Source organism: Chiroxiphia lanceolata, chromosome 1 (assembly GCF_009829145.1).
Source record: "Chiroxiphia lanceolata isolate bChiLan1 chromosome 1, bChiLan1.pri, whole genome shotgun sequence".
Classification (NCBI taxonomy): Eukaryota; Metazoa; Chordata; class Aves; order Passeriformes; family Pipridae; genus Chiroxiphia; species Chiroxiphia lanceolata.
Genome location: NC_045637.1, coordinates 81798523 through 81942701, shown reverse-complemented (window position 1 = coordinate 81942701; position 144179 = coordinate 81798523).

Below are 144179 nucleotides of genomic sequence, written 5' to 3'. Positions count from 1 at the left end.
TGGAAGCTCCCGGTGATCTGTTCTGTCAGTAAATATATTTTAATACAGAAACATTAACACCAGTTGTTTATGGATAGTATATTCCACTTAAGGTCTAACTGTCTTTAATGGACAGTCACATACCTTATTCCTATAAATATTGAAGTCCTATGTCAATCACATTTGATTCACAACTTTTGCCTACAATTAGATTTTAGCCTAAGTGTTCCTTTTCAGTTTGGCTCAGAGTATTTCAAAGTAACTGAACAAAACTATTTGTCCAAAATTAAATAAATATAAACAAATGACAAGTAGCAAGATCAACAACAACTCTTGTCATTTGCAAACAATTATCTGACATATAATTACTCAATTATAGAGATGGGTAGATCCAGTATATTTTAAATTAATAATACTAAATCCTTAGAGAGAGCTCTTCCATCAGAAGTATTTATACAAGCAATATGTTACTAGAAGTTATTGATAAACATTCCATCGAACAACGAAAACATATCACAATCTTGGTTAAAATATTTTACAGACCTTTACTGGTATTTGGAACATCAATTTGAGAACACTGAAAAACTTTCTTATTTTTAACAAGTGTTCAGGACTACCTAAAATTAACCACCTTGTAAAACAACTCTGAATGAGAATCTGAAGTTGAAATTCTATGCAGTTAATAAATCTGTGAAGCTAGAAAAAAAAAAATTGCTGAATTTCAAATTGAAACTACAGGAAAAAAAAAAGACTATTTTCTTTTTTTTTTTTTTTTTGTTTTAAGCTCACAAAAACCAATATTAGACATGGAGGCACTAAAATTTTCTGATTAGACACAACAAAGTGAATTTTGTTATTTCTTATTTACATTGACTTTGCTTAAGTAGTTGGTGCATGTCATGGAAATATACACCTTAATCTATCGTGAGAGACTTCTGTTTCTCACAATAAATTACCTAGGTTTTCTTTCCATGTCAAAGTGACAGTGCCATAAGGAACTTCTTCTGAAACTCTGAACCAGGCTATAATGAAAATTTGACAGGAACCTCTTTGGTTTTGGTTGGTTGGGTTTTTTCCCGTTCCTTCTCAGTATGCATACAATAGCATTTGTTTATAAAATGGGTTTGATTAGTGAAAGGAACTTCCAGATCCAATTTAAAGGGAACATTTTTGGACGATTTTCATGGCATGTACAATTTACTCTAGTTAAAGTACTAAAGAAATTCTTAAATCTTATAGAGACTTCCACTGCAGGGCTTATTTTTTCCCTTGAAGTGATCAAACTGTATTAAAAATTAACTGTGTATTACTATCAGTAGGATCCTTAACCTTCATATTGTTTACTTTCTCTTTGTTTCATGCAATTGCATGATGCTCATGACTACACACAGCTTCATAGGAAGAAACAATATTCAGTTTGCTTATAAAAAAATGATTTACTCATATTACTACTAATTTAAATCCTCTCAGTTATGAAAAAAAATAGAGAAAAAAAAGATGACAACTGAAAACTGAAATGAGGATAAAAGGAGCTGAATTATCTTCCATAATTCTCAGAGGAAGAGTTTTTTAAACTTCGTAATACTCCTGGACAGCACTTCAGAACACACAATACTTGATAATTCTTATAATTACTATAACAATCTGAACTAATATTCTAATTCAACTTTCCTTAACACTTTTCAAGGATAAAAAATACTGATACTGCTAATCAGATCACTTGTTTTGAAAGGGGTTTTTGAAAGTTGGCTACACATGTTCGAGATATTTTAATAAAATGGTTGTAATACAGGTAATGATCTTAATTGTATCAGAGCCATATTCATCCACCATAAAACTGTGCAGCTGTTACTACGTGATTTGGAGATGTATGGAAAAGCACCTCCTAATCTTAGAAACTATATTCCCAAAGAACAAGACGTTTGGAGAAAAGAATGATGAATATTGAGAAATATGCACGAATGAAGGCAACAGAATCTTTTTTTGAAAATAGTCATTGTGGCATTACATAACATTTGTGTAAAAGCATAGCTACAGAAGAGATCAATATTCCCATCCATTGATGAAGTTTGATGATGGAAAATCAATTAAGAACCTTGCAGAAATTTGTTTTGGCACCTCCGATACTTCTCTGTTTATTGACAATTTTACTTTTAAATTAAGGTACTAATATCACACTATTTCAAAGTGGTTTCATTTAACCCTTTCTATCATTGGGCAGAAATTAGAAAAATGCACCTAGAATTGAGTTCTATTTTGATCATTCTTGCAAATTCTGCAACATAAGTTCCCTCTTGCTGTCATAGTAGCTAGGTCACATTCCTCATATTTTCTCAACCATAATAAAGAAAAGTTAAATAATTCCAAAGGCCAAGATTTGCAAGACCTAAGTTTGGTCCAAGAGGGATAAATAAATTATTTTCACAAAAAGATAAAGAGATGTATCAGCACAGGGCACAATGTTACACCATGAAAGAAGAGCCTAACTGGAATATTTTTTAATACAGTTGCCCTGCATATCTAGATCACTGACTCAAAATACTGTGGGACACATTACCTTCCCTAAGACAAACTTCACAACAAATGTTCAGAAAATATAATATTTTTTCATCAAAAGTTAACTGAAAATAAACACTGCAAGCTAAAAGTCAGGATATAAAACACCCATCTAGACATACATCAATTTGCAAAAACTATTAACATATTTTATGCCAATAGTGAACGAACAAGATCATTATAGAGAGAACTCCTTATTAGAACTCTCACCTTTAAATCCAAATGAAGACCTTGCCTGATTGTACATGAGTTACAGTGGATTGTAATTCTTCTCTTCCCAATTAAACTGATTTTCTAATTTCATTTGATATGCAAAGGTTTCCATCATCGTCAACAGTGCCTTGGTTTAATACTGATCTCCTAGCATAGAAAAAGAACCAATAGAAGAAATGAGGGGGAAAATGACTGTAAAATAGAATGAGAATGCTGTCTTTTCAAGCAACTTTACTACAATAATTATATAAAGACAATCAATCTCTGAATATCATAATTTCATAATGCAAAAATATTTTAGGATGCTTTAAATCTCTGAAATTAATAAGACCAAGACTGATATAGTTTTATTGAATACTAAACCAACAACACCTTCCTCAACACTCAGTATTTCTGAAAGATTGTTTCTGTTCTTTCTCAACAAAAATATGCAGTACTCACTGTTCTTTACCCAAAAGACATTGGGGACAATGTTTTATTTCTATCCAATGTCTTAATGAGCCTTGATGCTTATTTGCTACAACATCTCAATATGCTACTCACATACAATTGTCTTATAAACTCTACCACTTTATTAGTGTCCAGAAAACTGTGTTGTCTGCGAAGGATGTTGCAACTGGAAAGTGACACTGCAACTGGAAAGAAATACTCATGGTAATGAGAGAAGAAAGTCAAAACAAGACAGGATTCAAACTGGACTTTTAGAAGGCAGCTTATGATTCCCAGATGGGCTTTTGCCAGTTTTTGAGCTAACTACTTTGGGCATGTCTCTGTGTGGTGTCATCAAAGCAGACATATGATAATAGATATGTCTTCAATGCATAAACTTAGGAAATTGTCATCCCATGCAGCTATTATTGAACATAAATATTTAAATAAAGATCAATGAAACAGCTACTCTTACAAAACACTTTTTATGAGCTAGATTTGCCACAATATGCCTCAAGATCCCTTTGATGCAGAAAAGAATTTCTGTACTCCAAGTAAGACACTGGAAGCCTCTTTTGAGTAGAATAAGAGTAAATTTGCAATGTTCAACACCTGATGATGAGGACCTGACATTTACATTATATTTTTTTTGCAGACTTTTAGTACTTGTCCAGTAGCAAAGACACTCTTATGGATTGAAGCCAATGAGCGGCTGTTAAGCATTAAGTGCTCCTCATATCTTCTAGTTTTACTTTAACCTTGAAGCAAACAAGCTCAAAGGTTTTTTTGTGAAACCAACGGAAACACTTCATGTGGGAGTGAGTGGGAAATTTGTTTCAGAAAATCCATTCTGATGTGAACTAAGTACATCCAAGCATTTCTCTGAATTTTCTGTTTACTAGAAAAAACAAATAACTTCCAAAGGTAAAAAAGAGAAGATTCATTAAGACAAATTCGAGAATTCATATACAAGAATTGTTGTTTTTACAAAAAGCATAAGGAGGTGTGATTGGTCAACAAACTCCTGCAATGAAGGACAGCTCAGAAGATATGTGCTTGGAAGATCAGGGAAGATCAGAGAAGAACGTAGGGAATGTTTGTTAGACTGTGAAAGCTGAACTTAAAACAAAGGGAAGCAATAGGTGGCCTTTTAGATAAATGGCAATATCAGAGGATCAATTGTTTGTATCAGCTGAGTGTGCCAACTGGCAGTGTAAATGGCCTTCCCAGAGCTAATTAATAGAGTACTGCCTTCCTAAGCTGGCAAGACCAACATGGTGAAAGCGTAAATGTGGCTTAGACCAACATAGGATATAAAAATTGAAGAACAATTTTGAAGAGATTAATGGAGTTAGGCAGGCCTCAACCTATTGCTCCTTCCTAGTAGTGATGGGGAATGCCCAGTGTCATGATAGTGAGCATGTAGAGACCAGTAATGGGAATGATATTTGTGCTGTGATTCAAAAGTGTGTTGCAACTGCATGTTGCCACTGCTATGTTGTGCCTGTGATGTGATTTAGGCACACTGCTGGTATGCCTTTCTTAACTCAAAATAAGTAAATTCGGTATTACAAGTTAAACTATCTTTATGCAGAGGAGTGTTCCTCTGGAAGAACCTGGACAGAGAGTATTGGACTCTGACAGGAGAACATAAAGCTTACAAGATATTATTTCTTTTACTCAGCTGAATATGAGTTTGGATTCTATCAGGACATCTTCAGTAAGCCTAAGGCAGAGATAGCCAATTCTATTCTGCTTTGAACCTGTTACGAATTTCTCTTGTAGCATTACCCTCAATTTGATCATTTGCATATCTAAAATAATTGCAGCTTGGATTTAAATTTAAAAGGTACTTTTAAAGAGGACAATTATACACACATATTACTGCTGTACTATATTATCATCATCAACGAAAGGGTTCATTTACATCAACAGCGTGAAAGTCAAATAGGCACTCATAGGAACAGTATAATGACTAAAAAGAAAACCACCACAGCTGCTAATAAGAGTAAAGCTTTGTCACAAGAGTAGCTTCACTAAATCCAATATGATTTCATTTTATTCATCCAAATGTCATCTGGATTAAAATTTGCAGTAGTTACAGAGGATAATGTCTAAAATAATAGCTTGTGAATTCTGTCAACTTTTTTTTTTTTTCAGAATGCATTTGACTGTTACAGAAGTGAAATCAAAGGGATAAAATAATTAATTATATGATTCTGCTTCTAGTCTAGTTAATTACATATATACATTGACCAACTCACTGTTTATGTGTTTCTTTTTTAAAAAAAAAAAAACTCTTCAAAATGGCTGGCAGCAAACTTAGAACACTGGTGTTCCTATCAGCTATTATTGACCATCATATTCATACTGACATATTTTTATAAGATATATAGAAAATTTTATAAATTAAGACACTGTGATAGGACAATGGGTCATTTATTCCATGTTTCTTTATCCAGGAAAAGACAGTAAGGAAAAAAATATAGGAACATGGCAAGTGCAGAATTGTCCTTGTACTGATATATTTTTTGCATCTACAGGCCATAAGGATTTCAGTATTAGATACTGCATTTAGAATGCTGCACTCAACAGGCACTGATAACTTGTCTTATCTGTTTTGAAGTAATTTATACCTCCAATTATAGGTTGTGCAGAAAAATAGGGATTTCTCTTTTAAGCTTACTGACTGATAATTTCACTGAGTGGACTTTTCGTGATTAATCATCTCTATTTATCATCTTAATACCATTCATCTCTGTGTAGCCCTTATTCTATTGGCCCCTCATGTATTACTTTTTCAGTCTGATGAATTCTATTCCATTAATATCTCCTGATTCTGCTCTGAAACATTTCTGTTATCTTTCCATGTTCTGTTCTGCATGTGAGTATCTGTTCTGTATGTCAGTACTCTAAGCCATTTTCTATGGTGTGTAGTGGATCCATATCTAATTAACAGACAGTGCATGGCAGAGCACTAGGCTAATTACCCAGTACAAGGACTTACTCTGAGCAAACCTTCAGTTGTTTAGTATTAGTGTCACAATGTGGGAGATTGAATATAAAGACTATTTATTAAAGTTTATATATATAAACAACATCAAAAAATAAACAGAACAAGACATTCACCATGAAAAGCACTAAAGAAATGAAATGAACACAGAAACGTAACTCTTAAAAACTGTCTGTCACTGACAGACAAGCTGCCTGTCACCACAGAAAAGTCCTTCTAGAGTCTGTGGAACCATAAGCATGTGTTTGATTAGAAGTACATATGGAGTTTAAGGTGTATGGATTTTTACTGTGGATCCTTGTATTTCATAGGTGCTCAGTTTCTTTCTAACTGCCTCTTATAAAAAAAAAAAAGTCGCTCTACTGTGAATAAAGTCCCTATTAGTACAATTTTTTCTGGTGCTCATTCATCACAATTGTATCATTAATGGTTTTACCTTTCAAATAACACAGAATTTGTTGAATAAAATAACTTTTCTGAAGCTTCTCCAATTGTTTTTCCCCTCCCAATCATACAGGTCCACAGAAATTGGTACATCTCCCACACTATTTCCCACAGAAATATTTTTTTTATTATTTTCAAAGTTATTTGTCATATTCTTTTAAAACTTTTGTATTGTCTTCTCATGATAAACCATAAGATCTTCAATTAGACCATTCATATGAACTACATTAATTTTTGACTGAATGGCAGTAATAATAATATTGATAAAACCAAAAATAACAAAACACAAAGTTTTTGCCTTTCAGAGTGTCTTGAGGTCTTCTTTTGCTACAGATCAGCATTTTTATCTTTAAAACACTAATCAATATTCCGTAGTCTTTTCTGATCACTCAAAGCTACTATAGTTTCTTGAGATACAAAGTAACTGGAATATCTAATGTTATTGATTAACCTCCATTTTATTTTATGGTTTTCTTTAAAATATTTCTATTTTGTACTTTTCGCCATCTCGAACAGAGAATTTGAAGAGAGAAGGCGACAGTGTATACATTCACACTTCCTCTTTGCTGACTAAAAATATCTCTTATGTTATTTTTGTTTTTACAGGCAATTATGCTTGCGGCATAGTCAGTAAACAAACGTACTGAAAAACTCACATAGAACACCACCATTGTTATAACCAATGTTTGGCATAAAATTCTTTAGAGACAACAAAAAAATCAACCAAATTCTAGTACTTCTCCAAGTAGATTATTGAGATTTATATAGAAGATTTTGTATCCATTTCCTTTCTGAATCTCATCATGTGGTAATGACACATTTTCCTTAAAATTCTAAAGTGACTTCAGCTTTACCTTTCTTATATGAAATACCAAATAAACTGTTCAGTAAGTTGTGAACTACTGCCAGGTAACACTTCTTGATGCTAGGACATGGTCCAATTTCCTAAATATCTGAACATCCTTTGAATGTTTGCTTCTGAACCTTTTATGCAAAAGTGTAATTTTAAATGCTGGTGCTTTTGTCCTCCTAAACAGTCAATAATATGCAATCATTCATTATCTATATATAAATCCTCTTTTTATTTGTCCATTATTTCCTCCATATGGTATGCATCCCACTTGTTTTGTTTTAGTAACAGTGATTTGCAGTTTAAAAACCTACCAGAAGAGAACTGTAAACTTTGAGCATATTGGTTTTCATAGTCTTTCTGCTCTTATGATTCCTGACATACACAGTGGACTTTCTATTTTTTTCTCATATATGTAACTTTAGAATTCGTTTAGCTTTGATTTATCCTCTGGTTTTTGTTCTCTTCCATCATCAGTCATTTTCAAAATTTTCTTTTTGATTCAGTTTTCTTCATTTACTCTCTCTAATGTTCACAGACACCTCCAGAAGGCTACCTTAGTAACCTTGAAAATGTTTGTTGTCTGGTCCTCATTCAGTATTGGCAATGGTTTAAACTGGTGTTTTTCCATGTGTTTTAATTTACATGCAATAAAATGGAATCTTCTTTGCCATTTTATTATTCAGGTACACAGTAACAGAAGATCTTTCTGCAGTTCTTCAAAAAGAGTATATTTCGATCATTGGGAGTATTTAATGATACTGTGAACATTGAAAAACTTGTCTCGCAGTAGTCACACTTTTTTTCTGATCATCTATGAATATATTGCATAACACTGCACAGAACAGTAAGAATGGATCTGTAGAAATATGGTTCATGCTGAAGATGTGATACTAATGCTATACAATTCAAATGGTTTCATGTTTGACACTAGCTCTAGTCTAGTTTAAAAGCCCTTGTGGCTGAAATATAACAGATATGCTGTAGAAATACATGCTCCACTATGGTTTTGTACAAAATTAATAGTTGTATGTACTTCAAGACCACTCCATGACACAAAAGAAAGCACTACACATATAATGTTGACTTTTTTTAAAAAAAGTGTAGTCTTCATCTGCACCAAAAATGTACTTTGGGACACTCCCCTGTGAGGAGTGATAGTGTAATGTTAGCAATTTCTCTATCTTTTAAAGAGTTTTCAGTATGCAGAGGAATTTCCTTTTTTATCCCATGAACAAGTCAGCTTCTTTATAATCCTTCAGTGAAGGACACTATAAATATGCAATAAATCAATGTGAAATTCTTGCCCTAGGACACACTGACTACTTCAAACAGCTCAAGTGAATTTGTGAGGTATGATTTCCATCTTCATATTCTTCCTTGGTTTATCCACATGATTGCCATATTGGTATTCTTCCTTGATTTATCCCTAAATTGGTAAATTCTTGCACTTTAATCTTCTTTAATTTCTGATATTCATCTTGAGCCATTCAAATGGAAGCTGCTGTCTTATTCGATTCCATTCGTGTTTTTAATTACAAAGGGAATTATTTATTGTATTTAATAGTTTAAACATGCAAATTAATAGCTCTGTGATGACATTTTTAAGTTGCCTCAGTATTTTATGACGAATCCATGTTATTTGTCTTGCAGAAGGCAAGGAATTCTTCTTACCATAACATTTATTCTTATAACATAATAACTTCAAAGAAAAAGGATAAGCACAGGTATATGTGCTTCTACTAGTCCCACTTAGTGTATTGACAGTTTGTGGCTAGTGCAGTTCAGATGACTGAACCCAGAGGATAGTATCCTCTATCTAGCTAAATTCCTGATCAGAGTGGAATGGAAACCATAATATTGTTTAGTTTGGGGTGGTTTTGGTTTTTGTTTATTTGTTTTCTTTCTTATTTTTAATTACAACATCTGTTCCCATAATTGATATGCAATATAAAGTCTTGATTATCTTTTTCAGAGATACAGAGAGATTTTTCTCATAGAAGCTAGTTCAAAGTGTTTTCCGGGTATCTTGAGGAAGAAAGCATTATAAATAATGAGTTTATAGTAATCCTCTATACTCAAATATTATGATATAAAAGCCACTTATACTCCAGAGGGCTAACAGTCTCAAACGCAGACAAAAACATGCAAGATGCATGAGACTTTCTTGATTTTTACAATGAAGTCTACAGCACCACAAGAATTTCATTTGGACAAGTTGTGTTCCATTTGGTTACACCAATATGTATTTCCTGAACTAAATCTTACCTTGTTATCAAATATTTATCTGATGTCAGTGCCGTTTATACAATGTCAAATTAAAATCATATTTTTCAACCTTACTCATATGACATAGAGTTGATGTTGCCTCTATTGCTGTTTGTTTCTTCATTATTCATTGAGTGAAGAAAAATTGGCCGTAGCTCTTATGGAAAGTGTACGTTTATTACATCTTGGCTCTAAGCTATTAACCTGCCTGTATTACAGTGCCACAATATATTTTTTACAAAGGATTTCGGTACATTACACTCATTTTTATTTGCCCATACAAGTAAATGTGAGGATTATTTTCTACATCTAGTTGACATAAATGAACCATACTTACAATATCACAATATTTGCATATGTGTGGAATATAGAATATTATTATATCTATTTATCTTTCATCTTCTACTGATCATAGGGATTTATTATTTCCAGTTTAACTTCCAGCAGTTATTTTTGGTTAGTGTCTATCTTATTGCTTTTATAAAATATCAATGAATTTATATCATCAGTGGCATAACATTAATGTTATGCCAACCTAAAGGCAAAGCTAAATTACCTACCACCCTTCCAATTGTAGAGTTCCTCTCTTCATTTCTCCTTTTTTTTTTTAATTTGAAATCTGTTTCTGCTGTTTACCTGCCTTATTGATACTTTATCCCTAATGCTACCATATTCTTTTTTACTATACATATTTACTATATAATTATTATTATTATTGTGTTGTCTATATCCCTCCTTCTGATAATATCCATAACTTTTTCATTAACTTCTCCTGCAGTTCCTGTCCTCTCAGCAGTTTTGACTCCTCAAAGGGAAGAGGAAGTGAATATTAGAAGTAAAGTTGAGTCCAAGAAGAAGGAAGGAGGGGGGAGAAGGTGGTTTTAATTTTGATTTTATTTATCATTACCTTACGCTGATTTGATTGGTAATAAATTAAATTAATTTCCCTGAGTTTGTGTGCCTGTGACTGTAATCACTGAGTGATCTCTCCCCATCCTTATCTCGACCCAGGAGCCTTTTGTTATATTTTTTCTTCCCTGTCCAGCTGAGGAGGGAAGGGATAAAGTAGCTTTGTTGGATACCTGACATCCAGCTAGGGTCAAATACACACACTAAAAAATAAAAAAATAATTATCAAACTTTTTTATTATAAAAGTGAAAAGATTTCCCTGTGCTGGCTTTATGTGATTTCACATAAAGTCTCTAAGTAACTTAAATTTGAATACTATTTTAAATACTATTTAAATACTATTAAAATACTATTTTACATTTCTAAATAGAGATTTTTCAAAATCCATGCCACCTATTCATGATTTCCACTCCAGATAGAGCTAATAGGGCAGATTCTCCAGTAGAAAACCATGTTGCTAACACTATTTTCAGAAACTTACTATTTTGATCAGACTATTTTTGAGCTTGTAGTACATAGAGCCTCTTTGTAGAGTTTAAGTATGCATAGATTTTTAGATGACAAGCAAAAACTATACATATTCAGGGCATTAAACAAAATGTTAACTTTACAAAGTCAATGGTCAAAGCTGTCACACAGTTAAAAGATTTCGTAACAGATTTTTTGAAAATTACTTAAAAATTACTTCATTTTTTCTATATTCTTCTGAGGTATACAATGAAGTATTTAATACTTTAAGTAAAATAGAATTCTCTAGTAAAATCAAGGATCATGGAAAATAGCTGCATTTTTTGCAAGGATAAAATAGGACTCTATAGATGGAATTTCTCCCTAAACCATAAATTAATTATTTGGAACTATGTTTTCCTCCTTAAATCAGTGGTGAAGGAACCAAATACTTAGCCTACTATAGCCCAGGAAAATTTTAAGGTAAAATTGCTTTGATAATTGTCTATGACTTGAGCATAAACCTTTATTCTGTCTACAGGATGCCTGAATGTGGAATGCCAATTGTCAATCTGGACCAGCTATAATAAATTTACACATGATAAGATCCTATCTGGAAAAAGGCTGAACATGGAAAGAATGTGTAGAAGCACAAAAAGACATCAGCTCAAACTACAAGAAGCTAGTTTAATTTCAGCATAAAAGTCTTTCTGGGAATAGGTGAACAAAGAAGGTAAAAAGCTGACTTTTAATGACTACTATTGATTTCACCAGTGACAGGATTCTACGCCATCCATGGTACTGAAAAGTTCATATTTATTATGTATGGAGAAAAAAAAACAGCAGAAGATGACATCATCAAACAGTCTAAAAGCTACTTTTGCTGACTGCATCATAAAATCAAGTCCAGAGGATACAAACATATTAAACTTTAGGATAAAAGTCAAATATTTTGTTTTACTATAAAATAAGAGAAACTCTTAAATCCAAAGAAGTCATTCATAATTTCTTTTTTCCACCAGAACATGGGTAGACATTTTCACATGTTACCTACTGGAGAAAATCTGTGGGAAAGTTTGCTTATCTGAATTTTTAATTACCACAGAGAAATATTTAATGGTTCTGGTTCAACTTTTAAAACAGAAAAACACCCTCACAGTCATTATGATTGTTCAAGTTTGAATAAAAGCTAGATCTCCCCAGTTACCCTCATTTTCAGAGTGTTTATGACTTAAGCATCATGCCTGTGCAGAACCTTTTTTCAAGTTAAAATACCAAATTTACACCTTTTAGAAAATTGTCAAGGGCTGAAGGAATATGGAAACTCAGTTGACACTGATTTCAAGAGAACAATGACAATTTACAAGATCAGAGAATGACATTAGAGATGAGACTGTAATGTCACTACTACTTGTCAATTAATATGTCAAAAGTTAATGTCTTATCTATTCCTCTCTGTGAATAGACTTCAGCTTTCCAAGGTTAACAGTTTTGCTACTTACAAGAGTACTCATTTTTCATGCAACAATTTTTTAAGAAAAGAAATATAAAGTTTCCTAACAATATGGAAATCAAATGTGACAGTTTTACATCGGTTTCTTTAAAGTCACTGGACAAATAAAACCCTGTTATGTCTTCAAAGCCATCATATTTATCATGCCTCCATTTTAGTCACCCTGAAGCTTCTCTACATAATGATTTCCAAGTTCTAGTGCTTGGAACAACTGCAATATCTCGTTATTTTTAAAAGATTTCTAACAGCAAGAGCTATTGAAGAGCTTGATTATGAAATGTTATTGTTTGATAAATGTCCTGAGAGCTTGCAGTGACTGTCCTCGCAGTGATCCGTTTTGTGAGAATCATATTTTTTAATTCTCTGAAGGGTAAGAACAATAAATACATTTTATGTCTCCCCTATATTTGCAATGTATGGCTCCTAAAGCCTTGAGGATACACATATTCCAAATACATTAAACTGTTATTACACATTTGCTGAACACATATTGTTTGAGCAATTAATATTTTACTGCGTTTCTTAAAAAATACTCAGCTTACTTCACTTTAGCAGTGATTCTGTTTTAACTACCATAAAGCTGTCCATGTGAAATGACACACTGTGCACTACAGAGGAAAGGTATTAATACAAATCAACCTAATTGTTTATTGAATGTAACAGTTTATATTACAGGAAGAATGCCAAAGGGATTCTGGGACTTGTAGTCCTTTGGTACTCTGTTGCACATGCTCAGTGGAGTGCTCAAATGTGATTGGTTGAGAAGGTCACCGGTTATGAATTATCACGGTTTGAATTGTCTATATAAGCTCTTGTTGTTCTTAATAAATTTGATTCAGTTCCACGCCTCACATGTGATGGGGTCTGTGAACCCAAATGCTACAAATTTGAGTTTCACTCTGGAGACACAAAATTTTATTTTATGTTTTTCCGGGGTATCTTGATCTTTTAATTGTTCTCTGATGGGTTTGGTAGCACACCAGACCTCCATGTTGCAATAGCTGGTTGCAGTCTAGATATGACCCACGCAATGGCTGATCTGCTTCTGTCTACACCCCACAGTATGTAACACTAACATATGAAGGACATGATGTAAACCTGAGGGGAAAAAACTAAGCATGGTATCAAAGGAGCAAAGTTACAAGTTTGAGTGTGAAAGGGCAGCAGAGAGGGGCAGATAAGTTCTGTGAAAAGACAGTAAAAGGAAATATTGCAGGGAATCTTATGAAATTTGACAGAATGGAGTGTGTATACATTGGCTCTGTAAAGGTAAGAGACATCTAGGAAAAAGTGAATAATATTTGAAGGATATTTACAGCTAAATCTTCAAAAAATTATTTGGAGTCATATGAAGTAGCTAGAAGTGGAAAAGGAATCTGGGCAGCTGAATTGGAAGAAAAATTAGAGAATGTACCAAGAAGTACTCTGAGAGTACTACTCTGAACTGGGGGACAGTTTAATGAAATTTAATAAAAGTCAATTATTTTTGAAGTTTACACAAAAGCCAGGCAAAACCACTAGAAAATTGTCAGATTTATAGTGTCAGAAAGCCCCCTTTATGTCACTTTGTATGAATAGCTTTCATAAGTTTCGATAGGTTTGGAGGGAGGAATATTTACTTGGAAACAAGTGGCTGTAAAGAGGAAACGTATGTGTTCAGTAGGAAGTGTGTACAAGCTCATGGACAAGATCTGGCAACCAGAAGTCCTGCTGGATATACAAGAATCAATAAAGTTAGGACAGCATGAGTTTGTTGATTCTGTAGAAGGGCACTAAAACACACTTGGCATAAAGAAAAGGTCATGTAACTTGGGCCACATCCAAGATTGCAATAGCTGCTTTGTGCTATAGCTGCTTTGTGCAGAGGAAGACTACATCATTACATAAACACCTGATGAAATAAACATTACTCTGAAGAACTTCCTGAACTCCCGCCTAAAAGAAAAATGGTATTGGTATGTCCCACTGCTCCCGAGGAAAGAGCTGGGCTTGGTCCCCAACTGCAGCTCCAACTGGGTAACTACAGAAGGACACAAGAGTGAGTGACTGAGTGACTACTGTGTGGATATTTACCTTTTATTAATAATAACAGCTTGACTGTATAATAATAATAATAATAATAATAATAATTTAATTAATAAAATGCTTCATAGAAAGGCTTCAGAGGTTGTGATCTGCGTCTTCCTCTGACTTAACCGCCAAATACACTGCCTTCAATTCAACCCTTCTGATGTCATTCAGTTTAAGAACATTACACATCTTTGGTACTCAACATGTCAGGGAGACAATGTTGGCCAGCTGGCAAGCATATGCAGCTGGCTTGTCTCCCAAATCTAACGCCAGGCTTCAAAGTGTTTGTGAAAAGAAAGTCTCTTAGGCTTTACATATTTCAATTTTTCAGAAAGGGAATGAAACAAAAAATTTTTATCTTCTTTTGTAAAAAAGATTCGATGAAAATAATTAGAAGCATTTAATATTAGCATTTCTTTTCAAAGTTACAAAGAAAATCAGAACCAACAATTCATCTTCTTGTCTAAGATTCTGCATCCAGACAATTTAAAGAAATTATTCTCTGCTGATTTAACTTATATGGAAAGGATCATTTCCTTTATGAACAGAAGTTTCATAACACCAGTGAGTAATTAGACAAGCATCATATTCTGGACTGTTAGAGCAACATTTTTATTGTAATTTCTTCAAGTAAACAATTTTAGATTTCAAGTGAGGTATTTTGGTACTATAAAATTCAGCTTTACTGCTTATTTTTTCTTTGTATTTTCAATAATGCATATCAGAACTCTCTGAGGAAGACAAAATAATAAGAAGTGGTACGTATATATATATGAAGAATTAAAGTGGACAGGGTAAGGGTTGTTTGTTGACAGCATATTTAAATAAGCTACATTACATTTCATTGTTCCTGTATCTCATTTGGGTTTTGCATATCTTCAAGGTGATTTTTTTGACATATCTCTTTCTCTTTACATTTTGCCGGAGAAGATTTGCCTGTTGTGATAGAAAATTCTTTCCTATGATATTTCCTTCCCTTTCTAGTGGAGGTTGGCCTCTTCTCCCAGGGAACTAGCAAAAAGACAGGAGGACATAGCACCAGGATACACCAGGGGAGGTTCAGGTTTGACATCCAAAAGAATTTCTTTATGCAAAGGGTTTTTAAACACTGAAAGGGAATGCCTAGGGAGGTGGGGAAGTCACCATCTCTGGAGGTGTTCAAGAAATGACTGGACATGGTACTTTGTTCCATGGTCCAATTGAAAAGGTGTTTGGTAAAAGCTTGGACTAGATGATCTTAGAGGTCTTTTCCAACCTAAATTCTATGATTCTAGTAATATTATCTCATTTTTTTATGTTGTGTGTCAGGCTTTTCCCTTCCATGTTTATACTATCTCTCTATAATTTCTCAGAGATTTTTTCTTTTCCTGGGATTCTATTGACATTTTCTTTCTTTAGATGAGTGCATTACAATTAACATATTAATTATTGTTCTCTAATTTTAATTATTATGCTTATTACTACTTGGTCTGAACACCCAGAATCTTCAAATCCTGAAAACTGATTTTTGTCTACAGAAGTCACTGAGAAAAGTTCAGCATTTGGGTGACTCAGTTTTCCAAGACTGAGAGGCAGCTGAACCTGGGTCTGAAGAAATGAAGTACAAAAAGGGTAATTTTATTATTCAGCTTCTGCAGACTTCCTTTAGAAACAGGAATCTCTGTGGTGAAGTAAAAATTTAAATTAATCTCTCAAAAATATCTCATAACTTTATGGTCACTCCTCCTAATCTCTAAGTGGCCAAGTTTCTAGAGTTTACTATAGTCTGAATATCCAAGGCTGTCTGAGCCTTACTATGCATGACTGTATTTAATTGACACTTGGGAGCTACTGCAGACTACAGTAGTTTTTCCTTGCCAGAACAATTTCCTTATACATAATATGTAAAGTTCAGCTAGTTATTCTTCATAATTTATAAAATTTGCAAGGCCCTATGAGGAATTAGAGACCTCAGGTGATGGACATTTTGCTTGCACACTCTAAAAGACAAATACAGGAGAAATGTCCTGTTATATAAACTGAGAATTCAAACTGTTGAAAAAACGCTGTGCGTTGCCACTTTAGACAGGCAAATATGGAGCAAAAATAGTTTAGGAAACTTATTTGTGAAAGAATCTGGTTGTGCAGCTTGAGGCAGTGTTCTCTGGGAATGCTTTAGTTCAGAAGAAACTTTACTGGTTCACCTGAGTACCTGTCTATAGTCTACTGACTGCATTGACTAGATGTTCACTGACTATACTGAGTCTTAGACATCAAGTTAAGAAGCTGACAACTGCATGTAAGGTAGCTGAATTTCAGAGGTAATCTGGAGCTGAGTCTTATCTTGAACACCTGGATATTTTTTAAAACTTAAGTAAAAGGAACTTGCTTAACTGAATACAGGAACAACAGAAATGGTATTACAATTGACTATTGGACAATCAAATTCCCTAAAGATATTTAGGCAAGACTGATAGCTGAACACCTGTTTTTCACACACTCTGGTTTCTCAACAGTAATAAATATTTCACAGCACCTCATCAGAAATTTGAGAGATCAGAATACACATTGTATCATATCAAAACCGGGAATGGGATCCAGATCTCAAATTCAAAAAGAGTGTCTTCGTAAGAATAGCCCTTCTTCCTACCTTGGAGAAATTAGAACATATTTTTCAGCTCTGTATACAACTAATGAGAAATCTGAAATATTCAGACACAAGATAGTTTGTTTTAAATAGCTTATGAGGTCTAACATTGCCAGACTACATGGTAAAAAATCAGCTTTGGTGTGCTGTGCATACCAGTTTTATGTTTGTTCTAGAACTAAGGTGGCTGAGTGACTCACTCCTTGCATTTGAAGAAAACTCAGAGACAGAATGACTTTCTCAAATTGGCTTATCTAGTCAGCAATTCTGAACATAAAACCTGCTGACTTGCTTTGCCATATTCTACTTATATTTAGATTAGAACTGGTCACTGTCCTGTCATTTTAAAATATTTTATTGCCATTCTCTAGATAGGCCTAGATTGTTATTTGTATAAGATTTTTATGCCAATCTTCTTTTATTATGCTGGACTACATAATTTTTCCACCTTCATTTCCTTTCTTCAGTCTCAAGGAAGCTCTTGAAAGGTGGTTGGAAAAAATATGCCAAAGACTTTACATCTTATAGAAACATGCACTAAGGAATGACAAAGGACTGCTTTATAGCGGAGGTGAAGGTGAAATCTTTATGAAAAATTGCTTCCAAAAGCTAACAATACTTTTTTACCCTCTGTAAGGTACTCATATTAATATTAATGGAACAAAAAGGATTACTAAAAAAATGTAGCTGAGAGCAATTAAGTTGTGTCTAAGAGAAGACTTTCATTGCTGTTAGTGTTGCCATAACGCAAGCCTTATCATGGTCCCATGTGGTTATAATCAGCCATTAGCAGGTGGCTTATTTAACCTACATCTTATGGCAATATACCTAATTTTCATTATCCTTTAGAATCTTACCCTGTACCATATCACAGAATTTTGTTAAGCAGTTTCTATTCTCCCTCACCATGGAAAGATTCTTTCTTGCTCTCTCAGAATAAAGGAAAAGACTAAATTTTGAGATTTTGAATGTTCAGGTACACTGATCAGGAGCTCTGTCTCTTGGAAGACGTAACAAACCGCTGTCTGAAATGGCCCTTTGCTGCAAAGTCTAGGAAAAGCAGTTAGAAAGTAAGACATTGTCAAGAACACTGATTAATCTTCACTTGAAAAGCAGAAAAAGTTCCCTCGTTTGACCATGGTCTTTCTTCATCTACAGAAAACATAATGGTTTTCTAGCTATGGTGCTATAGAGTTGATGCTTTTAACTGTCAGTTACTTCTTTTCATTGTAAAGTCCAATTTTCTCTTGGTTGCATTTTTCTAGATATTTTCTTGGCTGTTTTTCTAGAAGCCCATTCTTCTATGCTGCTTTTAAATTCTGTGGCAGGTTTTACCCTCAGCTCAAATAACTATCTACTTTTCACCTTCTTCAATATAAAGTCAGGGTGAACAGTCTAGTAAACTGCACTTAATTTATCAATTAACATAGACCAACTTACGGTCAGTGAAACTGGTTGGAGTAATCATATCAAAATCCTAAATGTTATAGATTTTTTTTGGTTCTGGCAAAAATTAAATCTGGAATCAGAAGTGGGCAAAAAACACATTGGCTAACAACCACTGAACATGCAGGGGTTTGTTGTGGGTTTTTTTGGTTTATGGGTTTTTTTAATGCTGTATTTGGCATTTGCTATCTTTTGCTAATTTCCATACTCTTTTGAACACTTCTATTTGTTGTTGTTTTTTGAACCATGTCATCCTACTCTTTCTTATTGCCTGCTATTTTCTTTTTTTACCCTGTAATTGACAGTAACTTGCAGTTTCAAATATACTTCACAAATGCTTTTTTGATTCCTTGAGATAGGGAGGTAAGGTTCAAGGAGTGGTGAAAATGGTATGGGAAAGACAATGTGAATATTGTTTATCAGTATACTGTCTGTTTTTTGTGCTTGATCTCTTTTCCTTTCAGTTCAAGAATCTGCAGACAGTTTTTAATACCTGTATCTTCACACAGACTTCCAACTGAAAAAGAACTGATGAAAGAAATTGAGATCCACTGTTGGATTAACTTCATAACTCCTCTTTCCTTAAAGGAAACTTGGTTTGTATAATACAGCAAATAAGGTCTTCTTTGAAATGCAAGTCTAGGTGGAAGTTAGTCAGCTCTAGTCAGCTCTGCAAGATCTGTTGGCTTTACTTGATTTTGGAGTGGAAGGAGGATATTTTATGGTTGGGTTGAGTTTTTCGTGGGTTTTTTTGTTTGTGTTTTGTTTTTTTTTTTTTTTTTTAGTACAGAAGCAAAGGAAGAAAGAATCTTTCCTTTATTGTTGGTAAGTTATCCTTAAAAGAAGAAAAAAGAAATAAATCTTTAAAATAATATAAATAAAATCTCTATCCAAAAATTTCTATCTTTGAAACATCTCTCAAATTAGAATTCAAAGAAAAAAAGAGTATTAATAGTGTCTTTTTTCTTTTAAGAGATGTTTCCCTTTTACATGGAATTTGATTATCTCAGAAAACTTCTATAGTCACAAATTTTGAATGGTAGCTTTAAAACTACACTTGATTTCACTGAAGAATTTAAAAAAACCCCGATAACATGGCTAATGTGATGGTAACTGATGTGATAGGTGTTGTCATGAAGTTACATCATACAAAGAAAAAAGTGATGCAAATGTTTAGTTGTCCTTTAAATCACCCTCCTTTTCTTCCTTCTCTGGTCACAACTAACTGTTCATAGGAGATGTTATAATTCTGTGGTTTCTCTGCACTAAGGATGCAGGACTGGGCCCTCACATGGAAACCATATTATCTTAAGCGTGGAGTTACTGACTAGTCTCTCCGCTGCTATACATTTTTATCTAGATCACTATTAGCTCAGGTTTGTCTACCTACATTTTGAATATAAATAATAATAATAATCTGTTTGAAGTACCTTGTCCATATGGCAGAATATTAACGCGGAATTTGCATAAAGGATAAGCACAACTGTTTGTTTTTTTGAAAATCTGCAGAAGAACAGGACAAACCCTTCCCCTAAACACACACACACACACACACACACACACACACATACTGGTGGTCATCTTTCTGTTTTTGATTCTTAAGATAAATATTATTTGTCTAAAGTGATTGAACACTTGAAAAAAACTAAAAGCTGAATATGTTTATTTGTGGTGACTAAGAATTGGAGGAAATACTGCAGCATAGTATTTCCCATTTATTATTTCATTTACTTGCTATATTTATTCAGTTCTAGGACTAATTTTAGGTCTGTGTAAAGTGCATAGTAATCTAGATGTGAGCAGCATAGAATCTACTTATTTTCCTTTATCAACACCAGAACAAGTACAGCATGACAAGAAACAGTAAAGCAATTTCAAGTTCCCGAACGTGTTTATTGGGTTTTTTTATTTTATTTTTTTTAAGATTAGTGTAATATAAAATGGGAAAAAATAAACTAACCTCATTTGGAAAAGCAACCTCACAGAAAATACAAGTTTCTGCACATCTTAGATTTTAATATAGTCTTTAAAGATGGATTTTGGGGATTAGCTGTGAGCTTAATGATGTAATGGGTTCCTGGGATGCTCTTTTTTTTTTTGTGAATGACTTCAGGTTTTCCTATATCTAAATGCTTTGTCATCAATTCAGAAGGCATAAATATGATCTATATGAATATATACATTAGACTACTTCCAGGACTGAGGAAAAATGTTACAGGTAAAAATTATGTTTTCAGATCACTTATAAGCATATGTTGAAAGAATATCACTGAAGGATTTCAACTTTCTTATGGGTATTGTTTCTGGACTTTATGTGACATTACAGAATTACACAAAGACTTAATAATTCAGTCCAGAAGGGACCTCAGAAGGTCTCTTGCCCAACCTCCTGCTCAAAGAAGGGTCACCAGGGATCACCAGGCTGCTCAGGACCTAATCCATATGCTCATATACTCATAACTTTCCCTTTCCTGCACAATGACTATGAGGCCTGAAGGCCCTTAATTCTTTCAGCCCATAACCCACATTTCAATTAAAACGATTTAAAATTAAAATTATTATTTCACTGAGATGGAGGGTCACTTTTACAGTTCCTAATCTTGCATGACCTAAGCGCAGTAACCTTGATTTACAACGCCATAAGCTGATATTTAAGCAGGCAGTGTTCATTCATTAAACACTCATTTTAAATTCCTCTGTAATAAGCAATTAGCTTGCCAAAGTCTTATACAATGTCATATATTTAGGCCACTGACATACAAAATTTCCTTGTACCACAGAAAAAAAATTGTATGACACTAAGCATACAAGTTTCTCAAAAGATTGGCCTTTGCAGCAGTATAAAAAGCTTAACCCCTGTGATCCACACTAAGAATCAAGTAATGTTCCCTTTGTAAGGAGCTTTTATTAATGTCTTATAACTGAGTAGTGAGCAGTAACGAACTGCAAGTACTAGAGCAGAACATCAAGAAAAACACAGAGATTTTTCTGTTTCTATGCCTTTGAGTGCTTTAACATAGCTTCCAGTTGAGAGTTCTGTCTTGCAATTGGAATAAAAGATATATTTCATAGGGACTTTTGACAACTAAGATTTTCATGTGTGTGTGTGAGCACAATCCTGTTTTACCTACAAATTATCAGCATATAGGTTGTATTCATCTTGGCACAAAATGGAATGAACGATGCAATCCAATTGACAACAGCAAACCTTGAAACTATAATAGGAGATGAGCTCAGCTGAGGCCAGAGAGAAGCAAATTTCAGGCTAATCCTTAAAACAGCCTGACCTTAAGTCAAACAAGAGTGATGATTAGGTTTACTACATGTCATACAGCAATTCACAGCTTTCCAGGAATATACTGTGAGCTACTGTGCTGAGCCTTGAACAATATTTACTACACAGACAAAAAGAGAAACAGATTTCAGGGAGGAACTAAGGCATCAGTCCTTTTAATCTCTGTTTATATTTCTATTTTACTATCTCAAAAGACAAAATAGCGGCTTTCAGCCAAGGTGTGTAATTCATACCAGTGCACAGACTCACATTACCACGAAGTGATGCATTTACCACTCCAGTTTCTTTAAAGAAACACCATGCAGCATGAGGATCATCAAAGGAGACATGCAATTGGACTGTCTGTGAGAGACACTTTGATGTAAATTCCTCTGGTTAGCAGAAATGAGGACTTCTATGAAGTCCACTTAAAAATAGTTTGTCAGACTGTAAACCAGGCGTACATGCCCTACGGAGACTGTCACAAAAACTTAGGGTCTGGTGTACATAGAGTTGCCATGAAAAGGAAGCTTTCTTTGGTAGAACTGAATCATTAGACTGTAATGCGTTTTCCTTTACAATGAAAGCACATCTAGTATGTTGTAATGTTTTGGATTTTACAGATTAAAGCACAGATTAACACACCGTTTCTGTATTTTCTTTCTGATCCTGTAGTCATGATAGAAGGTCATTGTTTATAATTCCAAAACCTTTCTCATCTCAAGCACTCCCCAGCCCACCTCAGAGGAAACTAGTTTATGATAGAAAAATTATACTTCTTCCTGGGAGTAAAAAATAAAATAATTAGACTGGCAATCCATAGAAATTATTTTCATGAATTAAAAATAAAAAGAGAGGAGAAAAAAGAAAAAAAACCACTGCAGTATTAATAGAAACCATGGCTTCATAGCTTTAGATATACCAGCCATTACAAAAGTGACAGCTTCTTCTCATTCTTGTATGTCAAAATTCAAATACATAAACTTTTTCTCTTTTCCTACTTCTCACTGTGCATTACTGTAAGTTGTAAAAAACAGACTCCTCAGTAAATCCTGTATACACAACACCCTGAAGAAATTCCTCTCTAGCTAAGTGTAAGAGGTGATATTTTCAAGTACTGGATAAACCACTCATAGGAAAGAGCTCTACAGAACAATCTACAAAAAGAAATAAAGCAGTCAGGGTCAGAGCTTATATACCCTTTTTTTGTCCTTTCTCACTGTAATGAGTGTGCAACAGTTCTTGCTCAGTTAACCTCATCTTATTTTAGCTAGATTTGATCCAAAAATACAGTGACTTCTCTTCATAGACAAGATAAGGCCCTGTGACCTAGCTGTGAGAAAGCAAAGAGCATAAGCATGGCAGGGCCACAGCATTTCTGAAAGCACAAAGAAAAAACAGTGTGTGCCTGAGGACGTGTGTAGCAGTTCGGTATGTGTGAGCCACTCAAGACCTTGGGCTCCAATTCAAGATAGTACATGGAGAGGTATCTCCTCCCAGATGCTCTTCTACAGCCATCCTCCCTCCTGTTATGGTTGGGCTGCTATAGCAATTGTCTAATCCCTCCTGTTGTAGGGTCAGCTATCTTACCCTGCAGATGCTCCTGCTATATCCCTACCTTTTCCTTATCCTGGTCTCAGGTGTGCCACCTCCTCCACACATGCTGACACTTACCTCTATTATCCTTCTCACATATGTCCTTTTTCACATGAAAGCCCTGAAGAGGTAAAACATAAATCTCACATGCAAACTCTCATTTTTTCTTTCATATTCTGAAACCATAAAAAACTATCGGTCTGTGCTTTTTCTAAACCTGTACAATATACAATGTATTGCTTGTTTTCAGACTTTCCATAGTGCTTATCATCCTGCCAAGTAGATTTTAAAAAAATTAATTGATATTCATAAATACACACTTAAGCAGACTTGTAATATGTTACTTTATTGTATCTTGCCTGCAATATCTTATTCTATCTCACCTAGGAAGGCTCAGAAATATGAGTAGACTTTCTAGGACTCAGGAACTTTCCATATATTTTACACCATGCAAATGTCAAATTCTCCAGGCTAAAAGCAAACCATCCACAAACACACAGGTAGGAAGATTATTGATGTCTCTTTAATATGTTGAAAATTTACTAAGCTTAACAAATTGACCTTTAGACTTATAAATTTCCAATCAGAAAATTCTGGCAGATAATAATGGTACTAAATAAAGTAACTGAATAACCTACCCCACTTTATTAAATTTTTGACTTTGTAAAATACAATTTACATTGTAAACATACAGTTACAATGTTCATTAAAGAAAAACCCAAACAGATCCTGATGAAATACTTAATGGATTTCCAACCTCTGTTTATGTGCAGTAATTTGTGTTATAGTTTTGATTTATCAAAGATTCTCAGCTATAAGGAGCATTCTACTTTTGCCCACCATCATTATTTTTGAAACAGAACCGTGTTTACCTGTGACATGACTCTTCGATAGTATGCATGTTTCTTCATAAAGTTGGTTAAAAAATACAATCAGAAAAATGTATTCCAGAAAAAATGTGATAGGCACTGAATGAGTCACTGTGCTATCCTAATGAAAATATGAAGCAATTAATTTCAAAACTATGTACAAGTACATAATCAAGACACTTTTGACAGGGAAATGGCCCTGCATATTAAAAAAAAGAAAACTGGCTTAGATACTTTGGAGCAGCACAAGAGAACTCCTGTTAGTTGCCAGGTAGCTTTTTTTGGAGTGGTCATTTTCACCTCATACCAAAGAGCCAGTGAAAAATTGAACTCTGGCCCAAAATAAAGACTTATTCCTTTATTCCATTGTGTACTATCTATTAAATCATTATTGAATTTAAAATGGCACAATATTCTCATTTTATATACCATTTGTTTGCTTTCAGGCACTCAGAGTATTTAGCTACCCATGAATAAATGTCAAGAGAAGTAAAATAATAATGCTTCATCTTCAAATCAATGCATTGCATTTTGCAAGTTCTCCATTCCATATCCCGCTGGAAACACATGTATGAGCAGTTCATAGTACTTGGTCTGACCTATGGATTTTGAATCTTCTCTTTGTCAGAAGTTAACTGTGCTAGTTTACCAAGCTCTGGTGAAACTTGGCTCATAACTCTAAAGTCAATACCTGTATTGCCCGTGCATTTTGAGAGCATTATGAAACTTTTGTAACTCCTCCTAGGTCTCTACCTTTTTTAAAATAAAGACAGCCACTGATAAATATTATGAAGACAATTTTTATTAACAAGTACATTAGGATTCCATATGATCTTATCATAACAAGAGATTAGTTTCATAAGAGCTCCATTTTACAAGAAAACAAGGATGAACAATAAACAAAATTGTTCTTGAAATCCTATACTGTCTCAAAAAACTGTCTGCAAGTGTCAGCTGAGTTATTTACTGAAGATGTGTAATATTTATCTTCTCTAAAAGATAGATAGTTCTTTAGATGGAGCTTTATTATTTTTTTAAATCTTCATTTAAACAAAATTCAGGAAACCTTCAAATTTGAACTTCTATTCAATCATTTTAGTAATCACTCCAGAATCTCTCTTAAAAAAAATTTTAATTTTTTTATGATCAGCATTCTTTGTCAAAGAATTAACATTGTATATATTGTATTTCTTGTGAAAATTTCAGACAGACTTCTTTTTAAAATTCAGGGGAATTGTCATCTATAATTTTCTTGAATATCAAGATCTAGGCATTCTTTCAAATTTGTGTTCTCTGCATTTTAGATAATGCAGATCTAAAACATGTAACAATAACAAAGAGAGTGAATAATGGTTTAGTGGCAGATTTATTTTGGGATTCCATAACACTACCATTTATCCATCTTATTTAAATATTATATTTCCTAGTTTTTCCAAAATGTTTTGATGTAGAAAACCTCCTTTTTTCTTATTGTTAATGTTTTATGTATAGAGAAAGTGAACTGATATGTATGCCATCTGGATAACGAAAATATTAAATTTAACAATCCTCTTCTATTAAACCATCTTGAGTTTGGTTTTAAAATTTATGGTGTATTTGAAGAAAATTGTTAGCATCCCAGTAATATCAGATTTGATGGGGTACCCATTTGCTATTCAGATTCATAGCCTTTAATATAACATTTAACAATCAATAAATATTACATAAATTATTCTGATTTTCATCACATCTCCTTAAAACAAATAGATTAGATGAGTGATAAAGAAAAGAACCTCAAAAGTAAATTCATCACAGTAAGTATGTGAATATCTCAAGCTTTCAAACCTCTTAATTTTACAATAATGAGAATGGCTTTATTTGTAAGATCCTGATGGATGAGTTCTGAGCTGGAATTTTCTTGAAGGAGTCTATTGCACATAGCTTGACTTTATACAACTAATTCTTACTTTATTTTAGATTTAAGATTTTTTTTGTGCAAAACTAGGGTCCAAATTGATGCTTATTTTGGTGTTACAGCTATAAAGAAACTGATTCTTTTCAAACAACAATTTGCATGTTTACGTTTTTGCTTCTTCAGTTAAAATTTCAGGTACAGATAAACTATAAGTGAAAATTTGAGTAGTTAAGTCTTTAACTACCTTAATGAAAGAACAAGACCAAAGAACTATTTGTTTTTGCATTTTATAAACTGCAAATGTGTCTGAAAAATGTTTATGCCAGCCATTAGCAAGGATGATTTAAATAAAAAGCAGAAGGGGAAATTATCATTTCTACTTACAAAATCTTGCCAGTGGTCTTTCTAGTGATCAACAAGGCAATTGTAAATTTTGACATGAAATCCACTTGCTGCTTCATTCACTCTGTCTGGTTACACGACAAACTTTTGGTGTGCACAAATATACCAGAAAATGTACATAGCACAGGATATAAAGCAGCTATAAAAACACGGACTAGTGACTAACACACACACAAAAAAAAAGGTAACAAGGTATATCAACATACTAGACCAAGCGACAGGATACCCTTGTAACTATCACCTTTGTTAGACATGCAAGCAGTCTGCAATGAGATGAGGAAGGGGCAACTTCCCCCCCATCCCTGAAACAACTCCTTGGCATTACCTAGTCACCACTTTCCAACTGCCAGAAAACAGAAATTATCTTACTAGAGGAATAACTACTATGAGGTCATGATAAAAGAACCATCTGTCCTGCTCCCCCTCAGAGCAGGAGCTAAATCTTGTTCTTATGTCTAGATCTGCAAGTAATATATTACTTAAGAAAAGGAACCTCTTAGTGATAACTTTAAATGGAATTCTCTGTCCCTTCATTTGAATGTAAGGTGATGGTATCATTCTCACCTTTAATCCCTTCTTTAAATGCAAATGTATGTTATCGGGTGTGTTAACCAGATGTTGCTTAATGTTTATGGAAAGCTTTGTATTTTATGTCCTCCTTGGCAATTGTTTTAGAAGACCTGGCGTTGGAGCTGCAGATCACATCTTACTTGGCAATCTTGTGTTCAGGGAGTTGTAAACCAAACTTTGCTTGAAACTGTAAACCACGCTGGTTCAAGAAGAAGTATTACATAGGGCTGTGCAAGCTGAGTGACTACGCATTAGATAGGTGGGCTTGCGTAAACTTCAGTGTACAAGTTATTTTGCTTGTTCTTTCCTGTTTGATTTGTGGAAAATTTCCACCTTGCACCCTGTGCAGAATAAATAAACAATGACTCCTTTCTAAACCTGACTTTTTGTCCATGTTTAGAGAATTACCAAAATTCAGCAACACTGGTATAAGGCTATGCTACCAGCTACCGTTAGTTTTCCAGTAGGCTCCACTCTCCCCCATTTTGTCACAGGTTCAAGACCTATTGCACTTCTTTGAAATTTTTAATGGGAAAAAAAAAGGAACAAAATTTCTTGTTCTGGAATTGTTTTACTACCATAAGAATTTGCAATGTTCAATCACTCTAATATCTAGAAGGGTAGTGCTATTTCGAACTGTTACTATCTCTTTCTCTAAAATGTGTTCAAAATTTTCTATCAACGAGGCTACTGAAGGGCACAACAAGAGGCTAAATGACTTTTGTAAGAAATATACTTTTAAACATTTGTGAAAACCTGGGTTTTGTCTAATCTAAACCAAAACTACAGTGATCTCCTGAGGCAAAATGGAGCACTGCCTATTCAAGCCAGTGAAGCACCTGATTTCAAATTTTTTCATATCCAAACACAAGAGGTATCTTTTCTGTAGGGAACAATTTGTTGAACAACAATTTTTTCCTTATTTCTTGATGGTGATTCCAAGTAGACCTCTCTTAGAACTAATCATGCACATGCAATCCCTGCAGACTTATTACTTTCAATGGCAGGAGTAGGCATAGAGGAGATTATTATTTCTCTAACTTTTTAGATAATCTGTCATGTAATTTGAGCCACATAAATTCTGCCCAGAATTCTGTACAGAAGTTCTGTAAGCTCTGCTTGTGATACAGGATGACAAGATGCTCAAACCAATAATGAAAACCATGCAAGATCAAGGCAGAAGAAATATTCCTGAGGGAAATTTAGTAGCTTGAATTGCAGCAGCTGTGATCCTTAAGCACCTAAATGTCTAACAGAGTATGTGACTTAGCCTTGAGCACCTAAATTCTATGGACCTTTTTGTGGATCTGGGCCAACATAATTAAGAATTCTAACTGATCCCACATAGCAGTTGCAATGAATTTTAACTCTCATTTTCAGCTCTCTAACCATGTACAAAGTAATGGACCCAAGAGAAAGATATAAATTCCTGTATTTCAGGCCAGACTGACCTCTAGCTGTCAAGAGTTGGGAGGAAATTTTGTCTGGAAATGTTATGTCTTAATTGTCTCTTACAGGGTTTCTTGAACTTTACTGTGAAGCACAAATTAGTAGTTTGATTCAGAAGAGCATTGCCTGTGCCAAAGTCTGAGGTTTTTAGCTACTATAAAAACCTTCCATCTAACTTTCAGTTGCCTATGTCTGAATTGTAAGAAAAAAATGTTACGTTTAAAATATTTTTAATAATCAAAGAATAGTATGAAATAAACTGGTTTTCTACTGTGAATTTCTAAATGAGTTTTAGAAATGAGAAGGGTTTTTTATTGTTATACAGTCCTTTCACTACTATCTTATTATTCTACATTTTTAAAAGAACTAATATAGAGTCAGATTTTACAATATTCCTTGCTTATATATAGTTGCTCTGAGGTACTGCAGTGTGATAGGGAAAACCACATCTGAACACAAAATTTCGGCAGGGACTCAAACAAGTAACTTTTTGCAATTTAAGAGGAGATTCTTGCTTATGACTGTACCTCATCATGTATAGCATGTAATTTATAACATTTACTTTTGTATTAGCCTTTACAGTTGGAAATTATTTAAGATTTTTAAGATTTTAATGCAGGATAAATACTTATCCCTCAAATGTTTTGGTTCTGGTTTTTTTGAACAATGATAATTTTAAAATATGTTTTGAAAAAATGTTAATGTACAAACTAGAACTACCAAAGAGCTAAGCATCTAAATATTCCATGGAGGGAACCCCAAACTTTAATCTGTATAACTTGTCCATGAACCTTTGTCTGATTCTATTAATTGTGCAATATCTGCAAAGGTAACAAAGTCTGATTGTTAAAATTAATAGGATAACAAGCAGTATTTCAAATAAGAGAGTCCTGGATCAAGCATAATTACTTTCCAACAAGATTAAGTGGGTAACCACTACAGATTTCTACAGTGCTTCTACTAATCAACATTTAGGAAATACTACTAGATTTATTTAAGATTAATTTTAGTTATTTTAGTATTGATAAAGCAATAGTGGTTTAGTTCCTTGCAAATATTCATAGATCAGAAACAATGGCACTTATTGGAATGGTGTGTTGACTGTTATTACCTCGCCATTTTTTGGGGCTTAGTGCTGCCAAAATCTCTCTGTACACTTCATTATTGCTGGTTTCTTTGTGCGCACGTTGGAGTTTTGAGGCACTAGAATACAAGCACTGAAGGACTGGAAGAAGCATGCTTTGCCAGTTGAGGCTGTCATTATCTCTCCTTAATTCCCATGAGTATATTAGCCTAAAAGACAAGGTGGTTAGGTAGGGGCATGTAGTTAAAAACATGAAAATTTGACTTGCATCTGGATTCCGGTAAGTCCTGAGCAGGTTACATAAATGCTGAAATAAGGGAGTGAATTCTATCTTTCAGTTACATGAAAAGTCCAATTTCTCAGCAGCAAAGGACGGAGCTAGCCAAACCTTTTTTTTTTTTCCTTTCCTTTTTTTCTTTTTTACCTTGTTAAAGTAAGAAAGAAATTGTTCTATAAACAGACAGAACAAATAGACATTTGGGAAAATTTTGTTGTGTGCCATAATCACTTTGACAAGTCAGGCTACAAACACTCTATGGGAAAAACAATCTTCTGAATCTTTGCTCTTCCTTCTCCTAAATTACTAGGAAGTGTTAAAAAGCAGTAAGAGAGAAAAAACAAAAGACCAAAACTACACAGGTTTGACTGCAAAACCAGAACAATATCCAAAGCTTCTTATCTAGTTTTATCTTTTTTTTATTCCATAAAAAAGCACATTTGCTGACTTTTAATTCAAATCGTATTCAATACCTTCATGTTTTTAACACAATCAATTCTATTATCTTCATACCACTCCAGAATTGCTTATGAAAGTAACTTGAAAAAAAACAAGTTTCTTGCTTATAGCTTTTAAGTCTACCTTCAGGCAACACCTGTAAGTCCTAATTCCTCAAGAGTCACCTGCTTCCTTTCAGGGGCATATTTTCTCCCAATATTCAGTCATTCAAAACACTGTTGGAGCATTGTGGGGATACAGAGTGGTTTCTACCTAAGCATGCAAGTCTGGTACTCCATCTAGATTTCCATCCTATAGATAGCGGATAGTTACCACATCTGTTAGAAATTAAACACCGAATAATATTGCTTTTCTGAACGATAGTTCAAAATAGTGGCTCCTCTTTTCTCTTTCAGTTGTGTAGATATTTTAAAGAAATAGTAGTATACAAGCTGGCCTTGGATATATATATTCCAAACAAAAACTGATCCCTTAATGTTGTTGATACAAAGGAAATAAGCTAGCTACAAGCAGATGTGAAATTCACAGCTGTTATTGCTGTTTAATACAATAAAATGAAGTTTCAGTAACAATGGATCTGCCAAGGAGAAAACATTTTCAAACATGTCACAATGTTGAAAGCATAGGAAGAAGCAAGGAAATTATTTTAGTTTGTCCATATCCTGCATTAGCAATACATTCATTGCACAATTTAATTACAGTTTACCCTATAGTTATAATAGACATAAAGAAACTAGGGGAAAAAGGCTTTGAAAAAAAAATCTACATATGCCATTGGATATAAGGAATAGCTCTTATATGGGAACCACTGAAGAGGCCTGCTCTATTTAGTTTTTGAGAAAAAAAGATTGAGATTTGTAAAGAAATTAGAGACCACTAAAAATTTCATAAATATCCATTAAATCAGGCATGGTGAAGAGACCACAAAGAGGAAATGATAATTTAAATCTTGTGTTGTTAAAAAAAAAAAAAAAAAAATTACACCAATAGAAGTCAAAAGTTAAAAAATCTGCAACAAGTTAAAAATGTTTTTTCTTTTCATGTGCACAGGATTTATGGAACCAATTGCCAAAGGATATGGTGGGACCAGATGATAGAAATGTGTTAAAAGGATATCAGACACATTTCAAGGATAGGATCTTTGGTTCAGAGGCAATCTATAGCTTAGATAGTCAGTAAATGGATGAATTCTGGAACCTAAGAGGTTCCTAAGACACCATCGGATCAATGCTTGTCATGAATTTATCTTTTCTAAAAATATCCAGGGTGATGATGAAGACTGACTTCTGATCTGATTCGCAAGGAAAGTAAATAAAGTTTGATCAGTTACGTTGGTAGAAAAAGCAAATTCCCTGGAAATAGTTTTTCCATTCTACAGTCATTGTAAAACAGATATAAAGTGTGGAGAAAGGACAAAGGCGACAGCAGGATCACAGTTCTGTTTTTCAACACAGCGATTTCTGTTTTTCTTATGCTAATTGTAATATCTCCCAAATTCCCAGATTATTCATTTTCTGTCTAATTAGTTTGCAGTAAATATTCTTCATTATCCTGTTTTTGCTAATCATAATTATGTTAAGAAATCGGGACATTAACATTCTCTTGTTGTATTGTTAATATGTTGATCATAAAAATGTATTAATATCTTTATATCTATCTAATTTTGTATCTATTTAAAATGTAGTTACATATAATCAAAGTCTATTTTTCTTTTATTAAGTTTCCTGGGTTATTTTTGTTTCAAAGGCTGTTATTTAGAATGAAAGAATATGTTTCTTCACCAAAAGTGACCATAATTCCAATGAGCTATTTTCCAATAAAAAACCTTAGCACTAATCCTGCACAGTACTTCCACATGAAAAACATGAAAACAGTTTTGGAGTCCAAAATTGAAATTAAACCTGGGAATCACACCCAAAAAATTTGAACTGCTGCTTGGTAAGCCAAACAGTCGCAGAAAAAGGTCAATAACAACTGATTGCAATGGAGCTGCTCAAGTGAATGCAGATTATCTGACTGAAAGGGTGATGCAGCCTTAGATTCTAAGTTATTAACACAAACACCTGTAAGAGGAGTGGGTATACTGAGAATTCTTATATTATCATGATATCAAAGGTGCACATTAAACTCAAGTTTATTTATTAAAAATATATGTAAGCGAGGGATTAACATTCAGATAGCAAACATCACAAACATCCAAGCACTTTACAGGTATTATTTTCCTCACCTTTTCATCATTTTCCTTTTAATAGTTTCACAACAATAAGAAAAGTGGGAACTTCTATGCCTTTGCAAACTGCCAGATACAAAGCAGACACCCTCTTCCGTAGCAATGAAAGACTGAGACATCGTTATGAAATTCCTGCTTCTTCTAACACTATGCAAGAGATGCAGCCGGTTCCAGTGGCTCCAGCGGCTCCAGCGGTCCCAGCGCAGGGCACGGCTGAGCTCCTCAACCGCAGCTGGGCAGGTGAGCGCCCCGGGGAAAGCCTGGGCAAGGGAGGGCAAAACGCTGCCCGGCAGCCAGGGCTGAGGGAGGGGAACGGGGTGAGAAACAGCCCTGAGAGCCCTGAGGGCAGAGTGGTAGGAGGGCAGGAGGGGAGTAGAGACCCCGGCAGGGATGACCCTGCGGCCCGGGAGAGATCCTGCTGGGAATGTTCCAGGTTGGAGCAGTTGAAAGTGTGAGGAGGAAGGAGCGGCAGAGAAGGGCTGTTCTGGACTGACCACAGCCCTTGATTCCCCATCTCTCTGCACTGTCTGGGTGAGGAGGTGGAGGAATCAGGAGAGAAGGACCAAAGCTGAGCCTGAGATGAGGAAAGGGGTGAATTGCAGGAGGGTCTTTTCATATTTGCCTTTGCTTCTCACCATGGTGCTCTATTTTAATCAACAAATGCATTTTCCCCGAGTTGAATCTATTTTGACTGTCTCGACCCATGAGCTTTTTTACTTCATTTTCTTCCTTTGCCAGTTGAGGAGGGGGAGTGAGATAGCAGCTGGGTGGTATGCAGCCGCCAGCCCAGGGCAACCCTCCACAGAAAGCGTGGCTAACCATGTATCTACTTACTTGTGGAAATCAAGTACATATTCCAAAGCTTGCAGCGCTCGGTCCTTTAAAACTCTCCTCTTTATAAGAGAAAGGGGTACCCAAAAGTGCTGTCAAAATCACATAAGGGCTATACAAGGAGACTGTATTTACAAATAGCACCTCAAAAGACATCTATAAAATACCCTTTATTGTCTATTTGACAGTCTAAAATCTTCGCTTTTCAAAAAAGTTCAGTTTTAATGATTAGCTTCAGCTAATCAGTAAACATACCCAGCTTTTGAACAGAAGCATGACTTCTCTTCAGTTTATTTTTCTAGTAGCTTAACAAGGAAACAAGATCATTTCCATGCCAAAAAATACATTAGGTAAGGAAATTTCCAACAAGGTAAAATGTCGGATTCTGAACCTGGGTTGGGGCACCCCTGGATGTTCATACAGACTGAGGAACGAGATGCTGGAAAGTAGTGTCACAAAAAGGGACCTGAGAGGTCCTGGCTAATAGCAAGTTGAATGAGTCAGCACTGCCCTTGGGGGCATCAGGCAAAGCATCGCCAGCTGGTGTAGGAAGGGGATTGTCCCTCTCTGCTCTGCACTGGTGCGGCCTCACCTTGAATACTGTGTGCAGTTTTGGGGGCCACAATATAAGAAAGATATTAAGCCATTAGAAAGTGTCCATTGGAGATGGTGAAGGGCCTTGAGGGGAAGCCATATAAGGAGTAGCTGAGGGCACTTGGTCTGTTCAGCCTGGAGGAGACAGAGGGGAGACCTCATTGCAGTCTACAACTTCCTCCGGAGGGGAAGAGGAGGGGCAGAGGAGGGGCAGGCACTGATCTCTTCTCTGTGGTGACCAGTGACAGGGCCTGAGGGAATGGCCTGAATTTGTGTCAAGGGAGGTTTAGGTTGGATATTAGAAAAAGATTCTTCCCTCAGAGGGTGTTTGGGCACTGGAACAGACTCCTCAGGGAAGTGGTCACAGCACCAAGCCTGACAGAGTTCAAGAAGCATTTGGACGATACTCTGAGGCACAGGGTATAACTCTTGGGGATGGTCCTGTGTAGGGCTAAGACTTCGACTCGATGATCATTGTGGGTCCCTTCTAACTTGACATATATTTTGATTCTGTGATTCTGTGAAATGGAATTCTGTCCAGGAAGACCACTAGAATTTGGATCAGCGCCTTGTCTTCGATTTGTGAAAGACTAATCTATTTGCAAGAACTAAACTGAGGTATAGATATAATAGTTCTACCAGATGTGTAAGATAACAAAGACCCTCCATGCACTTGTTATAAAATAATTTTACTTTACAAAGTGTTCTGCTGAGAACTGTGAAGACATGTATCAGCAGAACATTCTTCTTTCACACATTATTCTGCATTAGGAGAAAAGATTAAACCTTGGTTCAAATGTCCTCAGACGGTTGGGAGTTACTTGACTGCAAAGATATCTGGAATCTTCTACTTGACTTTTCTCCTAGTACCTGCAGCTTTGCTGAGGGACCTCTTCTAGTTTTCATGAGGTCTGCTGGTACTTTTCCTCTTGACAGTTACATTAGTTGTCTACATTTTCTATAATAAAAGGTGCAAGGTCTGTTCTGAGTTTTTTCTAGGGCTAGGGTTCTGTAAGCTGTCAAAGACAATCCTACTGGATATAAATATTTATCTTGCATTGATCCTTTCAGCTAGCATTAGTGTTTGCTCCCTCTCTTTGGCTATTCATGATCTGCTAAGGAAAGCTGTGGTCTCTCACTTATATCAGTATCAACTCAGTCTTTCTTAACAGCTTAATAATATACCTGTGGCTGCTTCCTAGTGTTGTAACACTAAAGGACTAATATTTAGCTTTTAAGTCTTTTTCTATCAAATAAGTATTTTTGGATGGAAGACAAGTTCCTGCTAAAACATAATGCATGATCTATTTTAAGGAGTTCACCAAGTTCTAATATATGGCAAGAAAATGATGGCTGTGAAAGGATAATTGGCTAGCCGTATAAAACAGCTTTAACTCTCCTCACATGTTTAGCTTAATAGTTTTCTTAAAGGCATTCATGTTTTCATGATCCCAATAAAGGTTAATGGAAGTCTACTGCAGAAAATCTTAGCTCTGTTAAGCATTAACTTATTATCAGGTTAACCCAAATAGAAGAGAGGAAAATCCACAGCATAGTCCCAGATTTCTTGTTTTCCCCCCATTTTTAAAGTTTGTTTTTTCCTTCTAAAAATATATATGTTGCACTGACAACAGTCTTCATGCTCTTTATTAACTTAGTATTTACTTAAAGTAAAATTTAGGCTTAAATACTTTAATACTTTTACTTTTCCTGATGGAAACACTGAGAAAGTTTCTGTGTTTATTTCATAGGCTCCTCAGTGGCATAACTTTAACTTACACACTATTTCTTTCCCTAAAATGTAGTACAGCCAGCTTTTGTGAACTGATATTGCAGTGGTTCACATACATCACCAGCTTTCAAACATCTCCTCTTCAGTTACTGGGCAACAGCATGGCTGGTGCTGCATTGAAATGGCAGACATTTTGATCATTATTTTGATAGAACTCAATAGCTGACATTTTTATACACCTTGTATATAGACAAAGCTTTTAACTTAATTCAGAAAAAGAAATTCAACACAGGTTTGTTTCAAATATAGTACTTCGACATGGATGCGGTCTGGTCCCAAACTGATGCAGTGTTGAGATTTTTATGTTTTGAAATTGTTTCTTGTGCTTTTTACTTCATTTTTTTAACATATATTTTCATATTTCCAACTAAAACATATAAAATTATTTTCATCTAGATGATTTCTGGTTTTTTGTTCAGGCATGCATATGCATATTAATTCCGACAGCAACAATGCAAACTTAAAAAGGAAATAATTTTTGCCTCAGCTCCCAGGTATGAATAAGTAAAAGCAGACACAGACAGCTTTAACCCTTCTCCCTAGATAATCATGGATGGTACACATGCTGGTTTAGACACCTGGTGTAATTTACAATAGACTGAGGATACTTACAGCTGTGCCATGTGTTGAACACCTCGGGGGAGCGTTACAGAAGCTAACTGCCATCATGGCACAGGAGAGTTTGTTCCCTGCTCTCTTTTCTTGATCTTTATTGCCTTCTGGTCATGAATCTGATGCTGGCTGCTGACAAGATAAGTGATATAAGAACTAATACCACATCACTATCTCAAATAATCCTGTCAAACTGGGTGTTCTGCTAGTTTAGGGTCATTTTGTACTGGTATGAAGAAGGGGGAAGGTGTGGGGAAAAAAAGTAAAGGGAAGCCATGCTGTGATAAAGCAGCTGAACTTTGTTACTTTTAGGATCAAGTTCAATCAGTCATGTTATGTGCACTGCTTAAAGACCATTGCCTAATATGCAATATTTACGTGGACAGTCTTGCTGAAAAGAAGCAAGACAATGTCTTTTCCAGTTGTTTTTGGTGCAGTAATAAATACAGAGCAGTAGAATGTATGTACTGTAAAATATGCTGAAAGGTACATAGGAAGACTGTAAGGCTGTAATTTCAATAGAAGTGCTCTGATAGACAAGTAAAGAGGACAGGGAAGACAGAATTGTTTCTTAATGGAACTTTGGAACTTTGATATAGAATTATGTCAATGAATTAAAGTCATATCTTTCTTTTTCATGCATATAATGCAATATAGTTTAATAATATGTGGAAAATGAAGTGGTGATGACAGCAAGTAAGTTTTTAAAGCTTCTTTTTGGACGGACTGTTTTGCAATAACCCATTAAGAACTGGTGAAAAAAATTATCAAGTTTTGAAGCCCCTCCTCCCCCTAATGTTTCATGAAATTTTTGTTATTATTTTGTACTGGGTTGATTTATTGAGAAATTTTTCTTTAACTTACATTGTGAAGAGATTGAGTATTACTTTTTGAAATAATCTGCAGACTGGAAAAAAAATTATAGCAATGCAAACCTTGCCCTCCAAATGACACTTTTTCTGTTCAAAGTATTTTTTAGTTACTAATGGATGTGTAAATCAATTTTGAGTGATATTTGGTATGAAATAGTGACAGAAGGCCATTGAGTTTCCCTGTCAAATACTTCAAAACACATTATACAAGTAAAACACAAATATGTACTTCTTGATTTAAGGCTCAAGATCGAAATTTCAAGTGGAACTGACAATTGTAAGAAATATAGTTCCACCAGTACGCGAGGATGTTACATTGAATTCTCTTTACGCAATTTTCTGTACATGCATAAAAACATAAAAGATAGCTTATGGTAAATCAAAAAAAAATATCAGCCCCTACTTAGCTTATGTATGTGAAGTTACAATGATGATATATCTATTAACCCATCATCTAAGTCTTCACATTTGATACATTAATACTTGCTAAACCTCACAGCTGGGTATCAAAACTGAAGTACAAACCGTCAATAGGAATAGCAAAAAGGTAGTGAGATTGATTTTCTTTGTTGGCCTTCTCTGTTATATATCTCAATATATGAGCCTCCTTTACCTATCTTGTCAAGTTTTGGTAGGACAATCATCTGTTTATTTATTTTTTCTGCATTAACCAGTATTAGGGACAAAAAAGGCTATCATAATCCGATGCTGTTCTCTCTCTCTCAAAGGAAAATTTTCATGTCATGTTTTCCATGAACAACTAACTGGAAGGAAGCTCCTCTTCCAACCCATTTGAACAAAACACAGTAGAGCAATGACATCAGGCATCTGCCTCAGATATGTGGAACTACGCCATTCAGTGCTAAAAAGCAGCATTTGGTGCTATCTGCCATTCTGCATCTGTTTCTGTGAATTTCCCTGGTCTGCTGTATTCACGACTTACATGGAGGAGAAAATTGTTCACAATTAATTAGCTGCACCCCTCTGAAGACAAGATAAGAAAAATCAGAACAGGAGAGAAGAGGAGAGGAGGTTGCAGTCAGAAAGAACTTACAGCAATCATCTAGCCCAACTGCCTGACCACTTCAGGGCTTACCAAGAGTTAAAACCATGTGGTTAAGGGCATTGTTCAAATACTTCTTACACATTAATAGTCCTGGGGCATCAACCACCTCTCTAAGAAGCCTGTTCCAGTGTTTGGCCATATTCTTGATAAAGAAATGTTTCCTAATATCTAAGACCTCCTCTAATGCAGCTTTGAACTATTCACATGCATCCTGTCACTGTATAACAGGGAGAAGAAATCAACAATCTCCACTCCCCCTCCTCAGGAAGCTGTAGAGAGCAAAGAGGTCTTCTCCCATCCTCCTTTTCACCAAAATAGGGAAGCCCAAAGTCCTCAGCAACTCATCACTGGACGTTTCTTCCAGCCCTTTCACCAGCTTTATTGCCCTCCTCTGGACACATTCAAGGACTTTACATCCTTCTTAAGTAGTCAAGGGGAGGCTACACCAACAGTGCAGGATAATCACCTCTTTTGACCAGCTGATGATGTTGTGTTTGTTGCACTCCAGGACACAGTTTGCCTCTGGACTGCCTGGGCACGCTGATGACTCACATGGGGCTGCTGCCGACCAGCATCCCCACACTCTTTTCTGCAAGACTGCTCTCCAGTTACTTGTCTCCCAATCAGTACTTGAGTCTGGTGTTGTTCCACCCAGACATAAGCATAAGCAAAGTTCTAAACAGGCAGTGGAAGTACTTCAAGATTATTTCAAAGACCAAATAACGTGGTCAAACTATTTTTTAGGGAAGTTTAAACTAGCTGACCTTTCCAGAATAGCTGACGTTACCCATTGGCATGGTCAAGAAGGTAATTCAGAAAACAGCTACATTAAGATTCTCAGGGGTAAACAAAGACTTTGTAATCATTTCTACAATTTGAGGTTTTTGAGTACTGAGCCATTCAATCTACAATGAAAGGTACAGTATGCAGATAGATTCATAACTAGAAATGAAGGGAACTACAGGTATTTAGTGACTTTATTGCACTCAGCTATAGCTTAAGTAAGTGCCTCCCCAAGCTCTTTCTTCATAGACAAAAGAAAAGGTAAAGCATTGAAGTACCTTTATAATCTTGAAACTGGGTATTAAACTTCTAGGAGTCTCAGCCAGCTACTTGAACATCTCCAACCAATTCTAGCTTATCAAAAAACAACCCACCTGAAACACAGCACTTCACAAATGCAAGCCATTTAACCTTCCTTTAGCACCTACTTGTACATAGGCATTCTCTTCACAATTTTCAGTGACCCATATTTTTTAGCTTTCTAACCAAGCAGCATGGCACAGAGATGTCATCTTCTGCCACTGTTGTCCTAATGTTGAAACAAGCAAGAGTTTCCCCTGCTGTGTTAGACACATGCATGTTCTCAGGATTCCAGTGTCAGAATTTTGGTTTTTTTGATCACCCATCGGTTTACACAACACCAGGCCTGCTGGCAAAGATGGGGTACACCTATCTCAAAGGGAAATGATGTCTCTTAGTTCCTTTCTAGCTTTTTCAGTACCTTCTCGGAACATAAGAATGCTACAAATAGGTAGAAAGATGCAGGAACCTTGTCGTAAAAGCAAAAAAAAGGAAAAAATTCCCATTTGATCATTTATGTTCAACATAAATTTTTGGAATGACAGCTGGAAACTATTCTTTCAAAGCAGAATATCTTTATCTTATTGAAATTCCTTTGTGATTTAAATAAAATTGCATCGACAGTAAGAAACTCTGGCAATGTTTTATGCATGAAAAATGGTACTTTGCAGTGAAAGAAAATTGTCTTAGAAGTTTTGTACTCACTTACTAATGTAAAAATAATTTGTAAGAAAAAAGATATTTTAAATATTTTCTTACATATGTTTTATATGCCATTCTTTAATTTTCTGAACTTTGATCTCATAACCATATTAATTACACATTGTGAGGTAATGTAATGCTTATGAATAAAAGACAATAAGGAAAACTATATAGTTTAACTATTGATACTAATAGGCCTTGTGTTGTTCTAGCACAAGGAAATATTTAGATGAAGATTATTTGGGTATATGGATATTCTTGTGCAAATATCTTATTTAACTAAAGTAGATTTTCAACTCCCTTGGTATTTTCCCTCTGAATACAGGTATAAAGATCAATTTTATTCTCTATTCTAGGAAATTAAAAGCTTAAGAGATATACAATTCTCCTAGTCTTCGTTGCTATGATAAGCTGTCCAAATTCCTGTTTCACTCTGTGCTTGTTTTGGTTTGAATTCTAATTCTTTTAAAGCGAGTGGTCAGAATTATGCACAGCATTTCAGATGATGCTTTACTAAACCCATGTTCAACTGTATTAATATTTTTCTCTCTTGAGAAAAGATTATGTTATTAACAGCCATAATATATTGGCACTTCATATCATTCAGCAACGAACTAGTGTGCAGAAATTTCTCTCTTCTTTGGCCATTTCCACTGGTGAACTTCTTAGATCAACACTGGTCTCTGTGATTAGAATAATGCGTAATATTGCATATTTTGCTATTAGCTTTAAAATCTGTTTTGATTATTCTAGTTTTCACAAAGCAGATGTTCTTGAGTATTATTTCAACATTCTTCCTATCAAGAATGTCTATAACTTACTATTTGTGTCACAACATCTCTGAAAATATTGTTTACTACTTAACTACAGAAAAATCCCATTATCTACTTAATGCGGAGGTTAATGTTGATGCTGTTCTCCTTTTAGTTAATGGGATACTTTTTCACAATCTCTTTACTAATTTCCTGTTATCTAATTACACTACTTCACATTGTAGTACTGTAGTGTTTTTGACCAGATAGGAGAGAGATACATTTGTTTTGTCTACAAAAATCACTATGCTTGCTTAAAAAGAAAGAAACCCAGCACCACCCACTCACCACTCACCAAAGAAACAACAAAAAAAAATTTAGAAGTTAGTTTGAAATTATCTACTTTTCCATTTAATCTCATCTCAATTATTCTTTCTCTCTAAATTAGTTGAGAAGTATCACTTACTCTTGGCCAAGCATCAACTTTTTGTTCTCACTCTTGCCAGTGTAGATTTTCACCTAGTAACAAGTGGTGCTATTTGGAGCCATCATATGAATCATGCTTTTGTAATTTCAATATAAAACTCTCATCCGTTCCACAAAATTAAAAAAAAAATCCTATAATTAGAGTTATCTGAAATTTTAAGGTTATACAGAGTTTAACTACAGCTTTAGACAGAACAGATAGTGTTCCAAGAACATATATCCTTACTCAGAGATGGAGAGAAAATCTAAATGACTGCTTTTAGCCTGGTATGACCTGAGGTACCTATAAGATTATTGCTTAGTCAAGCAGAGAGATAGCTGCTAGGAATTGAGCCACTGAGATATTTTTGGATAACAGAAGATATAATCTGTTGTGAATGTGGTTCACTAAAATGTCAGGTTTAAGAATAATTCCACGAAAATGTCAGATTTAAGAAAAATTCTAAGTCATGAGAATTCATTATAAAATAAACTTCAACCGTCTTTAGAAGCTATTTGACTTGTTATGTTCATCACCTTGTTCATGCTAAACATGAACAATGGCAAGACAGTTCAGGTATTCAGCAAAGCCTTAAAGAAAAACAAACCAAAACAATAAAACCCAAACCAAACCAAACCATAAACAGGCTAATACCTGTCCTTATTTTAACAAATCCCAGTGTGTGAACAAAGAGCTCTTATAAATGCCTCTTTCATTACATGAAATTTCTAGATGAAGAGGATACAAAAAGCAAAAATTTGCTATAAATATTTTGCAAACATGCAATTACGATGTCTACACTAGCAGTCAGAAGGTGTGGAATAGTAATCCTCATCAGGGGTAAAGTAGGATCCCATTTTAACAGCAAAACTGGAGCTGCTGAAAAGTTGTGTAACACAAGTTGCTAACATTCTGTTCACCATTATGTGCTCAAGATCTGACTTATAAGGATGTATAATTTTTGAAATGACTTTTGAATTCCATGTGACATGCTGCTGATTAAAACTTGGACAATTTAGATTCAGGATGTAGCATGATGATAAATAAAAGTTCAAATGACAGACAGAAAAAAAAATATTTCCAAAAATTTTAAAAGAGTTGTTCACCTCTGGAAGTTATAGAGATTCTCCACTGCTTTTTACTTTTTCTCCACACAGATTTGGCATTTAAAGTTGTTCATGAAATAAATAGGAAAATGGCAAATACAAGAGTGAACATCAAAGAAAGCTGGACTAGGATTAGACTTATTCTAAAAGCACATTTAGAGCAAATAACAATGAATATATATCAGTATAGTTAGAAATACTAGTACTTCTTCAGAAATGAACAATGACTGTATATACAGCTAGGGAGAAAGGTTATGGAGGAATATTGCAAGAAATGGGAAAGGTAAGATGGTCTTTGTATCACTAATCTCTCTGCATCTCATACACAGGAGAAAAAAACACAAGAGAATGAAATATGCATAGCATAAACGCTAAATACTGAGTATTTTTGGATGCTGCACATCTGGTAGTAAGAGTAAATTCCTAAAATTGACAAAAAAAAACCCAAGACGTGATGGTGATGGTGGAGTGGGACCATCACTCATATATTTAGTCTAAGACTTTCCCTCAACAGTACCTGATAGCAGGTGACTCATGGGAAGATGCAAGACATTATCAAAGTCTTCCCCCAAATCATTTAAATTAACCTCTCCTTCCTCTCATTGGTCTTCTTATGTCCAGTAAGATGATCACTGTGACCTGTCCAAAACCTGGGGAATTGACTCAATTTTAATGCTACGCTATGACTTGGATGTTTGTTTCTTTTTCATTCACTCCCCTGTCCAATTTTTTTTAAAGCCCTACAACATGTCAACTTGTCTGACATTTTGTGCAACAATTTTTTCAGGTTCCTTATGTGTTTCAGGAAAACGTGTTGTGTAGTTCAGGAAGATATCACTCTTTACTTTAAAGCAGACACAAAAGTTGATTAAATGCAATCTCATTTTTGTGAGGGAGCCAGAAAGCAGCTGTGTGTTGCTTAGCTGCTTGCTAGTCAATTTCTATGCAGGAAGTAATAAATGCAATCTGTCTTCTAAGCAAAATAATTTAAAAAAAAGAAAAAAGAAAATTTTAGTGTATTTTCTTATCATTACTCAGTTTTAGGTAATGTGATTGTATGCCAAATTTGCTTCTCTCTTTCATTAAATAGAAATGTTCTCAGGGAGTTTTAAACTACCCTTCCACTGGGAGCTGAATTTTTCTAGTGGTAGAAAATTTACTGTGGAAGAAAAGAAAGGGTAAAATTAACTGACATTTCTCTTAGTAGCAGTGACAGCTTTGAAAAAAATATCACTATTCTTTCTTACCTTGGAGCATTCTTGTATCTAGTTTAGGACTTTGTATAGCACACCTATGAAGTTAGGAGGTAGTAAAAGGAGGCAACTAAGGTCTAGGTGGCTCTACACTGCCAATGAGTCGTACTTTGTCGCCTGTTTGGCTTTGTATTATCTCAGAAATTGAGTCTCTTAACCTAAGTACAAATAATTCCTGAAGTTACCATTAAATGAAATAAACTGTATTTGAGATGGAAAAAGGCTTACTGCCTTTTAAATCGAAGATGTGACAAAGACAATTATCATCTCACTATCATAAACACCCAGCCTTAAAGTAGGGCATGGGAAGAGAGCCTTCTTAGACCTCTCTAATCAAAATCAACTGGTCCTTTAACCTCGATTGATGTCAGGGCACTCACATTTGTTCAAGTGAAATACTCTAAAGTGCCCATTAAATTTCTTGGTACAATAAACTTATTTTATCTGTTCCACTAAAATGATGCTAATTTTCAATTTTTGGCTGATGTTTCGATTTTGCTCATGCAACATTGCTTCTACAGTTGTAAAAGGATTCTGAATGTTTCCTCAGGCCTGTGGTGTGGTCCCAAGTAGCTATGATGTATCTCTATTACACTTATACTGTCAATTTTACATTAATTTGTGCCTATAAAAAAAGATAATTTCCCTAATGAATTCTCTGAGTTTAATCTGGCAACTGTCATGTGCTATATTGCAATGTTTTGCTTGCTGCACAAAGAAATAAGAAACATGGGAGTAGACTAGAATGTAAAGATTGAGCTACCTCATTGTGGGTCTTAAGTCTCGTCAATGGATTCAAATGTCTGCAGCCATTTTGCCTCCAGTTTTGCATAAAAATGTACTTTAATTCTGTATGATATAATTTTTTTCTCCATTCAATAGACTTTGCTATCTGTTTGATTGAAGAAAACTCCAGTTTCAGAACAAAGTCACAAGATTTTTATCCCTCAAAGAATTTTAATGCAAATAATCAATTTTTTCTCTTCACGAATGAACCCTTCCCTTTTAAATTCCTTTGATAAAAAGTTAAACTAACTGTAGGTTTTTGGGAAGTGTTGTCTATGTAAGATAGAACAGATACAATATGCCAAAACATTAATCCTGTTAGTCACTGTAACTATTACTTTTACTATTATTATTTTCTGGTTCCTTAGATGACTAATATCTATTCAAGATACATAAGACAAAATAGGAAACTATCCTGTGCAAATATCTGGAAGATACAGATCATCTTCTTAGATTATTAAGTGTTTTCTAAAGCAAATCCCAAAGTGAAGAAAGTTCCTCTAAATGTATGCTGCTGGCATTAAGAGCAGAATTTGGTTTCATTTTTAGGTAACTCATTGCAGGTGTTATCTTGATGTGTTGCCTTGACACATCTTGTTCATGCTCAGTTCCTTGCATATTGTCAGCTGAATAGCAATCACTTATGTTATCTATAGTTGTGACAAAGGTGAATAATTTGTATATTCACTAACTTTCCTAATCATTCTCTCAAAACAATGATGTTATCATTCTATTATCTTAAAAAGAAGCATAACTTTCTTCTTTGAATACTTCCTCATTATACTTGATTTTTTTTTCCAGTTAATTCACTAAGAAAGGGTATAAAATAGTAGAATTGTTTAGATTGGAACAGACCTTTGAGATCATTAAGTCCAATCGTTACCGCAGCACTGCCGAGTCCACCACTAAACCATGTCAGTAAGCACCACATTTACACGTCCAGGGTGGTGTTTCAACCATTTCCCTGGGCAGCATTTCTTGTAAATCCTTAACTGCCATTTTCCGATGCTGATTATCATTGCAAATTAAAGCATAGGATCCTTGGAAATTTGTTTTCAAATAGGCTCACACTGCAGTACAACATGCAGAGTAGTTTCAAATTACTGGAGGACTTCAAATTTTATAGGCACTTCAGTATGGAATTTAAAGCACTCCAATAATTTTAAATCACTCTGTCTTGCACAAAGCAATTTAAATTTATTGGAAGCGAAATTTGGAAATGATCAGAGTTCTGGACATTGCAGCATGCACTGGTTTAAAATTACAAGAGCACTTTAAATTTTTATAAGCACTTCATTTAAAGATCAGGGCTCTGGCCTGGGATGGTGTAATTTAAAGCTGTTAAAGGTTTTCCCACTTGAATTGAAATAAAAAAAAATACTTCATTTCAGAATAATTTTATTCTACTAGGCAAGAGATCCAAAAGACAATATATTTTTTTTAAAGGCAGTAAAAAAGGTAAAATCTTATAAAAGCTATCTCATCCTATTCATTTCATAGAAAGCTGTTGGTCAACTAGAGAAACAAAACCACAACCCTCCACCCCAAACAAATAAAACTATAATCAAAAGGTACCCAAAATGATGCTATGTAAATAAATCCTTCTACGCTTTTTCCTCTCCTTCTCTATCTACACCTCATCTAGAATAATCTTGTAAACTTCACAGAACAGGATCAGGTTGTGAGAGGTTTAGTGCAGTACAGGTATCGTATGAGGCTTCCGGGTACACACAACCATCCATGTGTGCACAAAGTAAAATCAATGCTCACAGTGTAGTGTCCTGTACCGGGCGAGGTGCCCGGCGGTGGGGGTAGCACTGGGGACTGTGCCTGGATGTCCCTGTGTGGGGCCGCCGGGGCTGCCCTGCTCGGACCCCGCCGGTTCCAGCGGCTCCAGCGGCCCCAGTGCAGGGCACGGCTGAGCCCCTCAGCCATGGGCGGGCGGGAGAGAGCCCTGGGGAAAGCCTGGGCAAGGGAGGGTGAAACTCTGCCAGGGCTGAAGGAGGGGAACCGGGTGAGAAACAGCTCTGCGAGCCCCGAGGGCAGAGTGGGAGGGCAGGAGGGGAGGAGAGACCCTGGTAGGGATGGCCCTGCGGCCCAGGAGAGACGCCGATGGGTCAAGTTTCCGGGAATGTTCCGGGCTGGAATGTTCCGGGGAGAAGTTTTTTTCATATTTGCCTTTCTGCTCACCATGCTATTTTCTTCTAATTGTCAATAAATGAATTTTCCAGAAGTTGAATCTGTTCTGCCTGTGATGGTAATTGTTAAGGCATCTCCCTGCCTTTATCTCAGCCCACAAGCTTTCTGAGTCCGGTTCTTTCTTGTTTTCAATCCCATTTCTTGGAGGCTGTGTGGGGGATGGGAAACTGAACAGATGGATAAGAATTTGGCTGTTGGCCAAAGCTAACTCACAAAAGCTGGCTGGTCTGAAGCTACTTCAAAGACTTTTCAGTAAAACAATGACTTTGACAAGTCTGAACTCTTAAGTGTAATCCCAAATACCCTACTACAGAGAGTGCTAATTATTTCAATTGTTTTATCTAAACTAGAGAACTACATCTAAACAACTACAGTGGCTTATTCCAGGGTTTGCACTATGAAGAAACCCTCTCTATGCTTCTGAAGGCACATGTAGTTTTTTTCTTCCAAGGGTGGGTAAGGCATATTACAGATTTTAGGCCACTTATTATGACAGTACAGTGAGAATAAAAACTCTACCAGAATTTTCTTTTTAGTTCTATTACCCTAGATGAAGTGTGATGTGCAGAGTACTTAAAAACTATTTGAGAAAAATCTGTGAAGTCAACCCCTTGGTACAAATAAATTGTTACTACATCATGTGTTTTTCTTAGAGAATGCCGCTTCAACAGAGAGAGGGCCATGGATCTGATACAATTTTTTTCTTATTTTTTTTTTTTTTACTTTTTCTCTTCTAATAGAAGTCAGCCCCAATTCATATTGTGCATTTTGTCAGGAGTCATGAGTGAACTACCTGGAAGGATTCCACACATACGTTCTAATTAGAAGGAAATACGATGCTACTAGACATTATTGTGTTCCAGAAGACTAACTTCTGGTAACTGAACATTCACAGTCTGGCAGGCACCTTCACAAATGAATCCAGAATGTTTTTTCACAGTAATTTGCTTCCAGTGCCATTCTTGGTAATTTAATTGTAAGTGAAACAGTTTTACTCTAAGTAAATGTGAGGTTCCCCCACCCTGCTGCCCTGGGAGGCTGAAAAGGTAAAATAAATAATAATGTTTAAAATCTCCTTTAACAACAATGCTACACTTACTTACAGATAAACTTTATATATTCATATCATCATATCTTCTGTTGCTTAGAACCACATGGTGGTTCAGGTTCAGGAAAGGGCTTCTGAAGGTTGTTCATGCAAACTCTGCCTAAACAGCGTCAGTTACAGCCGGTTGCCTGGGCCTGTGTCCAGCTGAGTTTTGAGTTAATTTGAAACACGTTGACATTCTGTACAAAAGTTGGCAAGGGATCCTCAATTGACTTAGGGGTGGATAAACAAGCCATTTAGGTTCATCATTCCCATGAATCCCACCGTCATCTTTGCACTACATTGCCATCCATGTCTGAGTTTTCTGTGCTGATCTCTGGTGCCCCTAGAAAGAGTGACAATTGCCCAATTCTCCATTACCCTGCAAGTGAGTGTACAGGTGGGCCTCAGTCCCTCAAGACTGGGATTTTGAATAAAAAATCCAATATTATCCACAAGATGCTAATGCAGTGGGTTCTTCTATTTCCATCCAGGGCCTCCCAAGTGTGTGAACCCCTAGATTTTGCTGGGGTCAGGAACAACATGAGATCAATCCTTTATTTCAACAAACATGTCCACTCTATCTCCCACTGTACCTCCACTCTCAGCCAATCCATCTTCAGCTGTCTCAGAATTATCCCTTTCCACTGCTTTGTAATGTTTATGCTGGTCCTGCACTTCCATCACACAAACATTCAGGATGGCATAAATGGCTCCTTTCACTTTACCATATTACTTATTTCCACAACACTTCTCCACCCTCTCCACAACTGCCTCAGCCTCAAACCACTTCTCCCCTGCCTATTCCATTCCCAAGGGAGAAGGACTGCAACCAAACCTGCCTAACAACCCCTCCATCGGTACCCTGTTTGCTATGCCACTTAAAGTGTCATGGGGGTACACAGAAACAACTTCAAACAGATCACGAACTCAAACAAACTTAATTTTTTTACCATAACCATTGGCCAAAACTAAAAACATAACAGGGGTAACTCTGACAACACTCCAGTGATATTTAACAGATTATAGGTTTGGTGCTACCCGTTGGGGATATCATTACTACATGGACAAGAATGACGACATAAAGCGTGCATGCACTCATACATACATGGGAGGCGTCTCACTCAAGAGTACTCAGAAAGTGGGTTTGGTTCACCCAGAGGGTCCCAGGATCACTCATGGATAACCATTAGAAAAACAGTCACTCACCTGGGGAGGCCACTCAGTCCCAGGAATTCTCCTTGGCTAGCATCCCAACCCCAAAGGGAGGTTTCCCCTCACAGACCCATGGCTCCGAGTAAAATCACACAACAGGAGTTTCTGTCAGGGGCTCCATTTATAATCTGGTTGAGTTGGGGTTCAGGCTCATACACGATCATGGTCCAGAAACTTCTTTGATCTGAGGCCTCCCGTTGGCTGAGGACCCTTTCTGTTGGTCAAGGGGTCTTGCCCTTCTCATTCCCATCATTAGGAATGGGGAAGAGGGTCATGTTGTAGCAGCCACAACCTCCTGAAAGGAGGTTGTAGCCAGGTGGGAGTTGGTCTCTTCTCACAGGTAACAAGTGACAGGACAAAAGGAAATGGCACTAAGTTGCGCTCAGGGAAGGTTTAGATTGGATATTAGGATTAGTTTCTTCACCAAAAGTGTTTTTAAGCACTGGATCAGGTTGCCTGAGGAAGAGGTTGAGTCACTATCCCTGGAGGTGAATGTGGTACTTAGGGACATGGTTTGGTGGTGGACTTGCAGTTCTGTGTTAACGATTGAACTTAATGATCTTAAAGATATTTTCCACTCTTAATGATTCTCTGATTCCAAATGTCTCTTAAAAACTGACAGTCATGGGGCATTGACTGCTTGTCTAGGAAGCCTGTTCCAGTGTCTGACTACCTTCTCTGCAAAGAAATACTTCCTAATGTCAAGTCTGAACCTCCCCTGTTGCAGCTTTGAACCATTCCGACACAGATTCCTGTCACAAGATACTAGAGAGAAGAAATTAACACCTCTCTCTCCACTTTCCTTCCTCAAGAAGCTGTAGACAGCAATAAAGTCATCCCTTAGCCTCCTTTTCTCAAAACTAGACAAGCTTAAAGTCCTCAGTCACTTGTCATAAGATATTCCTTCCAACCCATTTGCTAGCTTTGTTGCTCTCCTCTGGATGTATTCAAAGCCTTTACCATTCTTTGTAGATGTGCCCTCTAAGATGAAAGAAGTGTCAATCATATGGTTCAGTAAAAAAAACATTTAAAAGTATAGGAATTTATATTAGGCTGAAGCTGAGTAATGCAATTTGTTTTTCTTTGCCTAAATAGCAGTGCTGGATTTTTTTGAATTTCTGAAAAACTACAAATGCTTTTTTTCTGAAAGCATATTAATTCTTACAGTTTAGCCATGCCTTTCTGCTCCAGTTTTTCCTACTTAAGAAAGTTTCTTCCATTGGGTAACTACAGCAACAACAACAACAACAAAATAAAAAATACATGACATCCCATTCAGATTTATGAATGATAACAAGTGAATAGTGGATGAGTAGTGAATAATCCAATTTGGTCATAAACTCTGAGTGCTAGAGTCACAAAGAAAAGAAAAGAGACACTAGCTATTAAACAAGTCACAAACCTACAACAAAGTTACCTGATTTCTTCACAAGAAATTTTTTTTTCCCATCTATTATCTGGATCATTGAACTCATTTGTTCTCAACTTCACTATTTGTCAAACATTCCTTTCTAGAAGGAATTTTAGCTGCAGTCAGACATCGAGTAATATCAGATATGTATATTTTCAGATCATCTGAACATGGGAATTTAGTCTACTTGGACTACATTTATGCATTTTTAGCAAATTAGTCACAGAACATAGTACTGTGACTGGACTGCTTGATACAGTGGTTGGATTGCAATCTGTCTTCTACTGAACTTCATCCATGCCTCCCATAACCCACTGCAGATATATTAATGTGTAACTTTAGGTAGCAAACCAGTGCCTTCAAGGTCAATTATTACCCTAGTAAAAACCTGAGGCCATGAAAAGGTCATATCACTAATGTGTAACTACCACATAGTGCCGCACTTCTGCTTTCCCTGGGTGACATTTGCAGGCTATGTGTTGAAGTAGACTGAACCTTGTTAACAAGTCTAAAGAGCTCTTATCAAGTGGTGATTGGTGATGTAGATTCATGCAAGTTCCCTGCTCTGCGATCAGTATAATTATGGACTGTGTTCAGAAAGATAAGGTACAGAGAAGAAACAGTAGGAGAACCTGGCTGCCACCATTGATTATCTGATTTCTGCCAGAAGTCGGTAAGCCAGCACAGCACATCTGTTGCCTTCCATCCTATGTGATGGCTGAGACTCTGAAAGGAGGGACTTGGTGACCGTGCGTTGTACAACAAGTACAGGCTAACCAAAAGCAGGAAGGTGAGAAAAGCAGTTTTCATGGAGGTCTGTGACTAACTAACCTGGTGTTTGGCTGCGTAGTTGCCTGACCACACAAAATCACTGTGCAATGAAAGGGGTGACTTTTCACCCTGACCGTTCTTCATCCCCAGTCTCCATGAGGACCATTCTCTTCTGATTTTCCTGTGCATGCTTTATCTACACAGTAAGCTATAGAGTGAACCTTGCCATCAAACTCTGATGAAGTCACGCTTCCACAAATTTCTGTAAATCTGTTTTTTGCTGATACATTTTGATGGTGATTCCTTAAATGGCTCAAACTGCTCCTTTGCAACAGGGATAGGGAATGGGGGTTACAGTCAGTTCATAATACTTCGTCTCTGTTGCTCCATCCTCCTCACCCTCTACCCCTGCTCAGGTGTGGCAACCCACACACACAAGACAGTTCTCTGTGAACTTCTTCAGTGCGGGTCCTTCCTATAAGCTTTAATTTTTCAAGAAGTGTGAAACTATGGGCTACAGGGGGGCAGCCTGTCTCCAGATGGGCTTCACCATGGGATGCAGGGGAATCTCTGCTCTGGCAGCTGAAGCATCTCCTCCCCCTCTTTCTTCACTGACCTTGGTGTCTGCAGGGCTCTTTCTCTTACATATTCTCACTCTCCCAAGCTGTTGTTGCACAGCATTTTTACCCATTCTTGAATACGGTATCAGAAAGGTGCTAACAATGTCCTCACTTGGTTCATCTTTAGTCAGTGACAGGTCTGTCTTGGAGTCTGCTTGAACTGGCTATTTAGCAGAATCACAGAATATTCTGAGTTGGAAGGGACCCACGAGGATCATCAAATCCAGTTCTGAAGTGAATGGGGACCTGTCCAGCACGAGGGCAGCTTCTGGTGTTTTCTCAGAGAAGCCACCCTGGCATCCCCTGTCAACCAAAACCTTGCCATATAAACCAAATACTGTAAGGAGCAATGTCAACAAAAAAAGATCTTAAGTGAAGTATGGACAGACCAATTTGGAACATTGCTAGAGCTACAGAGACAGGCAATAGAAAATCTGGCAGAATAAATTACAAGCTAAAATTATAATGACTTTTTTTTTTAGCAAATTTGAAGTGACAAGTCAAACATATGCTGTGTCAGAAATATACATACTGCTGCTGAAGGGTTTTTTTTTTACCTCTAGTCCTATACTCCTTCACAGTAATTTTGTTGTCACAATTGACTGCGAATTCTTTTAAAAAAATAAAACAACCACAAACCACTTTCTATAAACCAGTACCTTTTCTCTGCCTTTCTCTCTTATTCCCCCACCATTTACATCTATTCTGTCAGAGGCTTTCTCAGTTAATATTTTCATAGTAAAAATCTTTCTTGGACAAATTCATACCATCTGTTTTAACCTCCTTTTTTTGGTAGATTTCATACCACATGATGAAATAATTTGCCATTAGGTCTCTGCGTACCTTACCAATTCACCACTCTTTTAGCATCTACACTGACGACACATCTGCAATGTTCCAATATGTAACAGTCTTCAGTACTATACTGTTCTTTTAGAACCATTGTAGGATAACTTGAGTAAGTCTTATATGTTTTTGGAATTGGTACTGAAGGTGGATATGGAGCTGAAGGTGGACATACCTCATTTGCTAGTACTGGAACTTTAATCCTGTTCCTGTATGAATATAATTGAACTCTCTACTTACTTTCCAAGACTGGACATTGATCTGTTGTAAAGCAAAACTAAAGAATAGCATCTTTCATAAATTTAGCAGGTTTTGCTTTTACCTTGCATGTACTGGGAATCGTCTTCTTTTCGAGGAACAAATGGCTGAAGGTACTGCTTCAATGCGACCTCCAGAGTTTAAAATTGTCTTTCAATTGCAAGAATTATCAGTATATCAGTGGTTATTAAATGACTCCACAAGTTCTTGAAGATATATTTGTAACACAATTTATATGCCACTTCTCCTTTGTGACTACTTTATGAGTTTTACACTTTGATCGTACATGCTCATAAAGTGCTGACTACATAGATTTTAGGTTATTTAATAGACCTACTGTTTCTGAGGAACAGAAGATCCCTGTTATAATACATTCTTCCTCTACCTCAGACAATCGAATTTTGGTTTTGCTTTTTAAACCCTTCTTACCTCCCAGATAATTATGCTGCACTTTTATTAAGTTACATGAAAAAAAAAAAAAAAACACAAAGAAAAAAGCCACACAAAAAACTTGCTTTATTCACTTTGAGTTCTTTAGATTTTAGTTTCACAGATGCACTTTGAGAATTTAGGTGAATGTCCTGTTTGCTTGCTTCAATTCCTTGGGGGCCATAATTATGTTGTGAATTATTTCCTATCTAACCTGTGTGCCAGCTCTCAGCCTGACAAAATTTAGGACGGTAGAGATACTGCTTAATTAAACTCAATTTTCCAAAATATGGTTCATAATGAAAATACTGACAGGCTCTTAAATATAGTTACATTAGCCAATAAAATGCTAAAGTATACTCATTTTAAAATATTCAATTAAACATGACCTACTGTTAGCTAATTCATAGTTACTGGAAAATATAATTATGTCAAATAATGATTATGTTAAATTCCAAGTTTTACTTGCATACAGCATATAACACTCCTTCCACATATCCTACTCCATCTCCTCCAAACTAAACAGATTATCACAAAGCACCAGATGACTCAGTTACTTGAACTGAAGTTCTGTGGAAGTTAAGACTGAAAAGAATACATAAACATTAGACATGGAATCCCATGAGATGGATCTAAATCAAACACTGAAGAGCACCCCCCCCTCCCTGTCCTCCTCTTCCCTTTAGCATTTTTAGATGCCTTAAAACCTTGAAAACTCTGGAAACAAAAGGGATTTAAGAATATCTGCACTCTGCTTTGTAACATGTATTAGATTATATTCCCAAATCTCATTTTTTTCTAAGATGATTTAAGAGGTCAAATTTCTAGAGTTTCTATGCAGATCTTTCTTATTTACTGTCACAGAGACACCTGAAAGGAAAAAAGGGAACAGAAAAATAACAATAAAATATATTCTTCTACTTGCAAAAAACTCTTTACTAATCTGCTCCCTTCTTACATAAAGCAATCTATTCAGGTACCTCATGCACCTTCAGAGACAGAGGCAGAAATATGTGGTTACTGCCACTACCATCTTACTGCTTAGACTTCTGCTATGCTACAACTTGTAATGCATCCCTTTTCCGTGGTTTAGCCATTTTTAACCTGACCATTGAGGTTTAAACCCATTTAATTCCTTCCTTGCAGAGAGAAATGGGCAACAGTTGAGAGTATCTTTTTTTCAGAACTTCTAACGTAAAGCTGTCTTTTAATACAAAACCTTAGTCCTAGTAAGAAATGAAGTCACCTGTAGTAGTACTTGTGGGCAACATGTGATAGTCCTCCCCTCCCCATTATCTGTCACTCAGATCTCCCTAAGCTAGAGACTGAAATGACAAATGACCCAAAAACTGCTCATGATAAGCCTTATTTTATTAATATTTTCTGGCATGAATCCCTTCTCAGAAAGATGATAAAATTGGAGCAAAGATAGCTAACATCTGCACTACTGAAAGGTATCTTTCATCAAGCGAAACCACTTGATCAAACACTATGTTTTAAACTGTAAAAGGAGCAAAAATAATGTTGTGACCTAGTCAGAATAAAAATGAAACTTTTGCTTGCTAATGGAATTCAGAATTCTACAGGTTCCCCCCCCATGAACAGATATTGAGAAACAATTAAAGAGGGCTAATAGATGTAAGGATTTAGATTTAAATATCTCGGATACTTCTTATTAGTTTATGCACAAAATCAATTTTTGAATTAAGTTTTAGCCAGTGCAACTTATCATTTAAGAATTATTTTTAAAACTCTGGTTTTACTTTTAAATAAGTTTTTTACCTGCAAATAAGTTTTCATCATAAAAATGCACTGCAGAAATATTTTTTTTCCAAGAGAAATCACACAATAACATGTTGTGGAATACAAAAAAAGTATAATGGTTAGAACAGATATAAGGAGGGGAAGAATTAGATGGTCCTGCCTGGTGAATAAGGTTAGGAATTAGGAGTGGGAAGAAACCAAAGTGTCAAAAGCTAACCCACAGGATCAGGGTGACAAGCTAGTGTCAGAAGATGAGATTATAAGTCTGAAACATTTAACAGACAGAAAATGACTGTTCTAAAGAGGATTTTAGCTCAAACACAAATATGGTCACACCTGTAAACTCTGTGATAGGCACACTCAGAGGAAAGGCTAAGATTCCCTCTGTGAGGCTAAGGGTATAATGCTTCTGACAGCATCTCTGTTAAGATTTCCATGTTGAGTTCCCAACGTGGCTGGAAGAAGAACAGCTCTGCCACCTTTGAGTCACAGTTTAATCATCTCTCACACTGACTGAATTACTTTTCTGTTATTGAAAGCTCTACGTTACATTTAAGATACAAAATTCACACAGAAATTACACAGGATGTCCTCAGAGGTTTTTCTGTTCTGTCCAATGGATAGTTGTATTAATTACAGACTTCAGGTACATAGACTTTCCCCCTTTGCCAAACTATGAAGCATTTTAGAAGACATGCAGTGATATACTAGTAAGTTTTCTCCGTTAAGTTGTATTTGATTTTGATACAAAGCAATGCCATGTTGTTTTAAGTATCAAAATGTGAAAAAAATCTGTTATTTTTAATGAAATCTCATTATAGATGAGAATTCTGACAAAACTTCATCTAAATTGATGATAAGCAATAATATTTACTAATAAATAAATTACTACTCAGTAAAATTATATGAGATTTTTTCCATCTCTAAAACAGGAAAAAATTCCTATTCATATAAGAAGAATCATATTCAGATGAAGTTATTAATTATTCCCTAGTGTTAAAAATCTTCATTTATTGTTTAGAATATTCAATAATTATTTCAATATGTCATTTCACTGTCCCATCACAGTGTTGTTTGAAAGGACAATTTAATCTTATGTGACTTTAAAGTTTGCATGATTGGTCATATTTATTGCATCATAGCACTGACAAATACATTTACAAATACTTTACAAAAGTGGAACACAAAATATTTTTGTTTCAGCTAATGTGTTCTTTCCTGAAGTTCAGTTTCCATATAAAATGAGACTTAGGTGACTGTGCCCTGTCTTCATCTGTCACAGATGACAGTTACTTTTGAACTCGTTGCTCAATCTCAACAAGATTTGACAGAAAAATAAGAATCTCAGAAACATGAAGCCCCTATCTTGCTTATGAAATCTGACAGCTGAGTGAAATGGAGAGACCTAAATTAATTTTGCAGGCTGAAGAAGGCAAGTAGAATGCAGTGCCTAAACCCAGTCACTTTGGAAAACCATACTGTGAATTAGCTGCCAACTGGCCAGTCAGCACAGAGATGTAACCAAACAAACCACAGCACATGAGTACTTTTACCCAGTAAATTATATAGAGAGAGTATACAAGAAAAGACATTGAAATATCAGGTAAACGATGGCTTGGTAAACATTTCCTATGGGGAAAAATTCAGTCATTTTAGCTTAACTACTTCTGGAAATATTTTCCCCCTACTAGCCTTTCCTTTTCTTACTCAGCAGTCAAAATTCTGAGAACAGAATTAGCTCCTTTTGTGTTAATTTCTGTTCATTATCTTTATATCTTTATTTACAGTACACACTGTAGATAGTGAGAGGAAAAAAAAACTATTCTGTTCTTGACCCTGTCCTCAAATGCATCTCTAACTTTTCACAATGCAGACCTGTTGACCAAAAAGACATTATTACTGTAATCATATAAAACAGTAGAACTGGCATGAATAAGACAGAAGGCATAACCTTTGCCAACAATGATGCCATAGGAAGGGAATTAGTATGATTTCATTATAGAATACTCTTCCAGAGCAATATTTGACTTGAGTTTCTTAATGAAGCTTTAATAGGTTTCTGTTTTTAGACTAATAGCTGTGCAGTTACAGCCACTCAAAAAAATGATTTATGCCTTTTTTATTGAGAGAATGTCTGGAGGGGATGTGGATTTATGCCTACTATGACTATGATAGAAAGATGAACTCCTAGGAGTAGAGCTCATAGAATAAATGAAATATGTTGTTCCGTGAGGAACCGTCAATGGGGGTGATGGGCTTGGCTCTTTGCACGATACGGTCCAACCCACTGTCTGTAATTTTAAAATAGTTTAACTTGTAAGAGTCTCAGACATGCAGCAGAAAAACAGCTGGTACTGTGAAGAAATATTGCTCATGAACAACAACAATTAAAGGAGAAGTTTAGGGACAACCAGGCTTAGTTACAGTGAACAGCTCTATGGATGTTCCGATGCCTGGCATGAACCAGAGTCCTGCAGGATTTCTGCCACTGGGACATTACAGAGTCTCTCTTTGCTCTAGCTGCCTGTGATCATGAAATATGTATGAAAATGGCATCTTTGAGACTTGTAGCTTTTATTTAAATTTTCTTTTAAGTGGTTAGTGTGTTCAAATGGTTAGTCTGGAATAAACAAAGAGGGATGAGAAATGAGAGACAACGCTATTACATATGCCTCACACCTTTAAGAACCCATATTAAAGAAACTTAATACTGACATTTTAGGTAATAAGATATATATCTCTTTAGTAAACTGAGTTACAATATAGTATACTTTATTATGTCCTTTAAGTAACAGCAATTCAAGAGATGATCTCCTAATAACATCTAGTGTCTGTTACTGAATAAGCTCTTTGATTCAGTTTTGTGGCAACAGTTATAAAATATCTTTTGAATATCATACAATAAATGTTCAACTAAAACTCAATATAAGCAGGAGGAAAATAATCACAATTATTTCCCTTGACCTTAAAAGTCAGTTATGGTGACACATCCCCAGTCCCTCCTCTGAATTATTCTTCTTATATGAAACTGTCTCTACAGTAGAAAGTCTCTTAGGAAATACAAACTTATCATCTGCTGCTAAAGGTCTCAATTCAGTAGTACACTGGTTAACTTTAAGCAAAACCTTAAAGGATTTGCTGAATAAGAATGGACCTAAATGAAAATTATATTTAAGCACATGCTTATATATTTAGGTGACTTCTGCTTTGAATGCAATACTGTAAGGGTATGAAAAAATTGTCTACTTGCAAAGTTGAAAGATTAGCCCACCTGAATACTGACGTTATTAACCATGAAAAGCTCTTTTACATAAGTACTGATCTAATAATATTCTATCTGTATTTGTTATATATATGTATGTATATAGATATATATAAAAACATACACTATCATCATACATTCAGAACTGGAAGAGATACTTTAAAATGTAAGAACAGAAAAGGTAGCTTGATTCGAGTTCTACATATACACAAAAATAGATGTGTGGGATATCATTATGAAACAAAGTGATCAAGCTACCATCTGAAAATGTCACCCACAACAAAAATAAATCTGCTCTGCAACTGACTATATTTAGATGAATTATGTAAAATCATAAGCAAAATGCTAAGTAGTCCTCAAGTAGTATCTTGAGCTGAGATTATTTATAACTCATTAAGAGTTTTATGGTAAATGTGTATGTGTTGGTTTTTTTCTTCTTTAATCATCCTGGTGAAGTTAAGTACTGTGAAGGTCTTACAGGACCTTCAAGGCCATAAAAGTCAAATATATACAATCATTATAACATATCTTTCAGTCTAAAACATTTCACTGACAAAGGGTTGCAAGTCTAAGCACAGTTTCACAATCCACCTCTTCTGTGCTTACTCAGCTACTCTAGTATAAAGTAGTTGTTCAGAAAAAATCAATACTATTCCAGAAGTATCAGGATAGCCATAACTAATGTTATAAATAGCTGTTAACATTATACCTGAAATCGTGGCAAAAAGTGTCTATTGATGGGATTTACTGAGGTTGTCAGTCTTTCAGCTGCACTTAGCACTCATTCTTGCAATGGATTTAATTAGTCTTATGATACACCAGTTGTAGCAGGAATAGAAGAATACATTCATTGCCTAATAATCAGTATTTTCCTCAACTAACCCTTCCCTTGCTCAAAAAAAAAAAAAAAAGCAAAACCACTGAACAGTCTGATGTCTCCCTGAACAGTTGAACAGTCTGATGTCTCCCTGATTTTTAAGTAATCTGGTCACTCTTCTGTGAAGCTTGTTAGCCTTAGAGTCAGCTATGGTAAAATATCCTGACAGCTATATGTCCATTCATTAAATTGGCACTGGTAGGAAAGCTCATTCTGCTCTCTGTTGGTCTTCAGTGAACAAGAAATAGAAGCATTAGTTGAAAGGTCATGTGTAGCCTTGCCAGCCTTTAGCACTATTTAGTGACATTCATTCTTAGAGGTCAACATTTAACCATGTTACTAACGGAAGACTTTCTTCTTTGTTACAAAATAAATAATAATGCAGGTCCGCCAGCTGTGTTCTCTGTGGGTGGAATATAAGCTGTGCGACATTAAACATTATTTTGACAGCATTCAATACGACTTGTGTAATTTTCTATTTCTTCTCTATTCATCCTACATTTATAACTTTTTGTGAAGGTATGGAGTATATGGCATATAAATGCATCTATTTTATATATACTTAGTCATTGTAACAGAAACTTAAACACCCCACCTTGCTGAAAGTAGAAGTAGGACTTTTAATGTTTAGATTTGTCTAACATCGGGAACTATGCCTCAGAAATTCAGCTTATGGGTGTAAAAACTAATGAAAATAATTTCGAAAAGGGAAAAAAGTCTGTGCCCAGATGCATTACTGAAAACCCAGGATTACAGCCAGGATTCTTTTTTGTTTACTGTCTGCCAGTTTAGGGTGAAAACCCAGGGAATATTTTTGCAAATTATGTTAGTCTAATAAATCACAGTCTAGGTATTTGAAAGGATGGAATGTTTATGTTGAAGACAAAGGAGAATTCCCTTTGGCTTTTTGGGTGCCTGCTACCAGCAAAATGTTTTGGATTCCGGCAGAGTGCTCAGACCTCATCTGCAGGTATAGTATGAGAAGTGAAATTCCAGGAAAGAAAAGGATTCAGATAGAAAAGTAGTGATTCCAAGAGCTTGCTGTTAGAAAACATCTTTCAGTCTATAAGGTCTTTGGAGTGTTTTCAGATTCCACTAGCTCTCCCCATTGACAGGCTTCAGGAAGACACAGTGATGTTGCTTATTATTCTAGAACTTACAGTGTGCTACTTTTCCCAAATTTAAAAGAATCATTTAAATATTTTTCATCTAGTTTTTTGACTGGAACTTGATCTTTGACCACTAAGTTAATCCTCCTAATCCTTTTAGAAGAAAATTATTGTTCACGTTGTCTTGCCAAATAAGGAAACAAAGACTTTCTAGTATCATGACTGCTTCTTAGATCCTACTAACCATCTACAGAATTTCCACCTATCAAGCAAGTATATAACTTGTAACTTTACTGAGGAAGGGGTTGTAGACTTACTGAAAAATTTATTAAAACATGCTGTGATGGGACAAACAATATTTTTGCTCTCATTTCTTGCCTCCCAGAATGATCATTACACTCTAACAACTTAGAGACTTGATAGTGAATATTCTAACTCAAAATTTTTTTTCAGAAGTATTAAACTGGATGTCTGTGACAAAATATACATTTCTTCTAACTTAACGTTTAGAAGTCAGGTAAAGAGAAGGGAGAAAAAAACCCAACTTGTGAATTTTCATAAGTGCATTAGAACAAAGAAAAATCTTTCAGAGTATGCACATCTGAGCTAAAAAGAAAGAAAAAATTATACAAAGTGAGCTTGCTGAGCAAGTAGAACAACATTTATCTGGACTCCAGAAAATCCTGTTTTAAGCTTTTGCAGTGAATGAGGCAGATCAGGCATGTGTGGCTTCCCACCCTTGAGGGGAAGGCAACACTCAAGATTCATAGATGTTTGTGGTTGAAAAGGAATTACAAAAGTCAAAGAGTCCACTAAAGCAAAGTTTTATTATGAAATTTTACAATTGGCATGGAAATTTCTATAAGTTAATCTGTTATATTCTAGTATAAACTAAATGGCAGTGGATTTTGATTAAGCAGTAGGGTGAAAGAGAAGAGAGAGAGAAGATAGATAAAGAAATTGAAGAGAGGGAGAGAGAAAGAAAGGAAGAAAGGAAGAAAGGAAGGAAGAAAGGAAGAAAGTAAGTTCACCAGTCTTGGCTCCAGTGTCAGTCCAGTTGATGGGTTGTTCAGGATCCTGGGGGTTTCATGAAGGTACCTTTTCATAGACAAACTTTCCCTGACCTGGAAAGTTTTTCACTTTCTATTCAAATTAGTTATCATACACAGGTTGTTCTTCTAGACCTTTCTGGAAATGGGTCAGAGGGCTTTGGGGGTCTTTGGGAGTTTCAGTTCCCCGTACTGGATTGGTCCTTGGTCAGCAGTCCATGCCTGCTCCTTGACCTCATTCCTGCTTGCACTGTACTGTGCTGTGCTTATCTTCAGGAGTCAGAACAAGGACATTTGTTCCACCTCTGTTTGGCTCCCATCTCCAGACACATCCTGTTCTTCCTCACAGTGTACTCTTACCAACAATCCTTGCTTGGTTCCATGGTTATTGGTGTTTGAGACATACATGTCAGCTGCTTATATTCTGGGCTTCTACATCATTTCAATCCACATATCCCATATCCTAGTTATTTCATATGAAATATATTTCCAGTTTTTTGAAGTTATGGAGTGACACTGAATGTTTTATGTTGCTTCTGTGGTACTTTGTATACTGCACTACAGTACAAAGTCTAAGACCTACAGAATGAAAGAACTTCTATTTCAAGTCCCTGCTCCACTGAAACCCTGAAAGAACTGCAGATATAATAGTAAACATCTTTAGAAGTGTAACAGTTATCTCAGCTGGGAGCAGGAGGCAAGTGCCATTGGACTCCAAATCCAGCAGTAATTTGAACATGCTACGGCCTCCAGCAATTCTATCAAGCTTTTGTCACATAAGTTCACTTCTGAAATAAAATAAACCGTTTACTTAATTGTCACTGTAGAGGAAGATTCAAGCAAAAATCTAATCTTGTCTCTCCCAAAACTTCTTGATAGAAATTTTACTTAAATAAAACATTGTCCGTCCTTAAAATATTTCACTGTGTGGGATTGATGCAAATACAAACCACCAGGCTTTTGCACCTGGAGCATTATTACTTATAAATTTCTCTTTTGTACAGAAAAGTCTGTCATAACATACTGTCAGAGATGCCAACCTCTAAATTCATTGAATTTAGATAATCCTCCCATTCATTTGCACTTTGACTTTTTGATACCAGCTGTTCATTTATTACAGAAATCACTTGGTAATATTGTTTTCAAGTGTCTTTAACTTAAATATCTTTCTTTAAAAACTGAGATTTAGTCATAAATGAACTTCCATGCAGTATTAGTGAAATGTCAAAAGTCAAGAAATAAAGAATTCTGATGTAGAAGTGTCAACAACTATCTGAATTGCATGTTTCTAAATCCTCACCATCCATGGTCTGTGGTTTTAAGAGCATTACTCTTACAATATTATGCTGAGCACACACGGGACAATGAAGAGTGGCTGAACTCTGGCTTCTTTCGGCAAGCTCAGAAGTCAACAGATAATACAGAATCTTTCATAGAGTAGGGAGGAAAGAAAGAAGAGAAGAAGAAATTATTATTGATGATTCTGCAGACTTCACCTGTTCTGTTTGGAGAAATGATGTATGATACAATCCTGACATGCACTTGTGTGTTTGTGAGTGTGTGAAAGAATGATTAAAAATAAGATAGAAGGACACTTACATTATTACACATGTATCTGTATTCTTTCCAGTCTCTTTTCAATCATGCTGCTCCCATGGGGTATTTCCCAAAATTGCTGGTGTCCCAGGGGTCTCTGCCAGGAATCCCACCCAAAAAAAAAAGAAAGTTATATAAATGTTACCAAATTTGAGGATGTCAAATCACATGTTCAGACTTGCAGCCCTGAAAATGCAGTTAATTACTATACAAATTGTCTCCTTCTTTGCAAGAATCAATGCAGAATTCCTTGATCTTATTTCCCTCCTATTCAAGTGTTGTGGTATTATTTTCATAGTGCATGAAGCACCAGATGATAGGCTGTAATGAGATTTTAGCACTCTGGCACAGAAGAACAGATAAAGTGCTGATACCATTGTAGATTTTCAAATACTGCAAACACTATAAAAATATTCTCAAGTTAAAAGGTTCATAAAGTGTGAGACACTGTGAGTGTACTCAGTCTAGTCTTCTCCACAGACCTAATAATCATTCATATTTTTAATCTAAACCTTCCTAAACACCAGGAATATCTTGTGATGCACCATTGGGATGGCCTCAACTCTGCAGTGTGACGAGGTACGCTCTTCGTCTTGAAGAGTGTCAGACACCTCGGATTCTAACTGATTTTACTGTCAGGGAGAAAAAAAAAAGTGATTGGCTACTTCTCTAGATAGGTCAGGTTCTGAAAGAAAGTATTAGCCATTAGAACACTCTGAAAAACAATTCCCCAAAGATTTGTGTAATTTTAATGAAGAATTTATCTGCCCCTGTAGATCTTCCTACTTAGCAAACTTGTACAGTAATCAGCACAAAATTTAGCATTTAAAAAATTCAAAGCACAAGTAAATAGACAACCTGTGTCTGAATCATCTCAAATTATTTCCCTTTCCTTTATTCTTTTGGTAAGGGTTTGAGATAGATGAAAAAGCCAGACAGTGAACATAACTCTTTTCAAAATGAATTTGTGCACAATAATCACCTCAGAATCCTGTCCAGACCCATGCAAATCAAGACAGAGTGTTTAAAATTAACTTAAAGGTGAAATTAGTAATGGATGAGCATTAATTGGGAGGAGCAGTATTGTTAGTTCTTCAAACAATATTTTAAGTTTTAGGCAGTGGCATAACTTCTGCTATGCAGAAACCTAGAAAGTCTGAAGGCTTTAGAAGACTATTTTCCTAACCTTTGCTGTGAGGTTTGCCAAATAAAGCTGGAATGCAGTGAAACAGTAAAACAGGCTTTTCATGTGGCATTATTTTTCTGTAATAATTTTAAATACCAGTTTGGCCTAGATTTTCAGTTAGTATATCTGATGTAGTTCTTTTTACTCCATCATTCTTTTCATGTATAAGATAGATGAACATATTCCATGTGATCAGGAGTTCATATTTCTTCCATGACCTGTAAGCAATGGGGAGCAGAAGCTAAATAAAGTTAAGCAGTCGGAAAAGGAAAAAAGTTAGGTAGTGTCCCTTTTTACCGCTTCTAGACTCAGCAGATCCTGATTATATTTGCTCGGAGGTCTTAGCCTTTTCCTGCTGCCAGAAAATATATGTTTTTTTGTACTTCAGGCTCCTCTTGGGCTTTGAGTCTGTTTATTCTGTTCAGTGTAGAGTTTGTTACAGTCATCCTCTTGGATGCTATAGGCTAACCTTGTGGCACTGTGATTTCAGGGTCTCAGAAGTCTAAATGATTGTCTACCTTCTCTGGAGGTCAACTTGACCAACCACCCTGCTCAAATAGGGTCTCTTAGAGCAGGATGGCCAGGACTATGTCCAGATGACTTTTGAATGTCTCCATGGATGGAGACTTGAAAACATCTTTGGGCTGCCTGTGACAATGCTCAGTCATCCTCAGAGTGAAAAAATCTTTCCTGATGCTCAGAAGGAACATCTTGCATTTCAGTTTGTAACCATTGCCTCTGGTCTTGTTACTAGGCACCCCTGAGAAGAGCCTTTTCTTCATCCTTCAAATATTTGTAGACGTTGGTGATATCCCCCTGAACTTACTCTTTTACAAGCTAAATATCTTCAGTCTCTCTCTTCTTGCCTCATGAGTTTACTTTCTTTTAAGTGGTTAGGTGTAAGAACTGAGACAGTTTCAGACAAAACTCTATGCAAATAAAACCTCAATTGAAAAAGCAAAGCATCTGTTATAAATGAAATAAAATTAATACAATTTTTTGTGGAGTCCCTAATGTTTCATATTGGACTTGGTGATGCTTTGGTTCTTTCTGAAAGGACAGCTGCTGGGACTGCATTTGAAAAATAAAGAAAAATAGTAAAAGAGCAATCCAAACATTCACCTTACAGATACAGAGCTGCAGAATTGAAAATTGTCGACATTTGGTAAAATTATCTCACGTACTTCAGAATACATCAGGGTCCTAAATTAGTCTAGGTTTTGGTATTTAGAGAAAAACAAGTATGTAGGAACTAGTAATAAACAGATCTAAAATCACATTTGGATTAAATTTGCCAAGATGCAGAAATGCACATTTTCTAAATTTCATTATTTTATTTTCCCCTCAGTCTTCAGAGTGAAAGTTATTTTTTTAAGTGGAAACAAAGACTTGCAGAATGTGTTGGTATCCATAGGAGCAAAGAAGTCTTCTGGAGGCTATAAGAAAGTTCTCCTTGCATAGAACCTCATGATTTATTTTTCTCTCAGGAAAACATGAATAAAAAGAATATTTGGGAGTCTGAGGGGACCTCTCTAACAGTTTTCAAGACAGTCAATTGTACGTGTTTTGATAATAATAAGGATTAAAAGATGAGAACCAGAAAACCCCACATTTCCTGCTATTTAAAAGATGACATTTTCTTTCTTACTCTTGGCATGTACACACAAACAAATATCAGACTTTCAGTATTTGTTGCTCTGAGACTTTTTCAAAATACAAACAAGATCACAAATTCAACAGAGACTCAGACGGGTGGATTAAATGCACAGGGAAAATTCCACTGAAATAAGTGAAAATATTCCTGGAAAAAGCTAGAGTTGTAACTGAGTAAATAGTTTCTATGAAGTAAATGTTTGTGGGTGAATTGTTTAGTTTCTGCAGTAAACAAAAAATGAGCTCATTGTCAGTAGGGCAATGAATCTTGAGAAGATAAAGATAACCATTACTATATTTTCTCCTGTATTCTCAGAGACGTTCAAGACTAGAAGAGTTCTCAAAGCAGACAAATAACATCTAATTGCTTTCTTTTCACTAAGAATTGGGTTTTTTTGTAAGCTGAACAATATATAGGCTTTTGTAAGTAACAATACATTACAGGTATTTGTCTAGGTAACCAGTTAAGTTTCTGGAATTGCATTGATGCTGCAGATGCGTATGACCCAGATGCTGTAAGGCCCAAAGAACAGAGGTCAATAAGCAGCAAACTTTATGCATACAATTAAGTGTAAGCCCTGTTAAGGAAAGCTCAGTCATCTTTTACAATTCTGACACTTCGACATGGCCACAGGATAAGCAAACTAAAAGAGAAGTTCACAAACACCTCCAACCAATCCTACAGTGCAGCAAAAGAGATACTTGAAGTGTTTGAAATTACGTTGATTATCCCTTCCAGCGATGGATAATAACAGCATGGAGATTTTTAGCAATAGGAACACAGACATAGTACCTAAACCAGTTTCAATAAACATTCACGACAACTACAATGGTTTTCAAAACCATTCACAGCACTCAGGGATTCTAACACACTCCAGATTAGCAGCTGTCATGTTAATCTTACACCAGTCCCCAGAAGAAAGGTTAATCTTCCAAATAATCGTAACAAAACTAAAAAAGAGAAAAGCAAAATAGGTAAGGTACCTAGCAAACCAAAAGAACACCAATTTTCTACATATCTTCTTAGGAGCATAAACTTATTTTGCCTTCTACTAATTAAAACATTCACAGGAAGGTTTGTGGGAATACGTATTTACTATAAAGTCTATACTCATTTTGGGTTAAGCTACAGAATTTTTATAAAAGGACCTGAAGGGAGGGGGAGCAAAGACACATTTCCATACTCTTTGTATTTTTAATGGGGTACCTGAGATTGGAGATCTTTATCACAGAATGATGCTCTGTGATACACCTGCTCCCAGCCTGCTCACATTTCAGTTTGGTGTCTCTGTCTCAGGGCTCTCAATTGCCTTACTTATTGAAAAAAGGCATTTTAAAACAATATGATACTTGAAACATTAATTTAGAAAACCTTACTTGAATGTATAATGCATTTGATGGTTTAGTTCATACATTTTCTGTAAGAAGATAAATGTTTGATATGTTTCTCTGAAGCATTACTTTAATTAGAGTTCAGACCAAGTGATAACTAACAGCAAATTTGATATGAGGTATCAGGTCTTGAACAAAAAGCCCATACACTAGCTTTTTTTTACACAGTTTTTTTTTAAGAAATAACAAATATTTAGATGTGTGTGAGACACAAAAAAATAAGATTTAGATTCAAATTTTATTGACTTTTCAGAAATACACTGTAATTTTTCAAGACCGGGTTGGATGCGGCTTCGAGTAACCTGGTCTACTGGAAGGTGTCCCTGCCTATGGCAGGGGGGTTGGAACTAGATGATCTTCGAGGTTCCTTCAAACTCAAATCCTTCTATGCTTCTATGATTATATGAACATCTATCTCATATAAATAATATACACATAATAGTCAACCACCTGTTCTTTATTCACAGCTCTTCCTATTAAAAAACATTTCACAATACATTCTGGCTCCTAATTTGTATGTCTTAAAACACTCTTCATGGAAAACATCGATTATAAAAGGGATATTTCAAATATATAATCTTTAGTTGTAACAATTCAGTGGTGGTGCACTGATTCTTGCTTCATCTAAGAAATAACTGTTTGCATATTTTTCCTCTGAAATACTTTTTTTTAATGTTGATCACAGAGGTCCCTGTGAGCATTAGGTACCTGAAAAACTTTGGCATCATGATTATTTTGTTGTTTGACACTTCTATTGCTCCTAGAACATCCTTTACATTACTTTGATACTGGTGTATATAGAGATTGCATATGCACAGTATGAATGTATGAAATCTTAATTGATTTTAAATAATGGTATTTCTAGTACAGCAAATAAAAAAGCTTGATTGTGGAAATAATAAAATGGATAATAAAAAGAATTTAGTCCACAACTGGATGCTTGAGCACAGTGATGACAGATTTGAATCTATTAGATTATGAGAATCATATTGTTTTATATCTGTGATTACAATCAGATGCTACAAAAATGGAGGCAGGGAAGAAAACAATGGAAAAGAAAAAGGATTGAAGGACTTGACATCTGCAGAGGTCAAGGGAAGATCTACAGAGATTTGTGTTTCTGTCAGAAATGAATTATTGCATGACAGCAGACCATAAACTGCAAGGTAAGAACCTTTACATTTTTTGGTAACTAAAAACAGTTGTGTCTGTTTCTGATACTCAGAACCAGACTTTCCTGTCACCAAGTATTTTCTCTGAGCATATGTCAAATGCTGTTGAAGGTATCAGCATAGCTGACAAAAAATCTGCTTTGAAACAAAAGCATCAAGTGTCTTATTCTTTGCAAACAATATCACAACATGGTTCCTACTTTTAACTCACAAAAAGGCGTGGTAACTTCTGTAAGGTAGAATAGGAAATGCACCATCTATTATAAAAAAAGATAAAAGATAAAAATTAAAAGGAGGTTGTATTTTTTGCGCTTTTGCAGAATATACGTGTTCATGTTTATTCTGATTTTTATGCACATAATTTTTTCCAATTTCTGGTAACTCAGAATTTTGAATCTTGTGTTGGTTTAAAGGTAAACCGGCAGGGGAAATGAACTCAACTCAGAAGAGAGATTATAAGTCAGAATAACAATTTAATAAAATAATACAGTAAATATGATTATACAGACAATTGGTTTTAACCCACAAAACCCAAATGTATAACCCAGCACCCTGGGGCATGAACAGAGTTGTGTTCGTTGGGCCCCCTGAGTCCAAAGTAAAAGGAGAGGGAAAACCTGTTGGTGAGAGTGCTGTTGCAGTCTCGTCAAGAGTGGTGATTGCAGTCCAGTTGAGAGTGGTGGTTGCAGTCGGGTTGAAAAGTGGTAGTTGCAGTCCAGTCAAGAGTAGTGGTCTGCAGTCTGGTTGAGAGTAGTGGTCAGAGTCCTTCTCTGGATCCCACTACTGGTTAAAAAAAGTCCCAAGACTCCAAAATTGTATATATTCTCAGGTTCAGGCAGGAATGCCCAGTGCCTCCCTCAGGGCAGGGAGTTCCACAATGGGTGTGAGGACAGGGGGCACCCTCCTATCTCGAAGGCCTCTTAACACCCCGTTTATAGCCTGAAGAGTCAGGCTGCTCCGGGTAGATTGTGTAAATGATCTATTGATAACAGTTTCTGAGAAATGGCATGGAAGGCTATAGAATACACAGTTTTGGTTTACACCCATCCAGTGATGAACTGGTCCCAGCTGTTCTAACTAGGACAAATGTGTTCAAAGCTTTTATTTTTCTGTTTGCAGTTATGAAAAGATGCTACAAAAATCACAATGATAACTATTTTCATTATTTTACTTTTACTGATGAACTACATCATAATAATAATTAAAAAAAAAAAAAAGAATAAAAAGAAAAGACATCCAAGCCCCAGATCCCCTACGTGTGAACTGTTGCAGCCTTCTGTGTTTTAATATACTCCCATCACAATCAGTTCGGGTGATCTGTGAAAACTTTATTTAAGAAACTCTAATTCAGATAAGGATAAAGACTTTCAGGATACTGGGCACAAGGGACTCTAAGTAAACTACTTTAGATCTATGTGGTCAAACCCTGTTCCCAGTGCTGTATTTCCCATCTAGCCTTAGGCAAAATAACTCACAAATTTAAATTAAGAGGATAGTCTCCAAACCTGTGCAGGCACTCAGTGAAGAGAAACATAGAGTCTACCAAAAGGCAATTCACAGAAAGCGTCCAAATTAGATATTCTAAATCATCCCTTCTGGTTATATCTACAAAGAGAGGCTCAGAAATGTTTCTTGGGATAGAAGTCCTAAATTTGCCCTGGTTTCATGATAGGATGCAACATATCACACATCTCCTCCTTTCCTAATTATCCCAATGTATATGCTGAAGTATTTTACATTTTTGTAGTAGAATAACTATATCACTCAGGATATCTCCCAAAATAAAGGGTTAAAAAGTGCAATTTACTTGTTCTACAAACAGCGTTATACAATGAATACATGAATCAAGATCTAGTGAAGTTCTAAAGGGCATTTTTACATTATTTTTCCACAAAATGTTTATGTTCCTTGAAAAAAAAATCAAGACTAGAAAAAGACTCCAGGAAAATACAGCAATGCTATTCATTTGTTTAGTTTTCTTTGTTTCCAATACAATTGAATACAAACTGTATTCAGTTTGTACTATTGAATACTTCAATAGATGAACATACATTCATAGGTGACTTAGTCTAATTCTGCACATCTAAAATAAATACTAGCCTGCTATTATAAAAGTTATGCACTAATTTAGTCTCTGAATAACCTTACAATAGATGCTAAACCTTCATTTTTAAGTTCTCCATTATTAATTTAACTCACTTTTATATCTTATTTTCTTCTTGGTACTTCTGATTACCTGAAACTAAACTCCAAAATTAAGTTGCACATTTTGAACATTTTACATGACCTAAGAATCTGAATTTATAAGACCCATTTGTCTCTACTGACAACCAAGGAAACCTGCAAAAAACCAAACAAGCATCCTGGAAGAGAAATCTAGTGTTTACTTCACAATCACTGTGTGGAACATGACCATCTCCATCAAATATCTGAAATTCAAGGATGCACTTCATAAGGGTTCAAACAGATTCTTGTAGTTACATTCCAGTCTGAACTATGTCCCAAGGAAGGACATCATTACTCTTTCAGTGAGATTGTTACATATGTATTTTATCGCTTTGAGCCTTTAAGGACAAGATGACAGACATCTAAAAAATGGATTAGTAGGTCTGCACTTGGGCTAGAAATGCTCCAAAAGTAAGTTCACTGCAATTTTCTTTATGATTGTTTTGTCCATAATTTTACTGTGGTTTTTTTCAACCTGGTTATTGATCAAAGAGTTTTCTTTTTGACTGTTTCAATATGAGTAGTCTCATGGCTTAATGGTGATCTCAGAAAATTAAAATAGTTTAACTGAATGTTATCAAAGTAATAACATGAACTCTTTAAAACAATTAATCTCTAATGGAAACAATTCTCTCAGGTTCAAGGGCTATGATACATTTTCCTCAAGCTGTGTAAGACATCCATGCCAACAGAGGGATAAGGTTTGAGTAAATTTTTAAGGAAGAAGACATCTGATAATGTTTAAATATCATCCATATAAAAAATGTCTTTAGCTACCTCTTGCAAGTGCCTTTCTAACATATCAACTAGAAATAAAGGCAATCTGTCAAAAGAATGGTCATGAACAAAAAGTTATTTCAATTGCTCTTCTTCTGGAATGCTCAAATCCAATTTTAAACAGATTTTATACACCTATAGAGACTCACTAGTTTAACCATTATTTGATGATTCTACTGTAAAAATCTTCTGAATGGTATATATTTTATCAAAGTCCAGGAATCTGTTTGATATAATTCAGGTTTACAGGAAATGAATAGGCTTTGGGTTCAAACATATGATCAAGGCACAAACTGTTTGAAAGCTAGGATTTGAACTCTCCAGTTAACAAGTCATACAGCTCCAAAACTATCAACAGTGATTACATGCTAGGTAACAGAAAAATTAGTGCTTTCGACAACATCATTGGTTATTGAGAATTACCTGCTTATGAACAGAAGGTGGTTGTTTATAAATCTGTGAGATAATCATTGAAATTGAAGTTAGAATAAGCAAAATAAAGTGATTGTGTCAGCAAAATATTTTATTTGTTTAAAGAATAACTTATGTATTCCAAACTTAGAATGAAAAGTATGGCACATTTCATTCTTTTCTCTCACAATAATAAATAAAATACCTTTAGTAAAATAGTGGACTTGACTGAACAAATAACAAGTAATAATGATGATGCCTGCGGAAAAATCCATAATACATAATTATTCTGGCTTTTATCCAGCATATATAAAAGCTGGAAACATATTTCTTTGCAGAAGCAAGACGTTTCTGAGAAAAAATATCAATAACTTTATTGAGATATTTAGATATGATTTACTTCACATGTGAAATGGTAATTCCTCAGAAATTTATTTAGCAATGCATTTTTCTGTCATAATAGAACTCCTTTGAAAGCCCAAACCCCTTAATGGAAATACTTTACAAGAGAGGACAGTAATTAAAACAGAAGTTGGGGTACAGTAGGAGCCAAGAAATGGTATCACAGAGACAGCACAGTATATAGGAATACTGTATGGTAAACCTTAATCTTAGACATAAAGTAAATACAGATTAGTAGGAGGTTTGAAAGAGGGAATGAAGAAAAAGGAAAAAACCACCTTGTTTTTGAAAGAGTCAAACTAGTCAAGAAAATGTATAATTTTAAAAATTTATAAACTCGAAGTTGACAGTAATTTTCTCAAGCACTCAAACACATTATCCTTATATATTACTATGCTTTATGAATTATGAATTTTGGCTGATGAGAAAGCCTAAGGGTGGCAATGGAGCTTCAGTGTCAGTAATGCATTGTCATTTTACACTGTGTGAGTTCCTACTATACCTAGATGGATTTTTCAAGTTAAAATAATGTTACTGACTACCAAAGGTTTTATTAAGAGGGCTGATGATATTCTATGCTCTGCTGGTAAGATACTAATCCCTATTGACTAGAAAAGGGTCAAATACTTTGAGAGATTGCCAGGGGACTCTTTTGTCTGCCATGGTTGTTCAGATGTAGCTATACTCCGTCACCATAATTCACCTATTTTGAGGAAGATATTGAAACAGAAAAAATATTTTTTTCTAGCATCTAGAAGAAAGAAATTAAAGTAGAAAAGACAGTTGCTCTATGAGATTTTACATGGCTCCCGTTGCTAAGGAAACAATTTCTTTCAGCTTTGTATGGTTTGGTAATGGTTGCCCTAGTTACAAATCAGGCAGTATCTTATATAATTATGTATACATACACACATAAACACACCATCACTTTAAGGAGGGAAAGATTTAGTAAAACCAAACTATGAAAACACTGATGTTTGTAAAATGTTCTGAATATCATTTGAGGAACATGTTGCTAGAAGAGGCCTTTGCACTTAAGTCAATCCCATCCCATATCTGAAAATGTGATGTTCAAACTAAAAAAAAAAAAAAAAAAAGCTAAAATGCAAAGTAAAGAGCTCAATTCTCTCCCATTCCAGGCAAATACTTAAGCAATTACTTAATATTTAAAGTGTGGACTCAAAAAAAGATAAAGAATAAAGAATACTTATAATTGGAAATTTGGAATTAACCTTTTTTACCTTAGAACCTCCAAGTCTGAACAGAAAATCAAATCCATTATTTTAAATATAATTTTAATATTTTATTGCTATGTCACAGTATAACGTTCTTTGAGTTAAACTGGAAAGGGAAATTCTTAAGGATGATCAATACAATTATAGACATAGAAGGAGAGTGATGCAACGATAAAAAAACACTTAGTAGAAATTCATCAATTCATTGAAAAATTGATTGATTGTGCTGGATCACAAAAGGAGAGAGGTTTGCACACGCTTATGGGAATGAAAAATGCACCAGAAATATCCAAGTGATGCATTTTTTCTATGTAGAAAATATAAATCCATTTTAATTAGTTGTTCAAATCACATGCAAAGTTAGAGCAAGGTAGGGATAATAGTTGGCATACAAAAGCTTCCATAAGTATTAGGTTCAGAAGCTGTAGTGACAAATCAAGGATAGTAAGAAATGAAGTGAGGAAAAAGGAGGAGACTGGGTACAAGTCTAAAAGGAAGAAATGTCAATCTTATAAAATATAGTGCCTCTGCAACGAAAAGGATTAACTAAAGTCTGGAAGAGTATCACAGACTCTGCTTTCTTTAGAACAAAAGTGTATATATGAACACCAGATTTGTAGAGGAAAAAGAGTCTGTTTTATTTGTTTCCTTCTTATGAAAACCACAATGGTCACCCCAGAAAATAAATAAAAAAATTAGAGAGGTTTAAAAACATTATCTCTGTAATGTAGGTTAGTGTATTTTCTGATTTTCAGTTATCTCACTGAGATTTAAAATTACCAAGGTGAAACAAGCATTTTCTGTAGAAGTTTTTGCATATGGAGAACTTTATTTTCATTGAAAAAAGTTAAGTATACAAAATATCAAAAATTTTCCCGTATAGTTAGAGACTTAAAGTGAACACTAATCTATTTAAATTATTCTTTCAAAGGAGTCTTTCTGAGAAGAAATGCCTTTTAGTAACTGCTTAAGGAACATTGTTTTTCTCTTGTGAGATCTCACTGTGTCTGTTAAACAATCTTAATAATTCTAAAATTAGATTTTTTGAAAAAAAATTTGATTTTAATTTGACTGCAAAACACTTAAAAATTGTAAACACTTTGTAAACACTTAAAAATTTACAAAAAAAGTCGTGACTGATACAGTGATTTTAGCTGAAAATTGATGAGTACCTGTAAGTCAGAGAAAGCTACTATGTATTTCATTACTATGTAATGTATTTACATTACTATGTATGTATTTCATTTCATACTATGTATTTAATTCTACATAAAATATTATCTGTTACTATAATGAAGAACAGCAATATGCAACCTTGAAAGGAATTTTGTTTTGCCATGAGAGGGACTTTTTACAAGTGCATGCAGTGATAGGACAAGCGGCAATGGCTTTAAACAGGAAGAGGGAAGTTTTAGATTAGCTGTTAGGACAAAATTCTTTACTACATGGCTCATGAGGCACTGGAATAGAATGCACAGAGAAGTTGTGGATGCTCCTTTCCTGGAAGTGTTCAAGGTCAGGCTGGCAATCTGGTCTAGTGAAAGGTGTTCCTGTTCATGGCAGAGGGGTTTGAACTAGATGATTTTTAAGGTCCCTTCCAATCAATTACAGCATGATTCTATCTTCAGGAAAATTGTCCTTTTTCCTCTATAGCCAAAGGAAGCTGTGCTTTAATTTTTATGTTGTTGTTGTTCGGTTGGGTTTTTTTTGTTTGTTTTTAATCTTCTGCTACTGAATTGACTTTCTACCAGTTTATCACTGGAATAACATAAGTAAAAGTCTATTTTTCTTCTGTGGTCAAACATGAGACTGATGAGCAAATAAAGAACCACTGATTCATACTACTTTCATGATGTGCTGTCCAAAAGGAAGCAAAATGGTAACTGAAGTAGTGTTGTCCGATATTAATAAAAGTCATAATGGAAATAAGAGATAAATTGTGAAGATCTGAACTTTTATTATTCTGAAATACAGATTGAGCTCTCTCAGCAGCTCCAACCAATCAGACTTGAGACAATATAGTTTCTTATAAAAAAAAAAACAACCAACCGATCAACCAAACCCAAATATTAATTTGGATACTAAAACATTGAAAGCACCTTATCACAATGTTAAAATGAAAGGTTTACAGTGTTCAGGGAAAAAAAGTTGAATCTGTGATGGTAAGTCAATTTTAGACCAGCTGACTGTTCTGAGTCTTAATCAAGTATTCAAAAGTGCTCATATAAAATGAACGCATTGTTTCTATATTATTATCGTAAAATAATTAATGCTGATCTAAGACTCAAACAAAAAATGGGGACTATTTACATTGCCCTAAAAAAATCTAATGAAATATTAAATAATCTACATAGGATTTTAAGGGGTAGTTAAGGAAAACAAACTTATAAAATTATAATTACTATAATCATTACCTTAGTCCTCTCTGTAGTACAAGACAATATTACAAAGACTCTGTAAATATTATATAGTTCTCAATGATAATGTGGTTCTTAGCTAATAAATATGTTTTATTATGCTTTTTCCGTCTGTCTAGTATTTTGGTCATTAAACCAACAGTAAGACTAACATCATAAACCAATTAGATTTCCAGAACACAGTCTCCTTCCACAATAAAAACTGCTTGTACCTGCTATTCATCTGAGTGATCTTGCATGTAAATATTTAAAACGTTCTTTTGTTTGGGTTTTCTTCTCACTTTATTACCTATAGGAAACCTTCATTACAACTGAGGTACCTTATAGGGTTTTAGCTTTTAGAATGAGCTACACACTGGGAAAAAAAATCAGTTATCAAAACCCAGAGATTTAAAGCAAGCTCTAAACTTCAAAAGGCTCAAGTGAATATTTTTTCTAGGAATGTATGTCAAACCAACACATTTCCCCATTCATTGAATCAAATTATATTTTTACTTTCACCTTAAATAGAAGGAAATGGTCTCTCTTAGATAGAAGCAAAGCTATTTCTTTGTGTTTACACCTTATTAATTATTGTATGGGAAAATATTCCATCTATTCTTTTGAAGATCTCCTCTGGACTGAATAGGACTCTACTACATTAAATATAGACTGGAAAAAAAGGCTGGAGTACGCAAATATATTTTCCAATTCTGGATTAAAAAAAGACATCTGAATGTTTTCATGTTTATTGTATTAAATAATTGATATCAATAAACTTTAATGTAATACATAAATCAGTTCAATATTATGATTCAAACAGGTGTCCATTTATTTAAAACAAAAGAAGAAAGAAAAAATAAGTATATGTCCAACAGAATTCAAACCACTATTTCCAAGAAATGGACAGGACGTGAAGTAATATATCACTGGCTATCTACAAGCAACATTTAATTAAAGCCACTAGGTGTCAGCATATAAATATTCCTAAAGAGATTTATCTGCCAGAAAAAGGAGTTGGCAATAAACAAATATGCAAGATTGTAGGTGGTCAGTGATGTCCTTAAAAAGCCATGGAAGAAAGCTGTGAACTTCTCAGGCTCACTGATAAATATTAGAATGATTGAGGAATATTTTTCCACACGATGAGTGAATCTTGAATGGAACCTTTTGGTATTTAATAAGATACTCTGGATTTTCTTACCCTTAGTGGTTTGACTTCAAAATAAATGCTTTCCCAACCAAAAGCTTCTGATATCAGAAGGTGCTCATGTTGTCATGAGACACTATCACAGTTTCTTCATACTGGCATGTTTGCTGAGCCACTTAGTCCTTGCACTGGAATTCCCCAGTAGAAATCAAGTTATTGTCTAGTAGTTTTCTGTTGTCACTAAGACCCTAATGGGGCCCCTGGCCATACTGACACGAGCACAGAAATGAGGGACAGATTTAAGTCATTTATCTTGTAATGATCTGTTATTAAAGTAGAGCTAACAGCTCAAAAGAGCAGGACACTTAAGGCAGGTAATACTTCTTCAATAAGAATCTTGTACTGCGGTCACTGTGGACTGGTACTTTTGTAGGTTTTCTTTATGTGAAAGGAGGAGTTCATATGCTGACAGGGGAGTATGTGACCAAAACTGGTTAGTATCCCTGGCTTTTCAGCTAGTGACAGACTCCTGGCATTTCGCTTCATGTGATTCACTTAAAGTTCTTTGTTATGTTGTTATTTTAAGAAGTAGTGACATTTCCTTGAATATACCTGATACTGTTTATTGGATATACCATACCTATCTAATGAAAACCATAGATACACCTCAGAGAATTCAGAAAGCATCTGAAGGGTTGTAATAGCTATTTAAGTGTGATTAATGAGTAGCCACACTTGTATAGACCCATAAAGCTTGTACACTGATGTTTAAAGTGTTGAGTGTGTATTTTATTCCTACCATTTTCTGCATAACTGTCCAAACTGTGTGACTAATCACAGTGAAGACATTCTAAATATAAAGAGGGTGGTTCATATTGAAGCTTGGCATGAATGTCTCTATTCTTATCAAAGTGTAGAGGTTGCTTTTAGGTAAGGAACAGCACAGTGAAAGATGTAAAAACAGATAAGATAGATCCAGAATAATACATAGGTAATTTATTTGATCATCTCACACATGGTAAGGATGTAAACTAGACTGTCTCCCAAAGCTGAAGTGGTAAAAAGAAAGACATAAAAAGAAATATAGAAAGAGAGCATGACAGCACATGCAGCTCTGATAGAAGAACAATAAAGCCAGAAAATTGAAATCAGACAGAAAGTAGCATCAAATTTTTTTCCCCCTCCTCATGGTAACCATCGCTGTTGTGCTCCTTAAGGGATCTACTGTATATGTGTAAAGTAAATTCAACAGTATAATAGAGAGGTATTCGGCCCTCAGGAGATAAGGTTATACTACTGTCCCCTGTCCCAAGAAATAATTCAGAACAGTCACTCTACAGAATGAAGCCACAAAGCACTGATATTACAGATCTATAGAGAAACGTTTTAAAGAGAATTCTAGTTTTCAGGCAATAAATTAGTTTTGCCTTTTCTAAAAATGTCTTCATAATTCGCCACTTTTAAACACAAGGATACAGGCAACTTTTTTTTCACCCCCACAGGAGAAGCACGAAGAAACAGAAGCATTCTCCTAAAGAAGGCTCTTGCACTTCTTTCTGCTTCTAAAATATAACACTATGGTTATCCTTAAGTAAATGTATTTACAGAAATCTAAGTATCTGTTCTGAAAAAGTTTGGGTATCAACAAATCAAGCCTACAAAAATATAACGGTTCTGAAGAAGTTTGTTGAGGAATCTCCTGTCCCAGGGACTCCTGATGGCAGCTGTTGGCATAGTGTATCATATAATTCAATGAAGTATCAGAGAGAGGTAGTTTTTCTGTCTTATATCTTTCAACATAGAACCAAAATGAATGAGAGGATTTACAAGATTCTCCAGTTCTTTCAAGGTAACAGTAGAGATCTGATTTAACATCTATCTTCAGAATGACAGCCCCTGAAGCTCTATGAGGCTTTTAGAGTAATACTCTACACGTGAGAGGTGAGAGGAGTCTCCTGCCATACTCTGGAACTGCCTCACAGCCCTGACCCCACTCTGACCACCAGCCTCACTGCCCTGACCTGCTACTCAGACCTCCTGACCTGCTTGGTACCCACTGTGTTGGCACCTCACCTGGAAATGAACACTCTACAGCCTCCCTCAGCCCCAGCCCTGCTATGCTTGGCTTGTTGGGGCACTTTGGGATTGTGCCAGCTGGATAAGAGAGCAGAGGGAAAGAGAAGGGAAGACAGATGAAGGAAAGGGGTAGGAGTGGAGCAGGAGCAGAGGGGAAGGGAGAGGAGAGGAGGGGAGGGGAAGGAGAGGGAAGGACGCAGACCTACAAGGCTGCAGGTAGTTGGTGGCCTGAGATGACCCCTGGCAACAAGTAATAGATCTAAAAGGCAAAGAATTGATGAGAGCAGCCAAAGTTAGTCATATTTTACAGGCTACATGCAAGACAAAATGGTGTCATGGTTGATATGTCATTCATTGAATGTTTTGTTTCTGTCATGAAAACACGGGTTTCAGTGTCTGCCTTTTCTTAACAACTTGCCTGTATGCAGGGAAGATAAAATCATTTAAATAAACCTGGTTTAATGGGGACATTACAAATGTAGGGTGACACACATGCTCCAGAAGCCTAGCTGATCTGGAGGTAATTACTTAGAAAGTTCCAGATGCAGATACCTCTCTTCTGTCCCAAGTGTTGAGCATCTCCTTGCCTTTCTGTCCACTCATCCATGCTTAGCTCCTGAAACGAGGAGTAGGAGTGCACGTGGTGCTGCTGCTGTCCACTCCATCCCATCCCATTTGAAAAATTCAGTGAAAAGGAGGAGATAGATGACAGTAGCTTGAATTAAATACAATCTGATCATGACAGTGACATTAGGAGTGCATTATTCAAATGATCAGGTAGGCCTGTCAGGGATATTTTTAACTCAAATTGTTTTGTTCCTTAACTCTTCACTTCAGAGCTCTGTAGTGATTCTATTTCTAAAAGCACAAGTAGCTTTGCAGTGCTAGAGGTATATGTCTTAGTTCAGGGTTTTGATTTTTCTTAATTTTTTAATCTGTATCAGCAGCTGCAATATATACATACATACATACATATATATATACATACATCTTGCAATGGTAATTACATTTCTTTAGCATAGTGACTCAGTCCTTTAACAAAGGCTACATTTCAACATTATTTAAGGGTTACTATTGATTCACGAAGCTGTTACCTCTTTACACAGGAATAATAGATGTCTGAATTGTATTGGTCGAAGCGTTCAATAGGTACCCTTTTGCTATTGAGTAGTGAGAACTCTGTTCTTTCTGGACTGGTTTGGACTGAGAAATTCCCAGACTGTAAGTCTCTCCCATTGTATCATGACTACAGTGACAAAAGATGCACTTGGCATGAAAATCCCTAGCATCTAAGTAGTTTTGAACAGTAGCCAGGTGTCCTGGGGGAGAAATTTGACTGAATTCTCTCACCAATAGTCAGATGTAGCGCTGACCTTCAGGTGCAGTGCAAGCCATAGCCTTTTCCTTATTTATTGCTCCAGAGGGAGTGAGAAGAGTTCTGTTTGCTGTAGGTAATTGTTCTTTTCTTTCTGACAGATATAAATGTCAAAGAATGTCTGGGTTGCTTCGGGTACCACTTAATGCCACCATTATTTTGGTGACTACATAAGCTACTGGGGCATCCATAAATACACAGCAGCCCTCTAGAGGTTAATAGGAATGGGGAACCAATTGTATGAAGATGTCTTCATAATGACATTTATAGTCAGTGGATCCTCCTGATTAAAAATAAATAAATAAATAAATGTCTGATGCTATTGGGAAAGGAGCACTGGCCCTATCTTCTGGTAAGTTCAGAAGCTACCTGGAGGGAACTCTAAAACTGGCCACCTTTCATCCACTAACACCCTAACCCAGGAGAACACTAGATGTCCACCCAAGCTGTGAGAACCGGCTTTTCATTCAGGAGATGTGTGAGGTTAGTAAATCTGCCTCTTACTGGGATACCATGTGATGACTATAGTTCTTTCTCTTGCACGCTTTATAAAATTGGTGCCCTTTTGTGTTGTGGAGCCTCACAACACAAACACAAGCCCTTTGGGTCAAATGCATGATAATTTTAATTTTCTTTTAGTAGGGTTACAAGCAAACTGTCTGTCAGGAGCAGCTGTTCTAGAATGTATAATTATACCTGTCTGCTATTGCCAACATTGCCTCTGTAAGACATGATGGATGATTTTTATGAACTTGCTTATTATTATTATTAGTATTACCACTATTATTATTTTACACAGCTGAATTGTGAAATATATTTGAAATGTCTTTCTTGAGCCTTGTCATGATGTAGCTGAGACAGCCTACACTCACCACTTCAAACTTTTTTACTCAAATCATTTCTGCTGTCATTTAAGAAGCCTATTTAGATTTCTATGCTGAAAATATATATCTAAGTATAACACTGTTGAAGTAATATGAATCTCTTCCATGTCACTTACTAACTCTTGATTTGGATCTGTGTCCTTCCTTGTCTCTCCTGTTTATGTGAATTTTAAGATTCTCAATACAGTGTTTATATTTTACATTTACCTTTTTTACATTACACAAAATGTGACTATCTCGTAAATTTAATGATCAATTATATATACAACTACTTGAAGAGGAAGGAGGTAGTTTTCTAAAGGAAACTCAAAACAATAGGAATTTAGTAGCAAAGAAATAAATGAAAAATTTTCATCTGTAATTTCATCTCAGGAAAATATAGTTACCACCAATTTTTAAAGCTCTGTTTCAAACCTGACATAATAAGATGAGCAAGCAGTGTATAATCAATACAATAAGGGGAGACAAGGTGATCCTTTCCCTTCCAGTGCTCACCAGAAAAGAGAAATACTTTCATTTAAAAGCTGAGAAATTACTTAATGATTTTTTTTGCATTGCAATTTGGTAAAAAGTGCATTTCTAAACCTCAAGATTCATAACCAGTTATGACAAGATACATAAATTTTTTATTTTTTTTAAGAACAATGACTCAGGCAATTTAAGTATGTGTAATCATAGTTGCTTTTTTCTAATAGTATTTTTGAGGAAATAAAGAAAGAAACTCATAATAATTGTCAAAAAGTCACCATTACATTGAGTGAACATAGAGAATAACTTGTATAACACAGTAGAGAAATACTGTGGTACTTACTTAATGATTAGAGATGGCCAAAGAGATTAATGCATTTTCCTCAAGAACATCAGTTTAAATTTGAAAGCAAATTCCTTGTCACATTTGTTACATTTTTATGTTTGCTCTCCATGAAATATCAAGCAATATATATTATTTCTATGTCCTGTCTTCTGTTCCACTATTTTTTTCCTCAAGAATTTTCATCCCCATTTGCACAGAATTTCATCCTCATTGCACAGAATCCAGTGTAATATCATCCTCAGATCCACATGGAATCTCTTGGACTTAATGTGTTTATTTGTAAGGAAACACTTTTAAAGAAAGCACAGAACAAATGATATTTCATTTCTGATTATCTACCACGAAGTATTCACAGGGCAATCTAAACAGGGTAATATTTCCTAATTAAAATTAAGAAAAGAGGTTTGTGCTTTCACTCCAGGCAATTAAATGTAACATTTGCATGCATATAATTTCAAGGGAAACAAAACCCAGGAAGTGGCTGTTTGAGTGCCTATTAATTAAAAAATCCAACACTTCACTGATTGTACTAACTGGCCTTTTATATATTCTCTGTAGGTTAATAATTGAATTAATGTATCCACAAAACAATACCAATGAAGAGCTGCTTAAAAAAAGCCAATCTCTGTTCCTAGTAGTCATTTAATTATTTTTATTTTCATTAATAAAGATACATAATTCAAAAGAATATATGATTCCAGAATAAAAAAAGTCGTGTATCAGATCAATCAAGTATTGATCATGTGCACACAGTGACAGAAGAATTTGGTAACCTGCTCTTTGTGGTGTGCTTTTTTTTTTCTTTTTATGATTGTTAGCCTGAAAAAAGAACCAAAGCCATAAATCATTATCAATATAGAGAAAGCATTTACTTTGGAAAAATTCTCCTGTAACAGAAAATGGAAAATTGTTGAGGGAAATACTGCCATTTGCTACTCAACCTGCAGTTATCTTTAGACAGAAAGCAAGTTCAACTAAACCCTGCAAAACTACAGAGTACAGAGCCAATAGTCCATTAGTGTAGCTAGATCAATATGAAGGAAAGATACATGGTCTTCGTTTTTCAGCGCTTTTGAAGATGACCTGCTGAAGATTTATCAGTTTTATATAGGAGGAATTGCTGTCCTCCTCCTCTTTATTTTCTGAAAAACTGTACAAAGGAAAGAAGTTTGAAGACATGAGGGCATTCTTGCATCTGGTTTCTGTCAATAAAAGAAAATTAATCAAATGCTGATTTGTAAGACTAAGTGTATATTTTCCCACTATGAAAAAGCTTTATGCATTTTGTAGTACTGCTCTGCTCTTTCACTATGCTACAGATTTTGAACAGGATGTTTTCTAGATGTTTACTTACTGCTTAAAGTTAATAAGTGGTATTTTATGTTCATTTTACACTGGTGGTGTAGAATCAACCATACTGCCCTTGGCACAAAAGAAAACAACAACAAAAAAACCAAACCAAACAGTCTTTTTCAATGTATGAAACGAGAAAGGACTAATGATGGAATTAATGAGTACAAATGGGAAGGGTGGAGAGAAAAATGCAGGAAGAAAAAGGAGATAAGATGAGGAAGTCGTGATGGAAAGAGGCAAGTGCATTGAAATCAACTGAAGGCAAAACAAATGGAATGACTAGAAGCAGCTAGGAATAAAGATCTGGTCAAAATGTTTTTAATCTACTGAAATTTCAATGATTCAATAAACTCTACACCTCTTTTTTGGGTATTAAAACCTATTTATTATTTTCTTTCACCGTATGTTTATCACTAGATGTATTATCCGTATAAGTAAGAGAACGACGCTTAGGATGAGCTCCAGAGTAACTTTCTGTGAGCATTGTCTTTATACTCTAACATATTTAGGGATGAAAACTCCAGACCAATAGGCAAATAGCGCAAAGGATCAGCAGTTTTGGCACTGTTAGACATTTGATACTGTCTATGTGTGACCAAATCCTGGTTTAGATTTGACAGAGTCTTCATCTCCTTTTCTCTCTCTCTCTCTTTTTTTTTTCCCCTTAGTTAAAAAGTAGCAAGTCCAAACAGGGTTAGAGATAGGGCGATAGGGCAATAGGTCAGATTTGTTCAAAAATTTCAGGTGGATTTTATAGCTTCCAGAAGTTATATTCTGATCCATTGTAAGTATATTCACAGTTGTATGGTATTTTGGGGTTTAAAGAAGCACTTGAAACCAAAATCAGATTTTACAGAGGATGCTAATGTTAAACAGAGTTCCTCTAGTAAAAAATAAATAAATACCATTACACAAAAGTTTTAGTTTTTTTAAATAATTTTAATAAGAGGCAAATACTCTTTATGTGTCAAAATAATAAATGCTAATGCATTCATTGCACAACATTGTTAAATGGTACCCTAATACTCATGCTCATTTCACTATTACATCTGCTAATAATAGGAAATTGATGTAGAATGTCTGAAAAACAAATAAAACTTGATTTTTAAATATTATTTGATTATATTTATTGTGTTCAGATTTCCCCTGTAAAAGAAGAAAATGTAAGTTCTCAATAGTATTGCAATTGGTTTGTGGGTTTGGAGTTCTCTAAATATTCCACTAACAGGCTATTAATAAACTGCTGACACATGCTGCAAAATAAAATTTTTATACCTAAAATTTATGATAGTCTTGAAAATTCCAAATTGCCAGAATAATTCTTCAAAGTGATTTTTTTTTTTTACTGAGTCAAAGCACTGACTAGCTGTCTCTGTGTGATTACAAGATTAAAATTATGTTTGAAAGGACTACCTCTCAAGCTACTGTAGCCAGATAATGGAACCAAACCCTTCTTAAATAAAGTTTTAGGAACTCTAAAACACATCGATATTTCTGTATCTGAAATGAAAACTAAGTCAACATTTCTAACCTCATTTCAGATAAATTTTTATGTGATAATCATCATATTAATCGTTGTAAATACCTCTGCCGTCTTTACACTACAGAAACTGATACTCCATGTTTGATGTTCATCACATAAGTTCATGTCCAGAGGTAGCATACACATTCTCAAGCTATCCATGCTGTAAGAATAAAATGGAAAATGTACTGTCTATCATCACTTCCTTCTGGGAGAAAGTTACTACAAATCTTGACCACTCTGCCTATACAAAAAGTAACATATTCCAATTATAACATACACATGCACACATATATAGCTGCACACATACATTTCTTTAAGAACGTGTTCAAAGACTAGCCTTGCTTACTTCTGTTGTACCTTTGCTTGTGACTGGGCTGTTCCTCTAATTTGCATTTTCATGTAAATCTTCCCCACTGTTTTCCCCCCTTTTATTGGGAAAAAAATCCAAAGGTAGAAGCCCCACACTAAAATTTATCTGCCTACTTGCTTACTGGAGTTAGCACTTTCGAAGACACTATAAGTATTTATGTGACCTGATCCTGTGTAAGTTGCAGTTGACTGAGTTTTCACCTCTCTTAAACAGTTCTGACAGCCCATCACTAAATTATATTTGCTGGACAACGATCAGTTACTATATATAAAGAAAATGGGAGGTTAGGGGACACTTACTTCTCGTTGTTTAATTTTAATCTTGGTTACACTAAAACATGATTGAAACTAATTGTCAGTGGTATTTTACTGGCATTCAAGTGTTTATCCTGCCTTCTCATGTAAATGAAAAAACTGCTTTCTTAGAGTAATGTGCCTCATCGAAAGACTGCAGAATTATTCTTCTTAATTTCTTGTCCAGTTAGTGTATAGAGAATAAAAATTATGAGAGGCCATTATACATTTTTTAACTACTATTATCTTCTATACTTTGACTACTTTTCTGACAACTCCTCAAGATATTGTATTCCATTTGTTCCTTTTTTTTTTAATGATTCCCCTGCAAGCAATATTTGGCAAGGGTTTTCAGGGCTTTTTAGCTTTTAATATTTTTTGTTTGTTTATTTTGACTTGTTTTGTTTTTTTCCCCTATTCATAATTCTAAGCAGCACCTATGCTACCTGAAAATTTTTGAAAGAATTTTGAAAGGAGGTTATTTATGACATCAAACAGGGAGTATTTTAATTTAATTTAATCAACCTGGTAAAGATAAAAAACCACTATCAGTCTTATACTACAATAAATGGAGCAAAGATTTAAGTCAATTTAGACTAACAGACCTCAGAAGTTTTGCTAATTACCATCTACTGGGACAGCAAACTGTGGGTGCAAAAGAGAAGCTTGCCTTTCTCTGTTCAGGGAGGAAAATATTACAACGTGTTTCTAGGTGTTGTTACATCTTACTAGGCCTGCAGCAAAATAAGCAACAACAATATGTATGAAATACTTCTCTCTGATTTCTGGGTTCAGCAGTTTTTAGACATCAAAGAGCTGCACAAAATTAAAGGCGATAATGTGAAAGAAGGTGCATGTTTGTATTTAATTACATTAAATTGATTAGAAAGAAGCAAGCTTTTGATTGGGAGCACATTAACTTCTGTCTGTGCAGCATATAAGCTAGTCTATAAGGGAATCTACCTTTTTAAAACATGAGAAAGATGATATGAAAACTAACTCAAAAGTATGTGAGCCAGCGACTAATCACCTATTTTACTCATTCATTCAATTTGGCAAAGACAGGCAATTCTCAGGTCTTTGTCAGAAAAAAACACCCCTTCCAGTCACAGTAAGGAGAAATAACGTATTTGCTGCTATCATGGATATGAGCTGGAGCTATTTTCTGTTCTTTCCATCTGCTCATGAAAATTGCCTCTGAAAAAATCTTCTTTTGACTAAAATAGATACCTAAGATTTGTGACTTCGACATATACACAAATAATTTCACGAAACATACAATTTCATGTGCAATATATGTATTATATATGCAAATTGATTTTTTATATAGTTGTAGCATTTCACAGACTCAGTTAGAAATGACACATTGTTCATATTTAAAGTACAGCACTTCAGCTAAAAGCAAATGCGTATCTGGTCTTAGGGATGCGGCACACATTGAATCTGGGCAAAACACTTATGCTTTGTATGTTGCAGTTTTTCAAACTATTAAATAGCAGAATAAATACATATATATCTTGGAGGTATATTGTGAGGTTGCATTTTTTTTAATGTCTGCAATAGGGTACCTTTTCTGGAAAAGATCAGAACAATGCAAGGTACATGGCTGATTATTTCAGTATTTTCTCTTGAACAGCAGTGCATTCCTTCACCTTTGCATTGCTTTAGAATAATTAATCTAGTAGCTATTTCAGTGAACTACTGCTATTTTTTTATCTACTATGACCCAAGAACATTCTGTTCAATACTAAAAAAAAAAAAAATAAAGTATGTATTACACTTTCTGAAATGGATTTTTCATCTCAAAGTAGCCGCAATTTGATTGATAAAGTAAAAATGTCACCATATTCCATTTAATATGTGAGGTTAGTAAATGCAGACATTTATGTACTGGTATCTCTCTAGACAGTCCATAAAGAAACTTTAGGCCCAGTCCTCAAAATCTCAAAGAAGAAACAACTAATCTTATTATTTTTATATTATGATTTGTTATATAATGACAAGAATAATCTTTATCACTTTGTTCCTTAGTTGGTATAAAATTACTTTTTGGACTGATCAAACACCTCAGGCTTTGCCTTAGTGTTTAATCAGTTTCAACAGCTGTTCATAGCTTCAAATACTACAAAGCAATAAAATTTAATTGCTTAATTAAACTCAAACCACAGTTGTCTTTTTAACAGGCAGGGGCCTGCCTAATTTTTGGATACTCAAAGACAATCAGAGAGCAAAAGTGACATTGCTCTTCTCTCAAGGATGGTTGATCTAGGAGTGTTATGTAGACACAAGAAAAAGCCAAAAGCCTCTTTTGGGAAACGTGTGTCTTCTTTTCTAATTTTTTTTAACCTATTTTATATCAACATTGCTGCTGTACTGACCAGTACACGTAAGTTGATTACCCAGTACACATAAATTAATTGAAAAACTGACCAGTACACATAAGTTAATTGAAAAACTTGAGGATAGATTTTGAAGAGAGTACACTGACTCATTGAGCTTGATTTATCCTAGTCAAAGTTCTGACTCCACAGGGTTTTTTTATTTTTATTTCCTGCCTTTGGTATTCAACGTCAGCAGTTCTAATAAGCAGACACAAATGCATTTTACCTGATAAGCTACTCCCCAACTCCAGTGCTCTTCCATATATACAAAGCACTGGGTTTATGTGTGAGGGACTTGGGGTTTTCCCTGGAGCTTACCCATCAAGGGCTTCTGTGATATCAAATGGTAAGGGTGTACTGAAGTAGGATTACCACTTTAGTTACTAAATTGGAAGAAAGAAACAATATTTGTCTTGTCTTGTACTAACCTAAATGAACCATGTTGAGAACTGCTACCTTTATTTGAGAACTGGTAATTTTTTGAAATAAATTATTAAAAATGTAACCTCATCTTCTCTATTACTTCCAGCTCTCATTTAAGAACTCCTTTAAAAACAAAATAGTATACTTGCAAGAATCCTGCCTTCTATATAACATCCAAATCAAGTAATACTCTTAGTATGAGACATCAAATATGGTTTGAAAGTTTAATATTTGAAATATTTTGACCTCTACATATAACAATTAAACCATTATAGTTTATAATAAAACTGATTAGAGCATGGAAAAATATCAGAAGGGAAAGAAATTGCACTTAGGAAGCATGACCTTAACCTAGATAAAACTGCATAGAAAATTTATATATTGAATTTGTAGCCAACTTCTCAATTATCATAAATCAATACAATTTGGTTCATTCAGTGGACCTTGGCCAAATTCAGTAATATTTTACAATCAGGTAGGGTTCTACATGTCTGAAGTACCGCTGTTTTATCTATTATCATAGTACCTCATAATGTGTCATATATTTTTCTATTGAATATGTTGTTGCAAAATATTACTGTTTTTTTCATCAGGACATTTATGATTCTGAAAATTCAGGAAGTCAGTTAACAGCATCCTCCAAAGTATATGAATACCTTAATTTCTTTAAAAGTATGGCCTTAAATTATTGAGACTGCATACATGAGATGTCTTCAACACAGAGAGACAACTGGAATTACCTACAGAACAAATAAGGTGCAATGAGTTGACACTAGATTTTGAATATGCTTTAGTTTTGTCTCAATATATTAAAATTCATAGGGTTTGCGGAAAATGTATTTTTTAAATTTTTAAATTTTCCTTACAAACACATCTCATGCTTTTTAGAAGACACCTGAAAATAACGAAACATTATTTTTTTTTATAAAGCAACTACCATCCATTTACAACTACCCTTCACATAATGCTCTTCATCCGTCTGGTGCCTCAATTTGATAAGAAAGGTAATCAGAATGCATCTGAAGTTTGAACTGAAGAGGCCAGTCATTTGATACTAAAGCAGGAAAAACCTTCCCTGAAAAGACAAAAACCTAGACAAAGGACAATCTTCTATGATCATCAGTGATCCATGTTAGTGTCTTGTGGGGCTCACCAGCAACTTATAAATGAGTATCTTCATAACACAAAGTTTCAGGTGGAATTTTCAGATATATATTCATCTTTTATTAATTATATTTATTTTAAAAAATTGTCTTTTTCATATGCTACACTTCAATCCCATTTTGTAAAAAAAGTTCCTTTGAGATGATCTCTGATATTTTAATTTCAAGATGCTGTCTGAGCTCTTTCTAGCCTTAAATATATCAAAAAATTTAAATTATTTTTTGTAAATTTTATCAGTTCTGAAAAGCAGCAAGATATTTGACAAATACTTGTGGAATTGTTAGTGTCTACAGTTTCAGTTTGACTGCCTCACATTTCATAGAGTAATTGTAATCATAGGCATCCATGAGTAACAAACTACATATGTATACACACTAGAATTACTGTCTCAGTATGAAAAGGTTACTATACAGTACTGAAATGAAAAGAAAGCCTAACTAGTACAACTTTTATTAACAGAAGAGAATTACAACACCTCCCTCCCCCTAAAATGCAACAATCTGGAACCATGTCTTCTATAATGACAGAAAATGACAGAGTAATATTGGATACTGTATTAAATGCTTAATTCCTTCATTCAAGCACAAAGTGCCACAAACATATGTTTGTAGACTTATACAGTCTCCTGTACTGTGCTTGAGTGGTACTCAAGGAACTCTGTACAGGTGTAAGAAAGAAGCAGCAATTCAAGCCACATACTGTGCAGTACAGGAGGTTTTTTGTAACTGTGGTTATGTCTCCATTTAATAATTGGAAAGTCTCTGAAAAGGCTGTTGCAGGAAAACAGAGAGGCTTTTGGGGCTGCCAAAATGGTGCAATATAGGAACTTAAAGAAAGAAAGGAAAACACATTTCTTATTTAACAGGACCAGTAAGAATATGACTTTCAACTGGCAATAATGGGGACATTCTACCATCTATTTTCAGCCTTAATTAAAATGGGCATGAGGTCCACAACTGAAATGGGGGAAGAATTTAGTCAGAAAAACTAAAACATCTATAAATACACTTCAAGACTACAGACTATAGAAAGGCATGCATACCTTTTAAACCAGTATTATACAAAAGTTACAGTAACATAGAAAGGATGACAGCATCTGTTTCAGTGTGTGGAATGCACAACATAGCCAAATCAAACTTGGAAGCATATTTTTTTCTTCAAAAAGGAGTTTTGTTATCAACTTTGACCAGGTTTATTGATTAGTCTTTGGCATTGGGAAGCTAAGACTGAGGATCTTCTATGGAGCCAGACTGCATTATGTTCTTGGCAGACCTACTAGAGCTATGACGACAGGGAAAACAGGTGGACTGCTGACAGTTGGCATTACAATGATTTGTAGGACCTACATAAATACTTCTATTGAATACTCAAAACCATTTTTTTCTCTCCTGTGAGATAATGGAAAATTTCTCCATTCCAAGTGTTCCAAAACCAGGCATTATCAGGAGTTACAGAAAATTTCATATAAAGACTACCCCTTGTCCTGACTGGGTACCTGTGATAACCTGGCTCTACTCAAACAGTGGGTCTTGATCTTGTTCAACCTGTCTATCTAGTAAAGAGAAAATGTAGTCAGTAAAAGGATCTTGATAGACCAGCAATAGCTTGTTATGTAACACTCACACAGAAGTGGTATGAAGATCAGTTGCAGTTCCTATTGAAATCATTGACATTTTGGGAGCATCTTGAAAAATATGGTGAGTTTTGTGGATGTCTGAACTACAGACCTCTGTGACTAGCTTTAAACAGGCCTCTAGGGAAATTTTTACAGAACCGATCCCTCATTTCTATAAATACACATTCAGAACCTCTTCAAGCATTTGAAGTTGTTAAAAAATAGAAGTATGACATTAGCCAGGAGACCTTGTGAAGAACATGTTCAAAGCACCAAACTCCTACTGTATTTTTGACTGACTTCACACAGTTAAAACCTTGCATGATGGTTGACTTTCAGAGAAGTATGGCAAATTTCTTTCAGAACAAAATTTAATACACTCTTACTAGCAGATTTATTTTAACTGGCTTCGTACCACACCTTTCATTACACTGATAATACCAACAAACACAATATCAAAAGGACTATTAAAATTGATTAAAAGTTTGATAGGGAAATATAATGGAAGAGGTGGACAGGATCTGTAATTGTCAAACTGTCTTTTAAAGGGAACCCTTTTCTCTTTAATTTCATGGATGACTGGAATTTTCAGCCTGAAAATATATCCAATGCTCCATGAAATTTACTTGTCTATAAAATGCCCACTCCTGTTAACAGGAACAAATAGGTCTTCACTATAGCTGGATACATAAAATTAAACAAAAAGTAATTCTGATCTGTTCAGAATCTCATGCTTTGACCTCCAAAAAAGAAAACATGCAATGCTGCTTTTTTAGCAAGGAAAAGTGCAAATTTTTATACAGTGGCCTTCCTTTGTCACCTTAATAAGTTTTTTTTTTTCCTTTCTTGTGATGTGCTTTAGCAATAACCCAGAAAAGTAGAAGCCCTGTAGATATCTAATAAAATATTGAGCCAGAAGTTGGATTCTAATCTTTACTAATATCACTGTATAAATTTAACCAATAACCTAAGTTAATGAGGGCAATGAATCCAATAATTTTATTATGACAATGAAATATCCTACCCAGAAATCTACTAATTAAAGCTGTCAAAACATCTTTAAAACTTCTTTTGCCAAGCCAATGAGAATAGTCCTATCTTTTTGTGAGGCTGTCACAACTGCACAGTTTCCATAAAACAAGCCAAACAGAGAGCTAGAATCTTTAAAAAATATATTTCACCTATGCTTTGGAGGGTAGAAAGGTGTCAATTAAGTCAGAAGAAGAATTCTATTTGTCTAAGAAGGAAATCTATGCGGTCTGCCAGTCTGGCAATGCCATCCCCTTGAGTTTTGAACTCTCTGTTCACAGTTTCCCTGTGTGTTTTATTGAACTTGGTAGGGGTGGAAGGATTATGGTTACCAGAAGAAAAGAAAGATTTTTTTTTTCCCATTAATTATATTGTCTGCTGTCCTTCTTTAGGAGAAATCTTTGAGCTTTCAGTTTCCAAGGACATGAACAAATGACCTTGGACTAACATATTTTAGAGTTATAATCACCACATATTAGGGTTTCTGGATTAAATGCCCACAGGGGTACTGTTGTCACATAGTGACAAATAAAATTAATGTGTTGGCCTCTTTTGCACTGAGAATCTAAAAGTGTGCCTACTACTAAGTTGCATGTTGAGTTCATAATGCTAACCAAATAAAGGTACTGTTGGATGAAGAATAGTGAGAAGAACACAGGTCCTTCTTGCTATGAAAACGAAAAGGTTATCTATATGTCTAATTTTAGGTAGAAATTGCCCAAAGTAAAATCAATGCTTTTATGTAGAGTTTTAAACATGTATAGGACAAAAGTCTAAGACTGGGAAGTTCATGAGTCACCAGGTGTCTCTTTCTAGTTTGCAAAGCACCTAGCAAAGTTCAACTGCAGCTTTTTACATAAAAAAAAACATTGTCCAAGCATCACGAATGATGACCTGAAGAAGGTAGGCAGGTAATGGTGATTAAAGCAGAGACTGTACTTTAGTTTGGGATGGGGAACAGCATGAACAGATTTCCACATCTACCAGTGAAAAATTTTGGAGAAAACTTTGCCAAGTTGTAACCCTGAAAACACATTCCCAATTTGAAAAGATGAGCTTTCCCTTTTTACAAAACATAGAATGCTGCTGCTTGCAATATTTTCTTACTTCACAGAGTTTAATTAGAAACAAATAAAATTTCAGAAAAATAAATTTTTCTTGGTTATGGAGACAAGGACATCATTAAATTGCATTCTCAAAGAACCCTGTCTGTGCTTTGTTTTTGCCTGTAGTTTTCATCCCAGCTACTGCAGTGGTGACACTCTTCTATTCCTTATGGGATACATTCTTTCATGTACTTTAGTAGAAGCACAAAGTAAAAAGCAGCTACATAGAACATGGAGTTATAATTAGCCCCACAAAACACAATAGGAAACATAATGGTTTTTATCTTTGTAAATGTGTGTATAGAACAAAATTCTAATGCCACTTGCCAAGAGAAATTTAAATCTATAGAAAACATTTTAAAAACCAGCTTTTCCCTGATGTGAAAATTCCTAATTACTGATTTGATTAAAATACCTGCCGTACTATAAAAATCACAGTGCAGTTGTTTTACTTCAGAAGTTAGTAACAGTAAGTTAGTCAATGTAAAAATCACTGTGCGTGTATTTTGGCCATATAATCCTGTTTTTCATTTTTCATTGTACTTTATATACTGGCAGTATTGTCTGACTGAATGCAATAGGGCAGAGAGCTCCTGGGGTAAAGCTATAGAGCTAATACTCACTGGCACATGCACATTAGATTATGTTGATTACTATATGCTCTTTCCAAAATAAACAATGTGTATTGTTCCATGCATTTTTTTCCCTTCGTATCTTTTTTATATCTACTGAAGACATTTGGCAGCAAAAATTACTGAATACACCATTATTGACATTATAATCAACTTTCTGTTCACTGACCCATGTTTTAATCTTGCTGTGCTCTACTGCTCTTTTTCATTTACTTGATACTCTGGAATGAAAAACTTCAGAAGAGCAGCCCTTTCATACACATGAACTCTTAACCAGTCATTTTCCAGCCCCAGGGAAAAATTCTTGGGTTTAGCATGCCTTTTTCTCAAAACTCCAATTTGAATTAGATGGTGTTTTCTTCTTCCAGCCCCTCACTTGCATCTTATTTCACAGTTGGAGTGAAAAGGTTAAATCCAGGATGATATCAAGCTAACAATTTTAGAAATATTAGGAAAACAACTGAAACAAAACTACACCACCCAAACAAACAAAACAACCCCCTCTTGAACCTGCTCTGAAGGAAATTCATGATTCTCAGAAATCTTAATTGGAATTTAAATACTTGTAAACATCTTCAGAAACTTGACCTTAAGTAACACTACATCCCTCACTTGCAAAATGGTAACGACAGCACATTCTTTCTTCAGGTTCAGTCAGATAACACTACTGTCAAGTTGCCAGTGGGGCCAGCAGCTCCTTGGGGTCAGGCAGCAGGAGAGTTAGGGGGTCCCTACATTGGGCAAGGCAGGACCTGGTGACCAAGGCCCATCCCATTTATCCATTTTTTCTTGAGACCAATAAATTCTGGAGGAAGAGCTCAGAATATAAGCTACTTCTTTCCCTCTATCTCTAAAGTTCAGAACTATTAAATAACAACAACAATTATGAACTTTAATATCAAGACTATATATTTCATTTCAGCCAAGTCCCTATGGTCTTCACAGACATACCAGAGGTAAAGTGAATAGTCTGCAGTCTATTTATAAATTACATGAAGAATGGACAGAAGAATGTGTGAAAGAAATACAGAGGCAGTGGAAGAATAGTAAACATAAAAATAAATCAGGAAAAAATAGAGCTTAGTAATACTGTTGACGGCAAGAGCAGAAGACAAAAAAAATAAAGTAAAAAGTAAAGCTGTTCCATAAAAATAAGCTATCTTAACTTCACATTTATTCTTGCTTTCTTTTCTGCAAGTAACTAAATATGAACAGTATTAAACTCAACCATCCAAAATGCTAAAACATATACATAGAGAACACATTGCAGATAACTAAATAAGGTTTACCAAAGTAGCTAGATATGGGTTTAGGTAGATGTGCTCTCTTATCTTACGCTGTTATCTAGAAGTATCAATAAAGTTTATAATTCCATGTAACTCTATTGACACGAGCAGAACTGTGCCATTTTTCACCAATGGACATATTTTGGAGAATAAAGAACTGGGCATAAGCCATTTTTAGTACAATTCTACAACCCATTGCTAATAATGAAAAACATCTCAACACTTGTATGGCCTGGCTGGATGCTGCTGCAATGTCTCTGCTTTGTATCTATGGTAACATTTTCAAGTTTTCCAACACCTCCTACACAGGAGTCCTGATGGATTCAGAGTAGATTTTCCATGAAACATGACCTGAGAATAATTCCAAAAAAAGAAAGCAATCTTATCATGCAACATGCTAAGACTTTACACTTCACTGGTGAAACACACAATAAATTGCAGTCAACACTATTCTTAAGCAAAAAAAAAAAGAAAATCTTTCTAATTCTAGACCAAGATTTGAGCTGCTGCTTTCATTAAAGGTTTTTCTGCAGAAAAAAACCAGAAATTCTGCTGACTGTTTGAACATTAATTAGATTAATGCAGCCAGGAATTCATCTAACTTAGAAGGACAAGGATGTTTTCACTGATTGCTTGTTTAATAATAGCTTCCTCCATAACTGATGAAAACTTCCAAAGTGTAATTTTAATGGTAAGTCAGGCCTAATGTAGCACATTAAAAATAAAATTATCCACCAGTTCATGAAGATTTAGCTTTTCTCGTAACATCAACATTAAAATAGCCAACATCCTCTAAATCTTTACTCATCTAGCAATCAGAAGTAAATCAAATAGAATCCTTTTTAAAGAAAATTCCTATGACGTTGGTATAACTTACCCCTGCATGTTGTGGGTGGAAGTGGAAGGCTTAGACAAATTTATTAAAAAGCAAAACCTTGTCGGTGAGTCTTGAGGTACAGAAAGGACTCCTTTGCTTTCTAAACCCCTTCTCAGAGAGAAGTCTAGGTGTGGCTAAACCCAAGCTTAGCCTCGGATAACGTTAATGGTTTAAATTTAAGGAATTATAGAGGTATAACTGAACAACTTTTGTCCTGTAAATTTTAACAATTGTTGAAATTAGAATATTTATATAAAATTGATAATTTATTTTATATAAATGATCAGTCAAAAGATCCTAATCAAAACAATTTACTACACAATAATAAAAATCTACTAGTAGAGTATAATATAGCATAAAGTAGTATAGTGCACTGTAACAAAGTAATTATTTAAGCAGTTATATGAAAGCTATCAAAAAGAAATAATTATTAAGTAGAGGTCTGGTGTAACTCACCCATACCAACGCTCGTGGGGAGATCTCTTTCTCTCAGCCTCGAGGAGCAACCTTGGAGGGTGTCCCCAGTCAAGGGAGGAATCTCCACACATACACTCCAAGAAGGGTTACGTTAGAAGAACCTGACTGTATGCAAGGGGACTGGACTTTTATAGTATCAGGTGACTGACTGCTAGTCAGGGATCTACAAGCCAGCAGACTAGTTTATCTGTCAAATCCTGTTTCAATAGCAGGATGTGTATTCCAAGTCCGGTGAACCAGGATGGTCTTAGCATACTTTACCACCGAAACAGCACTCTAGGCCAGCAGTTGATAACTTGCATTGTGTTGGATTTTAGATCTTATCGGGGTAGGTTCTCCTGCCATACTGAAAAACAAAAAAGAAATATCTACCCACCCTAGCCATAAGCTTTATGGAAGCATTGATCTCCTTTATATAAATCTCAATGCCAAAAAGAAGAATACTTAAGGTGATATTGGGTAGTAGCTTCCAAGGAGGTGTGAATAAACATTTTTGAGGCACACAGTGATGAAATTAAGATAAGGAGAACCAGTTTGTCTTCTATGAATACACCAGCAACAGAAGATGGAAAAAAGGTTATCCTTTTGATAAATGGGCAGGCACACCTTGTGAAAAAAAAGCACATAGGGCAGACTGAGATATACAAAGTATTTTTTATCTTTTTTTTTTTCCCCCCTCTGGTGATATCAGCTCCCAGCCCTCCCAAGTTGTTGGGTCTAGTAGCAGGGTAGAGAAAGATCAACTTAGGGAGCACTAACGAAAACTGGACATATACAAGTCTCTGGGATGCATCTAAATGTTCAGAGAATTGGATGTCTTTACGAAGCCACTTTATTACCTTTTCAATGTTGTGGTAAGTGTGGTCATCACTGAGTGACGTGATGACTGATCTGATGCGTGAAAGAAGGAAGATGTCATGTTAATTTCCAAAACTGACAAGGAATATCTAATGAATTACAGGACTGTCAGTTTTACTGCAGACTTTAAAATTATGAAAGTCATTTTCATAATAAGCATTTGGCGATATTTTTTTATCTCTTTCTCAGTAAAAGTGGGAATGTTAATGACTTCTGTCAATTTATGAACTTATATTTTAATGTCTAAAATTAAATAAAATTATATATATAATGAAAGTTTCGTACAGAGTCTAGGTTATATTTCCTGTAAAATTATGTGAGCAAATTCCTGTATGCCAAGACTCATAAATTATAGGAAATATATCTTTATAGATGTTTAAGCTAAGAAGTGATTCCTATAATTTGATTACAATTAAAAACAGATTCAAAAGATTGTTTTTATCTAAACCGTCATTGCTAGTAATCTCACTGCCTCTGTGGTTCTATCAGTTCAAACGAAAAATGAGCTCAAATATCGTGCCTTCCTGGGTGGGAAGATACAAGGTTTTTCTTTTCTATTTGACTCGCGCAAATTCATTCCTTTTGCATACATGAAAAAAAATAACCAGTGGCAGCTTCAGTTCAGAAAGCAGCATTTGGAAACTTGGCTGGTAAAAGCAACAAAAAGGAAGGAAACACTATCATAAAGAACTTAAATTCTTTTTAAGTCCTTGTTGCTTTTTCCTGCTCGCTTGCTTTAGGGCAGGTCCTATTTCATGGTAAGGTCCTCTAAAATGTTCTCTTCATTGTCCTTAGATATGGATGGCTCTCACAACTGAGTATGTTGATTTTGTAGGTATTTAGGTTGAATTTGGTCTGAAGAACTTGGAGAAAAATGAAGTGATAGGAGGAAGTGAATGCTGAGAAATAAGCTGATACTTCAGAAAAGTAAATATTGGCTGATACTCATAAAAAAAGGTCTTTAGCCAAAATAATTTTATCTAAAAGGTGTCCCATTTTGCTGAGTACCTGTGTTTTGAGCTAAGAAATCCCAGAGAAGCTAAGGGTTATAGGCCATAGACAGCTTGTAATAGTGGCCTGAGCATGAATACGTATTGTTCTGTTAGAGAGAATCTAAAACCCCATCCTAATCTCTATCAGAGAACAGACATTTTTATGTAGAATATGTAGTAAAAACATAATATACAAACCCTACAGATTATAGCTGGCAAAGTTATATGCAAGATTTACATGATTGTCACAATTTCTCATGAACCAAAACTCATCTATAAAAGCCTCTTCCAAATATTTCAAGAAACAAAATTTGATTTTTGCAGAAACTTGCAAGAACTGAGAAACTTATTGATTGTGAGGCTTTCTTATTAGTTGTGAGGTTTAAATAGAAATTATCATATTCACTATGCACAAAATAATTTTATGTATATAGAATACTGTGCATAGTTACAGATGCTGTAAGCTCTATGTCATATATACCTGTTCCTGCTAGTAAAAATGAAAACTATAGAAACTATTGTTCTGTAAGAAGTCAAAACTGAGAACTGAAAACAGAAATGTGTATAGATGGTGATGGGATTAAACCTTAAAGTGAATAGCTGTGGTATTGATATTGAAAATAAAGGTTACTCATCAAAGGGCTCTCAAAGGACCAATGCTCATCAAGTATTTTGGAGCATTGAACATTAATTCAGTTACATCATTCATAAGTGGAAAACAGGGAGTAATCTTAATTGAGAAGAAAGTCTATTTTGCCTTTTTGTTCTGTAATTTCTCTTAATCTAGAACCACAGTGTGTGTACTTCACAGTTCTTCCACTACAAAATGTGGCTGATTGAGAAGTGAGTTTATATCATTCCTTCCCCAAATGGTTGCATATAGACAGATTGTTTTTCACGTGCACCTGAACTACTGAGAGGACAAGTCACAGGTGGGGAAAAAGGGCAGAGGAAAGAAAGAACTTGCCAATGTAATTTCAATTAATTCTACTACAGTTTTGTACTCTTAAGACCTGGAAACTCTTGTTCCTTTCTTGCATGAAGATATATACAGTCTTTTCAACATAATACCTTGCAAGAGATTTTATGAGGTATACATGCCCTCTGTCCAAAGTACTCCAAATGAACAGGCAGGAAACACAATATGGAACTCCGAATACAACATTTTGAGACAGATCAAAATGCCATAATAATAATAACAGTAGGCAGAAAAATGAACATTAGGTAAGAAACTAAATTCTACTTGAATATTATAAGAAGTATAAAGGAAATGTGAAATATTTTCACTTAGTTCCATGCTTTCTTGAGCCTTTGTGAGAGAGAAAATTACTCTCTTGTTTTCCATACCTTTTGTAGAAAGCTGTAGCTGCAGTGCACATCCTATTTTTTGCTGCAAAATAAGAAGTAAATAAAAGATTCTGCTGTTACTTTTCCAGTCTCTGTCCATTCCATTTGTTTACTCTGGGTCTGAATTTTGCCTATATCTCATCAAATGATCCATACCAAATATAATGATCTTTTCAACAGTATCAGATTGTTACTTCAATTTTGTGCATGTTGTATTCTGATTACTTTTCCCTCCTTCATGCAGCTTTATATACTGATAGTGCAAGCTCATCTTGTCAATGTAATTTGCAGTTTCTAGTACATCTGATTGAGTAATAGTAATTGAAAAACAATTCAAATAACATCTTCAACTTTTCATCTTTTCTCTCTCTTAGACAAGTAATTTTATTTTTTTTTAATATTCACCATATAAGAACGTCTGGAAAACGTATGACTAACATAATAGCCAAAATTATTTATGAATATTTTGTTCCATTAGCAGGTCCAGGGAAAGAATGGTCCCAAATCTAAACAGGGTAAATAATAAGTAGAAGTGCCTGAAGAACTCACCTCAGAAATGGGAAGTTCTGACTCTGTTTCCTACTGTCCCATCTTGTCTTGCAAAGAGTAAGAAGTTGCCAGTAAATATACCTGCTTTTGAGTGCTGTGAGAGACTGAAATGTTAATCATTAATGACTCAAACAATCAGACATTTGCAAAAGAAGTGAGTGCTTTGCTGATGGTATGCAAGGTAGCAGCTCAGGTGCACACAAGGTGTGCACCCACCACTGGTGGCTACAAGCTGAGTTTTGAGCCAGATAAGTGAAAAGACCAATAAGAAGCATACCCTGTGAGGTGGCATAGTGTCTGCTATCATGCCAAAGTCCTCCATTACACAACTGGCTCAGTTGTAAAACTGCCCCTCCACCCCAGGGAAGTACCAGGACATTCACACGTAGGTCTGAAGGTATTCATGCCTTCTGATGGGGCGTAACTGGTTCAGCTACGCTGACAGGAGAAAAAGCTGTCATGTCTTAGAAGGTATCATAAACCATCAAAGACTCCTGAAGCAACCCAGACTCATTTCTGGGGCCTTCTGCCAGCTGACTGCATGTGATCCACAGGGTTATGTTAGACTGTAAAATTCCCCCATCTCCAGGGGAGGTATCTGGGCCTTCCCACCTGAATCTAAACATCACCCATTGAACTCTATGTTTCATGGGCTTTCCCCACCCCTTAAAAATCTCAACTGCAACCATCACTTCAACCCCACCAACAGAAAACTAAGTCATTTCTTATATATTTTCTTAAGTGATATCTTTATACTTTTATATTGTTGTATTTCTATTGGTAATAGCTAAAATGGCTACATATCTCCTTTCCATTGCCATCAAATTGTTCTAAAATAAACCCAACATATATATCTATATCTATATATATATATAGATACAAATATATATAAACATTCGTCATTCAGTGTCATTTCACTCTAATCTGACCCAAGGGATCTATTAGCAAGAACCTCAAAGTTACCCTTGCATTCAGGGGTGGGTCGTAACCAGCACCATCTGCATACTGTGTGCTAGATAATTATGGTAGAATTTACCAAAGGATTTAGCCTGGATATTCATACCATTAGTGTCTCTACATCCAATCTCTTTTTTATTTGATCAGTGTCTTTGAACCATTAAAGAGAGAGAGATTTGCTATAAGAATGGCTATTTCATTAAACTCTAATTTGGAGTAAATGGATTAATTCCTAAAACTGAAATTATGGATTCCTATATTCGTATACATAATTATTTTACACAGCATGGACTCCTATGACAGCAGTGACTCATATTCTTTCAGTGTTCCAATTTTCTGTGCTCATAGGGATTTTAGAATCAACTTTCCTTCTGCACAGAAAAACATCTGTTTTATCACCTTTACACTATAGCGGAAGATTGCAACTTCAAATTAATTACAAACATCACACTTCAAAACTTTGAAAATAGTCTATTATTACTAGTCAGTAATCAATGTTTCACATTCAACATTTGCTTTTACATCTGATACAGGATCTGAATTTCATCCATTTATAAAATTGACCTGCCTGGTTCATCATATTATTACATACATCAGTTTTGACCTGGGGTCACCACAAACAAATTTCAATAGCTTATTTCAAGATCAAGTATTCTATAATAAAAACATTTAGGTATGTGTTTGGTCAAGACCCTAGATGAGAAAGTTAAGTCCTTGAAAAATAAGGAAACAGTGAAAGAATATGGAAAAGATAGGAACAATTGTTGCTGAAGGTGTCCACCTGAAAAGTGTTGGTTTACTAAGTCTTTCCGTTAAAGGAAAACTGGCTCTTAAGACGTAGGAGCTGAAAGAAACCTGAGAGATAAATCACAGTTACAAATATAAATACAAACCTTGTTTTCCCTCCTGATTTGGTTTACTGAAGCTCAGCCTTTCCCTAATGTACATAATTTTGCTGGGTTTAGTTTTCGTCAAATGTAGTTACTTCACAGGTGGTCTGCACTTGATGGGGAGTGAAGGCTTCTCTCCAGATCTCAATGAAGAATGGCATGAGAATAAATAGTATAATAAAATAGCTGTTTCAGAAATAGGAAGTAGGGTATTAAATCCTACATTCCTTCAGATGTAAATGCTATAAACAGTGTAAACGTTTTCATCTATCAGGGCAATTACAGAAGGGAATCACATGCAAGAATGTGCATTATACCTGTAGCAATGATAGCTATTTCACCAGCCCTTTGTCAAATCTTGGACTGTATGAAAATCATGCTCTTGGAAGGAGCTCTGAGATTTTCAACATTCAGACCTACTGGGCACAGAAAAGTGGTCTGGTGATACAGGGGCACAGGAAAAAGAGTTTTTTAGAAGTATAAAAATAGTTCCTGCTTCTAGGTTAGTCAGATTATCTTACCTGGTAGTAACATCCCTTTTGCCAAACACACTACAATAAATGGTAGAACTGTATCATTCTACTGCAACATCTGTTCAGGATTTTAAAAGAGTATGGTTCAGCCTCAAAGGGAAAGAATTATATGAGCCTGAGATGCAACCCCATGGGTTAGATTTAGAAGAGCTGAGGGAAGAGGGAATTTGTGGAGGCTTACTGGAAGAGAATCATGTGACCACAAGGCAATTGAGTTAAAATCTGTTTATAGGAGGAAAAGTACAAGTGAAACCTCAGCTCTGGACATGAGGAGAGCAGAATGCAGGCTGCTCAGGGAATTAGCAAGTAAGGTCCCCTGGGAAAATGTTTTTGCAGGTGCTGGGGTTCATCAGTGCTGGTCACTTTTCAAACATCACCTCCTAAGGGCCAAGGAGTAGGCAATTCCCTAATGTCAGAAGTTAAGCAGGTGAGGCAGAAGGCCGGCTTGGCTGAGTAGGGATTTTCTCATGGAAATAAGGCAAAAAGGAAGGTGTATGCTAAGTGGAAGCAAGGTCAAGTGACATGGGAATAATTCAGAGATGCTGCTTGACGCTGTAGAGAGAAAATTTGTGCAGCTAAAGCTCACTTGGAGTTGCACCTGGGCAGAAATATGGGGAACAATAAAAACAGTTTTTTCAAATATATTAGTGGCAATAGGCAGTGTAGAAATATCATTGACTCCTTACAAGATGAGGACGGTCACTTCACAAACAGGGACAGAGACAAGGCAGAGGTGTTTAATGCTTTCTTTGCTATCTATGTTCAACACGGATAATGGACCAAGGGGGTCACAGTGCCCTGAGCTGGAGGACCATGACTGCAAGAATGATCAACTCCCAGTCAACCCTGGACTTTTGCAGGATCTGTTACTCCAGATGGATCCCTATAGATCTATGGGGCCTTATGGGATTCACCCCAGAATCCTCAAAGAGCTGGTTGAGGTCACTGAACAACCTCTCTCAGGGATTTTTGAGTGGTCTTGGGAATCTGGAAAGATCCCAGCAGACTGGAAGCTGGTGAAAGTTGTCCAGATTTTCAAGAAAGGCAAGAAGGAGGACCCTGGAAACTACAGGCCTGTCAGTCTCACTTCAGTGCCTGCTAAAGTTATGGAGATTATTCTGGGAAGTATTGAAAAACACCTGAAAAACAACACAGTCATTTGTCACAGCCACCACTGCTTCATGAAAGGAAAGTCCTGCTTATCAAACGTCATTTCTCTCTACGACAAGGTAACTCCTCTAGTTCATCGAGGGAAGCCAGTTGATGTAATCTTCTTGGATTTCAGTAAAGCTTTCAATACTGTCTCTCACAGGATCATTCTGGACAAAATGGCCAGGATACAGCTGGATAAACACATCACGTGATGGGTAAGCAATTGGCTCATGGGTTGAGCACAGAGGGTAACAGTGAATGAGGGAACATCAGACTGGCAACCTCTCACTAGTGGGGTTCCACAGGGTTCCATCTGAGGCCCTGTGCTCTTCAACATCTTCACAAATAACTTGGACACGGAGTTGGACGGAATACTAGGCAAGTTTGCAAATGACACAAAACTGGGAGGAGCTGTTGACTTCCTCAAAGGCAGAGAGGCCCTGCAGAGAGACCTTGATAAATTAGAGGACTGGGCAATCACCAACCATATGAAGATCACCAGGGAAGGCACCAGATTCTGCATCTGGGATGGGACAATCCTGGGTGTACTTACAAACTGGGGAATGAGATGCTGGAAAGCAGTGCCATGGAAAGGAACCTGGGGGTCCTGGTTGATGGCAAGTTGAATACAAGTCAGTAGTGCCCTGGCAGCTAGGAGGACCAACAGTGTCCTGGGGGCATCAGGCAAAGCATCGTCAGCTGGTCGAGGGAGGAGATTGTCCCACTCTGCTCTGCTCTTGGGCGGCCTCACCTGGAATATTGTGTGCAGTTTTGGGCACCACAATATAAGAAAGATATCAAGCCATTAGAAAGTGTCCAAAGGAGGGGAAGCCATATGAGGAGCATCTGAGGTCACTTAGTCTGTGATGTTCTCTCTAGAACAGCAGCCTGGAGAAGAGAAGACAGAGGGGAGACCCCATTGCAGTCTACAACTTCCTCATGAGGGGAAGAGGAGAGGCAGACACTGATCTCTTCTTTGTGGTGACCAGTGACAGGACCTGAGGGAATGGCCTCAAGTTGTGTCAGGGGAGGTTTAGATTGGATATTAGGAAAAAGGTTCTTAACCCAGGGGGTGATTGGGCACTGGAACAGACTCCCCAGGGAAGTGGTCACAGCATCAAACCTGTCAGAGTTCAAGAAGCATTTGTACGATACTCTCAGGCACATGTTGTGATTCTTGGCCTGTGCCAAGAGTTGGACTCGATGATCTTTGTAGATCCCTTCCAACTCAGCATGTTCTATGAGTCTGTGATCCTCTATGGCAGTATACACCTGGGAAAGCCTGTGGAACTGAAGTGGGACAGAGATTCTAAAGAAGGTGCTACTAACTCACCCAACACAAACAGCAGATCCAGTGCTGAGCTTAGAGATGGTAGAAATATTTCCTTTGCAACGTAGAATGGGCCACAGGCTTATTAGCAACTCAGGAAACCAAAGAAAGTTTCTGCAATAAATAGCAAACCTGAAGAAAGGAAAAAAAACATCTGGAGAACAGGGAAATCTTGGTCATACATTCATGGTGTAAGGGCACTGCATTTTGGATCAGTTTGTCAATTATTTCTAATGATTGGTCCTTTGTAGACAGACCATGCCCAATTTTCCCACATATCTAATACTGATCTTCTATTTTTAAGACTGTGGCATACAAATCATTGATACTAATATTTTCGTTTGTCAGGGCACCACTTGGGCAGGTGGCTCCCTGGATCAGCCATTGGCAGAACGGGGGGCTCCCCTGGGTGGGTGATTGCAGAGTTGTAGGGAGCTGCTGGAACTGGGGAGGGACGATCAAATCTCCTGTTACCTTCAGAGCCTTGGACATCATTTTTTGTTTATGTGTGATGATGTTTAATATTTCTCAGTTCAGAGAATTATTTTGCTTGAGATAATTTTTTGTGTGTTCTATTAAAACCTATTTAATAACCTTCCCAAACTATTAAGTCTTGTGGCCTCTTGAACTGAATGGAAGCTAAAACTTTTTTCATTTCAAAACTCGGTTAAAACGGAGTCTCAGTGCTGTTGTTAACCATTGTGAATAGCACTGTGAAACAGGTTTATATAGGTTTATAGTCAAAAGGAGAATATATTTTTTCAAAAATTGTGCATAGTTGAGGGCACTTTCACATCTTATTTGAGACAGTAGGCCCCACTAGGGCTTCTGGATGAATCGAGCATTCATTTGATACCAAAAAAATCTTCAGAGGAAGTATAGACAGCATTTGTTCCTGTGAAAGCTGAGGATCTGGAAAGATATAATACCATGAGAACTAAAGTGCATCTCTGAGATCTTGAGATGCTCTCTAAGGCACTGTCTACCTGTCTATTTGTTACCTGTATGGCAAAAAATAGTAAGTTTTAGAAGCTATAGAAACTGAACAGTAATGCCTGATGGTACAAATCCGTGCATTGACACCTTAGACCTCTGTAAAAGAGCTCTAGAGAGAACATCTTCATTTCTCCACTGCAAGGTAAACACTGCAGAGCTTGCTGCCTCTCTCTCCCTTTCCTCTTATGCTTTGGGTGGAACATTTGGATCCAGTTTGCATTACCGTATTGCACTTCACACGTTACCCTAGCTCAACAAGTTTGAATTTCTAGTAAAAACGAGGAATTTCAGGGTTTTACCCCTTCAAAAATTCCAAATTGTTGTTTATTCATCTGTTGTTGAAGCATTGTGTCAATCTTAATTTACATTAATATTTTTGTGCTTAATATACTACTGGATAAATACTTAGATATATGTACTAGGCAAAAAGTTATAGTAAAAAAAAAGAGTAGGAGAAAACTGAAGGCACAACTGAGTGTCTTTAAGTCTGTCACTGTGGAAAGATTAAGAGTTGCAGTAGAAATTATATTTTCTTTAATAGACAAAATCCACTCATTATCCTGGCCTGCATCTCAGCTTTGACATGGAAGAATCACATAGAAAAAACCTCAAGTCACAAAAGGGCAATTTGATCTCCAGGTGCATTCTTCTCAGTCTAGTTGTTAAAGCTCTCAATAAAGGAGAGCAGTTAGTGCTAGTAACTAATAAAGAGATATAATTTCTTATTGTGTCAGAAGTGCCATGAGTTGTCTTTTTTTGTAGGACTTCAAGATATTTTCTTTTACTCTGCCAACAACTGAAGAGTATAGAGGTAATAAATAAAACATAATATAATGGGAAATAAAAGGTTATCCAAAATGCTCAAGATCACAAAGCTTGTTTTTAACAATACTTGACACTGGCTAGGAAATGGCAGAAGGGAAATTTGCATTTGAGAATTAGTTTTTCATTTAAAATGTTGAACATCTCCTTATCAATAATCCTCATTATGGCATTTTTACAGATCTTATTATAAAGAGCGATTTGTCTATTTTCTACCCAATGCATACTGAAGAGAAATTTTTCTGAAATATATTCACAAAACTATCAGGAAAACACTGAAATGGCTTTCCCTAATATATCGAAATAGAACATTGCAGAAAAATTAGCAATAGAATATTCACACTAACAGATAATTTATTAGAAATCCAACTACTAATTGCTTTAAATTCAGTGAACAGATAAGTACTGTGGGTCAGAGATCATCGGTCTTACCAGTCCTCACAGAATTGTCAATGAAGCATTTAAAAAAAATTGTTTGATCACTTAGTTTCTTTTTTTTTCTCTCTTAGTAAAAGTTGAAAGAAGAAACAAGAGCTTTCTTGGCAATAAAAAATGCACACAATGGCAGTTTCTAAAGAATTAATGCTGTATTAGTTGTTTGTAAACTGATATAATTTTCACTAATTTGCTTAGATGGTCATAAATTGAACTTTCTAAATGTTTGACTATTTCTTCTTTAAAATGGAGTTAGTACTTTTATACACAATTTAAAATATAGTGTAAAAGATGAAGAATTAATGAAGCTTTTCAGAATGTCAGGAAACAAACTGAATTTGATTTAGTTTAAATTTTTATCACAGATTAGTTTGGCATATTAGGATTTGGAAAATTCTACCTTTCTCAGCTCACCAGATGCTAACTGACTTCATCTGACAGACTGCATGTACCTTGGATAGCAAATGACATCATGACGAGGCATATCCAAGGTGAATGTCACCACTCACTAGCAATAATTTGTGCTAATGTAATACCTCATGCAAAACACCAGACACTCCTTCAACTATAAATAGTGATGCCAGACTATGGTAGACAATTTGACTGACAAGCAAGGACTTGCGACAGCAGCAAGATTCAATAGCTCAGCAAGGGCACTGAAGAAAAGTTCAGCAGAGTAGTTCTGTTATTACAAATCTACTAAATTATACCAGCAAGAATCTTTTCTAAACTTAGCCAGTAAGTGTAACGTTTGCAGTTCAACAACTTTTTCTTCCCCGTATTCTTGCAAGTCATGTGAAATTCAAGGGACTTAAAATAGAGATAAAGGCATCTTTCAGTAGTTTGTTCCTCAAGATCCATTTGTCTACTCCTCTTAGTAGCTTACACAGACAGATGCCAAAACCTTTATGCAAGTCAAGGGAAGAGTCACAGTGTTGAAAGTGAAACCATTTAAATAATAATAATATAAAATATAGTGTCTCAAATTGTGCTCTTCTCAGAGGTTTAGTCAACTTACTGTGGTACAAGGAGAAACTCTATCTTCTAAAAAAGTTTTCAGCAGTGTGAATACTGTCAAAATTAGTTGAGCAAAACTTTTCTTTCTCCCTAAGAAGTAAGATAGAAATCACTCATTTCTTTCAAAATATATTTACTGTTCTACTACCTTTTATTTTTGTTCCATGTATGAAATTATAATAGCTATTGATTCTGACTTCAAAACGTGGCAAAAAGAATCAGTGAAGTGCTTGCAAACACGGTGAATTTCATGTACTAATTAATTTGAAGTGTCATTCTTATTTCAATATTCCCTCTGAAAACAAACAAACCCTTTCCTATACACCTTTTCTTTATTCACTTATGAAATATTAGGAAAAAAAATGCCTGCTTAACACAGAAGTTTAGGATTTCATGGTATCAACAAAAACAAACCTGTATGCAAAATAATTGAATTCTACAAACTTAATTCAAAACTGAAAATTCAGAGCATCAAGACATTATAGTTCATTAAAAACAAATCAAACTTTTTGTATCTTTTCCAGGTTTTCAGCATTTCCTCTACCACTTTAAAGATTAAAACATTTACCATCAAACAAGCCATACCTGAAAGATTCATGAAATCAAATGTCTGTGGTTTTAACTCAATTCTGTCATGATGAAATTGCAAGACCAGTATCAGAAATGCCTATATAAATAATCTAGACCTTGTAATGCTAACCTACCTGGTCTATGCATCTCAGAAAAAATCAAAGGAGTCACAAGAAAGAAAGCATATCTTTCTGAATTTAACCTACTAATCTTGCCCCTGCATTGATATAGACATTTCACTATTACAAGAATAAGAAACTGGTGATGCGCGAAATGTAGAAGCAATATTGGTTTGTTGTGACAGGTACCTGAGTCAGCCTGAGCTTTGAGGTCTATATGCCTTCATATGTTCCTTAAAACGAGCTCCTCGAGGGAGATACATGGGGAAAAATCAAAGTTACAAGACTAAACTAGAGAGAACTGAAAGGGGTCTGGTCCTGTGACTCATTATCATCTTAGCTGTGCAAGTGGGACTGTAGAATAGGTTTGGTGGTATGTCATCGTCTTCTTGAGCTGCAAGAAATTTTCCAGACTTTAGCCGATTTTCTATTTCTCCCTCCAGTGAAGCCTGGTTTTCTGCTCTCTTCCTCCAAGCATCTACTCTTTGCTCATTTGCAGGCTTTCAGCCCCTTGATCTCTCTTACTGAGTCTTTTGTTTGTTCTTTCTTTTCCTCTGCTTTTTTGCTTGAAGAACCTGAGCACCTCCAAAGAGGACTTGGTGACTGCCCAGGGCAGAAGTGCTACACAGAGGCTTCCATGACCCCTGCACTCCTGCTAAAATGGACATTCACATACAAACTGGAAACAAACCATACATACCAGCAATCAGCCCCATGTAATACGAGTAGTTAAAAATCACCAGGTGGGTTTTTAAATCCACTGTCAAAAGAAGTGAAGTCTGTAAGTGAATGGATGAAAAATCTTTACCTGTATGAGTAATACTGTCTTACCACAGGCAGCTTTCTGTTTGCTTTGGCAGGGAAAAACCTGACCTCATTATGTCTTCCAAAAAAAAGAAAAAAAAATTATGTTTAAATGAAAGCTTACATTTTTCAGTAGACTGTGCAATATATAGGCTGACTGCAAGAAAATATTTTAAATGGACAGTACATAACCTAATAGTTAAGATTGTTCTAAATTACAGTGCTGACTGTTCCTCATATGCCCACAGGTGTAAAAAAAAATCTCTGTCAAAATATATTTGGTTATTCTAAGAAACTCAGATCACTCCTGTCTAATTCTTAAGTCCTCCTGGATAGCAGATCCTTCAGAAAAGAAACTCAAACCAATCCCCCTCCCCTCCAGTTCTGCTGAAACAAGCTCTTTAATGAAAGCTCTGGTTGATTTAACAATTCTGACCTCTTATGCCAAGCAATGCCAATCATGCTGTGTTATGTAACAGATGTAATGCTACGTTACATGTCAAATCTAATGCCAGGTTGCGCTACATTTCAGGGATGAACAGCTGAATGCAATTATATGAGGTTTTTTGTTGATTTTTTTTTTTGGTAAGCAAACCTATAAATACAGTAAGTTTGAGATTTACTGACATATTGAGACTTTCTGTAAGGAGCGTTTTTTGGGGAAATAAAAGTATCCTAGACTGAACAAACACATATTTTTCAAGCTTTTCTTTACTGTGTGATGCTGATTTTTTTTTTTGTCATCTAATTACACATACAGTCTGATAAAAAGGACACATGTGAAAGGACAATTTTGACTTCAGGAAAGTTAATCTATTCTTGGAATAATATAGTGCAAATTCTGTGATTTGAGAAAGGCTGTATCCCTCTCATACACTTTGGCAGTCAAAAGAATGGGAATAAAGTAAATTAATATCCTCATATATTTTGAGTATAGTCCTAAATAAAAATAGAGTGATTATTGAGATCTGCTTATAATAGAATTGATTCCGTGCCCATGTGTCTGACCATGGAAAAACCTGTTGCTTACACAAATTATTGGAAGATTCATTCAGCATGTTCATTGCAACTGTGAGAAAATAAACAAATGTTAGAAAAAAAGTTAGGAAACTTTAAAATACAATACTGTAGTCCATGAATATTTGGAACATTAAAAGATATTTTTAATTAAGATTCCAAATAAACAGTTGGCTTCTGTTGGCTGATTTAATAGCAAAATTTAGTTTCTCTATTACCCATGTTGGTCTAGATTACATTTACTACTGGCCTCATGCTCCCACAGGTTTTCTGCCTTGTGGCTGTCTACCAAGCACCTTGGAGACCTGTCAAATTTCAGAGATATGTAATTTCACACAATTTACTCCACACTCTCATCTCCCTGCTTATTCCTTGTTCCCTGTTCCAATCCACAGCTAAGCTGAAACACAACCCATTTGTAGTCTTATGCCATGGTTTCTTTCCTGCTCCAGGACTCCACTTGCCAAAATATGTCTATAGTTAGCCAGTGAGCTACTGACTGGAAATGAATGTTGCACAGTAGCAAGAAGATAACTTATCTGAAGTGCGTTTCTCCAAAAAGAATTTGTGCCAGTAGAATCTGTAATACATTTTAAATGGTGCAGGTATCAGTAAAAAAATTTGCAGCAGACTAATATCTGTGTGTGTACACATCAGTTATTCATCATTGAGATAATACTAAAAAGACAAAATTTATTTGCTTTATATGTTGGAAAACAGGAAAAAAATGTCCTTTGTTGTCTGTTTTTACCTTCTAGATTTCTCCTACACATGCATTTAAACGGTCAGCTCAAATTATCACGTCCGTTTGTATGAGCTTGAGTATAGACAGTGAAATTCTCATGAAGGCCACAATAAAGGTCCATGAAAGCCTCTACGAGTCTGTAATATCTTTATGAGCTAATTGGGAAAAAAAAGGACCCTAAAAATGTATCTATGGAAACCTTTGAGTGTCATGATATTTTTCTCTTAAACCTCTTTTACTACCATTGTGCATCAGTTTTAATGCCAGAACAATAAAAATGCCTTCTGCAAGATTTGCAGAATGGTGGCGAGGATGTACCTTACAGTCTCCAGTGTATGAGCCATGCCTGTCCATACTCAAAAGTGTCCTGATGGTTACATGCTCCAAAACTGTGGTCCAGTGTTGCAGCCCTGTTTGTGATATGTGACAAGCATAGCTAGAAGATCAAGGGATAGGATTATTCCATATTTGTCCTGTGACCATGCCTGGAGTACTGAGCCCAGTTCTGGGCTCCCTCATGCAGAAAAGATGCTAATAAACTGGAGGACCACCAGTGCACTAGGGGTCTGGAACATCTGGCTTAGAAGGAGAGACTGAGGTAAGTGGGTTTACTTAGTCTGAAGAAAAGAAGACTGTGAGGGATCAAGTGGCTGCTTTCGACTACCTACAAAGGTGTACTGAGAAGACAGAGTCTTGGAGGTATACCATGAAAGGACAAGATGCAACTGTTGCAAGTTGCAGCAAGCGAAATTCTGACTAAACAGAAGAAAAATATTTTGTAATGAGTATAAAACACTGAAACAGCTTGCCCAGAGATAGGTGGTGTATTTACCGTCCCTGGAGGTTTTTAAGATGAGAGCTGATGTGGCTCTTAGTGCCATGGTCTAGTAACCATTGTGGTGTTGGATCATGGGTTGGACTTGATGACCTCGAAGGTCTTTTTCAACCTGGTTGATTCTATGATTCCATGATTTTTTGAATCCCAATCTTTAAAAGTTGATCAAGGGTTTGAGCAACCCCATTTTAATTTGAGGACGGCCTTGCACTTAGCAGGTGTCATCCAGGGTTCCTTTCCAAGCTCTCCTCCCCTATGATTGTGTATTTTCTCTTCCTGTTCTATTCCATGAGAGTAGGGAACAGCCTGAAAAATTTGACTTCAGTGCATTTAACCCTGTAAATGTATTAACAAAATGCTCCTAGATGTAATATTAGTAAGGCTATCAGCTACTTAACCCTGCATCTCCTACTAGAGAAGTTATCTAGAGCTCATTACGTGGCGAGAGGCTGTGGAAAAATGAGCTGAAGTATGGGAAACCAGGCTTTGAATTACTTACTGAGAGGCTGCACTGACAATTTAGGGACCTTGTCCTGCTACCAGGTCCATTTCATAGAGATACTTGAACTCGGTGTGAATTTTACTTGCACCAATTGAAGTTTACAATCCATCTGCATTTAGCCCTGTAGAAAGCATATTGCAGCAATACATTTGGAAATGACATACACATAAATAATTGTAGTTACAGTTATATCAGTAAGGATGTTGATCTTGTAGTTATTTAAATAAGAGTTTAAAGCCAAAAAAAACTGAGTTAGAAAATATATTAAATTACATCTTCTAAATGCAAGGAGGATCACAGAATCCCATTACTATGTTTTAGCTGAAAAATGACATAACATTATTTCTTTAAGAAAAATAATATTGGAAGATAAAAGAAAAAGTAAGTTTCTTAGTAAGTCAGTAAAATTTAAAGCATTAGCACGAATACTGTTTTACTTAGATGAAATAATGTATCATTGGCAAGAATGGTCATTGATTCTTTTTTGACTTTTTTTCCTCTTACTAGGCATGAGTCCCCTGTACCATCGAAGCAGTAAATAGCAAACAAATCCCAAAACCCCCAAATGCATAAACAAAATCAAGTATAACTTCTCTTTGTCATGCTACTGACCTCATCTTAGAATTTTCAACTATCAGTCTGAAAAATGGAAATTAATTTAAACTTGGGTTGCAAGAATGTATCTGCAGATGTCTCACATTATAAAAAAACATGCTCTAGTAGCAAAAAGTACATATCCATGTGTATAAAGTAAACAAAGCTGTATTAAATAACAAACAAACAAAAAAAAGGGGAGTGCTATTGTAGCGAATGACCGCAAATGTGCACTTTAAAGAAAGGGACTATAAGTAAGGGTATGATATGTTCTGACAAGGAAATCGCAGTGATAGATACTAAACTGTGTGCTTACCTAAGCTTATGTTACAAGTAACTTACATTAATATACTCAGAAAGAACAGGAGTCACTCCAAGTTATTTCAGCTAAGAAATGTTTCCACTCACTGTCGTTAGTGTCATTCCCAACACATTGCTAGAAAATGTCAGTAACTACTCCTACAAGACCCTTGCCGCAGGTTAGAATAACTATGAAATTATCAGTCTCTCTGTACTGCAGGATGGAAAATAACCTCAGCTGGAAAAAAATGAGCTCAACTGAGTATACGCTTGCAAGAATTTTAAGCTAGCACATGTGTATATCCTATTCAGAAAAACCAGGGAATTATGTATTTAGCCTCTGGCTCTGTTTGGTCTTGTGGTTATTCATTGTCATGACGTCCTTTTTTACTGTAGTAGCCAGACTGTATTTTAAAAATAGGTTTACCTTATGATCCTGAGGCAACGTTCTGGCCTGAATGGGGCCCCCTGCAATATGGGTAAATGTGCCACTGGTCCTAGCTGTTATTTCTAATTCTACTTTGCCTGATGAACCATGAGAACCTGTAGTGACTCATTTTCACATTTTTTCTTATTTCATTAGGTTTGACTGAACCTTGTTACTTACAGTATAATTGTTCATAGCTATTGACTATTTTGACCACACTAAGATTTTTAGCCTCACAGAATTTGCAATTATATATTCGCTAACATTTAAAAAATACAATAAATTCCAATTTTCATATTAATTTGGTATTTAAAATTAAATTACTCTTCCTTCATTCAGTAAAATAGTGGATTAGTGGCAGAAGAAATATTAGTGCTAATGTTGAAATTTTAGCATCCAGACACCACCGAATTTCAGGAATTAGAGCACTAATTTACACATACAAAGGCATACATGTGCAAAGTAAAATTCTGACTCTAATGAAGTCAGTACCAATAAGGTGAAGTACCAGAATTCTAACAAATAACTGTAAGACCTTTCAAAGATAAGAGCAGTTAAAGCTGTCAATATGATACTTGAGTTGAAGTTATATAGGGTAGTTGTTGACACACTAGAATGTAAATAGCGCAGGAAAATCTTTGCAATTGCTACCTGTTATTTGGTGCATAGCAGCTTTTAATCATGTTTGATCTTCATATTTTATCCCGTCATGGCAAAACAACTCTCTCAGTGCAGGGTCAAATTTTTTACAGGTGGGGAAGTCTCAAAAGACACAAAGCAAACATTTGTTTTTTACAGCATACTCCTTGCAGTATGGAGTTTGAAAGCAGGACCCATCACACTCATTGCTGCACAAACATAGAATAGAGTGATTGCTTCTGAATAATTTGCAAACTAAGCAGAAAATGCAGCCTTATACAGAGGGAAAGAAGAATAAAACAGAAGTACTTTGGAAAAGAAGAGTGAAAAAATATTCTGCTTCCTCCATAGATTTACTTATTTGCAGGCAGAACATACCTAGTACCTTTCCCAATGTATGCTTTCAATCTAAAATATTAAATTTAATAAAAACAAAACCATTGTTTTGCTTTTATTTGCTTTTCCATGTTCACTGTCAAATTCTTAAACCACCATTTTTTTCAACAATTGGATTGTCTTCTACAACTTTTAGTCAAATGGGAGGAAATCTTAGCATAACTAGGTGATTTTGAAAATGTTGAAACAGAGACAAGATCACCAAAAGATGTATTCTAAGAAAGAGAGAGAATTATTATGTTTTCAAGTGAAAATATTCCAAAGTAACAAATGAAAAAAAAACCTAACCCAAAAAATAGAAATCTGAAATTTTCTAATAATTAAAACAACAGAGACCATTGTAAATTTTCAACTGACAGTCCACTTTTTTGGAGACTAAATAATGACTTTTCCTTTTTGTACAAACATATTTAACATAGGTCTTGAGGATCTTGGAGACCTATTAGTTTCAGACAAACTTTGCAGAAGTTGTATTTATACAGGCAGTGTTGACTGCTTTGAAGTAAAATGTATTTAATGTCTTTCAAGTTTAAATATCTTTCTCACTAAGTGGCTTAGTTCTGCACCCCCTCAGTTAATACCAAAAGATTAATAAAGCTTTCATCTTGAAACACTAATGGTATTACTGACACAGAAACAAGCCTGAACTCTTCTGGTAGGTTGAATGAGAGTCACTGATATTTTCTGTCAAAGGCAAGCCACTGTTGCTTCTAAATCCATGGAAATAAATACATTCTCACCATGGTACTATTATTCTAATGAGGAGAGTTATCAAAGGTCCTGGAAAGTACATCTAAAGAGCAGAACGGAAATCTGTCAAGTGTTTCAGCAACAATATGCTTGTAAAAGTATTACTAAAACCAGCCCTGTGTTTTGGGTAGAACTTTTGTCACCTTGTGTGTTTCTAAGTGAGGGGTGTTACAGTTACCTTGTGTCCGTCATTCACATCATAATTTGAAACACTTTTAGTCAGCCTTAGCAAATCATATAGACAGTTGACATTTTTATTAAAACAACCACGTGCAGTCTTTCCCTTTGTAGTACAGAAAGGAGTACACGGCAATGACTTTTCACAGAGCAGTCAGTTTTAAATCTCTCAGTCAAAAAAATTATTAAAATCATAGCTGCTGACTTTGAAAGGCTGAAGGATACACATCTTTCTTTGTGTTGTTTTACCCCAAAATTCCCATTAGGAAATAAGTCTCTGAAATCTTAGAGGTTTTTATATTACACCAAATGGGAAATTTAGCGGAGTACAAACTATTTTTGCAAGATTAATATATCTCAGATATATTTCAGGACTAGTTTATTACTTGAAATTTGAAGCAAGAGCATTAAAAATCCTTCTAGGTAAAACTGAGAAGCAAAATAAGAGCATACAATGGCCAAAATGCTCATTAAAAAAACAAACAAACAAACAAACAAAACAACCCAAACCAAAACCAAAACAAACAAACAAACAAAACCACCAAAAAACCCCACAACAACAAAACCCAAACACAAAACAAACACAAAAAGATTTTCCCTTGAAAACACTCAATGACCACTTTGAGACTGAATACCACTAATTCTTTAGCTGCTGCTAGCAAATCCTATATTCCAAAAGCCAGTTATCCAAGCAAAAACATTGAATTCAGAGGCTGAAAAGTGAGATTACATAAACTGCTTGTTATTCAGTGAAAGAGTGATAAGATTTATGACATGGTAGCAGCAGCACCGGTTTCTGGGAAGGAGTGTGTGAGGAGATTAATTAATCCTTGTTATTTTCAGGGTGTAACCTGACTACATGGTGCTATTGTAGGTGTTTGACAGACACATTTTCTTTTAGAGGGCCTACAAGGGCAACCAGCAACTGATAATTGCAGATTAGAAAAATTAAAATGTTCTGAGCATCTGAACCAGAGTAAGTGAGGCGACATGTCTTAAAAATATCATGTGTTGTCAGGTTTCTGACTTAGATATTAGAAGTTGAAGCACATGGGCTACAAAGTAGTGCATGAGATAAAGCAGGGCAGGATTCCTGTTCAGTGGAATTGTCAGAAGATTCTGATACTGCTCAGAAAATGTGACCCTTTATCTAGTACAGTTATTCTAGTTGTCAGTTTGCAGAACTTCAGGTAACAAAACAGAAGAACCAGTATGTGCACTGATAAATATATTAAAGTATTCCTTATAGGACTTGTGATTCAAAATATCCTTGATAGAGGCTTATTTAAGTATCTGGTTTTGAATGGACCATAAACAAGAGGATGAAGTGTGGTAAAGAAAGTAAAATAAATAAAGCCAAAGTAGTCCTCTTGTATTTACCAGACACAAACTATTCTAAAGGTTTGCAAATTATTTCCAAGTTGACACATTTGCCTACAGCTGCATACAGTTCTACAGGCAACTTTTAATTTAGTTTTTTTAATAAGCATTAAAGTAATAGAGGAACAATTCAACTCTAACTACAAATGTTACAGTGAATAGCTCTTCAGTCAATTCACAGGAACAGGCATTTAATGAAAAGACAGAAGCCCAAAATGTGATTTATGACACAGTGTTCCAGAAAAAGAAGAAGAAGAATAATTTTCAACCTATGACCTTTGTAATTTTTTTATTATTGTGAGCAACAAACTGAAATTCAGCTAAAAATATATTTTATTTATGCAAAACTTGACAGTTACTGGAGGATGTAGTTTTCCAGGTGTCCAAAAGTGATCAAGTGGAAGTGAATTACACTACAAGAGAAAGATGGTTTAATCTTTTCTCCCACATATGGCGAACTTTTCTATCTAAATGTTTAGAACATGCATTCTTTTCTGGGATCATTTTATTTGTGTATCTAATCCATAACTGGCAGTGGCAGAGCAATGAGTGGATAACAGCATGATGTGCTTATATACTGGTTCTAGAGTTATGTTTGAAGACTTAAAGCTTTACTTCACTATCTACTTGCCTAAAAACTGTTTTTCAAGTGTTTTTCTCTTTTCTGAATAATTTTTAATTATCAATGTTCCTATTCAATTCTCAACCACAAATCAATGAAAAAAGCATTACAAGAGAATAAATTTTCTCATACCCAATTCATACATTCCCTTGTACTAACCCTACTATATTATAATTAACTGCTTATCTGTCATTATTTCATAATAACTTTATGAAATATTTGCTTAACACAAGATTCAAATAAACTAATTTGAAACCTGTTCTCAAAAACTCAATAGTTAAGACCCTCTCTGTTCTGATACATGCTTTTGGTGATTTACACCTCCTCCTTTTCTTGCAAAATAGGGTACTCTACTTTGCCTTCTTCTTCCCATGCTGTTTGGGGTGGGAAGTTCTGAAACAGAAAATTTCTTCCACTTTTATAACAGACAAAACTGGAGAAAGTAGTTTGAGAATTCTCTACAGGAGAGACATATACTTCCCCTATACCTTTTCTAATACTGTTGAGTCTCCAGGATAAGGAATCATAAGACATTGCTTCACAAGCTTTTTTTTTTATCCTCCATATATGCCTCTTCTATTTCTATACCCTTTACCTTCGAGGAAAGCATTATAATTCTCTATTTATCAACCCATTAATACATCTTCTTCATCATAGAGGAATCCCATCTCTCTTTCAGAATTTCTTGCTCCATACTGGTTTTCTCTAAGAGAGCAGAATGACAGAGTCAAGGAGCCAACTTCCGCCTCTCAACTTCTCATCCTAGGAATTTGATTTAATGCAATTCTGCTTCTTCTTTCTACATTTCCTCTTTCATCTTAAAGTGTGGAGAATTTGAACTTCTCTTTTTGCCTCTTCGTCCCTAACCCTGGAACTATTTTTCTGCTAGTATTAAATCACTGTCTAGGACAAAGACTCTTTTTCCTTTCCCAGTAGATATTTTGCTAAACATAGTCGTTGTTTTTGACAAAATGTTAGAGATGGTGAAGTCATATTAGGAGAATGAAAAGAAAAGGAAAAAGTACCAGACAGTCCTTAATGATACAGTAAAAGAATGATTACCTTCCTTGCTAATGCAAGGTAAAAATCAAAGTAATCAAACCATTGTTATGATTCTTAATTTTTTGAATCTATCTTCTTATTTCATCTTCACTTTATTCTTTCCTTTGAGAGATAATTTAATATTGAAAGAGAACATGGTGTTAGTAATGTCAAGGTTATGGATTTGGTCCCCATACGACCATTCACTTGAGTTGGACTCAATGATCCTTGTGGATCCTTCTAATTCAGAGTATTCTGTGCATCAGTGACCTATACACACTTATTCAAGTTCATAGTATTTACACTGTTCAGTCAAGGATGACAAAAAAGGAAAAAATACTGAAAAACCTCTCATAGTCTTTTGCAGTCTACATATAAATTAATACATCTAAACAAGAAAAATAGTCCAATGTTTCCGTTCAAAAAATGAATAGCATACGGTAATTTTTGGTCATTAAAATTCTCAGTTAGTCTCAGCAGACACTGTTTTCACTAGATAACATTTGGCTTCTCTGAGTAATTAGGAAGGCTGATATCATCTATTTGAAAAATTTGGTAACTTTCTCAATTCAAAATCCCTCAGAATCCCTCAGTACAGGCATTTCTCTATCACAATTTCCTGCCACCAGGCAACAGTGAAGAGCTGTGCAATTCACATCACCAGCAATTTTCTCCATATAAATCACAGAAGCTACAGGTCCTTTCAAGATAGGATAAGCCTCCATATCCTATAAAATAGTCTCATTTAAGAAACTGATATCTAGGGGTTGGTTCTAGTTCAGCCTAAGGGGAGTCTGATCTTCTTCCTTGATCATTGTTACGAGTACTCTAATAACTTGACAAAAAAAGCGAGAAGGCTGGAGGCTTTCTCCTGGCAGTCTGTTGTACAGTGAAGAATTGAAATTCTTGAAAATAATGAAAGAAAAGAAAAATTTAGAAAAAAAACATTGTCCAGTTGTTACTATACTCTGTCAGAGGAAGAAAAATTATATTTTTGCTTGTGATATCAAGATTTCTTCTAGATTTTTAAATTATGAAGCTATTGGCTTAAAAAATATATATGAGGACCCAGACACAGATGATTTTCTCAGAAATAAGGAATGTATTTACATTCTGCTACAAAAGTATATTTTTTCACAATTCAGTTTGTCTTCCTTCCTTTACCAAATTCCTCCATTACCAAATGGCACAAGTTCAATACTTACCTTCAGAAAACAATTCCAATTAATGTCATTCTGCCTGAAAATGCAGTTTTACCAGCCGTGTCAATCTCACATTAGTTATAGTTGATATGGTTTCTAGGTAAGTCAATAACAGGAAACTTGTGCTTTAAGTCTGTAGGTTTACAAACATGTAATGTTCCTCACTAACAGGGAACCTGAAAATCCTGAGGTACAGTATGGTTTCTGTGTGTGATCAAATGTACTATGCAGATCTTAATCTGAGACAGATTAAGATGACTGTGAGATGGAATAAAATTAACCTGAGACAGATTAAAATCTGAGACAGAGCTGCCTAGTTCAAAAGATGTGTAGTGAGCTGACGGAAAAAAAGGCAGACTCCCACAGGAACCCAGCACAATAGCAACCAGACTTCTGTGAGAATTACACTTGTTTATTGCTGAAAATTCATCTCAATCAATAATGATTCACCAAAATTCACAAAAAACCCCTCAAACCAAAAAAAAAAAAAAAAACCCAACAAACAAAACAAAACAAAAACCAAACAAAAAATCCCCAAATCAAGCAATCCCCCAAAACTCAATTTCACTCAAAATTTTCTGAAAATTTTCAGTAATTGTGGGTATGAATGAAAATGAGGCACATCCGGATTTATTTCTCAGCTCTTCCAGGGATTCCGTGTGTGACCGGTAAAGCATATTCGAATATCTCTGTAACTTTTCCCCATAGTAGTAGGAATAACCCCCCACATACATTCCTTTCCTTACATTTTTCAACTTTGTGTCTTGGTATAGTAAATGTTGCAGGTAAAGAATGATAAATTTTATATACATATAGTACATAAAATATAAGGAGTGTCAACTTGATCTGAGAACTCCAGAGAGCATTATAGTATATATGAACAAAGTCATTATATTGTGAGCAAAATGTGTCCAGTGTTCAGTTTTCACCTGACTTCGTTAACCTTTTTTCCACCCAGCTTTTAGACCCCACAGTTACAACAAAAGGAGTTACATTAAACAAATGGTAAATGCTCCTATATGTAATCTATTTCTCTGAGAACTAAATCAAATCTATAATTGTTATGCAAATTTGACAGGCAGATTTGTCTTGTCTGTATGTATAAGTGTTACAAAATATTAGATTAATTAATATTAAACTAATTAAAGAAAGTAATACACCAACACGTTTTTAAAAAGCACCTACCCAACACTGAAGGTATTTTACTTTTATGCAGCACTTCACTACTACAAGACATACCTTCAGTTCATTGAATGTGTCTCTCCAGCATTGTAATTTCTAATAAGGTATTGAAGCCTCTTCTACATTGAAATTCGCACTGTATTAATTTCTATCTGAGTAATATTCTTCTCTTTCTCCAAAATAAATATTTACATCTTCATTGAAAAATTACCAAAGAATAGGCTGAATGGGATATGTCTTCATGGAATTGTGCTTCTTTCAATCCTTAATGTAGTCTAATTTTGTAACACATTCTGTGTGTAATAAGGCCTGAAAACTCAGGTCTTTGCACATTAAACAACCAGACAAGGTGACCGCAACACTTTTTAATTTAATCTCTCTTTATGTAGGGATTAAATGTAAATTCAATTTTCATTTCCAGCTCCTCATTATCAATAAAATATTGAGTTTGCATAATAATTCGAAGATTAGTAGAAGGAGAAGAGAGAAAATACGTGTTAAAATACTCAATCTATCTTCATTCTTGTGAACTATATCATTCCAGTCCACTGAGCACAAGGTGTCCCAAGTTATTATATGTGGCAGTGATTAGCAAAGGCTATTACAGTTAGGAGCACCAAAAAAGCTGGTAATACCTGTAATAAGGTAACTCAAAGGAAAAAAAATCAATCAAAAATTTTAAGATTTAAAATTTCCAGAGAACTGTGATACTACAAACCTTCCTAGTATAAAAATACCTTACCAGTGATATCACTGTAGAATAAAATATAAACTGCTAAATTCAGAATCAACTGCTTATCTTTGTACTCCCACTGTACATAAAAAAGACTTGTAGTGTTTCTCTAGTTGAATTAATTTGATTTCAGTACTCCAGAACAGGAACCATTTTTTTTTTCCCCTCTGCCTACCTCTTATCACTTAGAAATTTTTTTCCTCTTGGAAAGGTCCCTGCAAAGAAACCACTGTGTTAAAGTAATTTGATACAAAAATTGCAAATTTTCAGGAAAATAAAATAACGCTTATTAAATAATGAAGCAAGAAAAACAAAATTGTTATAGTGTTTTAAATCTGAAAATGTTTGGAAGTTTACCTAAATAAATATGATCCATACCATTATATGAAATAAGTACTCTGCTGCATATCTGGCAGCCCAGGCCTTCCACCACTGTCCTAAATTTTTTGTGCCCTATTCTCCACTGATATTTTTGCTCTTCCAAGATGTTTCCGTTCTGAAAACAGGAATAATTGCACCTCATCTTCCCTTTCCTGTTCATCCCAAAATACTTCAGGTCTTCCCAATTGTGGTACTTTTAATCTAAAAGAAATTTACTTCTAACTCTCTTAAGAATCAAATATAAAAATCTCTAGGCTGGCATATCCTCAGCTGAGATATAATAAATTTGTATTTGGTGTCTACTTTAGATTTGCCAGTTTTACTTGAGGACAGTGGTTACATCATTGGATAAAGAGGTCTGTACATATTTTCCTCTTCAGAACAACAGTGGCCTCAAAATGCATCTTCCTTCTTTCTCTCTCAAATAAGCTATTTTTTTTCCATGTCTACTTTTCTTTGTTTTGTACTAATGACTAGGATTTTTGTGTGACTTTCTGATAAAGAGCATCCATCTGAATACTGGTCACTTTTAAAGAGGTGGGAAGAATTGCTTCCTTTGACTTCATCCGCAATATATTTCTTTGTTTGACAACTCTGAATTTATAAAAAAATGATAAAGCTATCCCATAAGAACTTCTTACTTTCCATAACATGGTATGTCCAAATAAATATGAGGAAGGGCTACAAGAAAAGTTGGCAATAAAGCCATATATATTTACTTTATGAATTTTCTTATTAGTTTCTCTCACTAGCATATATGAAAGAAAACATTTAATTTTTAAACGTTTCTAAATCAAATCAGATTTTTGTAGTAGAACTTACAAATATTTTTCATGATTCAGGCTTAAATATGATTTTCCTCTCTTCTTTATTCCAGCTGACATGTATTCTGGTATACAAACAGAAAGATTTGTGCAAATCGAGCATATGCGCAGCAGATGAACAAACTACTTTTTAGTTATTTTTCTGGGGGTCTGATCACGGGGTTTTTATGTGCATTATATTTTTAATTCCTTTTTTTTTTTAAGAAAAGAAAATATTAACTGTTTGAATTCTGAATAGTAAGTTGTACGGCAAACACTGGCTTAAGCGTCTTCCTTAGATATGAAAGGCCATACATCTAATTATCTTTCTGGTGTACACCCATTGCTTTGATATACTTAACTTATGCAGTTACAGGGTTAGGGCTGGAAAGTACTCACACACACACATGCACACACAGAATGACAGTTTAGAACAAAGTAGTGTTATATGCTGAGAATACAATCATATACTAGAGACACTCTCAGTTAGATGATTTGCAGGGTTATTATCCTATCAGATTTCATGTTCATGTTGAGCAGCCTGGCCAGAAGGGTATCTTTATAGCTATTTTAAGCTTTTATTTACCATTATTTTCCTTTATAATGTTCCTACAACATATTTTTCATTTGTCTTTTCTTTTTTTTTGAACACTGAAATATGGGGTAGTTACCTTTAACAGAGCTCCACTGTTGTGTGGAGACACCCAGATAATTAGTAGTTGCAGTCATCTCCAGAAATAAAAAAAATATAATTTAAGACAAAGTTACACTTGCATAGCTAATGGAGAAACAAAGAATTTGACTAATCAATAACTACTGGAGGGAAAGCAATAACTATTGGGGCTTTTGAGAGATTTGGAGTTGTTCAGCCTGGAGAAGTGAAGGCTCCAGGGAGACCTTATTGTGGCCTTTAAAAATCTCAAAGGAACTCATTAGAAAGAAAAGAGAGAGTTTTTATGACTCCTGTATTGACAGAACAGGTAACAATGGTTTTAAACTGAAAAAGAGTACATTTAGATTAGATGTAAGGAAGAAATTTTTTTCAATGAAGTTAGAGAGACATTGGAATGGGTTTCCCAGAGAAGTTGCAGATGTCACCATTCCTGAAAGCGTTTATAGTTAAGCTGGCCCTTTCAGCAACCTGATCTAGCTGCAGATGTCCCTGTTCATTGCAGTGGGTTTGGACTAGGTGATCTTTAAAGATCCCTTCCAACCCAAAATATTCTATAGTTCTATGAAAGAGGAGGCCACTCCTGCCAGAGATGTAGATTTACCAGCAAAAGAAAATAAAACATTCAGTTGATACACTCTCTATTCTTTTTTGAGTTTTAACATATTTTAGAGGTAGTCAGGCAATCTTACTGCAAATTTTTATATATTTCAGTTGACATGACGTGAATTAGGTCAAGTATTACTGGCCCAAAAAATGCATTAATAAGGAAATTAGTATATCTGAAACAGAAATGGAGAAAAGGATGTTGTATGCTTCCTGTTAAATATACAACACAGTTAAATTTGATGCAAAAATTTTATGACTGAGTAGGGAGAGAGAATAAGGGACTGTAAATTAGAAGTTAATATTATTTTTTCTTTCAGACACAAGCAACCCATATATAAGACTATAACAGGGTATCATTTATATTTCACAGTGTTCTGGTATGTGTGGGCTTGTGCTAATTACAGCAGAATTAGAAATGGCAACTATTAATAGTCCAATACAATGTGATTGTAAATGAAATTATATATGTTTATGCAAAGAGTCTCCCTTTGTATGGTTTGAGAAGGTACAAATTATACTGCCTGTATAAAACAACCCTGTGAACATTTCCTCTTCCATAGTATTAATCAGTGCCATATCAAAATAATATTCTCAGATGTGAATTCAGAAAAACTTCAAGCTGTTTACCCAAACTTGGGCTCCACGGGAGTTGAGTGTTGGTTGCTCATGAAGACCCAATGACTGATGAATAGAGCCCTTAAGCTTCAAGGGAGTAATGTTAGGCACGAGCAGAACTCTTTTCATGTTCAAAGTGTTTTCAACCTCTTTCTTTTTCTCCGCAGTGTGTTCTGTCACTCTGTCAATCCAGATGGGAAGACAAACATAGACAAAGCAAGCAGACGGACAGAATTTGAGTCCTCTTTAACCAGCAGAAATACTCACCGGAGACAAATCAAAACTACACATTTTGGTACCTTTGGGCATGTAGTTTGAAACATTTTTGAACTACACAAGATATAAGGTTCTGGTCAAAAATACGAACATTTGGGTAATCCTTTTAGCATTTTCTGTTTTCTTTCAATCTTGCTTTTACTTCTTGACTGTTCTTAGAAAAAGACATTTAAAGCCTGTAGGCACATACTTATGTGTGGAAGAAAGATGTCAAACAAGTACTTTGTTCTCCAAATTACTGAAAATATGTAGGCTAAAGAAAAAAACAATCTTAATGAGGGTTTCATTTTTCTTTTATTGACAATAAGAGAGACGTCATGAAGGAAGAAATGAAGTAAAAGATGATCCATCTCAAAGGTATGTGCACAAATGCCTGCACTTGGGGAAGTTATCAGGAGGAAATAGACATTTGCATTTAGTAAAAAAAAAATCTATGAGATTATTTGAAGAACTGAAATGGATTTAGGCAGCTCACACAGCCAGAGAAAAGTCTGGGACAGGTGCAAGATATTCAGGGAAGACAAGATTAGGAAATTGTGCTATGTGTGAAGGAGAAGCCTAAAAAGCGTCATGTCTTTCCACAATGATCTGTCTGAGAGCTCATGGATCAGGATACAAGGAGAGGCTAGTGAGTGTAACAGCATGATGGGGGTGTATTTCAGACTGCTAACTTAGTCCAAAGCATGCTTTAAATAACCTGAGGCTATGTTGGGATCATCAATTCATGTTCATGAGGGTCTTGAACCTCCATGACATCTGCTAGAATAATAACATGGTGGGATGGGAGCAGTCAAGGAGATTTCTGCAGGGTGTGAGAAACAGCTTCTTTATCCAGACACTTGAGCCCACTGGGAGTGACACACAGGTGAATATGCTACTCAGTAGAAAACAATTGTTTGGGAATATGATAATCAATAGCAGCCTTGGCCGTAGTTACCAAGGAAGAATGAAGCTGAAGATTTGCACACAGAGTTAATTTTTGCAAAAGACATTAAGAACAACAAAAGGACTTCTTATTGTGCATTAGTAATAAAAGATTGAACTAAGAAAATGTGGGTCTGTTGATAAATTGGTTTGATAATTCAAGCACAATGGACAAAGGAAAGACTGATGTTTCGTATCCAGTGTCTTCCTTCCCTCAGACTTCACTAGCAAGATTTCCCAGGCCTTTGTGCTCAGACAGTTGCCCAATGTCCTTGAATGGTTGTTCTTTATCTTCTTTGAAGCATTGTGGAGATCAGGGGAGGTCCACAGAAACAGGAAGAAGCCAAGTGTTGCACTCATCTTCAAGGAAGGTCAAAAGTTCAAGCAGACTGCTTACTGGCTTACCAACCCTCCTTCATCCCTTGGGAAATCACTGAGTCGGTCCTCTGAGAACACATTGCTGGGCACAGAACGTGAAGTAAATGACTGGGAATAGTCAGCACATTACTAAGACTGAGTCATGCCTGATCAACCCTGATTGCCTTCAGTGATGAAATGACTTTCATACAGATGATGGGACTTTATGGTCTGGAGGGATGGACAATTAGATGAATGGAAAACAAATTACAGAGATGGGCAAGAGAGCCATATACTGGAAGCTGGTAAAAGTGGAGTATTACACGAGTCTGGAGGATGCAAAGGAATGCTCTCTCATCAAGCTTGAACCTTCTCTCAAACTGTTGGGAGTGTGGCTATGCAGCAAAACACTCAGTAGCAGAGGGACCTAGACAGGCTAGACAAATGGGTTGACAAAAATCCCATGAATTGCAACAACTGCAAATCTCTATTCTGTCTGTGGTCAGGAAGCAATTGTGATATGGTTTGAAGCTGGCTCCCTGCCAAGTCTCCAAACCTTACCACCAGAAGCCCCCCCCCCCCCCAAAACCTCAGGGAGAAGAGGGAGAGAAAAAAAAACCAACCAACTAAGAAAACCCGAAACGAGAGAGAGACAGCTAAAGTGATATATATAAATATATTTACACTTATGTTACAATTGAAATATATATACAATTTAAAAATATATAGAATTTCACAAGGGAAGGGGAAGGGGGAAGGGAAAGGGAACAAAACCAAAATAATATATATATATATATATATCCCAATCAGTAGCCCGAGATCTAGTAACTAAGAGTTAGCAAAGAAAATATCCCACCACTCTCCTCGGGACAACCGAGAGTCGCTCCGGTACGATCGCCGGCAACCTCCGCTTCCCAAGGTCGACAAGGCCCTACCAGGCCTCGCTCCCCAACACGGCAGACTCAACAGCAGGGAACCTGCACCTCCAAGCCGCCGGAAGGAAAGAGAGCGAAGGCCTCTCCTCCTTTCTTCTTATAATCTGGCTTACGTAAAAATCGTAGGAAATACTGGGTAAATCTGGACCCTTCCTTGGTTACAGACTGGTCACCAAGGAAGGCCTAGCCCAAACCACCACAAATTGTCCAAGGGCACAGGCTGTGGTCTGCCTTTCTGGGAGCAGCTCTTCAGGAAGGAGACTTGGGATTTTTCAGGCTGGAGAAGAGACAACCAACCTGCCCAGGTTTCAGTGGTGGTGGTGGTTCACAAGAGGATGGAGCCACAGTCTTCAGTGCTGCATGCTGTAATGACAAGAAACAACGGGTATAAACTGAAGCAAGGTAGTTTCAGACAGTGTTAGGAAAAACATTTTCATCCTGAGTTGAGTTTTGAAGCATGTTGCCCAAGAAGGGTGTGCAGTCTCAATCTATGGGGTTTTTCAAGACCATACATCCCTGAACAACAGTCTGACCTCATAGCTGACCCTGCCTTGGGTTACATTAGAGACACCTCCTGAGTTTCCTTCCAGCCTGAATTGTCTTATGATTCTTAAACTATTACGTAAATGCTTTTGTCTTTTGCAGACTTGAACATGTGTCCTAAGAACTGTGTTGTGTACCTGCACAACTATAAACTTTTCTTCTCTTTTTGATGTTGTAGTGGGTTTACCCTGGCTGGATGCCAGGTATCCACTAAAACCACTCTCTCACTCCCGGCTGCCACTGGACAGAGGGGAGAAAAGAAATCAGCTAAGCATTCATGAGTTTAGATAACAGCTGGGAGAGGTCAGTGACTGACCTTCACAGGCAAAACAGACTCAAAGTGGGTATATTACTTAAGGTTATTACTAACAGGGTAAGAGTAAAAGAGTGAGAAATAAAATAATCTTAAAAAGACCTTCTTCCCACCCCTCCTTCCTTCCACGTTCTCCCTTCTCCCTCCCAGTAGTGCAGGGGGACAAGGAATGGGGCTTATGGTCAGTTGTTGTTTCTGCCACTGCTTAGGGAGAGGGAGGTTTGTTGTTTGTTGTCAGTTGCTGTTTCTTCCCCTGCTCCCGTGGGGTCCATCCCACGGGATACAGTCCTTGATGGACCTCTCTGGCGTGAGTCCATCCCAAGGGCAACAGTTCTTCACAAACTGCTGTCCCATGGGTCACTCCTCCACAGAGTGCAGTCCTTCAGAAATGAGCTGCTCCACCGTGGGTCCCCCACAGGGGCCACAAGTCCTATCCAAAAAAAGATAAGCCAAGAAAAACCTGCTCCAGTGTGGGCTTTCCTCTCCATGGGCTGCAGGTCTCCAGTAGGACCCTGCTCCATCTTGGACCTCCCACAGGGTCTCAGCCTCCTTTGGATATCCACCTGCTCCAGCATGGGCTTCTCCGTGGGCTGCAGGTGGGTCTCTGTACCCCGATGGTCCTCCATGGGCTGCAGGGGCACAGCTGCTCCACCATGGTCTGCACCACGGGCTGCAGGGGCCTCAGCTCCAGTGCCTGGAGCACCTCCTGCCCCTCCTACACTGATCTTGGTGTCTACCTTGTTGTTCTCATGTTCTCACTCTGCTCTTCCCTGGTTGGAATTCTTCCTACACAATACCTTTCTGTTCTTAACTATGTTATCACAGAGACATTACTATTACTTCTGATTGGCTCTGCCTTGGCCACCAGCTGGAAGCCGGCTGGCATTGGCTTCACCAGACAGGGGAAGCTTCTAGCAGAAGCCACCCCTGTAGCCTGCCCCTCCCCCACTAGAAAACCCAGCCATAGAAACTCACTACGGATGTGATTACATTTTAGGAGACAATATAATAAATCAACAAAAGAACAATAAAAACATGCAGGTCTTTCCACTGGTCCTTTCTACTCTTCTGCCACAGATGTACTAGATATCAAGAGATCAAGCGATCCTCCTTTTAGAGCACACTTGTGCCAGGTATTCTTGGAAAGGCAGAGGAGGAGATGAAGTTTCTGAGAACTTTACTTTTGTTTTTGTTGTTAAAATTACATCTATGATATGTGAAAAATTATGATAATGTATAAAAATTAAATATAATTTATTTAAAATAATTTACAATACTTACCCCCACATTGAATAAAGGCAAGGATCAAACTTATATTAGCTTGTAGAACACCTAAGTAAAATAATAGAATCATAAAATATCGTGGTTTGAAGGTGGCCACTAAGATCATCCAAGTCCAACTCCTGTAGTAATGTTGCTAATGATAATCGGCACACCAATCATAAGATTATTCTTTACATTTAATTTCAAACCTCATCCAGACTTTTCTAACCTTGACAACAGTACCATGTGATTTACCTGTATGAAACAATATTTCCAATAAGAACTGAGAAAGATGTTGCTGGTTTGGGGATTTGGAAGAAAAAAGCAACATTTTTTCGTGGAGATTTTTTAAAATATAGCTATTTTTAAGTAATGTTTTTACATCCTGACTCTTGACTGTATGCAATTTGACATTTTTAGGGTGAAGAATAATGTCAGAACCCCTGAATAAAGTCAGCTCTACCTGAATAGTCCAAGAAGACCATGAAATCAGAACAAGCACTAGTAAACCCCTACACTAGGTCCACCATTTGTGATCTATACTTGTACTTAAATGTTTTTATAAAACATTATTTTTGGACTTTCAAGATTGACAAAGAACTATCTGCACTAACAAACACACTAGAGAACCAATAATAGGCCCGATCACTGTAGGAATTTTTACAGAGTGGGTTAAAACTTCTAAAAGTTCTAAGGGACTTGAATGTCCAGTTTTGATTAAATCTAGGAAATGCGATGAGGTTTCTCAGACAGCTTTAAAAGAAAACCTCAGTTTTAATATCTGAATTTTCTTTTTCTTTTATTTTATTTTAGTTATCTAATATAAAATAATACAGTTGAAAGTGCAGAGCTGAAATATTTTTGTCAAGATAGTCAATCAAAAAAACAAAAAAAAACAAACTTTTTTTTTTAGTTTCAGTGAGCCAATTTTTTTCACTTACAAAGTGAAAGAGGTGTTTGGGTTTGGGGTTTTTTTTCTCACACGTTGGTAACAAAACTAATATGGATATCAGTGATGAGGGAAGGCAAAGGATGAGAGAGTGTGAAAGTCTATCAAACTACAGGAAAATAATTGCATGACAAAATGTATTTTTCCAGCATGCACTGTGTATTTGAGCATCCAGTTTGAAAAACATCATTTTATGCTTTATTCAATGAAGCTATTTGGATTGATACTTAGTATTTTAAATCCTGAATTCCTAATGTATACCGTGAAGTTAATGTGTTTCTTCATTTTGTCTTGGAATCTGATAGAAAGCAGTGCAGATTGCATATAAAAATTGGTGATTCAGTGTGATATAAGAGCAGTCATCATATTTTTGTGTGAGTCCTACTGTTCAATCCAGGTTACAGTTTTTCAAAGAATGCTTACAACCATGATGTTTGGTAAGAAAATGGAGAGTGAGGTGAATGTGGTCTTCCTTCATATTCCTGTAGCTGTAGTTTCTCCCATCACCGGTCATAAACATGATATTGGGTCACATATAATGATGCTGAGACTTCAGCATTTATCTCCAATTACGTTAGACCAGCTGTTTTCTGTACAGTGATGTGGGTTTGTTTTTTTTTCTTTTATTCATGTCATAAATGAAGTAAGTAAAGGAGAATAACTTATCCAGTAGATAGCAAGATCACAGGAAACCTAGTGCTAAATCATTTGCAGGTAATCTGGTTTGTGTGCCTGTGACAGATAGAAGCTAAGCCTGTCCTGAAGTTCCCTTGTTCAATTTAGATGCTTAGTATAAGTTTTAGTATACATTTTACATTGTAAACAGTAATTTTTTCCTACTCATTTCACAATAGTCATATAAATTTACAATGCAACAAAAAGCAACACACTGTATGGAGTTGGCTTTTCCTGTGGAACCATTAAAAAAAATTGAAAATGAAGCATGCAGAAGAAAAATTGCAACATATTCATTTATGTGAAGCCAACTATAAAATAAATTGAAATTTTTTCATACAGATTACTTTGTTTCATATCACATAGTTTGCTTACTATAAAAAAAAAATCCTATTTGAGGCATCTACTTATTCAGGTTGTACATTTCTAAACTAGTGTGATTTACATTTGAATGAAGTTTCCAATTTTATTGAGTGACATGGAATCTAATTAAATTCTGTAAGAGAGGAGTGTCAATTATAAAAAGTAAGGCTCTGGAAAATTAACCTAAATAAAATTTTACTGAACAGAACATGCAATTACAATCTACATCAGAGTGCTTCAGTTGTTACTTGGAGATTATTATTATTTTATTTTCTCATGAAGAAATTAAGAGTCAACATCTGGATGATTAGAAGTGTGTTATTGATAGCATTAGAATAACACGTTATATGGTGCAAAAGAACGGTGTCCAGTTTTAGTGGTATCAATTATGCAGCATCCCTCTGGAAAGACTTATTATTAACGGAACCTGAAATATACAAGATTTGATCAATAAACCAAATATGTAACATGTTCAATACTGTTGTGGATGTCTGTTACAGAGTGCTTGATTGGGAAGAAGTAGATGAGACCTTTCATATACAATTGGAAGAAGTCTCACATTTGTAGGTCCCAATCCTTGTGGAGGACTTGAACCTCCCCAGTACGTGCTAGCAGGACAACACAATAAGGCACCAGTAATACAGGAGATTTCTGGATTGCATTGATGACAGCTTCCTAACAAAGGTGATAAAAATGATGAGGGGAGATGCTCTGCTGGACACGATACAAACAAAGGAGAAATCTTCAGAATGTGTAGGCTGAGAATAGCCTTGGCTGCGCTGTCCATGGACTAGTGGAGTCAGAATCCAGAGAGGTAAGAACAAAGCAAAAAGCAGTATCACAACCATGGACTTCAGAAGAGATTTTGACCTTTTCAGAGATCTGCTTGGGATATCCCATAGGATATGATCCTGGAAAGAAAATGAGGCCAGAAGAGTCGATTGATTTTTATGGGTCACCTCCTCCAAACTCAAGAATGGTCCATCTTGATGTCTGCACTGTTGAACAAGGAGATGCTGACATCTCAAATGCAAAGTGTATGAGATGCAAAAGCATGGTCAGGTGATCTACAAGAGATATAGATACACTATCCTAGTGTGAAGACTGGAAAAAGAATACATTACTGCTGTCTTCAAAGAGGTTTAAGAGAGAAAATCCTGGGAGCTTCAGGCTGATCATTTCAGTCTGTGTGAAGATGATGGAGGAAATACTCCTGGTACCTATTTTCAGATATTATATGAAGGCCCAGAGATTGACTGGAGAAGTCACCATGGGTATATCATTATTGAAGGGTATATCATGCTTGATCGACCTGAGATCCTTCTGTAGTTAGGTAATTGTCTTGTTACATGACAAGAGAACAGCAGATATTTTTTCTTGACTTTAATATGGCTTTCAACTCTCTCCCATAACATCCTCATTGACAAAATGATGAGCTATACACTAGATAAGTGAACAGTTAAAGTGAATTGAAAATTAGCTAAACTGTGAGGCTTAAAGGGTTGTAATTAGTGGCAAAAAGTCCTTTCTGAACTGGAGAAATGGGATGACTGGAACCTCACAAAGTTCTGCATGGTAGCATGCCAAGACCTGCACTTGGGAAGAAATAATCTTATGTACCAGCAAGCACAGGGGATGGACCAGTTGGAGAGTAGCTTTTCAGAAAAAGATCTGGGCTTTAATGAACAGTAAGTTGATCATATGTTCATGGCGTATCTGGGCTTTTTTCATTATGGAAAAGATTAATAATAAATAAAAAAGCAGCATGTCCTCATGGTAGAGAAAGCCAACAGTATCCTAGGTTGTATTAGGAAGAGCATCAGGTTGAGGGACATCTGAGCAACCTGACCTAGTGAAAGGTTGCCTCATGACAAGGGAATTCGAACTAAATAATCTCTATGTTCCCTTCTAAAGCAAGGCATCCTATGATTCCTCTCTAGTCAATCTTGATGAGGACACATCTGTAGTGTTGGGACCAGGCCTGGGGTCCCCAGTACAAGAGAGATATGAATATAGCGAAATGAGTCCAGTAAAGGTCCATGAAAATGATCGAGAGAACGGAGCATTTGACATAAAAGGAGAAGGTGAGAGACCTGGGACTGTTCAGCCTGGAGAAAAGAAAGCTCAGTGTGTTCTTATCAATTTGTATAAATAACTACCAGAGGGACTGAGGAAGACAGAGTCAGACTCTTAGTGGTTTCCTGTGCGAGGAGAAGAGACAATGGACACAAATCAAAACACAAGGAATTCCATTTAAACAACACTTCACCCTTTTTTTCCTCCAAGGTTGATCAAACACTGGAACAGATTGTCCAGAGTGGTTGTAGGGTCTCTGTCCTTGGAGATACTCAAAATCCAACTGGATAGAGCCCTGGACAACCTTTTCTAGTTCACACCATTTTGGATAGTGGCGACTGGAAAAATGATATGTAAAGGCTGCTTTCTATGTTCAGCTATCCTATGATTAAACCTAAGAAATGAATGTGTTTTATTATATGTTCCATTTTCTACCAAGTGCTTTTTCACACACTGCATTTATATAATAGCTTATCTTTAACAGGGAATGATATTGTTTTATCTCCAGGGCATGTATTTTATATTGTCAGGAGATCCTCAGGGCAGGATCTCCAATCCTGCAAAACAAACAACTTTATAGAAGAAATAGCACGGGGAATAGTATTCTGAATCAGTATCAGCAACTTAAGCTGAAGAACCTCTGCCCTGTAAGATTTCATCGTTGTTAAATTCCATTGTGGATTAGCTGGATTCATTTTTATTAGAGCATCAGGAACTACATAGCTTCAGGATGGGATGAGATGAGAGAACAATTTGTGTTGAAAAAACACAGTCCTCCATTCACCTGAGTCTGAAAAGAGAAAGAGTTTGTGTGAGTATTATATAACATCACAGAGTCTCATTCACATTTTTATTTCATGGAAACAGCATAATTTTTATTAACATTTTCTGTCCACCTGAAACAGCACACAATTAACAAATAATATCTCAGTGAATCACCCAGCTCTTTACAGTCAAATTTGGAGTGTAGAACTGAATGAATTCTTAGATGAATTCTTAGATGAATTTTGCAATGTTTATTAGATACTCAAAGAAATAATGATATTTTATAGGCATTAATATGGAAAGGTGTATTACAACCATAGTAATGCACATGTACCTACCACCACCCTGGGCAACCTCTTCCAGTGTTTTACCACCACTGTAAAAACAACTTCCTTTAATCTACATCAACTCTTCTTCAGTTTAAAACCATTGCCCCTTGTCCTAGCTCAACAGGCAATACTAAAAAATTTGTCCCATCTTTTTTGTAGACCTCTTTTAAGTACTGAAAGACCTCAAGAAGGTTTTCCTGGAGCCTCTTGTACTCCTGGCTGAACCACCCCAATGGTCTCAGCCTTTCCCTGTAGGAGAGGTGCTCCATTCCCATACTCATCTTCGTGGCCCTCCTCTAGACTCGCTTCAACACGTACATGCCCTTCCTTTGCTGAAGACTCCAGACCTGGATGCAGTACTCCAAGTGGGTTCTCACCAGAGCAGAGCAGAGGGCAGAACCACCTCCCTCTGACCTGCTGGTTACACTGCTTTTGGTGTAGCCCAGGGTAGGGTTGGCTTTCTTGGCTGCATGCACATCTTGTCAGCTCATGTCCAACCTCTTATTTACCAGCAACTCCAAGTCTTTCTCTACAGGGCCGCCTTCAATCTGTTTATTCCCCAGTGATACCTGGGGTTACCCAGACCAATGTGCAGTACCTTCCATTTAGACTTGTTGAACCTCATGAATGTTCCATGGGACCATTTCTTGAGCTTGTCCAGGTCCCTCTAGATAGCATCGCATCCCTCAGGCATGTCAACTGCACCACGCAGCTTGCTGTCATCTACAAACTTGCTGAGTGTCCCTTTGTCTATGTTGTTGATGCTAACATTAAAAAGTACTGGTGCCAGTATGGAATTCTGAGGGACACCACTGGTCATTGATGTCCATTTGGACATTTAGTTGTTGCCTACTATTCTCTGAATACAACCATCCAACCAATTGCTTATCCATAGAATCACAGAATATGCTGAGTTGGAAGGGACCCACAAAGATTGTTCGGTCCAGCTCCTGGCCCTGCACAGGACCAGCCCCACCCAAGAGTCACCAATGTGCTTAACAGCATTCTTCAAACACTTCTTAAACTCTCTCAGGCTTGATGCTGTGATCACTTCCCGGGGGAGCCTGTTCCAGTGCCCAAACACCCTCTGGGTGAAGATGTTTTTCCTGATATCCAACCTAAACCTCCCCTAACACAACTTCAGGTCATTCCCTTGGGTTCTGCCACTGGTCACCACAGAGAAGGGATCAGTGTCTGCCTCTCCTTTTCCCCTCATGAGGAAATTGTAGACTGCAATAAGGTCCCCCCTCTGTCTCCTCTTCTCCAGGCTGAAAAGATCAAGTGACCTCAGATGCTCCTCATATGGCTTGCCCTCAAGGTCCTTCACCATCTTTGTGACCCTGTTTTGGACACTTTCTAAGAGTTTAATATCTTTTTTATATTGTGGTGCCCAAAACTGAACACAATATTCAAGGTGAGGCCACACCAGTGCAGAGCAGAGTGGGACAATCAGCTCCCTCAATTGGCTGGTAATACTTTGCCTGATGCCCCCCAGGACATGTTTGGCCCTCATGGTTGCCAGGGCACTGCTCGCTCATATTCAACTTACCATCAACCAGCACTCTCCGGTCCCTTTCCATGGCTCTTCTTTCCAGCAATTCATTCCTCAGTTTGTGTGTACATTCAGGGTTGTACCATCCCAAGTGCAGAATCCAGCACTTCCTCTTGTTGAACTTCGTATGATTGCTGATTACCAAGTCCTCTAATTTGTCAAAGTCCCTCTGCAGGGCCTCCCTGCCTTTAAGGGAGTCATGAGCTCCTCCCAGTTTTGTGTCATCTGCAAACTTGCTTAGTATCCCTTCCAAACCCATGTCCAAGTCATTTATGAAGATGTTGAAGGGCCTGAAATGGAGCCCTGCAGAATCCCACTAGCAAGAGGTCGCCAGTCATTCAGTCATTCACTATTCACTATTACCTTCTGTGCTCGACCATTGAGTCAGTTGCCAAGTTGACCTTCTGCCTTGCCTGCTTGACTTCTGACATTTGGAAGTTTCCTGCTCCTGTGTCCTTAATAGCCTAACATCTAACAGTCCACCCTTCAAACCCATTTCTCCCCAGTTTAGAGAGAATGGTATCGTGAGGGACCATGTCAAAAGACTTACAGAAGCCCATATAAGCAAAATATGCAGCTCTTCCCTTGTCCAGTGAGGTAGTCACTCCACCATAGAAGGCCACTGGGTTGGTCAGGCAGAACTTACCCTAGGTGAAGCCATGCTGACTCTCTTGAATCAGCTCCCCATCTCTCATGTGCCTTAGCATAGCTTCTAAGAGGATCTGTTCTATTGTCTTCCCAGGTATGGAGCTAAGACTGACAGGCTGGGTGCTCCTTTCTACTCTTTTAAAAGTGTGTGCAATGTTTCCATTTTCCCAGTCATCTGGAACTTCACTTGACTGCCATGACTTTTTGAATATCATGGAGAGTGGCTTGGCAACCACATTATCCAGTTTCCTCAGGACTCTGAGATGCATTTTATTAGGTTATGTAAACGTATGTATTTTGAGGTTCTCCAAGTGATCATGAACCTGATGTCTTACAGTGGGAAGGATTTTGCTCACCAGTCTCTGTCTTGCAGTCTGTTGAGGTTTAACCCAACCCAGTAACCAAGCACCATCCAGTTGTTTGCTCACTCCCCCACCAGTGGGCTCAAGGAGAGAAACAGAAGGGTAAAAGTGAAAAAAATTGTGGGTTGAAATAGACAGTTTAATGGGTAAAGCAAAAGCCACACACACAAACAAAGAAAAACTAGGAATTCATTCACTGTTTTACATGAGCAAGCAGGTGTTTAACCATCCCCAGGAAAGCAGGGCTCCATCACACATAACAGTGACTTGGGAAGACAAACACAATCACTCTGAATGTTTTCCCTTTCCTCCTTCCTCCTCCCACTTTATATCCTAGGCATGACGTGATATTGTCTGGAATATCCCTTGGGTCAGTTGCAGTCACCTGTCCTGGCAATCTCCCCTTCCAACTTCTTGTGCACCCCCAGCCTCCTCACTGGCAGGACAGCATGAGAAGCAGAAAAGGCCTTGCCTTTGTGTAAGCACTGCTCAGAAATGACAAAAACATCTCTATGTTTTTAACACTGTGCTCAGCACAAATACAAAACAGAGCCTCATACTACCTACTATGAGGAAGCATGATGTTGGTCACCAGCTGGGGTTAAACCATGACACACCCATATAAGTTTAAAGTTCTAAAGATAAGTTATAATTACCAACTACAGAATTTTTAGAGATAGACTTAAAAGTGTATAGTTTTTAGTGATTGAATTGTGTGTTTCTGCATCACATGGACATTTTGGAGCATCACACGGCAGTAAATCAGCTGAAGGCATAGCATGCCGAAATACAAAGACAACCTATGGATTGAATGACAACTGACTTGGAATTACAATGATAATTTTCAGGAAAGTAGCTCCCATATTTACAGGAGTAATTTTGTGCTAAAAAAGAACACAAGACTACTTTTACCTCTCCCTGTCTCTGTCCTCCCTCACCTCTTGGATTTATGTCAAAAAATTGGACATCATTACATTTAATCACACACAGAGAACATCCTCTGATGGGGAGCAGAGAGAAAACATATTTTTTCAGTTTATATACTTGTAAGTTTTCCACTCTCATGAGTGAAGCTGACAGAGAAACTGATTTTTTCCACTTACAGGAAAAGTGGTTAATGTTAGTATTTTCTCTGTTTCTTATCTGAGTGAAAAGACTGCTATCAACTTTTAAAGGCCATGGTGACTGGGGTGAGGTTTCTGGTGACTAAAAAAAAAATCACATCCATCTTGAAGAAGGAGTGAAGGATCAAGGACACTGTAGGTTGGGCAGCCTCATATCAGTCCGTGTGAAGTTTGCCAATCAAAATCCTCTTTCATTTTTTTTTTCTAAATATATGAAGAGCAGAAGATGCCTGGGAACAGACAGCATGGATTTAACAAGGTCAATCTTTTATGGCCAATCTAATTATTCCGATTATGAGATGATTGGGTCTGTAGTCAATGGAAAGTCAGTGGATGTCATTTACCTTGACTTCAGCAAGTCTTTTTGCATGGTTTTCTGTAAAATTAGATGAAATATAGACATGGTAAGGTGTTGAAAATTTGATTAAATTGTCAGGCTCCAAGGGTTATGATCAGCAATACAGTGCCCTGGTTTCAGACATTTACTAGTATCTCTCCTCGGGAATCAGTAACACATCAATATAGAGATACTTGGGTATCTCTTTATTATGTAGATCTCCGAATTTATGGAGACATCTACAAATACAATTACTGGTATCATCCATCTCTCACTATCTCTTGCTATATGTAGTGTCCTCCATGAACTTGCTGAAAGTGCACTCTGGCCCATTATCCATATGGTAGACACAAATATATATGTCTGTAGATGTAGATACAGGTACATCTTTATGGATATCTGTAGACACAGATATAGAGTCAGCAAAGTACCTTTGCTGCAATGAAAGCTAACTGCATACTGTGCTGTATCTGTATCTGCATTTATGTGTTCAGATTCTCACCTCTATTTGGCACTTGTGAGACCACATTTAGAGTATTGTGCCCAGGTATGGACTTCCCAGTACAAAAAAGACATTGTCGTACAGGAGTGAGTCCAACAAATGACCAGCGAGATGTTTGGTTCTGAAATACTTTACATATGAGCAAAGCCTGAGAGAGCAGATTAGTTTTTCCTGGAGATGAGAGAGGACTAGAGGAATTCTAACCACCTATGGGAACAGTTTAGAAAAGTTGAATCAGGGTCTTCTAGAAGATGTATAGTAACACGACAAGCAGAAAACAACTTGTTTCAGGGAAAATTCCATCTGTATGTAAAAATAAAAAGATTTTAACTGTGAGAACAATTGAACAGTGGGATAGGCTGCCTAGAGAAGTGATGGAATTTTTCTTGTTGGAAATATTCAAGACTCAGCTAGACAAGGCCCTGGCTAATCTAATTAATGGCCCTCCTCTCAGCAGAGAGTGGAAGCAGGTGCTATCCAGATGTCGCCTGACAAAGTAGACTCATATGATTCTAGGATTTTAAGCTGAAACATGAGAAATTCTGCCTTACGTATCAGCCTTGAAAGGCTGCTCCTGGACTAAAGTTAAAGGGAGGGGCTTAGAAGGACTGACAGAAATGTAAATATATATATATAGTTGCTTTTAGTTTGTACAGTATATTTATTTGCGTAAATAGAAACCTATAGAAGCTTCTGGTCTGAAAGCTTCTCTCCGATGTTGGGATAAATTGTGGGAAGGGGTGAGGAAGCCTGGAAATTGGATTTTGGATTTCTAATGTGGCTCAAACTGCCACAGGTAGTTACAGTTGTTCATATCAAAGATATGTGAATAGAAAGACGATGTACTTCAGAGGCAAACACAGCTTAATTCAATATTTCCTTTATGTTCTCCATACCATGCAAATACTAATGTGATATGATACAATTATTTGTAATTATAGAGATTGTTAAATTAAGGAGTTGAAAAAATTTGCTTTCAATCCCTATCAGTGGAATGTGCCATTAAACTTGACATGAATGTCTTGCAGTTTGAACATAAATTCCCAAACAAAACAGAATTAATTACTCAATTCCTTAATAAAGTGTACAAATCCAAGGTCAATATGATGCTATGTTTATTCATATTTTTAAGAACTAAAAATTCACTGTTACCTAATATAAGAGATTCATCATCTTACAATGAAATAGAAGAGGGGAAAAGTCAGATTAAAGGTAATAATGTAGAAATTTCTAATAAAACTTTATATTGTCATCACTTTCAATTGCTTCCTTTGTAGCCACAACAGATTCTTCAGAAACTGCCTGTTTATACTTATACACAGAATCAAATCAAAGGCAGCAGGATTTTTACATATCCTTTTTTCAAAGTAGCCCTAAACATAAAAATGCTGTTGCAAAATTACACTTATAATTAATAATCTCAGCATTAAATTGTGGTAGAAATAAATTGTTTAACTAGCTTAATAGCAGCCTGTCTAAATGACAGACATAACCTCAGAATTGTTTGTTTGCTTTTTTTTTCATTTTTTCCCCTCCACAATGCTGTATTACAGCACCCTGCAGACAGTAAACTATCTCTTGCTGTGACAAGTTATTGATCTGGTTTTCCTCTGTGAACCCTAACAAGTCAAACTGCAGTTTCCTGAAAGATACAGGAGCTGTAATTTGCAAGGATTTCAGGTTACAAAGAAATTCGGTCTCCAGTGTTTAGCAGGAAAATTAAATTACATTAGTACAAATGTGTGCAGTTTTGTCTGGGAAGAGTAAGGATGGTCTAAAGCTTAGCAAGCCTATTCACAGCATCAGTGGTGATAGCACCTCCTCTCCCCCACTCCTCCCAAGGGTAATCTTGCTCTTTTATCCTAAATTCTGAAAAAAAGGGGAGGGTAAGGAAACATGATATTGGGAAATACTTTGGTTCTCTCAATGTGAGGGCAGGAGAAAAAGATCTTTCCTGGTTTAATAGAGAGTTATCCTTTGAATGCTACTGTGGCCCACCTGGATTCCCTCAGATCACAATCAGTTGTAATCACAATCAGATAGTACTGTGTAAACTGATATTTAAAAGTGAAAGGGATGTTTTGTTTGAGCATCAAGTTGCCTTTTTTGCTGTTATAAAACTCATAATCTTTGCAGGTAAATTATTTTAACGAACATTCAAGATACATTGGCTTTTAAAACAGCTAGTAGATTACAATTTTCATTCTAAAATCTTAAATCTTAACTGAATCATCTCTATTTAATCATTACAGTAGCAAATAAATTGTATTGTCTTTGCAAAGTCAGTGCCAATGCTCAGCTAAACATACATATGCTTTGCACAGCTTTTGTCAGATTTCCATTTGTGAGACTAAAGTTCAAACGTTCTATTATTTTTATTACTATTAGTATAGATTGCATATTGTTCTGTCATTACAATGCACTAGAGACATACTTGCAGATCTCAGAACATTATCATGTGAGAAAAAGTGCAAATATGAAGCAAAAAGGACCACAACTATTGTAAATATCTAACAGATCTCTTCAGTGACAAGTTGGCCAAAACTGATGATACAAGAACTTTGAAAGCTTGATGCATACATGTCAAAAAAAAGACTATGAAACAAATTTCTTCGTGTGGTCAGCTAAACAATATCATCAACTCACCTCTGCCTGACAGTACTCAATGATTTTGAAGGCATTGCCACAGTGGAGAAACTCAAGGAAGGATCTGAGGCGAGATAATCTACTTGTGTTTTGCATCCCTGAAGGCATTGGAGGTGAAAGTGCTTAGGGTTCTTTTACAGAGAAAATTTCTGCTGTATGTTCAGGTGGGAGAGAGGGACTTTTCAGAAAGGCATGTAATGACAGGACAAGGGGGAATGGCCTTAAGTGAAAGAGAGTAGTTTCGGATTCAATATTCTTTACTGTGAGAGTGGTGAGGCCCTGGAACAGATTGCCCAGAGAGGCTGTGGATGCCCCAGTCCTGGAGGTGCTACAGACTGGGTTGGATGGGCGTTTGAGCAACCTGGTCTAATGGAAGGTGCCCCTGCCCATGCTAGGGGGAATGGAACTAAATCATCTCTAAGGTCCCTTCCAGCACAAACCATTCTATGCTTCTATAATTCTATAGGCACTGCACAAGAGGACCTGTAATTTTGTGGTTTGGGTAGCATTTTTAACTGCTGCTATTCTACAGTATGAGTCATATTTTCCTGCTAAGAACATATTCTTTCAATTTCTTTGATATTTATGTTTCTAATTATTAGTTAGCTTCTCCCATTTTTTCCCTGAATACTTGTCTTAATCTCTCAAAAACACATAGCAACATAAAATTGTATTCTAAAGAGTAATTCTATAGCTGAATAATGATTATCTGTGATAAAGTTTTAAAAAATCTAAGTGATTATTTTGTCCACTCAAGTTTGTTGGGTTTTCCTTTTTATAATTGATTGAATATTTCCAGGATGTTTTTTTTCTAAAGACATTATAAGCTAAGGAAAAGAAATAGAAGAACAAAAATATTTTCTGAGTGAAATTTCCTATTCCTATATAAATTGGTGGAAAAGTACTCCAGAAATTGTACTTTTAAATATCTTTTTAATGTTTTGGTGTTTTCTAGAAACCTGAGACATAAATCTGAGATGAGAGGAGACTAGAATATTTGTTCCCCCAAACCCTTATGTAAGTCAGAGCTGTAGTTAGTAGACTGCCATGCAGAAGGTAGGCCATGATAGACCTCTCTCTTTTTTAAAATGAAAGGTTGCAGAATGTGGTACAAGAGAAAAAGATGCTAAAGAACAGGTGCACATAATAATATGTTTCTCAGCATACACAATAAACAGAAAAAAAAAAAGACAAAAAGAGAGAATAATGATACAAGGGCTCTTGTAAATCAATCAATTGAATAAAATCAAGTCATCCTGCAAAGAAATGACACATTCTTTTCATTTTTTAATT